The sequence below is a fragment of the Crotalus tigris genome, unplaced genomic scaffold (assembly GCF_016545835.1).
Source record: "Crotalus tigris isolate CLP2741 ecotype Arizona unplaced genomic scaffold, ASM1654583v1 scf7180000019173.45859301935:6455823, whole genome shotgun sequence".
NCBI classification, from domain to species: domain Eukaryota; kingdom Metazoa; phylum Chordata; class Lepidosauria; order Squamata; family Viperidae; genus Crotalus; species Crotalus tigris.
This window is the reverse complement of record NW_024097414.1, coordinates 424,477-568,655: the sequence shown is the minus strand read 5'-3', so window position 1 is coordinate 568,655 and position 144,179 is coordinate 424,477. Positions and strand designations below refer to the sequence as shown.

Sequence of the window (144,179 nt, the reverse complement as noted above, 5' to 3'; positions counted from 1 at the left end):
TTTCTTGCAATCTCCTTTTTTGGTAGCATGGATTCCTGTTGTTCATAATATCTCTTCCACAACCAACAACAGAACCAACAAACAGAGAAGATGATCCCCAAGATGATTTGGGGACTGTAGGCTAAACCGTATGATGAACATTTGTGGCAACTAGGTATGTCTAATGAATCTATACAGCATTCAAGGTGGTAAAATCCAATCTATTTCCAGTCTGTTTCATCAAAAAGTTAATCCCAAGAGTTATTCCAAGAGTTTAGATCCCCCCCCCAATACTAACCCTATTGACCATTGACCTTACTGGACAAAAACAAGAGACTAAATTAGACTGAGAATAGCAATAGCAATAAGACTTATATACCGCATCTGCATATTGCCCCCAACAATCCTCATTTTACTGACCTCAGAAGATTGGAAGAATCAACCATGAGCTGGTCAGGATCGAACTCCTGGCAGTGGGCAGAGTTTGCCTGCAATACTGCATTCTAATCACTGCGCCACCTAGAGGATACTAGGAGAAGAGTCAGTGGTGAAATGTTTGTGGAAAGGAAGTTCTACCTCTTGGTGTGTTGGAACCTTAAAAGAGCCATACACAGAGTTTTCTATTCATTAAGGGTCCCTTCCCCTAAAGAGGTCCATTGCGGGACTAAGAAGAAGGGCCTTCTCCACGGGGGCTCCTTCCCTGTGGAACATCATCCCCCTGGAGATAAGATTGGTTTCCACTTTGACACTCTTTTGCAAGGCCCTGTAGACCTGGTTTTGCCAATGGGCTTGAGGACCCCAGAGTGGGATGGAGTCCATTAAGTGGCTCATTTGATGGGCTCCAGGAGGGTGTGTGTGTGTGAGGGGTTATTGCGTTTTTACTGTTCTTGCATTGGGCTTTTATCCTTATAAGCCAACCAGAATCACTGAGAGCGTGGAGGGTGGCCATATACAGCAATTGCTCTTAAATAAATACATAAATTACATTAGAAATGGATTTCTCTCACAGAAACTAGGCATTAGAGCTGAGAAGGTTAGTTGACAGTTGCCTAGCAACAGAAACCAATTGGAAAATACCAGCCTGAGTCTTCCCTATATAAACTGTTATGGAGAAGGGCCAGAGGTTAAATACAGCAGATGTGTGGCATTCATTAATAGGATTTCACTTCTGCTGGAGTGTCTCTCCGAAAATGGCTATGTTTTTAATTCTGGGGATGCTCCTGGTTAGCATGCTGCAGAGGTGTTGCTGTTTGATCTCCCTTGATTAGTAAGGAAAGTTCAACACCTGCCTCTTTTACTGGGATGGTATAAGTTCTCCTGTTTAAGCAGTGGATTGGACTAGAAGACCTTCAAGGTCCCTTCCAATTCAGTTATTCTGACGTAAGAGGTAATAACAACATTGGAGAAGCATTTTGGGTTGTCCCTAGTAAGAAAAGGGTGGTTCCTCTAAAGTTTTTGTAGAAAGGTAGAATCTCTTGACAATGGATGACATGATTCTCCTACAACTTCTCAGGTGGGATGGGATGATTCTTAGGGTCCTAATTCCATCATTCTGAACTTCAGAATATGTGTAATAAATAATGTTTCTATGCCTGTCAGGTATAGATCTCTAAGCATTCTTCAAAAAGATATCTCTGCAAAGATCCAACGTAGAATTAAAGAGAAATTTCCTGGTGGTGACACCAATCAGTGAAACAGCTTGCCTCCAGAAGTTGTGGATGCTCCAACAATGGAGGTTTTCGAGAAAAGACTGGACAGCCACCTGTTCTAAGGAATATAGGGTCTCCTGCTTGAGCAACTGGCTGGGCTAGAAGACCTGTTATTCTGAATTCTGAATTCTGAAGTCAGAAGGTCAAACAGAATGGCCAAAACTCTCCATCCCTAACGGTGGTGGAGAACATCACTGGCAGCTTAAGCAACTGGTGCCTGGTAAACAACTGCAGTGTTTCACTTAACAATCATGGCAAAAAATCCTAAAATCATGTGTGGCCTCACTTAACAACCACTTTGCTTAGCAATGGAAATTCTGGTCCCAGGATTTTGCAAGTCGTGGACATCCTGTAACTAATAATTATACTTTCTGCTCATAGTGTCAGGCTGATGATTTGTGTTGTGGGACAGATGCGAAGAAAGGCAGAACTCCCTAACTGCACATGGATCTCTCCTGCAAGCACAGTTAGATCAAGGCAGTACAAATCTGTGTTGAATTATGGCCTTCTTCACATCTTCACAGGCAACTTATCCCTTCCCCTCTTTTTCACTCATTCACTCAACCAGTTGGGAAAAATCTCTTCGGATAAATAGTAAATCCAGACCATTAAACTGGCATCTTTCTGCTCATGGACAAGCAAGGAATGTTTCTGGGCAAACCACGTGGGTTGAATATGAATGTGGACCAACGTGTCCATGCCTGAGGCCTCAAATTAAAATCCTCCATGTGTTAGCAACACTCCTAATGAGCTGAAAGCTAATTACTCTAAACAATGGAAAGAATAACAATAGAATTTTTTAGCCACAGGATTTGAAAAAGAAGGACTGATTCGTTTCATCTCAGTTTGACAAACCAAAGCTTGGTTGAGCCTTTATGAGGCTGAACCAATCGTCACCAGCTTTCTCCAGAAATAAAGCTGGAGGAGTCTACATGCTCATGGGTAGCATATTGTAGTTTTTAGCACGCAAAATGATAAAGGTTTATTAGGCCAATGAACGTCTTATGCATTTAAACCATAATTAGTATTGATACAGATTGTGATACATTGTACAATTAAGAAACCGAGAGAAATATAAATATATATTCTGTCTCTCTGATAGGCAGACATAGATCGGGAAGCCATAATTCTGGGTTTAATAAGAAATCAAACTTTTATAGCAATAGCAGTAGCACTTAGACTTATATACTGCTTCACAGTGCTTTACATCCCTCTCTAAGTGGTTTATAGAGTCAGCCTATTCCCCCCCCCAAACAATCTGGGTCCTCATTTCACCAGCCTCGGAAGGATGGAAGGCTGAGTTGAACCAGTCAGGATTGAACTGCTGGCAGTCGGCAGAGTTAGCCTGCAATATTATCTTGATTAAATGAATTAAAGTAGGTTATGTGAAAAGTTAGTATAAATTGTAACTAACTTAAATTAATTTGATCTTAATGGACGCTAAGCTGCTTTTGAAAGCAAGTCTCACTGAACTTAATAGAACTTACTTCTGTTCATTCTCTTCTTAAAAATCCCCAGCAATGAAGCATCACAACTTCCAGTGTTGGAGCATTCACCGCTTCTGGAGGCAGGTTGTTCCACTGGTTAATTGTTCTAACTGTCAGGAAATTTCTCCTTAGTTCTAGGTTGCTTCTCTCCTTGACTAATTTCCATCTGTTGCTTCTTGTCCTGCCTTCAGGTGCTTTGGAGAATAGCTTGACCCCCTATTCTTTGGGGCAGCCCCTGAGATATTGGAAGACTGCTATCATGTCCCCCCTCGTCCTTCTCTTCATTAAACTAGACATACTGAGTTTCCTCAATTGTTCATCATATGCTTTAGCCTCCAGACTCCTTATCCCAACTGGAATAATTTAAATTAGGCTTAATCTGTCACAGAAATCAAGAGATTTAAAATTGTTCAATCAACTAGATTGTTATTAGTCCATATGGGTATTCTCACTAGCTCAAGAATTTTTAGATTAAACTTTTGTTCATCCCTAATAATTCCAAATCCACCTTCTCTGAAAAAGAATGCCACACTGTATGATTTTTACTTTATTTTCTTCCTGTTTAATACTGTCTACAAGCTATTTAATAGATAAAATAGTAATAGTCCCAAATCATATCATGTAAACATTATGTATTGAAAGAATGCAGTGCATCAAGATTTATAATGGTATAAGGAAAAGGGGGGGGGGAGAATTAACTGTTTATGCTTCGTTTTGCCACCCGTAATTGGTTTTTTTTAAAATTCTCTGGATGTGTTTCTACAGTTTGCTGAGAGATGGCAGTGAAGCTTCTAAAGAAAAAAGGATATATATGCGCTCTCTCTCTCTCTTTCTCTCTCTCTCTCTTCCTTTCTCTTTCTCTTTCTCTCTTTCTTTCTCTTTCTCTCTCTCTCTCTCCTCTCTCTCTCTCTTTCTTTCTCTTTCTCTCTCTTTCTCTCTCTCTCTCCTCGCTCTCTCTTTCTCTTTCTCTTTCTCTTTCTCTTTCTCTCTCTCTCCCCTCTCTCTCTCTCTCTCTTTCTCTCTCTCTCTCTCTCTCTCTTTCTCTCTCTCTTCCTCTCTCTCTCTCTCTCTCTCTCTCTCTCTCTCTCTCTCTCTCATGAAAGATCTACCTTTGTATCATTTATGAGTATATCTGGAAATGCCAACATATGTTTATTTTTTGATACGTTTCTTCCCTTGATGTCAATCTGCTACTGAGATTACAAATCTGGTTGAAAGCTGAGATCCTTGTTTTGTCTAGAACAGAATTCCAAAAACGAGAAGCGAGCAAATCCAGAAAGGCTTCTGAAGCTGGCCTTGTCTCCAGGTGGAACAGCCCTTCACACAGGTCAAAACTGGGCAGGTTTTTTTTTTTATTAACCTCTGAGTCTTTTTCCCCCTTTACTTTTGGACAGAAAAGCGCAGGGAACTTTTTAACGTTTCCTTTCTTGAAAACATTGCCTCTTTTCCTCAAACTTCTCTTTTTTTTTTCATCCCCTCCCCTCTCCTCTCCCATTTGATTTTAATAGGCAGGCTTTCCAGGTGGAAGGATCACACACCCCCCATCTTGAAGCTTTTTGGCTGAGATGGATGGATATTCTCTCTCTCTCTCTCTCTCTCTCTCTCTCTCTCTCTCTCTCTCTCTCTCTCTCATCTATCTCTCTATCTATCTATCTATCTATCTATCTATCTATCTATCTATCTATCTATCTATCTATCTATCTATCTATCTATCTATCTATCTATCTGGTGACATTAGCAGATACAAAATTCCCCCTTTTTCTGTCTTGTTTTTCTTTCAGTTTACTTGTTACTTCTTTTATTTAACTGACAAAGCCGAGGGTTGAACCCGGGACCTTCTGCTCTGCAAATCAGGCATTGTCCATAGAAAAGTCCAACCCCTTGCAACGTTGCAGCTGTATTTTATGGCTGAGTGATGGATGGACAAAGTCTTGGTGGTCCAGGGCTTTCCTTAACAACTGCAGCATTGATGCAACCTGGGTAGATCATGTTCTGTTCATGAATAAGATCACAATTTCCTGACCTTATTTTTTCCCCCAAGAACTAACATTTTTTAGGAGCTAGCAATGGAAATTCCAGTCCCAATGTACGTTCAGTTACTCCTTGTCTTCTTCTTGTTGTTGTTAGTTGCAAAGTCATGTCCGACCCATTGCGACCCCATGGACAACATTCCTCCAGGACTTCCTGTCCTCTACCATCTTCTGGAGTCCATTGAAGCTCACACCTACTGCTTCAGGGACTCCATCCAGCCACCTCCTTCTCTGTCGTCCCCTTCTTCTATTGCCCTCAATCTTTCCCAGCATTAGGCTCCTCTCCAGTGAGTCCTTCTTTCTCATTAGGTGGCCAAAGTACTTGATTTTCAGCTTCAGGATCTGGCCTTCTAAGAAGCAGTCAGAGTTGATCTCCTCCAAAACTGACTGGTTTGATCACCTTGCAGTCCAGGGGACTCACAGGAGTCTTCTCCAGCACCATAGTTCAAAGGCCTCCATTCTTTGGCGCTCAGCCTTTCTTATGGTCCAACTTTTCAAAACCATGGCCTTGACTATATATACTTTTGTTGGCAGGGTGACGTCTCTGCTTTTTAGTATGCTGTCTAGATTTGCCATAGCTTTCCTCCCCAGGAGCAAGCATCTTTTAATTTCTTGGCTGCAATCCCCATCTGCGGTGATCTTGGTGCCCAGGAAGATAAAATCTATCACTACTCATTTAGTGATGGTCATGTGCTCAAAATTTGGATGCTTGGCAACTGACTCATATTCATGATGGCTGCAGTGTCTTGGGGCTACATGATCACCACCTGTGATCTTCTGACAATGGTGAAACCAGATTCATGTAACAACTGTGTTAGTAACTTAAAACTGCAGTGATTCACTTAAGAACAGTAGCAAGAAATGTCGTAAAATGGGGCAAAACTCACTTAACAACTAGCAACAAACATTTTGGGCTCAGTTGTGATCATAAGTCAAGGACTACCTGTAGATCACTGTTAATTAAAAATGAGGTCATTCCATACTTGCAGAACTAAGGCAAAACATTGTCTATCATTTATAAGCCTTAGAGGAGATGCAGAACTATGACAAGCCAGGATTGCTTTGGTTTCTTTGAGTATTTGTGTTCCCCAAATCTCCTGTTATTGCCGAGGAAATGTGGGCTTGTACTACAAGGAAATCAATGTGTCAAGGGACGAGGAACACTGGGCATTTTCTATTAGCAATAGTAACAGCACTTAGACTTATACACCTCTTCACAGTGCTTTACAGCCCTCTTTAAGCAGTTTACAGAGTCAGCATATTTGCTCCCAACAATCTGGATCCTCATTTTACCAACCTCGGAAGGATGAAAGGCTGAGTCAGTGGCAACAGCAATAGCAGTTAGACTTATATGCTGCTTCACAGTGCTTTACAGCCCTCCCTAAGCAGTTTACAGAGTCAGCATATGGCCCCTAACAATCTGGGTCCTCATTTTACCAACCTCGGAAGGATGGAAGGCTGAGACAACCTTGAGCTGGTCAGGATCAGAAGGAAGGAAGGAAGGAAGGAAGGAAGGAAGGAAGGAAGGAAGGAAGGAAGGAAGGAAGGAAGGAAGGAAGGAAGGGCAATAGCAATAGCACGTAGACTTATATACCGCTTCACAGTGCCTTACAGCCCTCTCTAAGTGGTTTACAGAGTCAGCATCTTGCAATCAACAATCTGGGTCCTGATTTTACTGACCTCGGAAGGATGGAAAGTTGAGTCGATCAGGATCAAACTGCTGGCAGTGGGCAGAATTAGCCTGCAATACTGCATTCTAACCCCTGCACCACCATAGCTCTCCCCCCCCCCCAGTCTTTTAAAAGAAAGATTCCTAGGAAAAAAGAACAACAGAACAGCTGTGAGGGACCTAGAAAATTAATAGACTTAATCAGCTCATTTTTCTACTGTTCCTCCTTGCCACAAGTAATGCATTTATCCTACAACTAAGTTTAATAAATGGAAGGGCAAAATTACCCCCTTTGGGAAATTTATTAGAGATAATTTTGACTATGGGCTTTCAGAGTTAATGTTCAGAGTGGAGGGAAAAAAAATTCTCTGAAACAGAAGAATTGGTGGGATGGATGGTATTGGAGCAATTAACTTTCAACATTCAAGGAAGGTTAGTCATTTTTTTAAAAACAACATGAAACATTAAAGAAATCTAAATTACAGTAATCGGCAATTAGAACATTCAAACCCCAAGTTTAATGCTTATGGCACCATGTTCTTTTATATTTTAAGCCTCTCTGAAGGCGGGGGCTGAAGAATAATTATGAAAAATGAAAAGATTCAGCCAAAGTTGCACAACGGCTACATTCACATAGAAATTGAACCAGATTTTGTGGTTGCCTTTGGACAATGTGTGGAAGGTGGCTAGTTTTAACTTTGATGACATATTCGGGGGGGTTTAGCATGCGAATCCAGCATGTTTCATTATTTCTGAGATTCGAGACAATCCACAAAATGTTTAAATGCAGTAGCCAAGTGCATTATGTGTGCATCTCATGTGATAAGGAAGGAAAACAGACAAAGCAGGCATTTAGAAATAGGCTACAAGTGTAAAGTGTAGCTGACCCAAAGATAATAATAATAATAATAATAATAATAATAATAATAAGTGTAAGCTAACCCAATAGATAATAATAATAAAGTTGGAAGGGACCTTGGAGGTCATTGAGTCCAACCCCCTGCTGAGGCAGGAAACCCTACACCATTTTGGACAAATGGCTGTTCAGTCTCTTCTTAAAAACTTCCAGTGTTGGAGCATTCACCGCTTCTGGAGGCAGGTTGTTCCACTGGTTAATTGTTCTAACTGTCAGGAAGTTTCTCCTTAGTTCTAGGTTGCTTCTCTCCTTGATTAGTTTCCATCCATTGCTTCTTGTCCTGCCTTCAGGTGCCTTGGAGAATAGCTTGACTCCTTCTTCTTTGGGGCAGCCCCTGAGATATTGGAACACGGCTATCATGTCCCCCCTGGTCCTTCTCTTCAGTAAACTAGACATACCCAATTCCAGCAACCTTATATGTTTTAGCCTCCAGACCTCTAATCATCTTTGTTGCTCTTCTCTGTACTCTTTCTAGAGTCTCAACATCTTTTTTACATCGTGGTGACCAAAACTGGATGCCGTATTCCAGAAGTTGTGGATGCCCAATCACTAGAAGCTATTAAGAAGAAACTGGACAGCCACTTCTCTGGAATGATATTATAGGATCTCCTGCTTGAGCACGGAGTTGGACTAGAAGACCTCCAAGGTCCCTTCCAGCTCTATTCTGATTGATCTGATTGAGAGTATTTGGGGCTTGAAGGCCTACCCAAGTTTTTCAAAACTTCATGAAATTTCCTCGGCGGCTGGAAAAAAAGGGCTAAAAAATATCCCAGTCGTCAAAAGATTGTCTGGTATTGCCTTAAAGCACATTCAAGACAATAATATTCCAACATCAGATCAAGAATTGGCCGCCTTTGTTGAAGATGTAATGCTTGCTGAAGATCATTTCTTCCAGGATGACCCATTGGGCTGGGGATGAAGCTAATGGGGCCTGGATGAGACAATCCATTAATTTTTTTTTTTATTACCAAAACTCTCCATTGGTGCCTTCAAAGGACTAGAGGAGACAATGGAAATGAATATTGCAAGATGCAAACTACCCCCCTTTTGTACTTGTGTGCAATGTTGCAACACAAGTTGAAAAAGGCTTAGCTTGTATTCTGCCCCCCCCCATGACACATATTTGTCATTTTGGCATCAACGTGGTTGGGAGCACATATTTATGTTTCTCTCCTCTCTTTCCCAGGTAGCAAATTCTGTGCATGCTAAATGAATCACTGGCACGTGGGCTTTGAAATTTATCATCTTGAAATAATCCTCAGGGCAGCTGGCTGTCTTAGAACAGTAAGTGAGCCAACCTGTAGCAAAATTTTAATTCTTCTCTCTTCACAAATCCTTGAATTGGTGAACACTATCCCTTAAGAATTCCGGGCTGGTTTATTAAGAGTCCCAATAGAACAGAATACTTATAGTTCAGGATTGCACTGTGGGGTCCTTGATGTTTATTCATTAGGTGGGTGCAGCGTTTTCCATTCCGGATTCATCTTGTAGATGTTCCATTATCCAACTAGGCAATATTATCAATGCTAGAATGAAATGGGGGTTTGCTCTCTATTATCAAGAGTTCAAATGACCAGCAAGAAGTGAATTTAAGATTTATAATCATTTAAGACAGAAAGGAAGAAAAGACAGGGAAAAGAGAGGAAGGTAGAAAGGAAGGAAGGGAAGGGAAGAGAAGAGGAAAAAAAGGAACGAGAGAAGAAAGGAAGAAAGAAAAGAGAAGGAAGGAAAAAGAGAAGGAAGGAAGAAAGGAAGGAAGGAAGGGAAAGAAGGAAGGAAGGAAGGAAGGAAGGAAGGAAAGAAGGAAGGAAGGAAGGAAGGAAGGAAGGAAGGAAGGAAGGAAGGAAGGAAGGAAGGAAATTTGATCAGCAGGCAGATGTCACCTGCTCCTCTCCATCTTTGTCCCCCTTTTCCTGCCTCCTCCCACATCTTCATTTAACGCCCACCCACCCACCCACACCAGCCATTTCACCACGCTCAATAGATGCTTCCCACCCTGATTGCTCATGATCAATAACTGAAGACAATGAATCCGGAATGGAAAACGCTGGGCCCACCTAATGAATAAACATCAGGCTGTTTGGAGGACCTAGCTTCCTCTCTCCATACACAAAATAACTCTCTCTCTCTCTCTCTCTCTCTCTCTCTCTCTCTCTCTCTCTGTGTGTGTGTGTGTGTGTGTGTGTGTTGGGAGGAACCGAAGCCAATTGTATAGCACCCCTTTAAAATTCAGCTACAGTTGGGATGCGTCTTTCCCAAGCAGACATCTCCTAAAGGATTGCCCAATGGCTGGGCAGTTTATTTATTTATTTCCTCTCCTTCGCCTTTCTCTCCCTCCCAAAGGGCCAACCTGTTCCTTTCACCCTTTCCCCTCTGCGCTTCCTCCCCCTCCCCTCCCCTCCTTGTCTCTTTCTCTCTCGCCCTTTTGTGAGGCGGCCCGTGACAAATGTTCGTAAAAGGAGGGTGCTGTGAGAATCTGGCGCCGGCCATTGAGAAGATGGCGGTGAATGGCCTCCTCCTTGTCCTCCGTTTTCTGAGGTTTTTCTTCTCTCTCTCTCTCTCTCTCTCTCTCTCTCTGTCTATTTTTTTTTCTTTTTTGTGTGCCTTCAAATTTTGTTTGTCTGGCGACTGAAAAAGCTGGAGCGAGAGGCGAAAGGGTGGGGAAGAGAGGCTGGAGTGAGACTACAGAATGCCTTTTATTCGCTTTTCTCCTCTTTCTTTCTCCCCCCCCCCCATCTCATTTGGATGTTGGTGGTAATTGGGGCGTGTTTGGGAAGAAAACCAGCAGCCCAACAATGGGGGACGTTTTAATACTAACATTTTTCTTTTCCGCTTTTTCCAAAGTAGGGGGTACTGACTTGTGAGGAGGAATGAGGCCAGGCCAAGTTAGAAAACATTGCTTCAGTTCCCTCCCAGGGCGCAAGCTCTTTTTCTCCCCAGGAAATGTCGAGAGCTGGAGGATGTTCGACATTATTTCTGACTCGGATTGGCGACTTCCCGCTCTGCGGGGAGAATCCCACTGAGCTACCACACTTCAGGGAGAACTGAGAAGATGAAGGGACAGGAGACTGAGATTTGTTGGGTATTCTCAGCATCCAGGGACCGGCTGTCAAGCATCAGGGAAATCAGGAGATCCAGGCGGTTCAAATGCGTATAGAGATTTATTTATTCTACAAGAATCTGAACTACTAATGGCCAAGGGAAATTAGCAGGAGATAAGAATAGAAGGAATTCAAAGGGAGCTGGACTTTGATCTTTTGTGGGCGCACAGGGACTCATGACTGATGATGCATTTGACCCCTCCATCGGGCTCAGCCTGGTCATCTACTTTCTAGATTGCCTGATATGAGTCCCCAGTAAATTGCTACCACATGTTGTCCCCATGTCTGCCCGCAATACAGGTAGTCCTCGACTTTTCGATCCCAACTGAGCTCGAGATTTCTATTGCTAAATGAGAAGTTGTTTGAGTGAGTTTTGCTCATGATGGATGGAAACTAATCAAGGAGAGAAGCAACCTAGAACTAAGGAGAAATTTCCTGACAGGGAGAACAATCAACCAGTGGAATGACTTCCCTCCAGAATTTGTGGGTGCTTTTTAAAGTTTTTAAGAAGTGATTGAACAATCACTTGTCTGAAATGGTACAAGGTTTCCTGCTTCAGCAGAGGGTTGGACTAGATGACCTCCAAGATCCCTTCCAACCCTTCTTATTCTGTTGCTACAAATATCATCACTGTTGTTATCTTGAAAGAAGAGGATTCCCATTTTCTAACCCTAAGATCAGATCAGCCTGTTTTTTAAAAAAAACATCTGCCCCAAAATGGCATATTTGTACATTTCTAATCTGATGCAGAATTATGAATCTGCTCTCTAATTTAGTATTTTAGTATTTTTAGACCTCCTGTTTTGCTGAGTTGCAAAGCTCAGAATCGGGTGAGTTCCATCATTCTTGTTTTGGAAAAACAAAACAAAATAAAAGAACAAAATAAAACAAAACGGATCATTTTGTGTGAGAGTTATTCATTGATCATATGATTCTGTAAGACTGCCCAACTCATTGCACCTGAAAGATGAGCTGAAACCAGCTTCCCTCCCCCCCCAATTCTTAATGGTTTTCTTCCTCCTCTCCTGAGTAACTCACTAGTTAGCCAATTGTTGTTGTTAGTTGCGCAGTCGTGTCTGACCCATCGCAATCCCATGGACAACATTCCACCAGGCCTTCCTGTCCTCTGCCATCTTCTGGAGTCCATTTAAGTTCACCCCTACTGCTTCAGTGACTCCATCCAGCCACCTCATTCTCTGTCGTCCCTTTCTTCTCTTGCCCTCAATCTTGCCCAGCATTAGGCTCTTCTCCAGTGAGTCCTTCCTTCTCATTAGGTGGCCAAAGTACTTGAGTTTCAACTTCAAGATCTGGCCTTCTAAAGAGCAGTCAGGGTTGATCTCCTCTAGGATTGACCGGTTGGATCGCCTTGCAGTCCAGGAGACTCGCAGGAGTCTTCTCCAGCACCAGAGTTCAAAGGCCTCCATTCTTTGGTGCTCAGCCTTTCTTATAGTCCAACTTTCATAGCCATATATCGCAACTGGGAAAACCCTGGCCAATCTATGAGGGCAATTCGGAAATAAATGGAGGTTTATTTCCGAATTGCCCTCGTACGACATCTACCGTCTATCATTCTATCAATCTCTTCTGCCTCTTGAAGCTTTCTTTCTATCTTCCCTTGCCATCTCCTGCTGACTACTCACAAGATGTTCTTCCCCCTTGCCCTATTTCTCTCCACGTGACTTCCAGCCAAAGTCCTGTCCGCTTCCAGCTGGAGGGAGCCCCTTACAATGGTCTTACAACCTCTCCCACTGTTGCTCAGGCTTCCAAGGGGGGGGGGGAGAGGAAAACAGCTACTGTTTAATCCAGTTTGACAGCTCTTTCATCATCTGCCTCCTTCACTCCTGCTTGGCCCCGGCTCATCCAAGGTCCCTTTGTGGCTATAATCAAAGCCTGGTGAGTGATGGTCTTCGGGCTGGGGGGGGGGGGAGGAAAAGGGAGGGAGGGAGAGAGAGAGCAAGGGATGTGTGAACATAAGGAGGACCTTCTCGTCCTTTGGGGCTGGGGGACAAGGACCTGCTCGTGGCCTTGTCAAATGCAAAGGGGCAGAGCTGGTCAATGGGGGGGGGGGAGAGCAGGGAGGCAGAAGAGATCTGATGTCTCTTTGTCTGGGGCTTTCCGATCCTTTCCGAGGCCACAGGTGTGCATGGTGGGTGGCAAGAGGCTGAAGGTGCAGGATCCAACCAGCAATTCCCCACTGGTGGCTGAAGAGGAGGGAGGGAACCGATCCTCCCTTCCTTTTAATGAAATGACAATGAATATTTATAGACTGTTGACAAGACACCGCCCTAGTCCTGTCACCCTAATAGGCAGAAATGTTTTTTGTTTTCAATTTGTGTCAGAATAGAGCTGGAAGGGACCTTGGAGATCTTCTAGTCTAACCCCCTGCTGAGGCAGGAAACCCTGACCTATACCATTCCAGACAAGTTTTGGCTGTCCAGTCTCTTCTTAAAAGCCTCCAGTGATGGAGCACCCAGAACTTCTGGAGGCAAGCCGTTCCACTGGTTAAATTGTTCTCATTCTCAGGAAGTTACTCCTAATTCCAGGTTGCTTCTCTCTTTGATTAGTTTCCTTGAGGATGACCTTTATTTTAGGATTCTGTTGATGCTGATAATGGCCTTATACTCTGTTGGATAGAAAAGGGGTGGTGTTAATCAAACAATAAATAAATAATGCCCCCTCCGCCTATTTTATTTTCTAAATGCGTTCCTCTACCCTGGAGAAGGTTGGAGTCAACCATACAGGTACTTCTCGACTTGCAGATGTTTGTTTCATGAGTGTTCTAAGTTACAGCTAAACAAGGAGAGAAGCAACCTAGAAACAAGAAGAAATTTCCTGACAGTTAGAACAATTAATCACTCCAGAAGTTGTGAGTGCTCCAACACTGGAAGTTTTTAAGAAGAGACTGGACAGCCATTTGTCTGAAATGGTATAGGGTTTCCTGCCTGAGCAGAGGGTTGGACTAGGTGACCTCCAAGATCCCTTCTATTATTCTGTTCTGCGATCTTTTAGGAAACAAAGCTGTGGTTTTATCTTTCAGGTCCTCTTCTGATAAACCTGGCTAACGGGGAAGAAAATCATGAGCTTGATACTTGCTTTTCCCGGTGGAGGATCTCTTTGCCTTGTCAAAACGTCTTGCAATTCAACATCTCAGCATCCCAAGAACACATGTTAGCTCACAGATCTGGGATTCCCTTATCTCCAAAGGGCACATCCGACAATTAGCTTATCTGTTGTGCAAGTGAGGAACAGGCTACTCTTATCTAGATGGCTTCCTTATGTTGGAAAAAAGGGAGAGTTCCGAAGATAAAAGAAGGCACTTTAGGAAAGGGAAAAAAAAGGAAACACTGTTCTTACTTTGAAATAAGAGGTGAATGAATAATACTGATCCATAATACCTTTTGCTATTAAAAAGATTTCAAGAAAAGAAGGATGCCCATCTGGAATGCAAAGGGAAAAGACAATTAGCGATTGGTCAGGGATTAGACTCCTACTTGTCAAAGTATCAACAGGTAGTCAACTTACAAAAATATGGCAACGGACTCATATTTATGACAATCACAATGTCCCGGGGTCATGTGATCCTTTTTTGCAATCTTCTGACAAGCAAAGTCCATGGGTAAGCTAGATTCACTTGACAACTGTGTTACTAACTTAACATTTGGCACTTAGCACTTAAATTTATATACTGCTTCACTGGGCTTTACAGCCCTCTCTAAGCAGTTTACAGAGTTAGCCTATTTGCCCCCAGCAATCTGGGTCCTCATTTTACCGACCTTGGAAGGATAGAAGGCTGAGTCAACCTTGAGTCCATCAGGAAAAGAAGGAAGGAAGGAAAGAAGGAAAGAAAAGAAAAGAGAAAAAGAGAAAAACTAGGGTGTTTTACCACTGTGTCCTTTGGCAATGAATCAGCTTTGCTTTGGGTTGTTTAACTTCTCAGGAAGTTAATGGAGAAGGGAGGTGCACCTATATGGGAATGTCTACAAGAATTATTATAGTACTTCCTCCAAAGACAAACAATGACAGTGTTTTTACAGGAACAAGTAGAAGGAAAAAAAAACTGACTTGGTAAATACCAAACAGACGGAGTTCCTGCAAGCTAAAGCCAAAATCCGAGAATCATATTTATCCTGCTGGAATCCAGCATCCACTTGGCATAACAGCGGCATGTGCCATGCTTAGTTCCTCTTTCCATGCGTTGACCTGCCAAGTAAACTTGTTTTCTGGAATATTCCAGTCAATCGAACTCATGAATAAGAATTCAGATGAATATCCCCCAGTAATGTTTACTTGGAAGTCGGTCTCCCCACCTCTGTTCCTTTCCGTTCATCAGAGAGCTCGTCAAGTCGATAGACGGTTGATGATTTTTGCAGTCGTCAGGAGATCGGAAGAAGGTCAGCTGAGAAATTGTGTGACGAATGTCTCGACTGTGATGCTGGTAGGATGTTATGTTTTCTACTTTGGGTTCCCTGTGATGAGCATGAAAGGTGAAATGTATCTCTGTGCGCAGGGCACAATTTGGTGAACATTGATGTTAACCAGTCGGGACACCAGGGAAAATGTTAGAAATATATATCATAAATCAAGTAAATCTCCACTGAATAAATGACTACAAATGGCATCTTGATTTCCATCAGTGCTGCTAAAAGTTGACATTTACCATGATCTCATTATTAAATCACTCTGGACATTTCCTGACCTGGTATAGCTCAAGGACCATTTGTGCCTCCAGTAATTAGCCTGTTTTTATTTCCCCGCTTTCCACATATATACTTGGATAGGCCAGCAATGCCCAGGGTTGCGCAGAAGCAAAAGTCTTTCTAACATTTTCTTGACTCCAGACCAACTTTAAAAAAGGGAATATCAATAATTGACTTATTACAACCGATCGGTGCCAGGATATTCAAGCAAAGGCAAAAAAAGAAGGAGAAGGAGATGGAGGAGAAAGAGGAGGAGGAGAAGGAGGAGGAAAAATTAAAATTAAAACATAATTTCAAAGGTTGCGACTCCAAAATCATGACCTCATTTAGGGCCTTTATGGAGTTGTTCGGCCACAAGAGAAACAGGGCTGGACTCCATAGTTAAAAGGACGGAATTAGGATTTTTCACTGCCCTAGAAACGGGGTAGCTTAAGAGGAAAATGGTTTTTCATGAATATTTTAAAAATGCTTTGCAATCTTGAATGGCTGTAGGCAGTTCACTGAACTTCCTTCCTTTCCATCACACATACATACGGAAACTCACTGCTTTTAATGTACACAGACACAGACACACACACACACACACACACACACACACATGTGCTACATACAACAGGCCTACCACAACTCGCCCTGGGACAAGAGTTACACTGATATCAAAGAAATAGGGGAACAAAATCATTAAAGAAAGGATGCCAAAGGAAGGACAAAATGAAAGGTGAGTGACGACAATCAAAATAATTTCAAAAATAATTTTAAATAATCACATTGAAATTGTTGAATTGCAAGTTATCCCGTGGCAAGTTGGCCTTGGCAAGTTGTCCTATTCTGCACACACACATACACACACACAAAGTCACTGCTTTTAGGACCCACATAGATATATATATACAGAAGCATACACATGTTAATGATGGGAACACTCCCTTGTTGTCAGATAAAATAAGATAAGATAACCTTTATTGTCATTTTTTTACTGTGGGCACAACGGCACACATTGAAAAATGAAATTTAGTTGCCCGCTCTCAAAGTGAAACACATACATGACACACACCTAAACATATTATATACAACATATGTATAGACCCTACATATACATAACAATAAATATTAAACACTGTCCGTCTTGAATATATAATGGAAGGAGGAAGCTTGAGAGTTCACAAGGTTAATGCTGTAGGGAACAAAACTATGGCTGAATCTGGATGTTCTCCTTCGGATACCACGAAGCTTCCCAGAAGGTAACAAGGAAAACAGATCATGAAGAGGATGTGTGGTGTCCCAGACAATCTTGCGGATCCTGCTCAAGCATCGCTTCTGTGCCGTGTCCTGGATGGAAGGGAGGGAACTACCAATGATCTTTTCTGCCATCCTCACCACTCTCGGCACCGCCTTCCTGTCTGAAGCAGGGATGCCTCCAAACCAGACTGTGATGCTGTATGACAGGATGCTCTCGATCGTCCCCCTGTAGAAAGTGGTCAGGACAGGGGAAGGAAGATGTGCTTTTCTCATGCGACGCAGAAAATGCAGTAATGTAAACTCATGTACAGTCACTGATAATAGTGCAAGATTTTACAAGATAAAAGAAAGTGTGTGTGTGGGGGGGAAAGAGACATAATGATTCCCCCCTCATCCTAGATTCATTTATACTTTGACTTCACATCTCTTTTCACATGTGGTAGCTTGGACCACGTTGTGGTTCCTTACAAGCAAACAGTCTCAGATCCTGCTGTCCAGAATCCAATTCTCCTGATCTGTCCAATATTTTATGGCTATTTCCGAGACGGAAAAAGGAAAGGGAAGATAAAACTTACCCAAAGTAAAAGCTAAAAAGCTAGATAGGCTGGTTTTTCTCTCCTGTTTTTTATATATTCACCATTTTCAACCGCAGACAAAGGTTTAGCTTTCTTAAGCCATGAGGTTATTATTTTTTTTTAAAAAAAATTGCCTGCATTGTCTTCAACAGCCTGGAACTGAGAACGTGTATCTGAGCCTTGATTCCATTTGGAAAATTGTGATCAGGTGACCACAGAGATGCTGCAATGGCCATAAGTGTGAAAAATGGTCGTAAGTCACGGTTTTCAGTGCTGTTGTAACTTTGAACAGTCACTAAACGAATTGAGAACTACCTGTAATTTTCCATAGTTTTCTGCTTAGGTTGCTTCTGGTGATGGGATTGAAAACACATTGGGCCAAGAAAGGAATGGCCCATAGCCTTCAACTGAGGGGGGGGACTTCACACAGCTGGCTCCCCCCTTCATCCCCTTCCATGTGGCTCAGCCCAACCCTTCACAGACCCCCCCCTGTTGCTAGTCATCACCTGTCCTAATTGAAAAACTCATAGAGTTCCACACTATGATCAGCGCTGGCAGGAAAGCAAAATCTGCAGGTGTGCAACGGTGTGTTTTTGTGTTACAACAATCTAGGCACACGGGTGCGCAGAGGGAGGAGCCCCTTCCGTGGTTCTTGTCCTAGGGCTGAGGGGGGCTGAAAGTCTTTTAACTGGCATAAGGTTACAGCTCAGCCATGCCAAAGATGCGAAGAATTTGTACCTGATCTCAAAAGGATGCATTCTTTCTTTCTTTCTTTTTAAATCATCTAATAAAAAAATTGTCAGCATTGGGGAAGGGATGGCCACAGGACCTTTCAATCGTGGCGCACCTGCTAATTCGGACAGAGCAGCAGGAGGGGCTGGTTGTGGAGGGCGAGGAGGGAAAGGGAAGGGGGGGAAGAAAGAAAGAAAGAGAAAAAGAAAGAAAGAAAGAAAGAAGGAAGGAAGGAAGGAAGGAAGGAAGGAAGGAGGGAAGGAAGGGAAAGAGGGAAGGAAGGAAGAAAGAGGAAGGAAAGAAAATGGAAGGAAGGAAGGAAGGAAAGAAAGAAAGAGGAAGGAAGGAAGGAAGGAAAGAAGGAAGGAAGGAAGGAAGGAAGGAAGGAAGGAAGGAAGGAAGGAAGGAAGGAAAGAAGGAGAGAGACCTGGGGGAAAGGGTATCCAACAAGCATCTTAGACTGGGGCCCAAGAGATATTTTAGAAAGACCCGAGAAAGATGGAGAGCCAGTTTGGTGTAGAGGTTAAGGCTCCAGGCTAGAGACTAGGTGACCAGGAGTTCTAGTTCTAGTTCTTAGGCACAAAACCAGCTGGGTGACCTTGGGTAGTCCCTCCCTCTCAGCCCTAGGAAGAAGAAGGTAAAGGCAAACCACTTCTGAAACCTTGCTAAGAAAACTGCAGGAACTTGGTTAGCATTACTGAGGACCAGTTTGGTACAGAGGGTTAAGGCTAGGGAGACTGTGAGTTCTAGTCCCGCCTGAGACATAAAGTCAGCTGGATGATTAGGAAGGAGACAATGATACACCACTTTGAAAAAATCTTGCTGAGAAGCCAAGAAAACTGCAGGAATTTGTTCAGGCAGTCGCCAGGAGTCAATCCTAACTGGGAAGGGAAGGGAAGGGAAGGGAAGGGAGAGGAGAGGAGAGGAAAAGGGAGAAGAGAAACTTTAAAGGTGGCTGTCCCCTTTACAAAACAGTCTAGTGCAGTAGTTCTCAACCTTTTTAATGCCGGTCGTAAGTCGAGGACTACCCAACTGGTCGTAAGTTGAGGACTACTCAACTGTTGTAGCACCGTTTGCAGAATGGGACTTTTGGCGGGCTCAGCAGGGCAGAGACAGCCTGGACAATTCCTATTGGCTTTTGAAAGCCAATACAATTAGACTCTATTCAAGAGAGTCTATTCCATTGGCTTTCAAAAGCCAATAGAATAAAAGGGAGTAGCACAGCTAAGGAAAAGGGGGAAAAATGGCAGACTGCTTTGTTTGGCGACCCCCGTGAAATGGTCATTCGACCCCAAATGGGGTCCCGACCCACAGGTTGAGAACCACTGGGCTAGTGGTTAAAATATTAAGGGTCAGGGTGCAGAATATGCAGGGGAGCATCAAAAAAGTCAATACGATAGCCACCCTCATTTTATTGACCTGTCATTCCCCTGGCAGATGTCCCTGGGATCCAGGATGCTTAGATGGGGGGGGGAGGAGAAATCTCCTCTAAGTTTGCTTTGTAGGGCAGGTTTTTGATCTGGTAGCTCAGGGATCCCCAGCCCCTGGTCCGTGACCAGTACTGGGCCATGGCATGCCAGCAATCGGTTTGCACAAGCAAGGAAAGCCCCATCCGTGGGATATAGGCACCACACAAAACCATGCACCCCTCCGGTCCATGGAAAAACCTCTCTCTATGTAACCGGTCCCTGGTGTCCAAAAGGTTGGGGGCCTCTGTGGTAACACATCTTTTCTCTCTTAAACTCCTGTACAAAACTGGTTCTGTCTCCCCTCCTGACTTCCATTAATTTCTCTTCCCCCCTAATTTATGCAGCTGCTAATGAAATTGGCCAAGTGCCATTTGGATGGAAATTTCTCTGGTGTCCTTCATTGTTATGTTAATTCCACCAAGACAAAAGTCTTAAAATATAAAAGTAAGCGCTCTCTCTTTGATATATAATTTCCTTGATTGATATGCAACTCTAGATGTGTGCTTTCCCCCCCCCGTCCCCTCGGATTCCTTTAAAAATAAAAATAAAAAAGATTTCTGGATAGAGGAAGAGAGAAACATTAGCCAACGTTCCAACCTTTGTGCCAATGTGAAATATTGGGGGGGGGGAGCAAGTTGCACCGATCAATTTTCAACACAACACACGCGTGGGCATGCGTTCCTAGGAAGAGGTGATTGTTTTCTCATAATCCAGACTAACTCAGCTGCTATTCTAGGTTAGCTGTGTAGAGTGACAAGTATGCAGGGACGCTTAATCCATGAAATCATTGTTGGGGATATATATATATATATATATATATATATATATATATATATATATATATATATATATATATATATATATATATATATTCAATAATGATGGTGAAAATGCGACTCCCGGGCATAATTATAAATGGAATGAATAAAGCGCGTTCACCAGGAGAGTTTAAAGTTAAAATACTTAATTAAAGTATTTTACTATATTAAAAGGTTGCCAAGAAAACTCCCCAACATCTTCAGGGCTGAGAGACCGTTTCTAACAAGGTGATTCAAACGGGCTTAGACGTCTATGGAACCCGTTTGAATCACCTTGTTAGAAACGGTCTCTCAGCCCTGAAGATGTTGGGGAGTTTTCCCAACGAAAGCTTGGCAACCTTTTAATATAGTAAAATACTTTAATTAAAGTATTTTAACTTTAAACTCTCCTGGTGAATATCGCATCATTATTATATATATATATATATATATATATATATATATATATATATATATATATATATATATATTCTTCAGGAGAAAGCAATACCTCTTGTCATTATCCATTAAACAGGAAAGGGGAGAAAATGCTTTGCAGATGTACTTTGTATAATTTATGTTTTTCATTTTCAATCCAAGAGCTTTCGTTCACTTGTCTATTTGGACACTTGTCAAGTGGGAAATGTGCAGCTGGACCTGAGGAACTCAACGTCCACAAATGAAACCTGGCCTTCTCCACCTCTTGATGGATCGCTAAGGGTATAGATCAGGGGTGGGGAACCGTGGCTCCTTTATAACTCATGGACTTCAACTCCCAGAATTCCTGAGCCAGCCATGCTGAGGGGAAAGAGAGAGGTTTCCAAGCTGAGCCATGTTGGTTCAGGAATTGTGGGAGTTGAAGTCCACGAGTCATAAAAGAGCCAAGGTTGCCTACTTCTGGTATAAAAGAGGCATTGCCCAAAAGAAATGGCTTCTTTGTCTTTTGGCTAGTTTCAAATGTCGCATTTGAAGCAGGGTTGAATTAAGCCCAACTGATGCCCTAATCGCTACCCAACCTTGGTGCCCCTTGGTCAGTGGTGAGATTCAGCCAGTTCATACCAGTTCAGCAGAACCGGTAGCTAATTTTTTGTTGCCCAGGCCCAGAAAGGACTTCTGGAAGCAGCATCCACACAGAGAACTGGTTGTTCACCTATCTGAATCCCTTCCCTTCCCTTCCCTTCCCTTCCCAGTTAGGATTGACTCCTTGGTGGAAACCAACTTCATGAGAAGAAACCAATCTGGTATCTGATTCCACCTTCAAACCAAATATTTAAACTTTTGTCGCTCAGTGTGCCAAAGAAAATGGTGTTTAAAAAACCAACAACAACAATACAGGTAGTCCTTGACTTACAGTCATTACTTTATGACTGTTCAAAGTTACAACGACACTGAAATAAGGGACTTATGCCTCTTTTTTTTTTTTTACACAACCATTGCAGCATCCCCGTGGTTACATGGTCAAAATTCAGGCATTTGGCAACTGACTCATATTTATGACGGTCGCAGTGTCCCGGGATCACGTGATCTCCTTTTCGGGACTTTTGACAAGCAAAGTCAATGGGGAAGCCGGATTCACTTCACAACCATGTTACTAACTTAACAACTGCAGTGATTCAGTTAACGATGGTGGCCAAGAGAGGTTGTAAAATGGGGCAAAACTCACTTAAGAAGCGTCTTGCTTAGCAATGGACATTTTGGGGTCAGTTGTGGTCATAAGTCACGATGGATAATGGATATGACCATTATGATCCGAGATAATGAATGCAACCTGTATCTATTTCAAACGAAAATATTTAGTGACGCATATTAAAAAGAAGTCAATGCGCTCCTTTCCTTGTCCTGGAAAGTTGCTGGGAGATTTTTTCCTGCATCTGCTCTTTCCACACCTCAACTTGAGTGCTGCTTGATGATGACTTCAGTAAGTTGACTCCACAGCACACCTGCCTAGGGCTGAGAAATAGTTTGCATTCCTGGCTGCTGGAGCCCACTTCCTGCCTTTCATTTTGCTGGAGAGAATGCTGTTCTGGCCTGGACTTTGCTTTCTTAGAGGGTGGGCCTTGGGCTCACCATTTCCTGGCCTGGAAGAACATCGGAATTCTAGTTTTTGAGGTTGGGTGGAGTCTGGTCTCTTGTTTACTCTTCTTTGCAACTTGTCCCTTTGGCATAATGATGGGATCATCTCACCAGCGAGCAAAAGTGGAGCAAGTCACCCAGAATTCTCTATTTCTCTTTCTCTCTCTCCTTTTCCTTCTCTCCCTCTCTCCCTCCCTCTCTCTTCCTCTCCCTTCCCCATTAATTCACCTCCTCTCCCTCTTCCCATGCCACTCTCAGTGTTTGTTATCCTGCTTCCAGCTTGGTGCAAAATCCAGCCCGTAATCCTTTCTTGATCTCCATCTTTCTAAAAGGCTTTTGACATTTTGGATTGACCTTTCACCCAGGCAAAACCTCGGCTTAGAAATTTGTCAGGCCTTGGTTGGTTCATACAATTTCAGAGCCTCCGTCTGAGTTTCTGTTTCAGGAAATCTCCGGTGCACCCTCTCTACTGCCAGTCTCTTCAGATATTATTCCCCTTTCCTGTCCCATAAGAAGCCCTTAAAAAACAGCATGCCTGTCAGGAAACCTCAAATCAGGGCCAATGTTTGTGAAAGATGTTTAAAAAAAGAAAGAAAAGAAAATACACGTCTGCCAATATAATCTGACTTTTCCAAATAAATAAAACCAGGTCTTTCCAACTTTGATCTGGGGTTCTAGCCATTAAAAAAAAAAAAAGTATTTACTTTTTCATCCCATCCAAATTTTGAACAGGCTGGCTGCCCTTAGCTGCTGAGCTTGCATTCCTTGGGGCTGATCATGGGGTGTCTCACCTCTTTGTTTTTATCCCAGCCTCCTTGGGTAACTCAAGCTTGTCTGAATGGCCTATCTTTTCATATTGAAATGGGTGAAATAAAGTGAATTAATAAAATGGAATAATAAGACAGATGTCCCGAATGGTGGGAAGGGATGATAAGGAAACCACAAGGGCTCTTAAAATAAAGCTGTCAACATCCAGTTTGAGAATCCAAATAAAACTCCAAGTTAATTCCGTTTCCAAAAAATCTTACTGTTTATTGAATACACTGCTTAGGTCAAAGCAAAACTAACTCTGAGGTTAAAACATATAAGGAACAGCTGCTGGAATTGGGTATGTCTAGTTTAAGAGAAGGACAAGGGGGGGACATGATAGCAGTATACCAGTATTTGAGGGGCTGCCACAAAGAAAAGAGAGTCAAACTATTCTCCAAAGCGCCTGAAGGTAAGACAAGAAGCAACAGGTGGAAACTGACCAAAGAGAGAAGCAACCTAGAACTAAGGAGAAACTTCCTGACAGTTAGAACAATTAACCAGTGGAACAACCTGCCTCCAGAAGTGGTGAATGCTCCAACACGGGAAGTTTTTAAGAAGAAACTGGACAGCCATTTATCCAAAATGGTATAGGGTTTCCTGCCTGAGCAGGGGGTTGGACTAGATGGTCTCCAAGGTCCCTTCCAACTTTATTATTATTGTTATTATTACTATTATTATTATTCCCACACCTATTCACAATTTTTTAGGCAGGTATCACACAGAGAACGAGCTGAAAGTCTTTTCCCCTCTCACTTCCAGTGTCATCATCCCATTGCAGAGATTATGAACAAGATGAAAAGAAAAACACATTAATAGCGTCTGTGCTGGACCATTCATTTCCTTGTGATGAAAGAAAGTCAAGGCAACAGATTTTTTAAAAAATCCGATTGATTTACTGTGATGCTAACCGAGCAGAGGGAAACGGGCAGGGACCCAGCCAGCCAAAGTTGAACCTAAAACAACACTCGAGCCAGCCAATCAGCTGCAAAAACTAGAGACCATTTCCTCTTTATTGGCTGCATTTAAAATCCAGGACTAATTTTTTTTTTAACTTTTTTCTTTCTTTCATCCAAGCAGGTGAAGGAATGGGGGCCATCCAGTGGCTAATCGCCATCAGTCATGCAGGATGGGTAACGCTCTTGAAAGAAACCTCTTTTGTTACACAGTAATAATAATAATAATAATAATAATAATAATAGTAATAATAAAGTTGGAAGGGACCTTGGGGGTCATCAAGTCCAACCCCTGCTCAGGCAGGAACCTTACACCATTTCAGACAAATGGCTGTCCAGTCTCTTCTTAAAAACTTCCAGTGTTGGAGCATTCACCGCTTCTGGAGGCAAGTTGATTAATCCACTGATTAATTGTTCTTACTGTCAGGAAATTTCTCCTTAATTCCAGATTGCTTCTCTCCTTGGTCAGTTTCCATCCATTGCTTCTTGTCCTGCCTTCAGGCGCCTTGGAGAATAGCTTGACTCCCTCTTCTTTGGGGCAGCCCCTGAGATATTGGAACACTGCTATCATGTCACCCCTGGTCCTTCTCTTCATTAAATTAGACAGACCCAATTCCAGCAACCGTTCCTCATATGTTTTAGCCTCCAGTCCCCTAATCATCTTTGTTGCTCTTCTCTGTACTCTTTCTAGCGTCTCAGCATCTTTTCTACATCGTGGTGACCAAAACCGGATGCAATATTCCAAGTGTGGTCTTACTAAGGCATTGTAAAGTGGTATTAATACTTCACATGATCTTGATTCTATCCCTCTGTTAAAATGGAAACCGGGTTGCACTTAGCGTTAAAGGAAGCTAAATAATTTTAAATAAATCTTTACTTTTCTTCATTTTTTTTAATTTGGGTTGGTATTTGTTCCCCAGTGAGATGGCTTTTTTTTGGTTGCTGTTGGTTTGCTTTCTTTGCCAGGCAACAAAAACTCTAGATGTCATGAGGCAGGGGAAATGGATTTTAAAAAGGGACCATGGAGGAAAGAAAATAGTCACTGGATGCTGATTTAATCCAGACTGGTCCGTTTTTAGCAGATTGTAATATATTCTGCACATTTTAGAGAAAGAGCAAATCATCATTAAAATTTCCGGTTCATCTGGGGTTTTTTTTTTTTTTTTTTGAGGGAAGGGAATTTTTAATAGGACTGCTGAATTCATGAACCACCCCAAACACGAAACTGGCTTAATAGAACCCAGTTGCGCTGTTCAAATATTGTGCAATCTTTCCAATTAATAATACCGTTTTATCAGACGGTCTTATTCATACCACTTGCTAAAACAAACTCTGCGTTCCTGCAACAACAAACACACAGCTGCAGTTTAGCCTCGAGTGGGAATCTTAGTCAGAGTTTGATGTCTCAGCAGGATGATCCATTATTAGAGGAAGCCACTACTCATAATAAGCGGTGACATCAGTGTCATTCCTGGTTTGAAAAAAGTTGAAAAGTTGAAAGGGAGAATCTGGGATGCATCCACCTCATTCCAAAGGCATTTGGAGAGGAAGACCTGCTCAGACACAATCCTTGGAGAGAAATTGCTATCTTTTTAGTATTCTAGTCAATCAAACAATTCCATATAGACTTTTGGATTGTGTGCTGGGTCAAATGAAGGAGCTTTGAAAGATCTTAGCTGCTAATGCAGAGGTGAGTTTGAAAGGGATGATCCTCGTCAAATCCCCTTGATTGGTAGTACAATATTATTTCATAGGCTTCATGTGCTCCAGTGAAGAACATCTTTTTCTGAAACAACACAGAAATTGTATGTAATCCAAAGATTTCAGGACTCATTTTGAGGAAGGAAAGGGGAAAGGAAGGAAAGAAGGAAGGAAGGAAGGAAGGAAGGAAGGAAGGAAGGAAGGAAGGAAGGAAGGAAGGAAGGATGGATGGATCTGCAGAACACAATACAAAGTGAGTCTGAACCCAGGCTAGGTTAACCTGCAAGCATCTAGATAATCTTTTGATGGGTGAAACGAGATTAAGATTCAGATTATGGAAATCTTAACCATCTAGTGGTGATCTCAGCTTTGGCAGCCCAGTTTAGTAGTCCTAAGCTAGCATAGTTTATGAACCAAACTCTCAGCTTAAAACCCTGGTTAGTGAAGGTTGAGAGATAAAGCCCAGTGGTTTTTCAGAATTAGCAACTTTAAGATGTGTGGACTTAACTCCAACAATACTGGTTGGGGAATTCTGGAAGATGAGGTCCACCCATCTTAAAGTTTGAAAAATATACATTTAGCTGAAAGGACTCGACTGAATGTATCTCTGAGTTCTTTCAAGGAAAGGAAGAATTGAAATAACACTAAACACTTGCATCTAACAATAGTTTTGTGTAAAGGGAAAAAAACCCAATTTTTACATCATTCCATTTGTCCACCAATTGAAAAAATGCTCTTTCTGTCCCTTAAACGCTAGACAATTTCTACGCCTAGTTATTTTGCAATTCACTACACGGGGGGAAGAGAGCCAATAATTCTTTTTCACCAACAGAGGTTTCCTGGCTCTTTCAACCACAAAACAGCTGTTTTTCATTTCAGGTGGATGTTTTATATATATATATTTAAAAAAAAAAACCAATGGCTTTCAGGCATTCATTTTATTTCAGGCATTGATATGGCTGCCCAAACTCAGACAATGTGACTCTGAGTGGCGTACCAATAAAATAACATAAAATAAAAATTCAAAACGATCAACTCACCACTACAAAATAAACCAGCAGCTACCAGTCAAACCCGACAAAGACAATAAAATGGTGATCGGAACTAACATTTATATTATAACTTAGTTAGTTGGGAATTCTCTCTAGCCTGATCGGGACACCTGGGAAGAGAGCCAGGTCTCAGCTGCCTTTCTAGAAGTCTATGGGGTGGGGGCTAATTGTATGTTGGGGGGGAGGGCATTGCAAAGGGCAAGATCACTACCTTAGAAAGATGTGAACTTGTGGCCATAAACCTAGGATAGATAAACCTTGATTAAGTACAATGTGTCACGCCAGGCTTTTGGGGCCAGCTTCCTCCTTTCCTTCCCCATTGCTACCCATAATAGTTTGACAAAGGCTCTCTTTGACTTAAACTTCTACTTGATAGGGACCCCACCACGGATTCTCTGCATGCGCACGTGGGAATAACAGAGAACAACGTTCTTTTGCTTTTGTACGGAGAAGTAGTCCTTGACTCACGACTGCAACTGAGCCCCAAATTTCTGTGGCTAAGGGGAGACATTTTCTAAGGGAGTTTTGCCCCATTTTACAACTTTGCTTGCCACGGTTGTTAGCCAATGGCTGCAGTTGCTTAGTAACCTGGTTGTTAAAGGAATCTGGCTCCCCCCCCGTTGACTTTGCGTGTCGGAAGTTCGCAAAAGGGGATCACGTGACCCTGGGACATTGAAACTGGTTCATAAATATGAACCAGTTGTCAAGTGGCCAAATTTTGATCAGGTGACCGCGGGGAGGCTGCAACAATCATAAGAGTAAAAAATGGTCCTAAGTCACTTTTTCCAGTGCCACTGTAACTTTGAACGGTCACTAAACAAATTGTGGTAAGCCAAGGACTACTCCTAGTCTACAGCCCTACTACTCGCTAGAGGCCTCCTATCCCAAGTACTCTCTAGGCCATATCTTCAGCAGCTTGAGGAGGTCCTAACTTCTCCACCAACATGTAGCTTCAAGCTGAAGTACAGGCAAGGAATGAGTGTGTGTGTGTGTGTGTGAGAGAGAGAGAGAGAGAGAGAAAGAGACAGAGAGAAAGAGAAAGAGAGAGAAAGAGAGACAGAGACAGAGAAAGAGAAAGAGAAAGAGAGAAAGAGAGAGAGAAAGAGAAAGAGAGACAGAGAAAGAGAGAGAGAGAAAGAGAGAAAGAGAAAGAGAGAAAGAGAGAGAAAGAGAAAGAGAGAAAGACAGAGAAAGAGAGAGAGAGAGAGAAAGAGAGAGAGCAAGAGAGAGCAAGAGAAAGAGAGAGAAAGAAAGAGAAGAAAGAGAGAAAGATAAAGAGAAAGAGAGAGAAAGAGAAAGAGACAGGGACAGAGAAAGAGAGAGAGAGAAAGAGAGGGAGAGAGAGAGCTAACTGCACATTTCATTTGCCTGCGGGGTGTCCCTGGATGCGATTATGCAATATAATTGATAGATTTGGGGGCAGATTATGCCATATGATTGATAGGTTTGGGGGCAGATGGCGTGTGCCAGAGTTTCACCAAGGCCGCTGAGCTGTCCAACACGTTGATGGCTGAAGCGTGTCCAGCTCATGAAGGATGACCCCTCCTGTGGCTCAGCCTCCTCCCCTCTCACCCCCTGCCCGGGCTGCCTTCACGCTGGGGTGGGCAGGTGATGGAGCGTGTCTACTGGAGGAAGGACGTCATGGCCTCTGGCTGCAGAGTTTACAGCTGGGTCATCTTTCTTCCAGACCCAGCATCCTTTCCACTCCCCGGGCCAGATCCGCCACTGACATCAATCAGTGCTACACACTCCAGTTGAGGCAAGTGGAACGGGACCCTCAGGAGCAACATTCCGGCCCAGATGTGATTCAGCTGCGTTCAGTGGATCCAGAGGGGACGCTGAGATGTCAGCTGGGTTGAGGGAAACAGCCTGGAATGCAGGCCAGGTCTAGTCCTCTTTGGAGATTTAGCTGGGCTGTCACAACACGAGAAAGAAGGAAAAAGTGAGGGCAAACGGGGAAGAGGATCCGTTCACACAACTCACTAACCAGATCAGGGAAAAACCCAGCCAGCTGCATTGGCACAAATCAGAGTGAACCTTGGTTTTCTCTGGACAGATAGTCCTCGACTTGCAATACTTGAGCCCCCAATTTCTATTGCTAAGTCAATTTTGCTCCATTTTACAACCTTTTCTTTGCCACTCTTGTTAAGTGAACCTCTGCGGTTGTCCTGTGATCAAAAGTCAGATACTTGACGATTGCCATGTATTTAGGATGGTTGCAGCATCTTGCTGTTTGTGTGTGTGTGTTTGTGACGTGATCTCCTTTTGTGACCTTCTGACAAGCAAAGTCAACCATGTTACTAATTTAACAACTGCAGTGGGTTCACTTAGCAACGATGGCCAGCAAGGTTGCAAGATGGGGCGAAACCCACTTAACAACTGCTCAGCCACAGTAAATCTTGGGCTCAGCTGTGATCGTAAGTCGAGGACCACCTGTGCTGTTTTGCCCACCCCTTTTTGAAATTCCCCCCCCATGCGCCCTATAAATCTTTAGATCCTTTCGTGCTAATTCGTCCTTTAATTACATGGGTTTTATTTCCCTGACAATTGTGCTTTAGATTTGTGTTTCAAAAAGCTGCTGAGAGGCCATCTACATGCACATTTAGGAAATGAAAAGAATAAAGCACATCTGTGAATGGTTTTTTTTTTTTTCTCATTATGATATCTTCATTTTGTTCTGTTGGACAACATAGGAGCACCAGTTAATTAAGCTCTGCCGGCAGGGTGCATATCTTGTAAACTGAAGCTGCTCCAATCCTGGTTTGACGTCTGATAATTTTCCAGCCACTAATCCGGAGCCAACACTTGTTGCCAGCCTTAGTTTACAGTCCTATAAACTAGGAACTTTCTTGTTTTAAAAGCAAAGTTAATTGTCCCCAAAGGCTTAATTATGTATCCATTACCAACACTCTGTGGTTGAAATAGAAAACACGCTGGCCTTCATCTGTGCAAGTTGGTACATTGAGTAAAATAAAGAGAGGACTGTCTGCTTTTTAATAGAATTGCGAAATGGGTTTACGCAGGCCTGAATCTGGAGAACAATGTAGCAGGAGAGGATCCAGTGAAACAATTAAGAAAGAGCAATGAAAGAAGAAGAAGAAAACCCCCAGCAAAAGTGAGATTCTTAAATCTGGACAAATTGCGGTTCTATAAGTAGTAGTCACTTCTCAACATCTCTCCTGGGATGTTCTGAATGGGATAAGAGTGACTCCAGATGTTCTAAAGATTTCTTCAAAACATAATGGGAGTTTTTCTTTCTTTTGTGCAATACATCCCCACCTGTGGCCCTCATGCTTCCTATAGGTGCATTAAAGTAAAGGAGACAGGCTTTCAAAACCAGCTAGGATAGATGAATGCCACATTTGGAATCCTGCATCCAGTTTTGGTCACCATGATGTAAAAAAAAGATGTCGAGACTCTAGAAAGAGTGCAGAGAAGAGCAACAAAGATGATTAGGGAACTGGAGGCTAAAACATATAAGGAACAGTTGCTGGAATTGGGCATGTCTAGTTTAATGAAGAGAAGGATGAGGGGGGACATGATAGCAGTGTTCCAATATCTCAGGGGCTGCCCCAAAGAAGAGGGAGTCAAGCTATTCTCCAAAGCGCCTGAAGGCAGGACAAGAAGCAACGGATGGAAACTAATCAAGGAGAGAAGCAACCTAGAACTGAGAAACTTCCTGATGGTGAGAACAATTAACCAGTGGAACAACCTGCCTCCAGAAGCAGTGAATGCTCCAATACTGGAAGTCTGTAAGAAGAGACTGGACAGCCATTTGTCTGAAATGGTATAGGGTTATTATTATTACTATTATTATTATTGATCATCGCACAGTCAGCCAGATGTTCAGACTGGATTTGGCATTTTGTCTACCTATCGAGTCCTTACCCAGGACCTGGGATAGGCAGATGTGGATGTTTGATGGTATTACATATTATTTATATATACTGCAGGGCAGGGTGAGCTCCCGTCACACGCTCCAGCTGCTGCTGATCCAGCAGTTCGAAAGTAGGTGACCCAAGTAGATTAATGGGTACCATTTTGATGGGCAACTTCACAGGAATATGAAAGGAGACCCAACTAGGCATCCTTAGGTCAACGGTGATATCACTGGCAAATCCTTTCTTCGTGGAAGCAGTTGAAGTGCTTCAGTGCCACAACATCTTGACCACCCCAAATTTGACCATCCACATCCCCAAAGTTGAAGTGGATGGTGCTAAAACTTCCTTCCAGCTCTTTGACTCGGAAGAGTCTAAGTCAGGGGTAGGCAACCTTGGCTCTTTTATGACTCGTGGACTTCAACTCCCAGAATTTCTGAGCCAGCTATGCTGAGGGGAGGGAAAGGGAGAGGTTTCCAAGCTGAGCCATGCTGGCTCAGGAATTCTGGGAGTTGAAGTCCATGAGTCATAAAAGAGCCAAGGTTGCCTACCCCCTGTCTAAGGTCTGTCTCCTGGCACAGACATTTCCTCCTGATCCTGTTCTTCCTTTCATCAAGTCATCTCTCAATTTTAATGGAAACATACGGCAATCAGGCTTGAAGGCTTGTGCCAAACCTTAGTTATGATTTCATTGGCCCTTTGCATTATGCTGCACCAGAACCCAGCCCCCCCACCCCTCACCCCACCTCCCATAAATTCCACATGTCTGGAGACCATCAGATTTCCAAGCTAAAAATAAAAGTTTTACTCTGGCTCTGTTTCAACCAAAAATAATAAAAAATACCTCTTCTTTTGCACACTTAATATCATTTCATATAAAGATGATGAAGCATGGAAAGCTGTTTTTTTATTGTTTTGCAACAAGTAGCTAACTCAGTCTTCTTTTCCCAAGATATGAAATATCTGACATACAATCAGCAGCTAATTTCAGGCTGCCCCTAAAATGCCAATTATATCTACCTACTCTAAAGACTGCTAAAACTGACCTTGCTTCACTCGGCATAGTGTAAGAGGATTTAAAAAGCAAGGACGTTAGTGCACTATGGTATAGGTAGTCCTAGACTTACAACCATTCATTTAGTGACCATTTGAAGTTACAATGGCACTGAAAAAAACCAGACTTATGACCAATATTCACACTTATGACCATTGTAGTATCCTTATGGCCATGCAATCAAAATTCAGGTGCTTGGCAACTGGCATGTTGCATTACCATTTGTAAGCTTCCTAGTTGGCTTCTGACAATTCAATAATCTGATTACTGAATTAGTCTATTTTTGCACACTTCAGTGAATAACTCAGCTGCATCTTGTGAGCTAACAGCTTCCTTCCAGTTTTTTATTGCTGTTTTTGACAGCTGAGACTGTCAAAATTTTCTTTTTAAAACTCAAAAGAAAAGAAAAGAACTGCATTTGTTCTCCTAAGCAATGAGAAGACAGTCTCCATAGGACTTCTCCTTCTTCTCCTCCTCCTCCTCCTCCATTGATATTGGATTAGGGCGGTGATGGGATTCAGCCGGTTCGCATCACTTCGGCAGAACCAGTAGCTAATTTTTGGTTGCCCAGGCCCAGAATGGACTTCCGGAAGTGGCATCCACCCAGAGAACCGATTGTTCGCCTATTTGAATCCCACCACTGGATTAGGGTTGAAACTACCAAACATGAGCTGGAAAACATCCAGCTTTGTTGCAGCCCAGATCCGATACTCCTAGGGAACACAGCCTACGTTTTTAAGCCTCGCAGATACAAAAATCCATCTCTACGGCCAATCTATCACTACTACTTTCTTGGAAAAACAAGATCACGAATACAATCCCTTCATTGTACATAGAATAGATCTTGATTAGCACTAGAAGCTTTCTTCATCTTTGTTAACAGGACTTTGTTTTCTGTTGAGCCAAGGGCAATAGGCTTCATCGCTCATTCATTTTTGTTCTCCGACAACTCCTAACCCCTCCACACGTATCTGCTTGGGCTGTTGAGTCAATGTACCCAATAACAGGACTTGCCCTTCTCATATTTATGACGGGAAGAATGATCTCACTGAAAGGATAGCTTTTCATCTGATCAAAGGGTCAACTGGTGGTGGAATCCTTCTGGAAGGCATGTCATTTTCTGGAAGAATTGAACTTGGGAACGTGGTTTCCATTGGTGTAGGAGCCTTGGAAATCATTCGCCGTTTGAAGGGGGAAAGAAATTAGGTCACGGAAGAACAGCAAAAGAGGAACCGCGATGGTAAGGAAGGGTATACAAAATCCTTCCATTTATCTTGGACTTCTGAATAGATTATGAGTGTTGGTTCCGCTCTGTACATTCTGTGTTCCCGGTAGTCCGAAGCGTTTATTCCACACTGCGTGGGTTCCTGCAAGGGAAAAAAAAACTGCCCAGTGTTTATTTTGAAAACAAAAATCTCTGCTCCTTGGAGTTTCTGGATAATGTGATTTGTCCAGGATGAAGGAATAAATAGTTTATTTTAATCCCTTGTATACAGACGTGTTGTATAAACAGAGCACGGGTTTTTTTCTCACAAAGGGTTTGTGGTTTATGATCCGTTTAGGAGGATGGAATTTGCCAGCTGTGGTCAGGGAAGCAAAGGGAAGATGGAAAATTTCACACCTTATGGGACAATGTCAAGCTAATCCTGGATGTGTCTCAACCAGATCTCCTTCCTTTCTCCGATTTGCGGCTGCAATGAAGATCTCAAGCTTAGATGCTACAAGAACAGCATAGCCTTCTCTATTTCACTGCCAAAAGGAAAATGGGGGAAAAAATGGGTGTGTGTGTGTGTGTCATTTCCAATGGTGGGATTCAGCCGGTTCCCACCACTTCGGCAGAACCGGTAGCTAATTTTTTGTTGCCCAGGCCCAGAATGGACTTCCGGAAGTGGCATCCACGCAAAGAATCGGTTGTTCACCTACTTAAATCCCACCACTGGTCATTTCTATATATTTTCTGTCTCCTGAATTCCTAGCAAATACTTGCTCTGCACGAAGTCCTCTGAAAAAGCCGTCTTAGCTTCCTCAGTGCTGTTTTATGTCTCAGGGGAAGAAGGTAACGGTAGTCCTTGACTTACAACCATAATTAGAATAGAATAGAGCTGGAAGGGACCTTGGAGGTCTTCTAGTTCAATCTTCTGCTCAAGCAGAATAAGAAGATCAGCACGTCAACCAGATCTTCTTAGCAAGCCACTTGGGCACAATCCGGATCATATTCCATTGAAAGAACAAGTTGGTTGTGTCAGAAGAATAATTTGGGTTCCAACTCCAGCCAAAGTTGCGCAAGAATAAATAAAAATGAAATCCAGTCAGTTGTGAGAAAAGGAGAATTATTTATTCCCAAAAGCAAAGAGATTTGCCTAAGGGGGCAGCTACAGAGAAAACGGGATACAGAGAGATTGTTTTATAGGGTGGTGTGTTGGACAGGGATGTGTTGGTTGTGTGTATGTGTTGGCCCCGGAGGAGGGGTTGATTAAATCAAGCAATGTGATTAAGTCTCTTCATTTGAACGGTGCGCACTATAATCATGTTTACATTCTGTTGAATCTTAGGTGTCTGTGTGTGTTTACAATTTGAAATAAGTATCTAATTTTTGTGTTTGCAATGAGCTTAAAAGGTTTTGGAGGATCTTAATCAGTAACTCTTTTTGGAGACCTGAGTTAGGTAACATATGATTCCCTACGCAATATTTCTAACACAGTTATATAAATTTATAAATTCTTCCCACAGTGGCTTTTGAAAGGGCTGCTAAAAGGAAAGAGCGCGGGCACCAAGCCATAATTCTCATTCTTTTATTGCAAATTTGTCATGTTTGGCTATTCCTTCATTACTCCAAGCAGATGGCAGGGAACTTTATGGACAGCCAACCCCTTGGCAGTGACGTCTTTCAGCGCAGCAGTCATGGTTAACTCAGAATATTTCCAAATATTTCCAAAACTTTACAACTTTATTTAACCTTAAATGCCACTCCAGTCATGCCTGACTCTGACAGCTGATGGATCTTAACAACTGGTAATAAAAGTAAAAATACAAGCGAGCAGCATAAATGGAACCACTTAATAAAATTGTAGCAACTGTAGCATCATCTGCACTGGGAAAGTCCAACTGAGTCATCTAAGTCAGTGGTTCTCAACCTTTTTCATGCCACAACCCCCAACCGGTCGTAAGTCGAGGACTACTCAACCGGTCGTAAGTCGAGGACTACTCAACTGGTGCAGCACCGTTTGCAGAATGGGACTTTTGGCGGGCTCAGCAGGGCAGAGACAGCCTGGACAATTCCTATTGGCTTTTGAAAGCCAATAGAATTAGACTCTATTCAAGAGAGTCTATTCTATTGGCTTTCAAAAGCCAATAGAATAAAAGGGAGTAGCACAGCTAAGGAAAAGGGGGGGAAAATGGCGGACTGCGTTGTTTGGCGACCCCTGTGAAATGGTCGTTCGACCCCAAATGGGGTCCTGACCCACAGGTTGAGAACCACTGATCTAAATAGTGATATTAAGATGACAGTACTGGAAAAGAAACCGTGGAGAGAGTCTTGTGGATCTCAGAGACTAGTTATTGCTAGTCGTTTAAAGCAGAGGGAAAGAAGACTACTTGGACTCATCATGAGGAACTATTATGGTCATCAGAAGACAGACCTGAAAGAAAAGAGACAATGCCATCTATTTTAGTCCACTTGCTTATGGCCGATTATGTTATTCACCTCCCTAAGATAACTGCCTTATAGGAGATGACTCAACTCTCAACCTAAAACTAAGGAGAAACTTCCTGACAGTGAGAATAATTAACCAGTGGAACGGCTTGCCTCCAGAAGTTGTGGGTGAGCCATCACTGGAGGATTTCAAGAGGAGACTGGACAACCACTTGTCTGAAATGGTGTAGACTTTCCTGCTCGTGTAGAAGGTTGGACTGAACGTTGGCATCCTTTCCAACTCTATTATCCTGTTCTCTTTCTATGGTCACATGTATCCATCCCATCAAGCCCCAAGAAAGTCCAGAATGGCAGGGGATTTCTTGGCACAGGCAGGAAGTTGGACTAGAAGACCTCCAAGGTCCCTTTCAGCCCTATCGTTCTAGGTTCTAGGTTCTCCACACTCTTGAAGGCCATTCTTTATATTTGGCACTCAGTCAATTTATGTTAAAGTCATTCGTTGGGATGGAAAGTGTTGGGCAGAAATTTGAGAATAGGATCTACACCCCCGCGATAAGCTTTGTTGAATTAGCCAGTTTGAGGTTGTGTTTAGTGACTCTTTTCATGGATTGGAAGGTTGGGTGTTATGTGTTTGCCTAGTCCAGAAGGCGTGAAGTCTTCTTCTGAAGGTCTTTCGGTCTTATGCCATTCTGATTCTTATTGAAGGTTTTGTCATCATATTGCCTGTCTGATGCAAGGTATGCCTGCAGTTGTGATGGTCATTGTGATTTTTTTTTTGACGCTCACACAAAAGGCTTCTGTATCCTAGAACAGAGGCCTCTAACCTTTCCGGGCTCATGGCCCGGAGGGAAGGAGAGCAGTTTCCAAACTGGTGCATGCACACTCACGCAAATAGGGCCACACGCACTGGCATGGCACTAAAAAACCCATTCACGCATGCAGCATGCACTGGTGCCGTGTGCATGTGTGAACAGCTGCATACCCCCTGTGGTGGCTAGCAACCCCATTCACAAATGGGCCGCGTACACCCACCTGGAGTTAGCAGCCTCACTTCCACCCGCACACATGCACAAATGAGGCCCCAGGCGCTAGCGCGAGTGGGGGGAATGTGTGCCATGCGTGCGTGCATCGGCCAGCCATTTACGTGGCCCACTGGCCAAGGGCCAGTGGCCCGGGACTGGGCCACGGCTCATAGGTTGGGGACTCCTGTCCTAGAAATTGAGTCCAAAAAGCTATGACCAACTGAGTTGTGGTATTCAATATAACAGAAGGGTAAACTGTTGAAAAAAAAAATAACAAGGAAAGAATCATACTGTATTCATTGTGTTTAATGAATGCCCACTACATGTTTAGTTTTGGATGGTCTCTGCTCATTCTGGGAGCTGACGTCCATCTCACTCTGCCTCCCCATTCAGAGCCCGTTATGTCTCCCAGCTCAGAAAAAAAAGTGGTACTTCTTTAGCTCAGTGTTTCTACACTTCGGCAACTTTAAGATCTCTGGACTTGGTGAATGCTGGGAGGTGAAGTCTACACCTCTAAAAGTCGCCAAGGTTGAAAGACACTGAGATCACAAAGGGAAGCTCAATAACTAGCAAGCTAAGCACACAGCAATTCTGTGATTGACACTTTTGCTTTTCATGAACCAAAGAAGGGAGTCAACCTTTCCCTCCAGAAACTGTTGGAGATCTCAGTGTCCAGAAAACATGATGGGATGTATTGTGGGTGGATTTTCCCTGTCCTTCACACCCCAGGAGAGACAATCAACAGACATGCTTTATATAGCATCGAGAGCTGAGCTGCTGGTGCCCTAGCAAATCTGTTCAAGGTGCCCTCAAGCTCTTGTTTGTGCTGATGGGTAGTGGGTGTGAGTGTGTGTGAGGGCTGTCACCAACTAAGGCTTGCCAGAGAGTCTTTTTACTAGCACACCATGTTCTACCCACTGCAACCTGGTGCCAAACATATCCATTTGGAATTAAAGAGCATTGAGGCTGAGGCTTTGTTTGGAAAACCAGAAGCTAAATTGAGCTCTTGGCCTTGCAGGCAGAATCCAGTCCTGATTAGCAGAAGCATTCTTCATTTTAGGGCATAATTTAGAGGAGAACAAGCAGAAGGCAGAGGGAAGCGCCATTTTGTCACGGTGACTGTTAAGAGTTGGGAAGCACGAAACGTTGTCCTTCTTCTAGGTTAGCCTCCGAGTTGTCCGAGCTGTTCTCCACCTGTGGTTGAAAACGTCCCTGAAATTTGGAAGAATCAGAGAGACGGGGAGATACATCGTAGCAGGCAAGGAACAGAAGTAGACCAGAAGACAGTGGTGGTGATAGAGGTAGCAGACAGCAACATCAGGAGGAGGAACTAGAGAGGTTGTGGAAAGTCAATGACGAAGTGGTCCCAGGTATGGTAGAAGCACTAGGGACTGAGACTTCTTAGCTGGGAGCAGAGCTCCAACAGATCCCAGGAGCAACATCAGAGCTTTCTATACTGGGCAGAAACTTCCAGGCCTCTAGCAGCAAGATTGAGGAAGACATAGACCACCCATAGGGGTGAGAAGGGAAAGATAGATAGATAGATAGATAGATAGATAGATAGGTAGATAGATAGATAGATATAGGAGATAGGTAGGTAGATGAGAGAGAAGTGATAGATCAGATAGATGATAGATAGATATAGGTAGATAAATGAGAAAGATATAGATAGATAGATAGATAGATAGATAGATAGATAGATAGATAGATGAGAAAGATATAGATAGATAGATAGATAGATAGATAGATAGATAGATAGATGAGAAAGATATAGATAGATAGATAGATAGATAGATAGATAGATAGATAGATAGATAGATAGATAGATAGAGGTAGGAGATAGGTAGGTAGATGAGAGAGAGAAGTGATAGATAGATCAGATAGATGATAGCTATAGATAGATGATAGATGATAGACAGACAGACAGACAGACAGGCAGGCAGGCAGACAGACAGACAGACAGATAAGGAAGAGGGAGTCCTGCTGGTCCAGAGTTGATCTGAGCTTTTTTCTTCCACATTCCTTTAATGAACTGGTCCAGAAGACCTTTCCTTCACTTTGCTCCTCGTTAAAGGTTTGTCCTTACCACCTTATTCTTAATAAACATTAAAAAAACACACCTCCCTGTGCTCACAGACACATCCATCCCCGCCCCTCACCCCCCCCAAAAAGAACCTTTGTCAAAATATACACTATACAGAGGTGAATCCACCCATTCATAGGTTATGTATATGTACAGTGTCTTTCGGAAGAGTCCATGGAGTGGAGCCCAGAGGCCATCCACAGGCGCAAGGGGAAGGAGGTGTGCATGAACTGACACGAGGCCGAACCAATCACGGTTTCAAACACTTCCCCCTTTTCTCCCGCCTCTGCAGTTTCCGGAGGCGCCGAGTCCAGGCGTCCCGCCATTGGATCACCAAGCTGTTCTTGTCGGCCATTAATCCCGGCCGGTCGCTGGGGTTTTCACTGATTCCCATAACTAGGTACTTCTTGCTAATTTGGATCTTAGGGCATTTGCAAGCCAGGTCTTTCATGTGGATCCACAAGAGGTTATCGCCCCGTTTCACACGTTCGTCCCGACACTTGTAGACCGAGAGGATGTTGACGGTGAATTTGGCCCAGTTGGCTACCGTCTCCATGTCTAAGATGTTGACTTGGACAACTGGAGGGGGAAACAAAAGTCCAGACAAATGTAAGAGGGATGCAGCAGCCCAGGAATAGACAGAACGTGCTGGCTTCGTGTTCAGACTCTTCTTTAGCCCAATATTTTATAAGCACTTTTACCTAGGGCAGGGGTAGGCAACCTTGGCTCTTTTATGACTTGTGGACTTCAACTCCCAGAATTCCTAAGCTAGCATGGCTCAGCTTGGAAACCTCTCCCTTTCCCCTCAGCATGGCTGGCTCGGGAATTCTGGGAGTTGAAGCCCATGAATCATAAAAGAGCCAAGGTTGCCTACCTCTCTCCCAGGACAACCCAGTCAGATATTGTGCAAAAGAATTACAGGTAGTCCTCGACTTACAATTGAGTCCAAAATTTTCGTTGCTAAGCGAAACATTTGTTTCATTTGTGAAGGAAGCATTTGTGAATTCTGTCCCATTCTGCGACTTTCCTTGCCACGGTCGTTAAGCGAATCACTGCAGTTGTTAAGTTAGTAACGCGATTGTTAAGTGGCTTCCCCATTGACTTTGCTTGTCAGAAGGTCATAAGAGTTCATCACATAACCCCGGGATGCTGCAACGGTCGTAAGTACGAGTCAGCTGCCAAGCGTCTGAATTCTGATCATGTGACCATCGGGAGCGCTGCAATGGTCGTAAGTGCAAAAAATGGCCATAAGTCACTTTTTTCAGGGCCGTTGTGACTTTGAACGGTCACTAAATGAAACTGTTGTAAGTTGAGGATTACCTGTACAAAGCTTCTCTCTCTCTCTCTCTCTCTCTCTCTCTCTCCCACCCCTAATTTTAATGAGCCCTTTTCTCTCTCTCTTTTCAACTATGGATTTTATACATTCGCTTTATTCCATCAAAGAACCTGAGATATGGGACTTCTCAACCGAAGGAATGTTTCGGCAAAATGAATGCACGATATCTGATTGCAATTATCTCCAAGGATAATTGTGCCTTTGCAGGAAAAAAAAAAAAAGATTTTGCCTTTTGCTTTCAGCTCTGCAGCTGCCACCCAGTCTCTCAGCCCTTGGATAAGTATTGCAAATTCCCGTTTTCTTTCTACCTTGCCAAAAACATCTTTTCTCTTGGAACCAAAGAGTTCCTGGAGAAGATCAATCAAAACCTTTTTAGTGATTCTCCTTTTTTTTTTTGTGCTCAAGAGAGAGAGCAACTGTGCTTATGTCTGGGTGATTAACAACCCACAGGCAGGATGCTCTGCGCCCCAAACTTTGCAGACCTCCCATCCTATTCAACGTCTCTCCCTCCACTCCACACACCTTGCGAAAGAGAGAAAAATGTGCTTTTTAACATATTTGGCAGACAGAGAGGCTTCGGGGTGGAGAAAGGAAAAGGGTGCACAATGTTTTTGGAGATTTGAGAAGGATTTTTTTCCCCCTCTCTTTCTTTTTGGTTCATTTCAGACTGGGGAAAGGAGATGAGACAGATGGGCATGGCGCTGGCCTGTTTTTTTTTTGGGAGGGCAGAACAGCAAACTCGAGAGCTATGGGTAAATTGAATTTAGGATTAATTTAGGTAAACCCAAGTCAGGATTAATTTAGACAATCATGAGGCCTATTGATCTCCTTACTATCCTATTCTGTCTTTTCTAAGTCTAGAATTTGCTCTGCGGGGGCTGAAAAGGATGAAAAGCAGATTTCTTAAGGAGCTCAACTAAAGTGCTCTAGTTCAGGGGTCCCCAACCATCGGGCTGTGAACCAGTAGCGGGCTGCGGCATGGCACAACCGGTCCACACAAACAAGCAAAGCCTCACCTGCGAGATGCAGGCAGCACACAAAACCATGCCCCCTCTGGTCTATGGAAAAACCTCTCTCCATGTGTAACCGGTCCCTGGTGACCAAAAGGTTGGGGACCTCTGCCCTAGAGCAAGGGGTCGCCGAACTTGGCAACTTTAAGACTTGTGGACTTCAACTCCCAGAATTCCTCAGCCAGACAGGAATTTGAGGGGGGGGGGTGTTGAAGTCCATGAGTCTTAAAGTTGACAAGTTTGGAAATCCCTGTCTTAAGAGCCTATGCAGAGTGTCTTCTGATCAAGGTGGGGGTGGGGGCTATAACCAGTATAGTCATATCTTGGTTAAGGTTTCATATGGAGAACAGATCTTCAGAGCAGCCCTCAATTCTGATTTCCGGAACAAGGACGCACCTTTGAAGGAAAGTCAGATATACAGTATTATCTACGAGAGCGTCTGGTAAGTGTTCTGCACTAAAAGTAGTTGGTCACTTAACAACTACTCGTTAAGGGTTTCCTGCCCGAGCAGGGGGTTGGACTAGATGACCTCCAAGGTCCCTTCCAACTTTACTACTATTACTAAGTGAGGGTTCAAAGTTACAACAGCATTGAAAAAAGTGACTTCTGACCTTTTTTCACATTTATAACTGTTGCAGCATCCCCAAGAGCAGGGGTAGGCAACCTTGGCTCTTTTATGACTCGTGGACTTCAACTCCCAGAATTCCTGAGCCATCCATGCTGAGGGGAAAGGGAGAGGTTTCCTGCTGGCTCAGGAATTCTGGGAGCTGAAGTCCATGAGTCATGAAGGGGCCATAGTTCCCTCATGCTGGCTCAGGAATTCTGGGAGTTGAAGTCCATGAGTCATAAAAGAGCCAAGGTTGCCTACCCCTGGACTAGGTCATGCCATCAAAATTCGGGCGCTAGGCAACTGATTCATATTTATGACTGTTGCAGTGTCCCAGGGTCACGCAATCCCCTTTTGCGACCTTCCGACAAGCAAAGTCAATGGGGGGGGGAACCAGATTCACTTAACAGCCGTCTTCCTAACTTAACAACTGCAGTGGTTTGCTTAACAACGGTGGCAAGAAAGGTTGTAAAATGGGGCAGAACTCATTTTAACAAGCGATCTGCTTAGCCACGGAAACGTTGGGTTTGGTTGTGTTCGTAAGTCGAGGACCCCCTGTAAATAAATAGCTCTGCAAGTTAAATAAATAAGGTGAAAGCAGAGAGATAAGGAAATCCAGGAGGAGAATCCTGGAGGGTAAAACAAAAAAACATTTCTTACCATAGTCTTTCTTGCAGTACTTTTTCATGTTGATTTTGTAATTGCCCTTGGCTGGCTTGCAGTAGGAGTCACAATCTGTGGGGAGACGTGGGGAGAAGAAGGCAGGGCATGAGAACGGCAACGGCTAGAAAGCAGGAAAAGAAACTGCAACACCAACACCCACAATGTCATTGTTCCGACAGATGAAACTCTTCAAAGAACTTCGAGGCATTGTTTACCTTAAAGGATCTTTATTCGAGAAGGATAGCATTGGCACTTACATAGCCGAAGCCAAACTCTGAATTCCCCCTCCCCTGAGCACATAGTGTCAAAGCACAATTCCCTCCTCTAATTTACAGTCATAAATCACATTCTCCAATTAGTTTGAAATGCAGGCCTTCCCTCCAGTTCTTCAACCCGCCATTGCTTATCATCTCTTATTTCAAAAACCTTGATTCTCACACTGGTTACAGTATTGTTATATCTAACTAAACTCCCATGCACATTCCCCCCCCCCCAGTATCATCTAATTCTAACTCTAGTTCTAAGATTAAAACATAAGAAGGAAAATGTTTGCATCTCCATATGTTGTAAAAGCAATTCCATAGAAGTGTAAGAAAGAAAAAGAGATGAGCAGGGGATTCAACTAAAGACCTCCAAGGTCCCTTCCAGTTCTATGATTTTTATATTCTAACACTTCCCTGCATCTGAACCATCAGGACTCAAATGGGAGCATTGCTTCCATCACTGAGAAGAGGATGCTGATATAGTCAAGTCCTCTCACCCAGCTTCAAACTGCTGATTGGGTTCTAGATCCAAGCTGGTTCCTTCTCTACTCTCCTTCCATCAGGAGCAAAAACTGAGTCACGAAAAGAGAGATGTTTTCTCCTTTCATTTTTTGGGGTCCCTGTCATGTTGGTTGGTACATCTCAATTCCATTCTCCAGAGGTTTCCTTTTGGCTGGGTCTTTCCTTCCAACCCCCCCCCCCAAAGAAAGTCATCCTTCTCTGTTTTTTTCCCCTCCCTCTTGGTCTCTGGGAAAGAGAAGGAAGCTGCCTATTGTTTGTGACTTGCCAGAGGCCTCTGGGGGAAGAGGGCTTCAGATAGGGGTGAAAAAACCCACAAAACCTCTTCAGCAGAGCCACCTTGAAAAAGGAGAAAGGAAAAAATGTCCGAAAGAAAAGTGAACCCAGCTGGAAATTGGCTCTTTTTCTCATTTCCACCCAGCTCTCTTTCTAGCACGCCTTTGCTGGTCCTTGTACCAAATTTGTGCCTGCTAAAATGACTCAGCGTGACACTAATTCAGTCCAAAAGGAATCTTCCAAACGCAAAGGAACGTAGCTCGGTCCTCTCTGCCCCCATCCAACTTCTAATGCCTTGTCCAAGTTGGCCTTCATGTTGATGGTTACTCTTTTGATGCGGTTAAGATGAGGAGCCAAACTCCAGCAACCTTTATGTGGCTGGATCCCTCTTTCCTAACTCCCCCGTTCCATAAATCAACCTCTGCCAAACCATCCAAAAATCTGAATTCCTGCCCAACCATTACGATGCTTGAGATTTTTAAGCAACATGACAGAAGGCAAGAAGAGGCGAAATGCTGAGGCAAAAATCTAGCCTGTAAAATCTCAAATCCTGTGGTTTCTCTTCTATGACACACTGAAAAAACTTGGGGCTGTACGCAGGTCACAAGCTGCAAGAGCTGTACACCTGCTGCCACAACTAGGGGCTGTGCACATGTCATGTTCACACATGCCACAGTTAGTTAGTTGGACCTACTATTGCTATTTCACTAATCACCATGTCAGTGACTGGGATACAGTGTCTTTGCCTGACCACAAATAATGAGTTAAAGACATAAGCCAAGTTAGTGGGTGAAATAAAATCTTAGCATTAGAATAGAGGTCTTCAAACTTGGCCCTTTTATGACTTGTGGACTTCAACTCCCAGAATTCCTCAGCCAGCGTGCCTGGCTGAGGAATTCTGGGAGTTGAAGTCCACAAGTCATAAAAGGGCCAAGTTTGAAGACTCTTGCATTAGAAGGACTCTTGATATTAAAATGTCATCTATGCTATTGTTATGGTATGCTATCCATGATCCTCTGTCCAACTCTACATGATCAGGTCTTCTATTATGAGATTCCTTCTCTTTAAAAGAGATGTCCCAAAAGATCAAAATGGCAGCCACAATCTATTTTGATATGCAAGCTTTGATCACACAGCCGTGGTTGCTGGATATGCCCAATTCCTGCAACCATCCTTCATATGTTTTAGCCTCCAGCCTCCTGATCATCTTTGTTGCTTTTCTCTGCACTCTTTCTAGAGTCTTTCTAGAGTTTAAAGAGAGCAGGTGAGAAATAAGCTGCAGGCTTGCGAGATTCTGTTAATACAACCTCACACTCAAAACAGAGCCGGCACTCATTGTTATGCTTCTTGACTGAACTACCTTGAAAAGCTAGCATCCCCTCTGTGGTCTTGTGATGCCCATTTTTCAGTCCATCTCTGCATTTCCCAGTTGCCCTTAGAGATTCGAAGAAGCCTGCACAAACAGTGCACAGACCGGCTTTTCCCCTCTCGTCTTTTGGGAGCAGTCAACAGTTGCCACCCAGCCGGGGGGGGGGGGGGAGAAGACAACGGGTCTTCTCTCTTATGGTGTGTGAAAGAGAAGGGGAAGAGGAGAGGCAGAGAAGACAGGCCAAGAAGCACTCTGCCAAACGGGCATTTTGCAAGAGAGAAAAAAAAAAGAACGGAGCTACGCAGAGGCTTATTCCATTTCAGCCTGGCTGAAAAGGCACCACTTGGTCTCCGCTGTTACGTCATTGACAAATGAACTGACACGCATTCGCGACCGCCTTTTGCCCCAGACTAGCTGGCAGGACTCTTTCTGAATAAATAAAGCCTAATGGATATCGTAAGGGGAGCCGGGTGCCCGGCGAAGACGGAGTCTCTGTTTGCTATAAGTGCTGTTTTTCTTTTTGCTGTTTTGCAAAGCGGGGATGACTATATTTGGAGCTTCTGGGCTCCTTTGCTTAGTTTAACTCCGCGGGCCGAGAGGAAGACATCCAGCCGAGACACCCAAGAAAGAGAAACCATTTCTCAGGGTTTTAGTTCAGTGGTGGGGTTCAAATAGGTGAACAACCGGTTCTCTGTGTGGATGCCGCTTCCGGAAGTCCGTTCTGGGCCTGGGCAACAAAAAAATTAGCTACCGGTTCTGCCAAAGTGGTGCAAACCGGCTGAATCCCACCACTGGGTTTAGTTCCCTGGAGTCAGAAACCACAAAAGGTATCAGTGTCAGTTTTGGGAGGTGGCAGTTCTGGGAGTTGACGTCCACGAGTCATAAAAAGAGCCAAGGTTGCCTGCCCCTGAACCAGTGGAACAACCTGCCTCCAGAAGCTTTGAATGCTCTAACACTGGAAGTTATTAAGAAGAGACTGGACAGCCATTTGTCTGAAATGGTATAGGGTTTCCTGCCTGAGCAGGGGGTTGGACTAGAAGACCTCCAAGGTCCCTTCCAACATTATTATTATTATCATTATCATCATCATCATCATCATCGCTTCATGTCGTGGGCTAAAACGTCCTCTCCAACTTAAGAAATGTGACCAAAGAAAAAAATCCACCCAGTTGAGAGCTTGAAGATCTAGTAGGCTGAGAGGGTGAGAGACAGATATCTCGGTCTATATACCAAATGAATGACTCATTAGGATCCCCATATCAAAACAACTTACCTTATGTGCGGCCAGAACTTAACGCAGCACAGTATTTAAACAAAATGGTTTGGTTGAGATCTGCATCTGTGGGACTGATTGGGGTAGATTGCAAGGGTGACTCCAAGATATAATTTTATCACATTTTATCTATATTTTAAATTACTGTACTCTTATTTTAATTTCATTTTAGACTGTATTTTACTCCAATTCCATTTTAAGTCGTATTTTACTCTAATTCCATTTTAAACTGTATTTTATCAAATTTCGTTTTAAATTGCTTTTATCAAACTATAGTAATAATTTGTTGCTGGAACTTTGCACTTTGATATGGCCCAAGGGCTAATCAATAAAGATTTATACTAGTAGGTTGTCAAAATGGGCAACTAGAAAGTAATCACTGTAGTCCCAACTAGTGGAGAAGGGTCTCAACCGGAATCAGTGTTACGATTTAGTTGTATTTCCCACTGAAGTAACTTTTGACTTTTCTTTGGTTTTTTTTTTTCCAGATTTGCAAAGTAACCATTCTAAAGAAATAAACAAACAAACAAAAAATCAAAATACAACACTTCAGGCCAGACGGAGAGAGGAATTGGAGAAAAATCAGGTTGTAATTGTTGGAAGGATTCTTTTAAAAATAAAAAAATGGTCTCTGAAGGAATTGCCCTGCTCCCCGTTGCCAGAAAAACTTGACAACCATCAATTTATATTTCTGTTTTTGTAATTATTATTTGCGAAGTGTCGCAAGATGTAAGCTCATCCGCTCGGTTAGAAAAACATGGTCTTATTGTGCGTCTGCAGGGGTGAAGATTTAGGCAATTGTTGGTAATGGCTTTCAGTGGGGGGGGGGAAAGAAAGAGTACTTTATAAGGAATGGAAATTATTACAAAGATTCTTTAGAAAAACTATAAAGTCCATTTCCCAAATAGTTTACACCACGCCTTTTCTTCCCCCACCAATGCTTTCTCATTTTAATCCTTCTATCAATTACCAAGATCATGCAAAGCGTTAATACCACTTTATAAGGCCTTGGTAGGGCCACACTTGGAATCTTGCATCCAGTTTTGGTTGCCATAATATAAAGAAGATGTTGAGGCTCTAGAAAGAGTGCAGAGAAGAACAACAAAGATGATCAGGGGACTGGAGGCTAAAACATACGAAGAACGGTTGCAGGAATTGGGTATGTCTAGTTTAATGGAAAGAAGGACGAGGGGGGACAGGATAGCAGTGTTCCAATATCTCAGGGGCTGCCACAAAGAAGATGGGGTGGACCTATTCTCCAAAGCACCTGAAGGCAGGACAAGAAGCAACAGATGGAAACTAATCGCAGAGAGAACCAATTTAGAATTAAGGAGAAATTTTCTGATAGGGAGAACAATCAGTGGAACTGCTTGCCTCCCAAAGTTGCAGATGCTCCAACCCTGGAAGTTATCAAGAAGAGACTGGACAGCCATTTGTCTAAAGGGTCTCCTGCTTGAGTAGGGGGTTGGACTAGAACAGTGGTTCTCAACCTTTTTAATGCCACGACCCCCAACCGGTCGTACGTCGAGGACTACTCAACTGGTTGTAAGTCGAGGACTACTCAACTGGTTGTAAGTCAAGGACTACTCAACTGGTGCAGCACCATTTGCAGAATGGGACTTTTGCCGGGCTCAGCAGGGCAGAGACAGCCTGGACAATTCCTATTGGCTTTTGAAAGCCAATAGAATTAGACTCTATTCAAGAGAGTCTATTCTATTGGCTTTCAAAAGCCAATAGAATAAAAGGGAGTAGCACAGTTAAGGAAAAGGGGGAAAAAATGGCGGACTGCATTGTTTGGCGACCCCCAAATGGTCGTTCAACCCCAAATGGGGTCCCGACCCACAGGTTGAGAACCACTGGACTAGAAGAAAGGATGAACCATTCTGTCTCTTTTTTAGTAGCACCATTGCTTCCCCCCCCATGACTACGCTTACTGTACAAAAGCCAGCACTGATATCTTGATCCTTTTAAGGAAAGCTTTTATAGCCTGTTTACTAGAGCTGACAATATTTTTCAGGATCTATTGAGTTGTTGCTTTAGTCTTGTCACTGGGAGATGTTTTATGGCTGTTTATTAATGGGGCATATATATTTTATGTTGCTGGATTGTAATAAGCTTCTGGCTGGGGACCAGGGTATAAATATACAGGGTTTGTGCAGGGGACCTAATATGGATGAGTGTTTGTTGTGCTCGTACACGGGTGGGCTGCCTTGAAATGAATGGTTGTTTTCCAACCCATAAAGAGCCTGGTTTGGTCTAGTGGTTAAAAATGCCAGGCTAGAAAACAGGAGACTGTGAGTTCAAGTCCCATCTTAGCTAGGAAAGCAGGCTGAGTGACTTTGGGCCAGTCCCTCTCTTTCAGTCCCACCCACATCACGGGGTTTAGTTGTTGGGGAAATACGAGAAGGGAAGGTGTGTTGGATGTGTCTGCTGCCTTATATGTAAAAATAATAAAGGTGGGATATCATCAATCAAACAAAGAAATACATACATAATACATATGAGCATAACACACACACATACACACACACACACATACATACATACATACAGATTTCCCTGATTTTTTTTTTTTTGTAGACAATTTTATCCCTGTTCTAATTAAACAGAAAACAGCACAGAAGAAACTCTCAATGATATGACTCTTTACAATTTTTTAAGTTTAGGCATCCAGCATATAATAATAATAATAATAATAATAATACTAATAATAATAATAATAACAACAACAACAACAACAACAACAATAAAGTTGGAAGGGACCTTGCAGGTCATCTAGTCCAACCCTCTGCTCAGGCAGGAAACCCTATACCATTTCAGACAAATGGCTGTCCAGTCTCTTCTTAAAAACTTCCAGCGTTGGAGCATTCACCGCTTCTGGAGGTAGGTTGTTCCCCTGGTTAATTGTTCTATCATTTAAATTAAATTTGTTCTAAATGTCATTTAAACGCTTTCAAACATATCAGGTAAGGATATGGATCTGTCTAAGGAGTTTTCAAATGTGTAAAGCATGGACATTTGCAAGAGGAGGGTCCAAAAATGTGAAAGTGATTAGATTGAAGGTACCGTCAAGGCCAGGATTTCTGGCTATTTCTGAAGATGCTCATGGTTATATAAATCAACAGATTGGGTTGCTCCGATTCTGGGGATATTAGAAACTAGATTTCCTGGGTCATGGCATTAGCTGGAGAGACTGAAAAATCTACTCAATTGTTTTTTTTTTAATCTCAAGTTCCATTTCCTAGCGGAGGGAGGGAGAGAGGGAACAAGAAAGAGAAAGAAAACGAGAGAGGTAAGGAAGGACAGAGAAAGAAAGAAAATGAAAGAAGAAAGAAAGAAAGAAAGAAAGAAAGGAGGGAGGGAGGGAGGGAGGGAGAGAAGGAAGGAAGGAAGGAAGGAAGGAAGGAAGGAAGGAAGGAAGGAAGGAAGGAAGGAAGGAAGGAAGGAATCCACAAAGATTTCATTTAAAAATATACAGGACTTATGAAAAACAGGACATGCTTTCTGGAATCGGTAATTTAAGGAGCATTTTTCTTTAAAGTTTCCATTTCTCACAAGTACTCATTCTAGGTTTCACAATGATCTCTGTTTCCATAAACAGAGAAAAATGGGGAAACAGCCACCAGGTTCATCTGATGTGGCTAAAAGTTGAGGTTCCTAATAGTTTTCCAGGCCAGTTTAAACACACACACTTCCTTGTCTGTTCCCCAAGCACTGTATGGAACATCTTAACCCAGGATAGCTTGGGATGGACTCAATCTTAGTAAGCTTCCAAAAGAAGTTCTTGTTTAAGGATTTTTTTAAAACCAGAAACACCAGAAGAGTAGAAGAGGAAATGTATATTTCTGCTCTAGTCAGCAACATCTTACATGCAGTTTTGGTCACCACGATGTATAAAAGATGTTGAGGCTCTGGAAAGAGTACAGAGAAGAGCAACAAAGATGATTAGGGGACTGGAGGCTAAAATGTACAAGGAACGGTTGCTGGAATTGGGGATGTCTAGTTTAATGAAGAGAAGGACGAGGGGGGACAGGATAGCAGTGTTCCAATATCTCAGGGGCTGCCCCAAAGAAGAGGGAGTCAAACTATTCTCCAAAGCGCCTGAAGGCAGGACAAGAAGCAACGGATGGAAACTAACCAAGGAGAGAAGCAACCTGGAACTAAGGAGAAACTTCCTGACAGTTAGAACAATTAACCAATGGAACAACCTGCCTCCAGAAGTGGTGAATGCTCCAACACTGGAGGTTTTTAAGAAGAGACTGGACAGCCATTTGTCTGAAATGGTATAGAGTTTCCTGCCTGAGCAGAGGGTTGGACTAGATGACCTCTAAGGTCCCTTCCAAGTGTTGTTCTGTTATATCTTATATTAGATTTCATCTCATCTTTCTCTATTATGGCCCCCGCCCTCTAGAACAGCACCTGTTGGCCTTTAAAAGCACATTAAAAACATGGCTGTCCTTTAGACGGGAAGTCTTTTTTCTCTATTTTTTTATCTTTCCTAGGGGAGATTGGTGTGTGTGTGGGGGGGAGAAAAATGGTGGTTGTTCTTGTCCAAAGAAGGGATCTTTTTGAATTTAATTACCGGGATGTATTCAGCTGCCCTGAGTTGCTGGAACTTGTGAGGGCTGGGGTTAGACTTTTGATTAATAAAAAAAAAAAGGGGGGGAAGAGATTTTTGGATATGTTTGCGTGTGTGTGTTTAAATCATTGAACGGGAAACCGTATTGCAAAAGAGGACTTTTAATGGCGAGCGGGCCCAAAGGTCCAGGATGTCTAATGGACACAGTGGAACATCCGTCAGAAGAAACAGCTTAATAAAACTGATGCTGGACGGGCATCAGAGGAACGCAAGCAACGCAACCCTTTGGCAATTCTGGGGCTGTCTGTCACGTTTCCTATCCAAGTCTGTGTTAATCTTTCTCAGAGTCTGCGTGCAACAGTGTGACTTGGAGGCTGGCTCTCTCTCCAAGCCCAGAGAACTGCCCAAATCTGACCTTTCTATAAACAGGTGCCTTTTGCAGCAAGCATCCCCCATCACAGGTCTGGCTGCATCCCAAGAAGGTTTTAATAAGAAGCCAGGTGAGTGAAGACTTTTACTCTGAAGGAGAGAAAAGCAGCTGACCAAAGGGATTTCTCTGGGAAGGCTGGAGGACAGGAGCCTGAAAGAGACAGCCACCTTTTCAAAGGGTCCGTTGGCATCCTTCATTGCCTTCCATTAATCCTGTGTCGAAATCCACCTTGCAATCTCTCAGGTGTTTTTTCCTGCCCGCTGACGGAAGATTCTGTTCTGTCTTCTGATTTCTTCTCTTAGTGCTTAAGGCTGCACGGAGGGGCGCCAAAATATCAAGAGAGTCAAGATGGCTATCGTGACTTTCTTTTTTTTTTTCCCCTGACGCACCTGCAGAAACTCCTGGCTTAAAGATTGGTTTTTTCAATTGCCCGTGGTGTGGTTTCCCAAGCTGAATTGATTAAAAAGAGGGAAAGGGTAGGTGGGCTTTTCATTCATCTGCCCCTTCCATAAATAAGGACTTATATGGCAACCGAATGTGAGTTATCCACTCTGCGGTGCTCCCTATGGTTGTGCAAGTTGGACCTTAAAAAGCAAGGCAAGGAGAAAATGGACTCATTTGAGCTGGGGTGCTGGTGAAGACTCCTGTGTACTCCTTGAAGAGCAAAGGTGACCAGCAAGCAAGTTGACACCAGACGTGTCATTGGAAGGACACTTACTTTCGCCATATCCTGCAGGGAAATTCCCTGGAGAAAGCAATTATGTTTGGAAGAGTTAGTGGTAAAAAGAAACCAGACCACCAAAGAACATGATGGCTGGACACCCTGAAAGCCGACACTAGTGTAAAACAACTCCAAATAGTGCAAGATTGGAAGATGTGGAGGGACCTGGCCCATAGAATCACCAAGAGTCAGATGAATGGATATCCTCATCTTCATCATCATGGTGGCATCTAGTCAGCTTTGGCTGATATCCAAAGCTAAGCACCTCATTTAGGGATGTAAGTCAGTTTTTTTTCAGGGCCGTAGTAAGTTGGAACGGTCAGTAAATGAACAGGTCGTGAGTGAGGACTGCCTGTATTCTGCAGGACCTCGCTCGTGACCTCTTTCCCTTGTGAAGGAGGGTGCATGACTCAGGCCACTGGTCAGCTAGTAGGATGTCCAAGCAAGGACAGATAGTTGTCGACTTACAACAGTTCATTTAGCGATCGTTTGAAGTCACAATGGCAGCAAAAAACGTTTTTCACAGTTATAACTGTTGCAGCATGGAATCAGAATTTGGACGTTTGGCAAGTGACTCATATTTATTGTCCCTGGGTCACGTGATCCACCTTTTGTGTCCTTCTGAGAAGCAAAGTCAAAATGGAAGCCAGATTCACTTAACCTCCGTTACTAACTTAACAACTGCTGTGATTCACATAACAACCGTGGAAATTTGGGGCTCAACTGTGGTCACAAACTGAGGACTGCCTGCGTACAAATAAGGGAAGCAGACCGAGGGCAGAAGAGAATAAAAGGAACAAGATGAACGCAGGACACAGCTGAATGAAGCGGGACATACTGTAAAAAAACGAAAACAGGGCAAAATTGCCATAACTAAGAGCTGCTGGCTTCGGCTTCCATTAACTTTCTTGAAATATTTTCACCAGTCGAGATTTGGCATCAGCTTTCTGAGCCTGTCTCCGTTTGCACAATATGAAAGAGAAAGACTGAGCAAGTTTGCACATCTGGTTTATTTCTCTGGCCTTTTTCTTTTCTTTTTGTGTTTTTGGACAGGAATATTTTGTTTTAAGAGAGATGTAACTTAATTAGGTGTTACGGCTACAAGCCTTTTCCTGGTGAATTCCTTCAGGACTGTTCGTGCGGCAGCTGAATTAGGGGTGTGACGGAGCGCTGGGGAACCTGTGATGGACTTGGGCACTCGGCCAGCACCGGGAGACCAAAAGTGGCACAAGAAGCTGGGTGTGATGGCCCATAATTGTGTAGTCAACATAGGCACGCGCAGATTGGGTCACATGAAATGGCAAGGAAGGTTTATGGTCCTATAGAGCAGGGATCCCCAACCCCCGGTCTGTGGACCGGTACTGGGCCACGGCATGCCAGCAACCGGTCCACACAAACAAGCAAAGCCCCATCCGTTGAGATGCAGGCAGCACACAAAACCACACACTCTCCGGTCTGTGGAAAAAACTCTCTCCACAGAACTGGTCCCTGGTGGCCAAAAGGTTGGAGACTTCTGTTTTAGAGAGCCCATAAAGAGTCCAGCCTTCATTCAACCAAATGTGGTTGACTAGATCACCAAATAGGTTTAAATGTTTTGTCTAGTCCAGGGGTAGGCAACCTGGGCTCTTTTATGACTCGTGGACTTCAACTCCCAGAATTCCTGAGCCAGCATGGCTCAGTTTGGAAACCTTTCTCTTTCCCCTCAGCATGGCTGGCTCAGGAATTCTGGGAGTTGAAGTCCATGAGTCATAAAAGAGCCAAGGTTGCCTACCCCTGGTCTAGTCTAACAAAGAGAAGGACTAGAGATGGATATGATAGCAGTCTTCCAACATTTGAAGGGCTGCCCCATGGAAGAGAGATCGACCGATTCTCCAAAGCACCAGAGGGCAGGACAAGAAACAACAGATGGAAGATCATTAAAGAGAGAAGCAACCTAGAACCAAGGAGAAGTGAGAACAATTAATGAGAGGATGTGGGTTCTCCAACATTGGAGTTTTTAAAGAAGAGACTGGACAGCCATTTTTCCAGAATGCTTTAGCTTCTCCTGCTTGGGAAGGAGGTTGGATTAGAAGACCTCCAAGGTCTCTTCCAATTCTGCTATTCTATATTTTTTACATATGGCAATAATGTGGACCATTGGACTTGAGGTGGGAAAGGTTCTTGGCGCTTGGCCACTGACTCACATTTATGACAGTTGCAGTGTCCTGGAGTCACATGATCTCTTTTTGTGACAAGCAAAGTCAATGGGGGAAGCCAGATTCACTTCACAGCTATGCTACTAATTTAGCAACTGCAGTGATTCACTTAACAACTGTGGCAAGAATGGTCATAAAATGGGGCAAAACTGACGTAACAACGGTCTCGTTTAGCAACGGAAATTTCAAGAAAAATCTAATTGGACTGTTTTTAAGAAACTAGCCATGGACACGAGGAATTGCTACCAAAATTATCCAGAGAAGTAACTGGATGTACTTTAATTTATCCGTTAAAAGAAGACAATATTTCCTACTTGTCAAAAAACGATACAGTATATTTTCTTTTTGGTGCCAATTTCATGACCAGGCACACTTAGCTTGTTTATAATTTACTTTTTTTTCCTCCCCCCCCCCTTGTTGCCTTTGTTATATATTTGTTTTTTTTCCCCTTAGTTCTTGTAGCGTCCTCCTCTTTTTCAACTTTTGTTTATAGTTTGTGGTTTTTGTACTTTGGGCTGTAATTAATTGGTTTCTTTCCTTCTCTGTGCTTGTGTATTTTTCCTCTGAACTTGCCATAAAATAAATAAAGTGAAATAAATAAATAAAGGAAGGAAGGCCTAATGACCTTTTACTTCGTCCAGATTCCTAGTCAGCACATTTTGCCGCTCAGCCTAAAGACTTGGTTTGAACTAGGGCTGAACTTAAGTTTTCTTCGCAGGGACATATGAACGTTGCCCATTTGCTTATTTTTAATGCTTATTTAACATCGGATTTATTCATACGTTCTCTCTTATACACAAGGGCCTGGGTGTTGCTTTCAGGGCAGCGTAGGAGCTTAACGCAAAGTCAAAGGGATAAGGTAAAGAAATAAAAATCAAACCGAGAAAGAAACAAAAATCAGACCAATACAATGAAATAAAATAAATTTTAACGGATGCTGTGCTGTCTCTCCCTCACTATGCAGCTACGGGATGTAAAGATTATTTTGGAACTGTATGGAAGGCAGAAAAGAAACAGGGAGAGGGAGAAAAGCAAAGTTTGGGGATGTCTGGGGGCATTTGCTGGAAGAGCTGGAACACCTGAAATATAGAACTTCTGAAACAAACAGAGGTCTGTTTCTACGTCCTTCAAAGAATCCGACACACCTGCTGTGGGCTTAAGCTTGGGAGATGAAATGCCTGGTTGTATTGAGATGGGGGAGGGAAAGAAGGGGGGAGAAGGGGAGGACGAATGTTTCCCATGACCAGAATGCCATCAGGGCCACCTCAAGGTTCTTTCCAAGGGCAAGAGGCCCCTCTCTCTCCTGTGGATAGAAGCCAACTGGTTGGAACTAAGAACCTTCAACTCTCAGAAGGAACTTGAAGGGTTAAAGGTCCAGCGTCTTCTCTGCTCCCTAATCTTCTCTGTTCTCACTGAGTCTCTCGCTGGATCCACTAAGAGTAGGGATCTCCAAAATTGGCAAACGTAAGACTTGTGGACTTCAACTCCCCATGCTGGCTGGGAAGGTTGACAAGTTTGGAGAACCCTGCTCCTGGTGGATCCAAGGAAGTGAGGGACCCACTGAGAACAGAAAAGACTAGGGAGCAACCCAGTTTTGTGGGGTCTCCAAAGTGGGGCAACTTTAAGACTTGTGGACTTCAACTCCCCATGCTGGCTGGGGAATTCTGGGAGTTGAAGTCCACAAGTCTTAAGGTTGACCAAGAGGAATAACTGAAGACAAGACCAATGCTTTTGACTAAAGGCTAAATCTGAGTGAGGAGAACCGGGGTAATGTTGACCTGACTTGCTCCATCCAAACACATTCGCAGTAGGGTTTATTTACTGAAGTAAATTCCATTTCTAAATGTCAGCATGTTAAGAAAGCAGCAAACCATAGAGAACAGAACATAATAATTGTCTGCAAAGGGAGCGAGATGGAAGACGCTTGGGCAACGTCTCTGCCAAATCAGGTTATTCAAAACACTCGTTCTCTGACACACATGTCAACAACAAGCAGCAACTGGATTTGAAGAGTTGGCTATTCACAATTGGACGGTGTAATTCTCGCATTTCAAGAGACTACAGGCAGCTGCTCGTAATCTACTTGGGGAACTGTCCAACAAGCATTCCAGTGGCGTGTCTTGATTTCTTGGGCCTCGTTAGAAATGACTCCTCAACTACACTTCTCTGCTGATTTGTTTGAGATGGTTTCTTGTTCTGGTGTGGAAACAAGGCTTATTGTGAATTGAACCTCATTCCATTAAAAAAAAAAATCTAAATTTCGTAGTGATGGATCCTCGTGGCCAACTTGATCTTGATCCAGTGGAGACTAAGGAAAGGTTTTTCTCCCCTGTGGGGAATCCAGTCTTGCCCAATCAGTTCCTTCAAATTATAGTTCCCAGAATGCCACGTCAGAACAAGATTTCTGAGACTTGGGAGTCCAAAAGAGGGTAAATAAAGGTTGGGAAAGGCCAGCACAACTTAATGCTTCCTTCCTCTGAAATTAAACTGAAATAGCAACTTTGAGCCAAAATAGATGAGTTGCAGATAGCCCAGATACTTAAGCTAACAATCTGAACGAACTCCATACTAAGAACAAGAACTGATGTATCACAGACACACAGACACAGACACACATACACAAACAGACAGACAGACACACACATACACACACAAACTCACATGCATTAAACGTTAAATGTTATTTGGAAGATAATGCAACCTTTGTCCCCAAAAATATCAGGAACTTTTTAATAGGATGCATTAGCAAAATTAATAAAAAGCAGGCCTGCACTTTTTCTATACATTATCTAATTATCACTTTGGGTCTAAAACAGTGGTTCTCAACCTTTTTAATGCCGCGACCCCCCCAGCCGGTCGTAAGTCGAGGACTACTCAACCGGTCGTAAGTCGAGGACTACTCAACTGGTTCAGCACCGTTTGCAGAATGGGACTTTGGGCGGGCTCAGCAGGGCAGAGACAGCCTGGACAATTCCTGTTGGCTTTGGAAAGCCAATAGAATTAGACTCTATTCAAGAGAGTCTATTTTATTGGCTTTCAAAAGCCAATAGAATAAAAGGGAGTAGCACAGCTAAGGAAAAGGGGAAAAAAATGGCAGACTGCGTTGTTTAGCGACCCCCGTGAAATGGTCGTTTGACCCCAAATGGGGTCCCGACCCACAGGTTGAGAACCACTGGTCTAAAACAATGTCTCCTTTCTCCATTTCATCAGGGGATGTACACTCCGGGTTGTTTGCCTTTATTCCCGTATGGATTTTGTGGCGGGCTTCCGCTTGCTTGGAGATCACACGCAACTACTTCAGCCAGGTTCCAATCATATTCGAATTACAGAGCCGGCTCCTGGACTAGATTTTGCCTGATCAAAGTAGCAGGGCTGCTACTCCCCTTTAACAGGCTAAAAGGGCTAAAAATGCTCCAGGAATCAAGAAAACATTTATGAAATACATGCTGCAAGGAGAACAGCCACATCGGTATTAGAGACTGGTTCGTTGTTCCTATGCAGCCTCCCTTTTGTGATTTTGAAATTCCTCAATTTACAAAATGTTCGTTTAGCAACTCTTTGACGTTATGATGGCACAGAAGAAAGTGATTTCAACTCCCAGAATTCCCCTGAGCCAACGTGGTTGGCTAAGGAATTCTGGGAATTGAAGTTCTCACGTCTTGAGGTGGCTGAGGCTGAGAAACACTGGACTAGTGGGCAACCGAGTTGTCTATCAGACTGTTAAGAGCCCTGGTGGTGCAGTGGTTAGAATGCAGTATTGCAGGCTAACTCTGCCGACTGCCAGCAGTTCGATCCTGACCAGCTCAAGGTTGCCTCAGCCTTCCATCCTTCCGAAGTTGGTAAAATAAGGATCCAAATTGTTGGGGGCCATATGCTGACTCTGTAAACCGCTTAGAGAAGGCTGTAAAGCACCATGAAGCAGTATATAAGTCTAAGTGCTATTGCTAGTGTTAGTTTTTTCCAACAGGGTGAGAAGATGACATGGTCTATCTATCTATCTATCTATCTATCTATCTATCTATCTATCTATCTATCTATCTATCCTATACCCAGGTTGGTGGGTTACAAAGGATAGATGAGAGAGAGAAAAAAAATCCTTGGGAACATTTGACAAAAAGCAAAAGACCTACATTTGAACAAGGAGCAGTGTGTCTAGAGAGAAAACCACAGATAATTCGGCAGACTACTTAGCTGACTTCCTCTGCTGAACTTACCAGAGCTCCTCACTCAGTTTATTTTATATTTTTTCCAACCAAAACAACATTTCCATGTTTTCTTTTTGGAATTTAACCTGGAACGACGATTTACTGAAACCAATACCTCGCTTCCACCCTTTTTCCTGATGTATTCCTTCTTTGATGTCCCGCATTGCGGTACTTAACAGCCCAGATGTCGGAGGACGTTGCAGTTTTGCAGTAAGCTGAGGTATTTGAATAGTTTTCTGCTCCACTATCTCTCTAGATCATGGGTCTTCAAACTTGGCCCTTTTATGACTTGTGGACTTCAACTCCCAGAATTCCTCAGTTGGCCATTTTGATGAAACCGCAGGCTTAGATCCAGACCAGGGGTCTTCAAACTTGGCCCTTTTATGACTGGCTGAGGAATTCTGGGAGTTGAAGTCCACAAGTCACAAAAGGGCCAAGTTTGAAGACCCCTCCTCTAGATGGTGGGAATGTTTTATATTGTCCACCTTTTTAAATCCATCCCTAAAGATGCAAAACAGGATCTCAAAGCCTAAATTATAAGACCCCCCCCCCCGGAGATTGAATCTTTCTTTTTTGTAGCCCAGGAGAACTGATCCATGGCTTATCTTCACCCATATCCTAATAATGCCCATTAATAGGCAATATGCAATCATAAACCAAGCATAAATGGATTATTCAACATTAATTTACTGGGGAGGTATTTTTTCAGTGTCCCTTGGTGGCTATAGAAAACACCCCTCATTTAAAAATCTGAAGATTCTGAACTCTACGCCTTGATATCAAATTGGGAGCAATTTGTACCTTTTTTTTGCAAGAAGTGAGTGAAATCACATTCTTGACCCAGAAGAGCAATTGTGAAAAACTGGGTCAAGTGCCCAAGTGGTGATCATTTGACTGTGGGGATGCTATGACTGTCGTAATTGTGAGGAGCAGTCATTAGTTTCTTTTTTTTTCCAGTGATACTGTTTGAGCAATTTCTGGGTACAAGCTAATCAAAGACCAATAAAGACAAATATTTGTAGCTTAGATATAGTGGAGGTCATAATACAACAACCGGGAGCGATTGCACTTCCACAAACACAGCCAAAAATATGGATCAGATATGTAGGTGACACCTTCACCAGAATAAAAAAAGGCCCAGTTAAATATCACCCACAAAATCATCAACAAACCATCTTCAAATGAATCCAGTTTATCAGAGAAGAAGAAAACAACTACCCTTCCTGGATATCCTGATCAGTAGAAGCCATGATGGCAAACTAGAAACACAGGTGTTCTGAAAAACCACCCACAGCACCCAAAGCAATAACCCAACTTCCCACAACTGAAGCTGCATAAGAACATTACTTAGAACAGCACAAACACACTGAGAGGACAAACACACTGGAACAAAGGCCTGGAGACTAAAACATATGAGGAACGGTTACAGGATTTGGGTTTGGCTACTCTAGAGAAAAGAAGGATTATTGTAGCGGGGACATGATAGCAGCCTTCCAGTATTTGAGAGGTTGCCACAAAGAGGAAGGGGTCAACTTATTTACCAAAGCACCTGAAGGCAGGACAAGAAACAATGGATGGAGAAGCAACCTGGAATTAAGGGGAAACTTCCTAACAGTGAGGACAATTAACCAGTAGAACAGCTTGCCTTCAGAAGTTGCCTTCATCACTGGAGGTTTTCAAGAACAGACTGGGTAGCCATTGTCCAGAATGGCATAAGGTCTCCTGCTTGAGCTGGGGATTGGCGTAGAAGACCTCCAAAGTCCCTTCCAATGCTGTTATTCTATGTTCTTGTGGGTAAGGAGATGTCTCATGAAACCTAAGAAAGAGCCCTCTTGGTTCCACAGCATTTTATGGTACGGCTCACTCACTGGTAGTTGATGTCATGGAGGGGACTGGAAAGGCTATGCAGAAGCAATTTGGATGCGATTATGTAAGCAATTTGATTGATGGGTGCAGTCTTTCCTGAAGACCTCTGTAACACTCCAAAGGGAGGAACAAATTGCCCTCCACCATCCCATCAAGATGCCCCTTTTTGCAGTGTCCTATCAAGGTACACTGATCATCAGTCTTTAGGCCAGGCAATATTACTGTAATCAATAAATGCCTACATAGTGGCAATTTTTGAGCTTGATTCCACTTCTGGTCCTTTTTAGCCTTCCATGTGTTTTCACCTAAGCTTGCTCTATTGTAGCACTTGGTAATTCTTTTACAGAAAACGGCACAAATGTTTGCATTTAAATTGTGCACGTTTTTTTTCCCTGAGAAGCTGTAGATTTGCACTCATTTGTCCCCTTGTGCATGAGAAGATACGATGGGGATTAAGAACATTTGAGCCCTCAGAAAGCTAGCATGTGGCAGCCAGAGAAAGTATGCTTCTTTGTGAAACGTTTTTTGTGTGAAAGAAGGACTGGGGAGACATGATAGTAGTGTTCCAATATTTGAGGGGCTGCCACAAAGAAGAGGGGGGGGGGTGTCAACCTATTCTCCAAAGCGCCTGAAGGCAGGACAAGAAGCAATGGATGGAAACTAACCAAGGAGAGAAGCAACCTAGAACTAAGGAAAAATTTCCTGATGGTAAAAACAATTAATCAGTAGAACAACCTTCCTCCAGAAATTATGGGTGCTCCATCACTGCACGCTTTTAAGAAGAGACTAGACAGCCAATTGTCTGGAATGGCATAGGGTCTCCTGCTTGAATAGAGGGTTAGACTAGATGACCTCCAAGGTCCCTTCCAAATTTGTTATTCTATTCTATGGTTTTGATGCTGCCTAGTTTTAAGGACACTTGCTGACTGGGTTCTCCCCCCTTTGGAGGAAAATCAGAAAGAAAGAAAACAATCTGTGGACCCTTTGTTGAATTTCTTTGGTCATTTTCCAAAAATGAAGAAGATTTAAAATGTTGTTTTACATTGACAAAAAAAAAAAAAAAAGCAGTTGAAGGAAACCAGGCCAATTTCATCCGCCCAGACAAACCTGGTGATAGATTTAGTTTTAGCATGGAAATTTCAGCAGATGTCTATGGAAGGGAACCAACAGAAAACATCTGTTGAGCATTGATTGAGTGGGATGATGGATTGAGAGAATAGCAATTTGAGGAGATGGGGTCTCTAAATAGATTCCTTCAGTCTGCAGGAGCTGTCAATAAGTCAGTGTACAGGAAGGAAGGAGTGGAAGAAAGAGGGAAGGAGTTAAAAGAGGGATCAGCCTAGAATTTTTATGTAGTCACAAGCAAGCAAAGTTCAACCCCCTCCCTTGAATTCCGTTGACCCTTATCTAACTCCTAGCAGGTGCTAACTAACCCTTAGTTGAGAAGATTCCTTTTTTTTAAATAATTTTTTTTATTTTTTATTTTTCCAAATTCTCCCCCATACATATACCATGATATTTATCAGATATTAACATACATTCTTTTTACATTCATATATAAGAGACTTTTAATAAAATGAAATAAATACATACACATGACTTTTGGTGTTGCTCGCCCATTTCCCCTTTCACTGTATCCACACTCCTTCTTCTCTACCTTTTTTCTCCCTTTCTTCTCTTCCCTACTTCCCTCTTCTTCCTCTCCTCTTCTCTTTCCTTCACCACTCTCCTCCCTTTTCTCCCCACTTCTCCAGTTGAGAAGATTCCTGTCCATAGGCATGAGTAACAATAAATCAGTTTAATTGGATCTTCATGTGTAGACCTGAACTTTCTCACTGGACATTCAATTCCTATCTTTACTTCTATTCTACCCCACTTTTGAGGAGACTCCATGCCTAAACATTTTCTATACATCTCTATGAAATCTGGATGCTCCTGAGCCTGGTGGCATCTCCCTACTTCATCTCTCTTGTGCAATTTTGGAGATGTGAGACATGTTTTTGGAAGAATAGGTTTACCATTGGTATGCAGGATACAATAATTCCCTCGCTCTGTTTCTGTTCCTCACTGCATCCTGCATTCCATTCCTTTGGAATGTTAAAGAAGGGAATTTCTAAAATTAATTCCAGAATTGAACATGCATACTTTCTTAAGTTCTTGCATCTCCCCCCCCCCTTGGTTCCCAAAAGAGCATGTGTGATTGACAAAACACATGTAAACAACTGAAATCTAGATGTGATTATTCACACAATTTTCTTGAGGAGCTTATGCGCCTGCACGGTTGTACTGAGACCTTGGTGAAATTTCACTTAAAAGAAATCTCCATGCACATTCCCACCAAAATGCTCTTTTTGTAGGGTTTCATCCATGTGTAAATGCCTGCCAGTAACCATTTCAACCGTTACGTCCCTTCCCTGCCACTTTGTCTGGACCCATCTGTATGCTGTGTAGTGCTTTTTTCTCCGGGACAGAGTCAAGATTTGAGGAGAAAGTTGAAAGAAGTGGAATTTAGAAGTATGGTTGCTCTGAATACAGATAGTCCTCGACTTACAAGCACAACTGAACCCAAAATTTCTGTTGTTGTGAGACATTTGTTAAGTGAGTTTTGCCCCATTTTATGTCCTTCCATCCCACCATTGTTAAATGAATCACTGCAGTTGATACATTTTTAACCTGGTTGTTAAGTGAATCTGGCTTCCCCATTGACTTTGCTTTGTCAGAAGGTCACAAAAGTGGATCACATGACCTTGGGACACAGCAATGGTCATAAGTATGAACCAGTTGCCAAGTGTCTGAATTTCTGATCATGTGATCATGGGGATGCTGCAAAGGTTGTAACTATGAGAAATGGCCATAAGTCACTTTTTCCAGGGCTGTTGTAACTTTGAATGGTCACTAAATGAACTGTTGTAAATCAAGGAGTACCTGTACTCAAATACCCAATTCAATGATTACTTACCTGCTGGTTCTTCAGTGCTGGTGACCACCGATGTTGGGTTGACAACCGGGATTTCTGCAAACAAAAAGCGAAAAGCTTTCTTAGCTGACTTGCGTTTTCTTCCAAAGTTCGCATGAAAGTTAACCCCAAATTTTATAAACCACAGGCTGGTTTTTACATTTAAAAGAGATTGATTTAACAGCAACAGATGCCTGGCAGATGGCCTCCCTTTACTAATGTGCAATCCCATGGCTGGATTCATACAACAAAGTTAGACCTACCACTTAAAAACCTCTTGGCTACATTTTGACAATATGCTAATCACCGTTAGTTTATTTTTTTTAAAACTTGGTCACTTAATGTCAATCTTGGTTAGACTTTGGAGAGGGATTTAGCTAATTTCATTGGTGAATGTGTGGTTCACTCTTGAAAACCTGGAAAGTGAGTTAATTCAATAACTGAATTAAGTATGTTGCATGGTACTGATAAAATATTTGTAGCTTTTCTGAAAGGGCCTAAAAACATGGTTGTGTCAGCAGACCATAAACGGAGAGGGAGACAACCAAGTAGAATAGAATAACAGAGTTGGAAGGGACCTTGGAGGTCTTCTAGTCCAACCCCCTGCTGAGGCAGGAAATCTTATATCAAGTAGAGATTTGATTGGGTTATTGTTGCCATGGGGGGGGGGGTGTAGATGGGTTGGGTGTTTTTTTATATTTTTGGATTTTTAAATGTTGAAAGCCATTGGAGTCAGCTATGTCCGAGTCAGGTGGCCATCTAAATTTGTTTCAGAAATAAATCAATAATAAATCACAGAACACTTTGTTTTTTTTTCCTTCCAAAAGTGGCATGGAAAGCATGCAGAATATTTAGAAAAGTACATCTTACTTCCCCTGTCCTTTCCACTTTCTACAGAAGGACGATCAAGAGCATCCTCTCATATTACAGTCTGATTTGGAAGCATCCCTGCTTCAGACAGGAAGGCAGTGCAGAGAGTGGTGAGGACAGCAGAAAAGATTATTGATAGTTCACTTCCATCTGTCCAAGATATGGCATGTAAGGGACACTTGACCAGGGTCCACAATGTTACACATCCTCTTTGTTATGTCCCGAGCCTTTGCAAACGGCTCGGGCGTTTGCAGGCAGTCCCGGGCAGGTGCAAAGCTGCCCGGGACCAGACAGGCTGTCGCCAGCGCCGTGCGCATGCGCGGGTGCTGGCGCGGGAAAAGTAACCCATTTACCCGGGAGTTGCCTATATAAGAGGCTGCGAGGCGTTTGGGCGAGGCTGAAGCCATCTTCCTGTAAGCTGAACGCTGAATAAAAGAAACTGAGAACTCCAGCTGCTTCTCGTGTCTGTTTTCCCGCCAAGGACGCAACACTGGCGACGAGGGTGGGATGCCTTGCACTACCTGGAAAGGAAAAAGTGTAAGCTTACCCAAGGAGTCCTGAGCGGCGGAAGAGGAACGGCGTCGACTCGGCAGCTACCCGCCAATCCGGTGCGCATTCGGGGGTAGGCTGGCTGATAGACCCGTCTCCTGAAGATCCGAAGATGGCGAAAATCGGAAGGCTTTCGGAATTCGACGTCTCACATCCAGAGCGGTGGGAGTCCTACGTATCCAGAATGGAGAACTACTTCAAGGCAAACCAAGTGAGGGAAGATAGCTTGAAGGCCGCCACCCTGCTTTGCGTTTGCGGCCAAGACGCCTTCGAAATCGCAGAAAATCTTGTAGCACCTGTTCCAGTAGAGTCTGTAAGCTACGCAGACCTGAAGAAGCTGCTGAAAGAGCACTTCCACCCCAAGGTGTCCGTTATCTCATGGCGCCACACCTTCGAGCAGAGGGATCAACGGTCCGGTGAAACAGCCAAGGAATACATCGCCGCGCTACGGAAGGCCGCCAAGCCCTGCGAGTTCAAGGACCTCGAGGAACGACTGAGGGACCGATTCGTGTGCGGGCTAAGGCATCGAGAGCTACAACAGAGACTTTTTGCCAAGGAAGAATTATCCTTCCAAGACGCCTTAAGGGAAGTCACCGCAGAAGAAGCAGCAGGCGGCGCCATCAAAAACATGCGGCCGATCAGAAACAGTGCAGAGGGTGCGTCCGTGCACCAGGAAGACGTCCGACGAAACTCCGAGGAGGATCCGGACGAGGAAGTCGACCGTCTACACCCCGCGAAGGAAGAGAACCAGAAGGGAAGCTCTTCGGCTCTGCTCAAGTGCATCGGCTGTGGAGGTCGCCACAGGAGAACCGACTGCAAGTTCCGCTCCGCTACCTGCCGGGCATGCGGCAAACAAGGGCATATTGCAGCTGTGTGTCTGAGCCGACGAAAGGCACAACCCCAAGAAGAACGCCTGAAAGGTACCAGATTCCCCAGCCAGAATAGGGTAGGGTTTTGCGCTTCGCGAAGAAGCATCTGTAGAACAGGCACACACAAGCCCATGAAGAAAAAGCTGTCACTCAACGTGAAGCTACAAGGGGTTCCATTATCTATGGAACTAGATACAGGGTCTGCCCCTACTTTGACGATGTCTTGATTGCAGGAGACTCCACACACATTCTAGCTGAAAGACTTAGGGCTGTCCTGTTAAGATTCAGGGAATCAGGCCTCAAGCTCAGAAAAGACAAATGCAAGATCGGGGTGCCTTCTACTGAATTTCTGGGATTCAAAATTGATGCTGCTGGGATTCATCCTGCTGAATCCAAACTAACTGCTATTTTAGAAGCACCCAGGCCAAAGTCTAAGGCCGAACTTCAGGCCTTCCTAGGCCTCCTGAATTTCTACAATTCTTTTCTTCCACATAAAGCTAGTGTAGCTGAGCCTCTTCACAGGCTACTAGACAAACAAGCTGTGTGGCTGTGGTCACAAGCACATGAGGCTTGCTTTAAAGAAGTCAAGGCCTTGCTCACTTCTAACAGTGTTCTTGCACATTTCAACGAGTCTCTTCCTGTGTGCATCGCTTGTGATGCATCCCCCTACGGGGTTGGAGCTGTCCTGAGTCACCTCAGGTCTGATGGAACTCAGGTTCCTATTGCATACTACTCCAGAACACTGTCTTCTGCCGAGCGCAACTACGCTCAGATAGACAGGGAGGCTCTGGCTGTTGTTGCTGGAATTAAAAAATTCCACGATTTTCTATATGGCAGGCATTTCACGGTCTTCACTGACCATAAGCCTCTGCTGGGACTGTTTACCACACGTAAGCAGACTCCCCACATCATTTCCCCTAGAATGCTTAGGTGGTCTATTTTCTTGTCTGCATATGATTTTTCATTACTCCACAAGCCTGGGAAAGAAATGGGCCATGCTGATGGCCTCAGTAGGTTGCCTCTGCCAGTAGTAGAAGCTGACCCCGCGCCAGCTGTCAACATTCTATCAATCCAAGCCTTGCCCGAGCTCCCTCTTAGTGCCAGGGATGTTACCGCTGAAACAGGTACAGATCACACACTTTCACGTGTCCGCTCCTGGGTCCTGTCCGGGTGGCCTGAGCACTGCCCTAGTCCTGAGTTTCAGAGTTTCTGGTCCAAAAGGAACGAACTGTCCCTTTCTCAGGGTTGTCTGCTTTGGGGAAACAGAGTTGTCATTCCCACCTCAATGAGGACTAGGGTCTTAGAATCCCTCCACGAGGGTCATCCTGGGTCATCCTGGCATTGTTCGTATGAAGGCTCTTGCACGAAGCCACTTGTGGTGGCCTGCTTTAGATAAAGATATTGAAGCTAAGGTACACGCATGCCACCTGTGCCAACGATCTCGCCCAGAGATGCCCCAAGCTCCTGTGCATAGATGGGAGGAAACACAGTCCCCATGGTCTAGGTGCACATTGACTACGCTGGGCCCTTTCAGGGCCAGTTCTTCTTGGTCCTTGTTGACAGCCATTCAAAATGGCTTGAGGTTGTGCCTGTCTCATCCACCACCACTGCAAAGACTATTCAGGTACTGAGGGGGATTTTTGCTGCACACGGGCTGCCAGATGTCATTGTGTCCGACAACGCCCTCATTCACCTCCTCCGAATTCCAAGCTTTCTTACAGGCAAACCTGATTCGTCATGCCACGTCTGCGCCTTTTCACCCGTCCACCAACGGTATGGCTGAACGCATGGTGCGCATCGCAAAGGACGCCTTGAAGATACTCACCTACGGGGACTGGCATCACAGGTTGGCTGACTTTCTCCTTTCTTATCGCACCACACCGTCCACTTCTACAGGGAGAAGTCCAGCTGAACTTCGTTGGTGGCGCCAACTTACTACTAGACTTGACCGGTTGCATCCGGACAGACTGCCTTCATCTACCTCACATCCTAGGGCACCTAGACAACTACTTGTGGGTGCCCCGGTTTGGGCTCGCAATTACGGGCCTGGTCATACATGGGTCCCCGCTTCTGTTTCCAGGATCACAGGCCCTCTCTCCTACGAGGTTGCCCTGGACAACGGTCGTGTCCTGCGTCGGCACATCGACCAACTTCGCTCTAGGCGAGACTTTTCTGCTGAGACTCCTGGGTCTTTTCCAGGGGGGGAGGGGGACCCTTTGGAGCAAAGGGAAGGGCACGAGCTGCTGCCCATCTCCACTGAGGGAGCCACAAACGGCCCATCCCAGGGTTCCGCGAGAGCTCCGAACAGGAATTCCATGAGCTTACCTAACTACCAGGCATCCACGCCTACTCCAGCCAGGGAGTCACCCCGGGGGCATACTCACTTTCCACACACATCACACAGCACTCCAGCAACGGAGGATACCCGGGGGCATCCCAACAATCATTCCCCGCAAGAGAACTGGCACACAATTCCCAAGGTTGGCCTGACCTTACCCCAAATCCTACAGGGGGTCAAACATACACAGAGTTAGTCGAGGAACCAAGTCCCGACTACAACAACCCTAGCACAAATCAGGGAACACCTGAGTTTTGGGAAAGTACAGAAACCCACACGAGCCCGAACACAGAATGGGGTTCAGGGGATGGACAGCCTCCTGACAGGTCTTGGACTGACCTAGGAGGTTCTACAGAGACGCCCAGCAGCGGCTATCACTTCAAGGGGCCTGAGGGTCTACAGCTAGGTAGGTCAACCAGGTCACAAGTAACCGAAGCCCTGTCCTGACGAGCCCCGGTGGGCAAGCAAGCAGGCCAGGCATCGGGGCACAGTCCTTGGAAGACACCAGGGCACAATAGAGAGAACAGGCTCACGCCTCCCTCCAGTCAGGGACTTATGCCAGTAATCCACAGCTAAGAAGGTCACAGAGAGCAAAGAAATCTCCTAAGTACCTAGAAGACTACATAACATTGCTGGCAAGGCAAAGGCCAGTAAACAGTGGGAGCACTGGGGAGCAAAATGTCATATAAAATAAATGTTGTATGTTGGTAGTAGTTTTAGCCCGGGGGAAAGGGGTGTTATGTCCCGAGCCTTTGCAAACGGCTCGGGCGTTTGCAGGCAGTCCCGGGCAGGTGCAAAGCTGCACGGGACCAGACAGGCTGTCGCCAGCGCCGTGCGCATGCGCGGGTGCTGGCGCGGGAAAAAGTAACCCATTTACCCGGGAGTTGCCTATATAAGAGGCTGCGAGGCGTTTGGGCGAGGCTGAAGCCATCTTCCTGTAAGCTGAACGCTGAATAAAAGAAACTGAGAACTCCAGCTGCTTCTCGTGTCTGTTTTCCCGCCAAGGACGCAACACTCTTTATGACCTGTTTTCCTTGTTACCTTCTGGGAGGACGGGGCTTTGTGGTATCTGAAGCAGAACATCCAGACTCAGTCACGGTTTTGTTCCATATAGTATTAACATGTGTTATGTATGTATAACTAAATATATATAAACTATTTCGAAGCCATCTGGCTTTTCCGGATTATAAGTACTGCTTGAGCTGTGATTTTACAAGCTATTTAAAGACAGAGTGAGTGGTAAGGAATTACTGCTAACAAGACATTTTGGATTATAACCTTGGCAGGTGGGTAGCATCGGACCTTGGGATAAATTTTATGTTTTCCTTTTTCCCCTTTTTTTCTCCTTTTTATCTCTCCTATTTGTTGGGGGAGCCTAATTTTTAACGTTTGACTGGAGAACTATTTATGGACAGTGGAAACTGAAATATTGGAGTTACTCCTTGGAAAAGGCCTACACATCCTCTTCACGACCTGTTTTCCTTGTTACAGTCACAGTTTTGTTCCATACAGTATTAACATGTGTTATGTACATGCATGGGTAGATATATATATATTCTTTTGAGAGCAGGCAACAGAATTTCATTTTTAATGTGTGCCAGTGAGCTCACAGTAAAAAAAAAATGACAATAACGGTTATCTTATCTTACTCACTAATGCAGGGGGCTACAGGGGAGCGACTCTGCTGATAGCCTTTGGCACAACGATTGCACGTTAAGCCGGTGACACCATCTTTGCAAGGACATTGCCCGGTGGTTTGGTTGCAGGTTTTCCCAGCTGCGCCGACAGGATGGCAGTCGCATGCTAAAAAAAGCAAGAAGGGAGGGGGAGAAAGAGGATGGGAAAACCTTAAAAACTAGAACTTGCAAGGGTATACACACACGCACGCTCGCATTTCATAATACTGCATACCAGGAGAGGCAGAGTTATGTGCAAACAGAACCTTGATTCAAAACACATGTCTGCTGTGACGAACAGCTCCTTCAAGTGTCCCAGTTCTGGCTCAGAATGTTAGCTTGCTACAGAGCTGAGTTAGTTGCACTCTTGATATAACCATGACCATGGGTGGGAAAAAGCTTGTACTGTAATGGGCAGCTGACCTGCTGAACCCTTCTTGATTTTGCTAGCAGATGCTTTCTTGCGTCTTCTAGTCAGTGGTGAGATTCAAATATGTGAACAACCGGTTCTCTGTGTGGATGCCACTTCCGGAAGTCCGTTCTGGGCCTGGGCAACAAAAAAATTAGCTACCAGTTCTGCTGAAGTGGTGCGAACCGGCTGAATCACACCACTGTATTTCTTTCTTTCTTTCTTTCTTTCTTTCTTTCTTTCTTTCTTTCTTTCTTTCTTTCTCTCTCTCTCTCTCTCTCTCTCTCTCTCTCTCTCTCTCTCTCTCTCTCTCTCTCTCTCTCTCTCTCTCTCTCTCTCTCTCTCTCTCTCTATCCAGTGGTGAGATTCAAATATGTGAACAACTGGTTCTCTGTGTGGATGCCACTTCCAGAAGTCCATTCTGAGCCTGGGCAACAAAAAATTAGCTACCGGTTCTGCCGAAGTGATGCAAACTGGGTGAATCCCACCACTGCTTCTAGTGCCAGGTCAAAACATTGTCAAAACAAGCCTGATGCCTTAAGCATGACACTAAACTGGCTCTCAAGATATACAGATATGTAGAAATATAAAAATCCGGTAATATAGATAGATGTGACATTCCCAACTAACCAACACAGATACTTCCTGGAACCACCATCCACCAACTCTTGTTATTCTCCTGGACACCATGCCTGATTTCAAGGCCTCCCGAAAGATGAGCAAAATTGGGATCAGGTAATGCTGATGAGGTTCAGTGTTCCAGAGAGGAGAGTAAATTTAGATACATTTAATAAATACATAAAACCTAGAAATTCCAACTTAGATATTATGGGAACGGATGCCAGGACCACCCAATAGGTTCCAGTTAAGCTGATGATTTATTCCTCTTACCTGTACACAAGAATCTAGTCTACTAACGATCGGCACTAAATTGGTGTTAGATAAGAGTCAATTCAAGAAGGGTTGGATTCGGTCCGTTTTGTGGGAACGTAATGATTCCAGGCTGATTCCTCTCTTGTCTCCACCTCCAGGCTCTCCCTGTCCTTCTCCTACAGCAGAGACAACATTAGGGCCCAGAAGTTTTTTGCCCATTTGACAGGTGAACACATCATGGTGTGTTATTACCCTGATTTGGCCTCTTGCATGGATAGCCCTAACTTCTGAACCCTTAAAAATTGCCCTCTCTTCTCCCCCTAACGTAGCTGCTCTGCTCTAACTAGCATGGATGGCATAGGGTACTAAGGCTCATTAAAATGAAAGAATTGCAGCTCTGGGAAAGAGAGAAAGATGAAGGGTAGTTTTCCTTCCAGTGGAGAATTTTTTAACTTTGCTATAAAAAAAAATAGCAATGGAGGCCTGGTTTATGTCAGGGAGGAAATTTCAGAGGGAGGGCTCCATTTATTTATAATGCTTGGCTCATTTTTATTATCTGAGAACTAAACAGCCAGGGTGGTTTCTGCCTCTTAGACTCCCGGGGTTGATTAACAATTCTGGACAAGTCTTGGCCCAAAAAAACGACTCGATTCCCTTTTGCTGTGAAACATCGCTCGTTACATTGCCATTAGCATTACATACTTCATTGTGTGGAGATAAAACATAGCAGCAGCATCAGGAGTCTGGCAGGTTCACGCCGCAGTTAGAACTCGCATTTCTACCAAAGCCCAGTAAATATATCGAAAGGGTGTGAGTTCTCCGTTGTCATCCAACAACAGGAGATGCTGAGGAGCGGGTCTCCTTGGGTAGGAGGGCCATCTACACATTCCTTCCCCTTGAAATAAAGCACACACACCACCCCCAAAGTTGAAAGAGATTTATGTAGACTGGATTAGCTGCGGAGATGCCAATTTGGAAATAATTATCATAAATTGTAGAGAGGTGGAAGGCATTCCAGCGTAGTTGGAGAACTTGTTCTGAGCACCTACGCCTCTTTAAGCTACCCAGTCTGGCTTGTTGGTTTTAGCCTAGCGTGTTATACAGAATTAACTTAATTGTGGCTTGTAAACCATGGTTTCTGGCTTACATAGTCAGAGCAGGTGGACAAGCTTAACCGGATGCTGCATCATGGTGAGCCACCAAAACGTACGAACACAGCTAACCGAGCTTGGCTCGTTAGGAAAGGTATCTGCTGGACCTCCACTGTGAACCCCAACTGAGGTGGCTTGTTCAAAAAATCATGGTTAAAACACTTGGGTTAGCATAATGTGCATAAAAACAAGCCCTTACATTTGCCCAATGTAATTCATAAGAAGCTTCATAACCTTAAAACTTGAAGCAGGGAAGTTTTTGAATTAAAGGAACATTTTATTTAAGGGAAAATCACAAAACTGTGTCTCACTTACTTTGGCTGTGCCATGTGGGGGGATTCATTGGAGAAAGCAATTATGCTTGGAAGAGTTAGCGCTAAAAGGAAACCAGTTGTTCTAAGCTCTGGCTGGTGTCAGCTTTGAGGGTGTCCACCCACCGGTGGGTGGACACCCTCAAAGCTGACACCAGCCAGAGCTTAGAACAACTCAAAGAAGTAGTGCAAGATTAGAAGATGTGGAGACACCTGGCCCATAGAATCGCCATACAACTGAATGGATATCATCATCATCATGAGAGCAAATAGAAGGATTTGGGTTCTAAATATGAGAAAAGACCATCTAAGTGGCTCGTGTGAATTTTGGAGGAAAAATGAAGCTGAACTACCTCGTAAAAGCAAAGAATTTGGATTCTGAGAACCTCATGAACAAGTGGAATCATCTAGCAGAAAGCTGAGGAATCACAAGAGATTGTTCTCCTATCAATTAATAGATGTTAGACACCATATTTGAAAACAATGATTATTTCCTATCAATAAAAGAAACTAGCATCTCAGGATGAAGGATTCCAAGTTAGGTCTCTCTCTCTCTCTCTCTCTCTCTGCTGTACCAGCTTTCTGATTTTCATTATGTGCTAGCATAATGGACTTCTAGCAACCCCGTAAGTAGATCTTCTCTGTGATAAACTGTCCCTAACCTGTTCTTTCAAGTCTTCCAATGTTGCACACCAAATCCTTCTACCTTGCAAGCAAGTTGCCCTCTTCTTCTCTGGCCTTCTACCTTTCCTAGCACAGAACCTCTGAGGTCCCACTGGTGGTGGTCCTTAATGGAAGGAAAATGAGGAATTACACTTAAAAGCCATGAGCATCCCACCAACCTATTTTGGCCCAGTGCCTGTTGGAAGATGGAGGTGGGAGAGGGAGAGATACATATCATGGTTTCTATCAGTGTAACAGTCAAACACAATTCCAAAACCAAACAAAAATGCACACACGCATGCACACCCTTCTACCCTCCCAAAGAGAGATGTTATCGTTCCCTTAATGTTCACCAGATGGGATTTTGCCTGAGCACCATGGCCCAGTACAAGGGGTCTTCCTGGAAACACACACAGAGAAACAAGCTTGCAGCTTCTAATGGGGAACAGATGCAATGGGCCTTATCAGATCTTGGCCAGCTTTGGAAATGGACATGTTTCCGATGAGGATATTTGAAGGATTTAGCTGGGATAACACATGGCAGCGGGTGGTGGAGACGTCAGCTGAGGTTGAGTTGTCCTTTAGTCACAACATGCTTTGAAGCTGGAGCCTTGCAAGAAGCTTTTCCCTCAGGGAACCTAGTTGTTCTCTTTCTGGAGGAAATGGCGGTCCAGTTGGACTACCTGTCCTCTTCTGGTGTCCTCTTTCCTTGAAGGCACCTTAGAAGGTTGTCCAGCATGCTAGGCCAAGGTGTTTTAACCGTGAAACCTGGGTTTTCACCATAGACTAAGATATAAACCGATTCGTTTGGTTCCTCAGCATGCTGAGGCCAAGTTAAACCTAGCTTAGGTCTTCAAATTTAGAGTTCTTTAATTTCCCACCTTTTTAGCGAAGTATTTCTTCTTGAATCTTTGCAAAATTAAGCAACCAAATCTTGAGAGATCCCTGAAATCATACCACAGTATATGAGCAGGTGGGGTCTGGGGATCTCTCAAATGTTGCTGAATCTCCAGCACTCCAGTCATCATTGGCCAATGGAGAACTATAGTTCAGCAACAACAACGGTGTACATGTTCCACATTCCTACTATACAGGATGACACCTACAAAGTTGACTGACCTCTCATGAGGTTATGAAGTACAAGAGGTAGCCTAGCTAAATTTGAGAAGCCAAACAGTTCTCTTAAGGTCCCCACACAGAATCTCCAAGCCAGCAATACACAGGATTGCACACAACCTAGGCATACAACCTACTTGACACCTATGCAAGCCAATGAAAATTACAAATTGATGTATTATTAGGCTTTGAGGACTGTATCTTCTTCCTTCTTCCTAACCTCAAAAAGAGATGGCCTTCTGAAGTTAGGCCAACTAGAACATGGCTGACGTGATGGTAGCCATCATTTCTTACTTCCTAGAAAAATAAAGCATATCATCTCTTAAAATGATGATTGGGTTGTATTCATACTGCTGATATTTCCCTTGTTGAGTGTGATGTAATCGCAAGGAATCTTCAATAGATTAGGTGGTACCTAACTAGAACGAACAAATATGAGGGTATCTCCATCAAAATTAACGGGATGCAAGTTGTCAAAATTAAAAACCCATAGATTTTCATTGTTTTTGTCTATGGGATTCTGTCACTTTACATTCTTCTCACATTCAGCCTTTTATTTATTTTTTTAAACTGCAACTGTTTTTACTCTGTGCGGATTTTGATAGGTTCTCCAAAATGAAACACATCAAATTCTCACTCATTTGCATTGGCCAAATTCTAAAAATCCAACTGTTTAGTATGGAGATGTTCAATTGTGCATGATCTGAGTGAAAAAAGTTAACGGGACTTTTAATCAAAAGAGGTGGCAGATTCATTGGTTCCCATGAATGTCATTCAACTTGGAAGTCCACCCATCTCATGGGCCTGTTCTCTACTTGACATTTTCTTGTCAATCCAAACTCTTATTTAGAGATAAATCTATGAACTTTGGGAAACTCTGATCAAAACTCTACCGGAACACAATTCCTTTCATCCTGACTCCGGATATGCCTAAATCTGGATCCAATCAGTTTATTTCCAAAAGTTTTGGGTGAATTGTTATTCTTGACTGATTTATTACTGGCAGCTTGCTAATTTTATTACTGATTCCTATTCGGTTTTAATGCCGGTCTTATCTGCTTTATCCAATAATTTCAACTGCTGAAAAGCCTTCAGGGTTTTACTTTCTTGTTTTTATGTAAAAAAAAAAAATACTACGCAAAAAACACTTATCTAAACATTCTATTATAAACCAATACAGCGAATCATAGAATTATGAAGGAATATGTACAGATCTTGGCTGGATTTATGAAAGATTCGATTTAATACGCCTTTATTTGTTACTTATATTAAAATGGCTAAAGGGCAGTCAATTTGATAAAAACGTTTTTAAACTCTTCTCATTCAACTGCTTTAAAAACGTTTCTTCAAAAGTCCATGTTCTCTCTAGCCAATCTGTTACAGATGAAATCTCACCGTTGGTGAAAATGGGATGAACTAACTTTATTTTACGGAGTTAGTTCATGAAATAAGAGTCAGTATGGCAATGTTTTTCAAACTTGGCGACGGGCATGTGAGTTCTCAGGTTATCCCAAGAAGCTTCAATTCTGAACTGAAGAAGCTTCTCGGATGAGAAGCGAAAGATCTTCAAGAAAAAACAAAGCCCAGTTGCCTTTTGCAAAAAACACCTTTGAGACAAGCATGACCTGGATGAGTGAGAATTTTCATAGACATTTAGTTCCCAGGATTCCCTAGCCAGCCAGTGATATTGAACCAATCCTTCCCACTCAGTCCTAATTAGAATAGAATAGAATAGAATAGAATAGAATAGAATAGAATAGAATAGAATAGAATAGAATAGAATAGAATAGAGGAATGGAATGGAGTGGAGTGGAGTGGAGTGGAGTGGAATGAAATAATAGAATACAACAGAATAGAATAGAATAGAATAACTTTACTGTCACTTTAAATGTACCCTAATCCAAGGCTTTTCAACCTTTTCACCCATTGTACCACTTTTAGGATATGGCAACATCCGAGTACCACCAGTCGCCCAGCATGGTGTCAAAAACTTGATGACCAAAAAAAAAAAAAAAAGGAAAAAAGTGATAAAGTACAGGTAGTCCTTGACTTACAACAGTTCGCTTAGTGACTGTTCGAAGTTACAATGGCACTGAAAAAAGTGTCCCCCAAAGCCACAGCCGAGCAAGACGCCTGCCTGCCCGCCCGGCGGTGCTTTTCCTCCTGTCTGAGGTTTTCATTGTTGTGAGCATTTCTGTTGAGGATTGGCAGTGGGGGTGGGGTGGGGGGTGTTTGGTTTTTATTCCCCCTATCTGCTGGGTGGTTGCAGCAGGTTTTGGTCACATCACATGACCCTGGGACACTGTGACCGTCATAAATATGAATCAGTTGCCTAGCATCTGAATGTAAACCACAAAACCCTGGAGATGCTGCAACATTCCAGCTGATCGGTGCTTCTTCTGGGCTCAGCAGAAGTGCCAGGATCAGCGCCGAGCTCCAGCTGGATCCTGGCACTGATCCTGGTACTTCCACTGAGCCCTGACTGTCCCGAAGAAGCGCCGATCAGATGGAAAGCAGCACTGATCCTGGTGCTTCCGCTGAGCCCTGCAGCTCCAGCCATCTCTCACTCAGGCTTGTGTGGTGCAGTTCAGCTCATTCCCCTCCCCCGCTACCACTTTTCTAGGATGGTTGTGTACTACCTGCCAGGTGCCAATGTACCACAGGTGGTACCCGTACCACTGGTTGAAAAGCCCCTTGCACACAACTCTCAAAGAGTCACCACCTGATATACACTACATAAATATGACAAAAATAAAAAAATACAGAATTATGCATATAGCCACATATATTATACGACACAGAGAAACAAACAAACAAACAAGAAAACAGTGATTAATAAACTAATAATAATGTCATGTGTTGAACTTGATACACACACGCACACACACACACACACACATACACACACCAAATTTCTCCCCGCTTTTCACGTCTGTTGTTTGGATTGCCACCATCTTGACTTTTTGACCATACACTACAGATACCTCCGATAGTGGCAGGATTTTTCAGGAAAGTTTTTGCACTGGAAACGTCTGAACTGAGTGCAGCCTGATTTCAGATGCTTATTGCTTCTAGTTAAAAAAAAAGAAAAGGTAAAGATTTCCCGGTCCAGTCATGTCTGACTCTAGGGCACGGTGCTCAGCTCTGATTCTTGGCCAAGGGCGCCAGTGTGGTCTGAAGACATTTCCGTGTGGCCAGTATAACTACATGCCGAGGTGCACAGAACGCTGTTACCTTGCCACCAAAGTGGCACCTATTTATCCGCTCGCATTTGTAGAAGCAGGAACTGGAGCTCACCCCATTGCGTGGCGAAACATAACTTAAAACCAGGGGGAGAATAGACCATGTTTAATGGAGTATATAAGTATATAAGCATCTAAAACATTCTGAATTCTCGCCAGAAAGGAAAGCTCAATAAATTGCAATTAATGAGGTAATCCCTTCTAACAAAATTAAAAGCTTCTCTTGGAATTATTTCATATTTAAAATGCTTGTAGGTAAAACATCTCCACTTTGCTTGCATTGCTTAAATTCCAGAGGGGGAAATGAAGAACGTTGAATATACGCATGGATACTAACACGCGTGGACAGCCATTTCCTAGCAATGACAACCTGGAAACAGTAATAATTCAAAACAAGCCGTTCCAATGGACTGATATTGAATGGGCATCCAGGGGCTATGTTTGCAATTAGCTTTATGAACTGATACATTTTTAGAAATGGAAAATGACCATGGAAAAAATCCTGTAGTGGAAAAATCCCTGAATACTTTTTCCCCCATCAGAGAAACTTATGCCAAACCCACATCCCCATTACAAAGGCATGTCAACAAAGAGGGAGGCTTCCGGGATCTGGGTCCAGCACTTGGGTGGGACAGTTGGAGGGCAAAACATGTACAGGATCAACAGTGTAACTAAAATACCACTCTGTTCTTCAAAGGTATCTGGAGAGATAAGACAAAGCCTTGGTAAGGCCACACTTGGAATACTGCATCCAGTTTTGGTCACCACGATGTAAAAAAGATGTTGAGACTCTAGAAAGAGTGCAGAGAAGAGCAACAAAGATGATTAGGGGATTGGAGGCTAAAGCATATAAGGAACTGTTGCTGGAATTGGGTATGTCTAGTTTAACGAAGAGAAGGACAAGGGGGGACATGATAGTAGTGTTCCAATATCTCAGGGACTGCCACAAAGAAGAGGGAGTCAAGCTATTCTCCAAAGCGCTTGAAGGCAGGACAAGAAGCAATGGATGGAAACTAATCAAGGAGAGAAGCAACCTAGAACTAAGGAGAAACTTCCTGACAGTTAGAACAATTAACCAGTGGAATAAACTGCCTCCAGAAGTGGTGAATACTCCAACATTGGAAGTTTTTAAGAAAAGACTGGACAGCCATTTGTCTGAAATGGTATAGGGTTTCCTGCCTGAGCAGGGGGTTGGACTAGATGACCTCCAAGGTCTGTTCGAACTTTATTATTACTACTACTACTACTACTACTACTATTACTATTATTATCTTGCTTTGGTCAAACCAAATGCCGATCTAATCTGGGCCCTTATTTTTTTAATTAATTAAGAGAGTGCAGCAGTCATAAAGCAAAGGCCATAGTCGTTAAGTGAATGCCGCAGTTGTTAGGCAAACTCATGTCCGCATTAGGTGTTTACTGGAAGTAAATGATGATTTCTGGCCCCCCCAAAAAAAAATCCATTGTAAATTGTACTCGTGTGACTGTGGAACATTGCAAATAACTGTAAATTCAGGCCGATTGCCGAGTGCTGAGAATGTAATCACATGCTGGAATTGGGTATGTCTACTTTTAAAAAAAAGAAGGACCAGGGGCGACAGGATAGCAGTCTTCCAATATCTCAGGGGTTGCCACAAAGAAGAGGGGGTCAAGCTACTGAACCATAACAAAAATACGCTACAATCTGGTCAACTAGCGGTCAAAGTTAAAATGGATAAAGGTGAATGGAATTCACAAGGAGCTGGACTTGGCTCTCTTGTGGCAATGCAAGGATTCCAAACTGATAACACATTTAACCCCGCCTTCCAGCTCAGCCAGCTCAACCTGCTCATCTTCTATACGGTGGTGTTCTTTGTCCTCACCTGTTGTGAACAGAGTTGTCCAGGAACATGAATCATAGGACAGGGAATATAAAGTAGAGAAGCAGCTGAGGACCCTCCTCCTCTCCTTCCTTCCGTTGTTGTGCTTGCTACTTTTTCATCGAAAGCAACTGCTCTGGGGGCTGCAGGTTGCCAGCACTGCACTTAAATCATCCTGTTTTCCTTGCCAAAGGAGCTGCCATGAACCGTGAGCTGAGGACATTTTTGCTCCTCAAAGCTCAGCATCAGCAGTGGCTTTGACAGCTCTCCCTGGATCCTGTGAGCATTTTATGGCTTTTCTTCAATTACGGAAATTAATCTCAAGATGTTCTTGCGTTGGCTTTTCAGCTACAGCCCTTCGATTAAACCAAGGCTGAACATTTTAACGTTCAGCTTTTTGCTTTTTTTTTATTACCGAGTTCACTTTATGCTTTAGTGACTAGCTTGGGGGGGGGGAGAGAAATCATAATTATTACGTTAGCTTTAATACAGTTTTCTCTTTCTAGATCTCCTCGGGACATCACACACAAGTCTCCCACCCGGTGCGGCCTCTGCTTCAGGAAGGGAATATAAAAAGCTCGCAACAAGATTGCTTGAAGTCTCTTGAGTAGATAACACTTCTGACTTTGGCACAGAAAATGCATTAGAAGTCTGAAAACCTATTTTTGGCAGAAAGTGCAAAAGTAACCATTCAGCCTTGGTGCTTTTGTGCTGATACTTGAGATGGGGGGGGGCAGGGGGGAAGGCTTGCTTTAGTTTACATCTCAGTGCAAACTTGCATTTTCAAATCTATGCTGCAACTAAAAAAGGCATCCTGCAAACTCTGGACTTTTCCCCACAGCTTGCTGGTTCCAACTCTGTTCTCCAGGTAGGATGTAAAAGCCTGCGCAAAGAACAAGCTGATTTAGAAATGTGCAAAAATGTGTCTTGTGTGAGAACAGCATCTGCAAAGTCTATATTCTCTCTCTCTCTCTCTCTCTCTCCTCTCTCTCTCTCTCTCTGTGTATACACATACACATATATATATGTGTGTGTGTATAAATCTCATTTGTCTGTCTTTCTATCTATCTAATCTTTCATGTATTTATTTATGTCTGTATATATAAAATATCTCTTATCTATCACTATCATCTCTATCATCCATCTTTCTCTCTATATCATCTTTCATTTATCTCCATTTACATCTATTTCTCTGTCTCTTTCTCTGCCTCTATATATGTATATGTGTGTGTACATGTGTCTGTCTGCCTATCTGAATGTCTGTTTGTCTCTCACTCTCGTCTGTCTGTCTGTCTCTGTCTGTCTGTCTATCTATCTATCTATCTATCTATCTATCTATCTATCTATCTATCTATCTATCTATCTATCTAACCTGTCTCATCTGTCTATCATCTCTCCTATCTGTCTGTCTATCTGTCTCACCTGTCTATCATCTCTCCTTTCTGTCTGTTTGATCTATCTATCTATCTATCTATCTATCTATCTATCTATCTATCTATCTATCTATCTATCTATCACTATGTCTCTTCGTCTTTGTCTCTCATCTACGTATCTATTTCATCTCATTTGTTTTTTGTAGCGAAAATAATTTGACAATCTGATCTTATTCTCAAGCCAGCTTCAAAGTTAATAGATTTAGATGGAGAGAGAGAAAAAAGTGGTTCAAGCCATTTGATGAGCTTCACAATTGGGATTTGAACCAGGCTCTCCACACTCCTGATCCAACTTTTCAAAAACCATCACAAGAAAGAAGCCAAAGTAATCAAGGCAAAACCATGAGAATCTTCTAAAAAGAGGTTGGGGCAAATCTGAAGGACTCATTCACAGAGGCTGTCTTGAGGAATCTTCTGGAATGTTCCTCTGTCTCTTACCATTCTACTTCCAGGAACGATGAATCTTTATGCCCTGTCAGACTATTAGCAACAGCACCAAGAAGCTTTATTTATGGATTCCAGTGGTTTTGTTTTCTCTGTAACTCTGTGAAAACTGAAACAGGAAATGGTGCTCTCAACAGCTCTCATCCAGAGTCTACAGGAGTTGAGCTGCCAATAAGTTTAAACCAATAAACTTATAGAGCACAATTCTGGAGATCTCCCTGGAAAGAAATAGTGTACTTTGTCCTACTCTGATGGACCTATTTGTCCTCTTCAAAGAGATGCATCTGATGAACCATCCCCAACCCTTCCAGGACAATAAATCTGTGGTTAGGCCATCCACCAGAGCGTATTGCTTCTTAATGGAGATGCTTTGTCACTAATGCTCTACAATTATGGGCTCAGAACATCTCAGAACAGGACTTGCCTCAACAGTCTCCAAGCTGGTGTCTCAGCTCTACAAATTAGAGAGAGGGAAACAGAATATAATTTGAAAGAGGAAGGGAGGGGATGTTCCTCTTAGGATTCACTGGGAAAGAAAGACGGCTGAAAGACTGCCAGGGGGTTTATGGGATGGGGAGAAGAGAAGAGTGGGTGGGAATTGACCTAGACTTCACTTCAGACACTCTTGCGCAAACAGCCTCAAGTCTTCCTGAATGAATCCCCAGCTCTGCCTTGGCACCTCACCACTTTAGACCGCAAATCAGCACTTTGGGTGTACCTGTGTGGCATAGGATAAGTGGGATTTTTTCAAGGAAGGCATTTAAATCCCAAGCAAAGAACATAAGCTGAATAACAAGAGCTTCAATTTCCACCATGACGGGTGACGGCCAAGTTTGAAGCAATTTGGAGAAAAGTAAATAGATGACTTGGGGAGAGAGGCTTGAAAAGATCAGCTGACTCTTCCCGCAAGCTGTAGCGTACAAGATTTCACTTATTGGGTTCTAAATGAAGGCTCTCCAAACTTGGCAACTTTTAAGACTTGTGGACTTCAAGCCTCAGAATTCCAAAATGCTGGCCGGAGAATTTAAGTCCACACGTCTTAAAGTTGCTAAGTTTGGAGACCCCTGTTCTAGACATCCAATGAAGCCGAGAGGTGGGTGATTCACGTTAGACAAAAGAATTTGTTTTCACCTAGTGGTATGGTTACCTGATGGAATTAACTATCTCCAGAAGTGGGAATGACCCCAATCCTAAACTCCATGCTTAGGTTTCACGCATCAAAGGTGGAGGAGAAGAAATGGCATCTAACACCGCATGGCTCATCTCGTCTAACCAATGTCTCCAAAGTTGCGTGGTTTATCCCACAATGATATTTAAGAACAAGCACTCGGGGTATCCATCTCTGAAAGTATCCCAAGACATGGACACAGACAGATGAGAAGATAATGCTCTGGAACCCTACTGTGAGATACATCTGTTCCTGGAAGAATGAAGATCAGTTCTGAAAGAAGGGAAGGGATTAATCAGAAGGAAGACAGCCTATGGAGATGCAGTAGGAGCTTCTTGTGGCAGGTCCAGTCTATGGAAAGGGAAGGTTGCCACTGCCAAGATGCAGACTAGGAACTATCTCAACATGTTGTGAGAGAAGATGCAAAACAATAAGGTGGTACAGTATTCCAATATTCCAGCATTCCAAATAATACTTGAGCAGGGGATTGGACTAGGTCACTTCTAGCCCCAGGACAGTGATGGCGAACCTTTTAGAGACCAAGTGCCCAAACTGCAACCCAAAACCCACTTATGCAAGGTCAGGTGCCGGGTGGGTGTGGCCCATTGGCTGGGTGTGGCCCATTGGGTGGGCGTGGCTGCAGTGGTAACGGCAGACTGGGTGGGACTAAAAAGTTCAATCAATCAATTCCAACTTTGCGAGACCTTTTTTTTCCCCACCAGAAGTTAAAATTGACTCATTGATTGAACCTTTTTTTTTTTTTTTTTGCACAGGGCGGCGGAGGCCTAAAGCGAAAAGGTTTTATAAAACCCAGCTGAAGGCCTAGGACCGGGGCAACGGCGCGTGTGCCCACAGAGAGGGCGCCGAGTGCCGCCTCTGGCACCTGTGCCATAGGTTCGCCACCATTGCCCTAGGATACTATGATTCTAAGTGCAGAGAGTAAGTTCCCTCTAAAACTTCTCCCTTTCTTCAACTTTCTCCCCCATCTCTGCAGGATCTGCAGCACGCTCTTCCTTGGCTATAGGACCTAATTTCCTTGTAACCAGAGATGGCCGTGGCTTGAATCTCGACAGTATCTCTGCACAAAACCCCAGCATAAAACTGGGGGACGGGAAGACCAGCAAAGCTTGGGAGGGCCTGCTTCAAAATGGATACATCTCAAAGGGGTGCCTGTGTGTGCCCAATGTGTGTTTGTGTGTGCAGGCCTACCAAGAGACCGGGAGAATTTCACAGCCGCTGTGGTTCCAAGGAGATCCTTTTCTAGCCCCACAGAGGAAATGACTCAGGGTTGTTTTTCTTTTTAATTTTTTTTTTTATGGAGAAACCGCAGCAGGCTGACAAGTTCATTGCCTGCCTGCCTGCGCTCTTCGCCGGGCTGCATTTTTTTTGGGGGGGGGTTATATTTCTCATCCCCAGATGCTCTCCAGGAAAGTGTGTGGAGGAAGGAAGAGAAATCAAGGGAATCCTCCAGCAAGAGTGGCCGTAGATAGCGGAAGTGGGTTTCGTGTCACTTCTCTGCTGTGTGGAGGACCTTGGAGATGAAGGAAATGGAAAGGAAAAACTGTGATGAAGAAACTATGGGGTGGCAGTTACACCAAATCATCATCATCATCATCATCATACGATTAGGGGAGTGGAGGCTAAAACATATGAAGAATGGTTGAAGGAATTGGGTATGTCTAGTTTATTGAAGACGAGGGGGGACATGATAGCAGTGTTCCAATATCTCAGGGGCTACCCCAAAGAAGAGGGAGTCAAGCTATTCTCAAAAGCGCCTGAAGGCAGAACAAGAAGCAACGGATGGAAACTAATCAAGGAGAGAAGCAACCCAGAACTAAGGAGAAACTTCCTGACAGTTAGAACAATTAACCAATGGAACAACCTGCCTCCAGAAGCTCTGAATGCTTCAACACTGGAAGTTTTTAAGAAGAGACTGGACAGCCATTTGTCTGAAATGGTATAGATTATCAACATCCTCAACACTCATTATGGATGATGGAGTTAGTGAAAGGGCCACATGACTCACCACTATTCTTTGTGCCACTGTCCACCCCCAATGCTGGAATTATCTTCCATTCCTGCCATTGCCTCTCAGATTCACCCTAGCTTAAAATAGAGGCATGCTTGAAAAGGAAGTGAGGTGTGGCCAGGACAAAAACCTACATTTGGGTTTTGTTTCCTTGCCATTCAAAACTAATTCAACTCAACCGCAGTTTGAATGATTGCTCACCATTCAGGCATTGTCTCCTCCCGTCCAATTAATGTTATTCAATCAGGAGCAAATATGGATGGGTTCCAGATGCTATATAAGTAAGATGTTCAGCGAATAGAAGAAAGTGAGGGGAGAGGGAGGATTTAGGGCCTGAAGATGGCATATTAATAGCTCAGATGGTTGCATGTAGGAGAAGGAATGGCAGAACCTGGGGGCGGAGTTAAAAGAGGGCTTAGCCTAGAATCCCTACATAGCCAGAAGCAGACAAAGCCCAACCTCCCTTGAATTCTTATTTAACTCCAAGCGGGTGCTAACCTTTAGTTGAGAAGATTCCTAGGCTTAAGCTGTTTAGCAACAATTTGGTCTATGTGTGGACCTGCTCTTTCACCCGTGACATTGTGAGATGACTAGTGGGAGCTCCTTGTTCACTCACTTCCGTATTTGTAGGTTGGCCATACTGTTCCCTGGATGTGTCACTTCCCTTCACTTTGGTGGATCTCCAAATCACTTGTCCTCCACAAGCCACGTCTGTTTTCTCAGTGCCAAGGATGTGGCTAGACATATCCCCCCTTTCCCAGTGGTATCTTTGGGCTGGAAACCAAGCTTCTCAAGACTTCAGTTCTGTGTTGCAATCCTTCCCAGATGGTTTTTCGAGAAAGAGAGGGCTGCCAACCATGTGCTTGAGCAGAGAGCATGAACTTTTCAGGTTGAGATGAAATGATAGGGCACAAACACGATGGCGAAGCCCTGCCAGTTCACTGGCTGGGTGATGAACAACAATTATGTCTCCATTAACTAATAATCTAGCTGAAAGGGACATCCTCATTTGCTTCCCTTCTTCCTTAGATTTTACACAATGCCTGTTAGAATTGGAACATTTTTCTGTGTGGCGCACGTTTTGTCCGATTCCCTTGGGATGGATTGTGGTTTTATTTTTCTAGGCCATTCGTGGAGAATGAAGAAAGGATCATCCAAAACACTCAGAATGAGGCCTGTCTTCAAACGGAAACACGACGTTCTTACTGGCTTGTAGGACACCCAGCGATGAACTGCCAGAGAATTTATTTTCCTGGGCCAAAACATTTGCAGTTTCTGGAAAAAAGAAAGCAGCTTTGCCCTGTAAACCTCAGCTGCCCTTGCTCTATCAAATACCTAACGAGGGTCAGTGCTTATAAATGAAAAGCAATAATAATGATGATTAAAGAAAATCACCTGTAGGACTGAAATGACTGCATTCTGTAGGCATTGGATTATTGGAAAACTTCCGTTTGACCAGAGGTGACTTTGAAATAAGAAGAGTAAGAAAGACAAGGATCTGGGATGGTGAATCTGTATAGATGTGTTACAGGCGCAGATAGAAGGAAGAGGGATGACCACTTTATAGATACCCACTCTTAACATGGCCATAGAGGCAAGGAAACAGAGAAAAAGCATCCCAAGTCACAGCTATGATACTTTAATGGGGATGAATCAGGCTCTCTCAGATGGAGAATTACAATTAGCCTTGAGTCAAAGCTCAGAGTCCCCAGCGTGATTTGGCTCAGAGAAGTGTCATCTAGTCTGTCTTCCAACTTTCCAGATCAAAGGATAGACAGAATAACAGAATAGCAGAGTTGGAAGGGATCTCAAAAGCTAATTCATCCCTCTTGTCCAAGCATTTCAGACAAATGGTTGTCCAATCTCGTCTTAAAAGCCTCCAGTGTTGGAGCACTCACAACTTCTGAAGGCAAATGGTTCCACTGGTTATTTGTTCTCAGAGTCAGGAAATTTCTCCTTAGTTCTAAGTTGGTCTTGCCCTTGATTCATTTCATCCATCGCTGCTTGTCCTGTCTTCATCTGCTTTGGAAAATGGTTTGACCCCCTCCTCTTTGTAGATGACCCTCTTCTTTGTGACAACCCCTTAGAAGCTCTAGACCTTAAACACTTTTGCTAGCAAAAGAGCCCCTCTGAACATGAGGAATCAAATGAGTCAACAACCCTTGGGTAAGTCCTGTATCTTTCAGAGCCAGCCTGCTTGCTGAAGGCTAATCCAGATGTGCAACCGATTGCACAACAGCCTAGGCCTGTTCTTGCAGGGGCCAAGTGTGGTAGGAACACCAGGACCAAGATAGCTTCCTGTCCCAGCAAGGGATCCTAACCACATGGTCTCACGTGGAGAGAAGAAGGGAGGAAACCTCAAGAGTTGACTGTTGTGATGGGGGATGGAGAAAGACATCTTGAATCATCTCTGATTTGGGAACAAAGGGGTTTTTTTTTAAATCCCAGGGATGGGCCTGACAGCAGGAGCAGTAATATAGTACACAGTCACATCAAAAACATTGTTTGAATTTTGGTCGGTTTTGTAAGAATGCCTTTGTCCATTATTTTCTGGAATTGGAACTACACCTGTGTTACCCTTGATTGAACGACTTACTGAAGAAGAGTCTCTTAAGAACTGTGGCAAATACAGTGCCAGATTAAGTCCCGCCCTTCCTTGTGGGCATTAGCATATTGAATAAGCTGGTGAAGGCTTGTGGGCTTAGATTGAATAGAATAGAGCTGGAAGGGACCTTGGAGGTCTTCTAGTCCAGCCCTCTGCTCAAGCAGGAGAACCTACACCATCTCAGACAAGTGACTGTCCAGTCTCTTCTTAAAAACCTCCAGTGATGGAGCGCCCACGATTTCTGGAGGCAAGTTGTTCCACTAGTTGATTGTCCTCACTGTCAGGAAGTTTCTTCTTAATTCCAGAGTGCTTTGGAGAATAACGTGACCCCCTCTGCCTTGTGGCAGCCCCTCAGATACTGGAACGCTGCTATCATGTCTCCCCTATTTCTTATTTTCTTTAGATTAGCCAAACCCAAGTCCCGCAGCCATTCTTCGTATGTTTTAGTCTCCAGGCCTTGGATCATCCTAGTTGCTCTTCTCCGAACTTTTTCCAAACTCTCAACCTCTTTTTTGTGATATGGTGACCAAAATTAGCTAGATGGGTCTTTACCCACCAACGGTGCCATGCAGAATGGAGACCACAGCAGTCCTACTGGAGAGCAAGACTCTGACTGGTTCTCTTCTTATTTCTTCAATCCTAGTTGGCAGGCCGCCATCTTACGTCATGTCAAATGAGGATGGCTCCCTCGAGTCTGGTGCCAACTCTCTCTTTTGACCTACAAAGCAGGAGCACATTGCCTTCCCGCAGATGTTGGCAGAGCCAGATGGCTCTGCTCGTAAGAAGTAGCTCATATAGCACTTTTCAAGACAATCCCAAGTGGAATGATGGGAAGTCTGAATGAAGAAAAAGCCCCAAACTGGGGAATCACGAGTACAATCTGAGGCTACATCCAGGAAATTGCATCTACAAATTTATTAGATGTTTACCCTGCCTTTATTACTTTATAATTAACTCAAGGTAGCAAAGACTCATAATACTCCTTCCTCCTCCTCCTTTTCCCCACAACAACCACCCTGTGGGGTGGGGTGGACTGAGAAAGAGTGGCCTAAAGTCACCTAGTCAGCTTTCATGCCTAAAGTGCAACTAAAACTCACAAGCTCCTGGTGATTGAGCTAAAGTCACCCAGTTGTCTTTCATGCCTAAGGCAGGACCAGAACTCACGATCTCCTTGTGATTGGGCCAAAGTCACCCAGTCAGCTTTCATGTCTAAAGTGGGACTAGAACTCACGGTCTCCTAGTTTCTATACCAGGGGTCGGCAACCTTGGCTCTTATATGACTCCTGGACTCCAACTCCCAGAATTCCTGAGCCAGCCATGCTGAGGGGAAAGGGACAGTTTCCAAGCTGAGCCATGCTGGCTCAGGAATTCTGGGAGTTGAAGTCCACAAGTCATAAAAGAGCCAAGGTTGCCTACCCCTGTTCTATACCAAATTGGTCATTATTTAATTCCAGGCTCTTTGTGTTCTGGGATGTTAGTTAAGCCCATAGTTGTGGCTTGTATTGTGAGTCTTGTTGTGGTGTCTCAGTTATTGCATTTTGATGATTTTTGCTCTGTATTTTGTTGAATATATCCATTTGTTTATCTGTATTTGTAGTTAGCTATCCCCAGTAATATACATCAAATAAGCAGCCGCATTAGTTCTCTAAATAAATAAACAAGCGTAATTTTGATTTAATAGTTCAGTGTCGAGACCGCCTGACTCCACCACAACTCTAGGCAGCTTACAATTAAAAAATAATTAAAAAGAAAACAGATATATCAGAGAAAAGGGAAGACAAACTACAAAGCGCGCAGCAATTATTTTATGCTGATGGAGGAATCTACGCAAAGTAAAAAAAAATGGATCTCATTTTTTTTGGTCTTTTGATTCTAAACTTAGGTACATAATTTGCACCTTGATTGCACTAGAAAGAAAGAGATACACACAGAGAAAGACACACATGGATTAAAGCTCCTCTATGCCAAGCTATGCCTAACGCTTCGTAGGAGGCTGCACACAACCCAGGGAACCAGCTCCAAGCCCCATTCATGGTAGACCAATGTGCATGTTAGCTTCTATGGTTTTCGTAGTACTCAATATTGGCTTACTTAGGCTGCCCTGAATAGAAGGAAGGCAGTTTCTTGGCCGTTGAAATTATGGCCACCAGTGTCCCTTAAGAACAAGTTAAAAATAACCCTGAGCATTGCAAAAAACAGATGCAAATAGATCAGCTTACTCAAAAAAAAACCTTAAATAGTCACTAATATTAGGTGAGAAGAAAAAAGGAAACATAGCAACGTTTGTAAGACTAATGCTCAATTCATTGTACTTTCTGAAATGGGTACAGCTTCCTTAATTGAAGAAAATCTTACTGAATCTCAGTTCTTGCATTTTCAAGCAAGATTATCTGTTTTCTAACCTTGGCTACTTTAAGATAGGTGGAGTCCAGCTTCCAGAATTCCCCAGCCAGCATATATGGACTTCAACTCCCAGAATTCCCCAATCAGCAAGTATAGACGTTAACTCCCAGAGTTCCCCAGTCAGCAAGTATAGACGTTAACTCCCAGAGTTCCCTAGCCACCACATGTAGAGTTCAACTCCCAGAATTCCCCAGTCAGCACGTTTAAACATTAACTCCCAGAATTCCCTAACCATTATGCTGGGGAATTCTAGGAGTTGAAGTCCACCAATCCTAAAAGTGTCGAAGGTTGAAAAAAATATTGCTCTAAGGGATTCCAATTCTGCTTGAGTGGGTTATGCCTGTCCGAGCCACCGTCCAACTCATCCCGCTTGACCTCTCTGCTGATCCTCAAAACGGGTTGACCCCATGCGGTCCTTACCTCGGCAGGCTTTGCGATCGCTGATAGCTTTGCTCACGTCGCGGTAAAAACCCTCTTTGCAGTAATGGCAGTGCCGCCCAGCCGTATTGTGCCGACAGTTGAGGCAGACGCCACCGCTCTTCCGCCCGGACAGCTTGTAGAGCTCCATGTTGAAACGGCAACGCCGGGCATGGAGGTTGCAGTTACAGGCTGCAAGGAAGAGATGGGACAGATGAGAAGGGATGAACATTTCTCGGCCCCTAGCCAACGGCTGGCTGTAAGCATCCAAGTGAGTAGGAAGTCTTCATTGAGCGAGAGGGGCTTTCAGTTTGGTGGGCTTGACCTGTAACCTTGGCTAGTCCAGTGGTTTGAAAGAGATCGGCCAGATCCGTTATCCAAGTAACAAGAGGTAAAGCATGACTTAGGTATAAAACAAGAAGGTCTGCACAAAAAGACTTAGGCAGACACTTCCCTAATTTACATGAATCTAAGAGGGGGGTAGGTGGGTTGTAGGGAGGGGATGCAAGTCAAGCATAGTCACACTTGCAAAGGTTTTGTTTACTTTGAGGTCCAGCCCAAGAATGATGTATATTCTAAGTGTTTTCCAACCTTGGCTACTTTAGGACAGGTGGATTCCAGCTCCCAGAATTTCCCAAACCAGGACAAATGGTTGGGAATTCTCTAGGCAGCATGTGTGGACTTTAGCTCCCAGAATTCCCCATCCAGCACGTATGGATTTCAATTCCCAGAATTCCCTAGCCAGCAGGCTGGAGAATTCTGGAAGTTGAAGCCCACTGATTCCAAAGTGGCCAAGGTTGAAAAAACACAGATCTAAGTGATTTTGGCTAGAACAATCCAGTTCAGTTATTTATTTGCTTACGTCCAATAGACAGAATCTTGCCAGATTAAACCTCTACTACGCTCACCCTAACAAATATATGTGGGAAGATTCTAGAGAGTGGCTATCCTAACTCTCTTCTGCTGCCTCCAATCCAGATTCTGGCTGTATGGTCTCTTGGCTCATCCCCATCCTTGGAATATGCTCCATCCTTCCTCGGAAAGGGCCATTTGCATCACCCCCACTCCCCCTCTGTAGGCACTATCCCTCATATCTGGCTAGCATCAATAAAGGTAGTTTTAGCCTTTGTGTGGAATTGATTTCTTGGTTTCTTCTAGCTTATAGCATTGTGCCCGCCATCTGGCGTCTTTTGACCCCCCTTTAAAGCAAGCAATTCAAAACTGCAAGAAACCATGGATTGATCCATAAAATTAATTTGAAACATTCAGTATTTAGCTGTGCCAGTGTCAGGTTGTGATGCCCAAACACAGCCTGCCCGTTAAAACAAATCTCAGCGCTTCTTGCATTGATTAAAACGATCTCATCCTTTCCTTTCTCACTAAACGCAGCAGAATGAAAAGAAATTAACTCAGTTTGAGGACCATCCAAGCTCTCCCTGCTTTGAGTTTCAAACCTTCATGCCAGAGCTCCAACAGCAGGGTTTTTGGGGTGGTCAACACGCTCTTAAATGTTCGTGGATGTCCTCATGGAATGGCACCGGTTCAGATTCTCAAACTCAGCCTGTGGCTTGTTCAAATAGTTCAGCACACGCAAAAAGGCTGATTTTGGAGCCCCTGGCGTGAAGGCTTGAGTTAAGGAGTTAGAAGAACGGTTTTCCATCCGCAGGAATCCTTGATTCGCACCCAGATGGCAAGTTCCATCTAAAGCTGCTGGTCCAGAGTCCATCGAAAGACCACTGTCTTGGCCTGGGCTGGGGGACCCTTTCTTATTTCCTGCCAGAGCTGTCATGGAAAAGGAACTGTATCATCTCCAGCCAAGTTGCAAAGCTGAAAAAGGAGCCAGTAGGCAGCGGAGAGACCTGCTAAAGTGATTTTGCTCTTTGCACCTCCATGCTTCCTTCTTTGGGTTAACCCCCAGAATGAATGGGGGGGGGAGATAGGGAGCCATAAATCCAGCTACAGACCCTTCAGAAGGGGATCACTACCAGCTCCTCTTTGAACACACATCCGAAAAGATGATGGAAAGGAGACGTTTTCCAACAGCAAATGATGGTTTGCTTTACCCTCCTTCCACTCAGGTCTGGTCAGATCCAGGCCAGAGGGAGAAAATCTCCAGGCACGGTGTGTAATTCATTAAAGTGTCAGCCCAGGATTTAACCGTTGACTCAGCTTACCGCTTACATGAAATGTTATTTAGTGTTAATATTTATTTGCATCCCGCCTTTATTGCGGTACTTTTACTATTAACTCAAGGGGGCAAAGGTATCCAACAGAACTTCCCTCTCCTATTTCCCCCATAACAACGACCCTGGTGGGCTGGGTTAAGAGACAAGGACTGACCCAAAGTCACCTAGTCCAGAGGCCCACAATGTTTTGGGCACCAGGGACCAATTCTGCGGAGAAAGAGTTTTCCGCGGATCGGAGGGGGCGTGGTTTCGTAGGCTGCCTGCATCCTTCAGATGCAGTTTTGCTTATTTGCACGGTCTGGATGCTGGCATATTGTGGCCCAGTGCTGGTCCATGGACCAGGGGTTGAGACCCCTGACCTAGTCAGTTTTCATAGCTTAAGTGGGACTAGAACTCACCGGCTCCTGGTGATTGGCCCAAAGTCACCCAGCCAGCTTTCATGGCTAAGTTGGAACTAGAACTCACCGTCTCCCGCTCTCTAACCCGATGCCTTCACCACGAGACCAAACTGGCTCTCCTTACGAAGCCATGTTTGCACTGGGGAACGGCCTTAGCTGGGGAGTGGGCTTGGAGAATGGGTCCCACCAACTCCAGAAGTGGAATTCAGTTGCAGGCAGTTGGGGGGAAAAAAATCTAGCCGGCAGTCAACCAACGTGTTAGGCTTGGCAAGATCCTCTCGTTCTCTTCCTTAACAAGACTATGCTTGAATCTCGGCGGCTCAGCGTGCCGTTTGCACATGCTTCGTATTCCCTCCCAAGTTGCGGAGAGGAAGAGCAGCTAAAAACCTGTCTCTCAGCCGCCCGTCAGTTTTGCTACAGCTCAATCTTTCTCTCTCTCTCTCAAAGTAATCACTAATTACAGGCCTGAATGGTCCCTGCTGTTTGAGGGTATTAATGAGAATTTAATTGCATGCTATTGGGCTAATTATATAGCAGTCTGCTTCCTTCCTCGTATAAATCCAGCCAGTTCCCCCACTCTTCTGTTTTCTTTTCTTTTCTTTTTTAACTCACACAACTAATTAACCAATCAAGGTTCAAATAATTGGTAAATAATGGGGCAATTATGACCCAGGGCTGGCGTTCTTATTCCTTTGCACAAGGCTACTAAATTTCTCTGATGGAGCTGAGACTGTCAATTTTCTCCAGCACCGCCGGCGTCTGTGAACTGGCTAGGAACGATTAGCCGGTGGGAGATTCTTCCTGAAGTTTTAAGAGTGCCAAACCCACAAATCCAGTGGAGCTGTGCTCTGTACTGCCACTGGTGGAAAAGGGCCTGCTGTCTACATACCCTGACATCTGCAGTGGTTCCTTTCGCCAAACAGGAGGAACCTGGTCTCGAAAAAAGCAGCTGCCACGCCCTCCACCATCCAACTATATTCATAAAGTGCTTGCGGAATGCCAGGCAATGTTTATTTTGGCTAGGAGGACCTGGCTGGGTTGCCCTCAACGGAGAAGAAGTCGTGTAATAAATGCCCATCTCAGTGGTTCAGAAAGAAATAGATGCTCAGCCTCCGGAGGCAGGTCGTTCCACTGATTAATTGTTCTTATTTTTGCAGCTTGTTTCATTTTTTTGCAGCAAAAATGCGCGGAGTTTTGATGGAGCACATCCACTTTTTCCAGCACATGGAACGTCTCTCCTCTCTGCATTATGCGTGTTGCACCGCCAAAGCATTAATATCTCCATGGAAAGGAGAACTTCACTGAGAGCCTTAGCAACAACCACACACGCGCACACACGCGCACACACACACACACAGACACACACACACTCAATGTGGGGGGAGGAGGGTTTTATGCAGATTCATCGTGATTGCTTTCCGTTGATGGGGTTTCCATCAGAATACCAATAGACCTGCCAAACAAAGGGGGATCTCAAAAAAAGCACAAAGGAGGATCCCGTCCCTCTGACCCTTAACCTTTAACCTTTCATTTGTCTGAGATTACCCCCATGCAATCCAACAGCCCCTGTTGATAAGGGAGGGGTGACCTGTTTTTCCTAGAAGCACCGAGGCTGAAAACACCAGCCTGAAGATGACGAATGAGACTTCGTCGAAACGTCACCAAGACACTTCCAATTTGACGCGGGAGAAAACCCGAATAACCAAAGACCTACATATATATATATATATATATATATATATATATATATATATATATATATATATATAGAGAGAGAGAGAGAGAGAGAGAGAGAGAGAGAGAGAGAGAGACCGACAGACAGACAGACAGAGACAGACAGAGAGACAGACAGAGAGAGAGAGACTTTTAGAAGGCTTCTTGGTCTTCACATGATAAAACCTGGGGATGGGGGTTATCTTTGGATTTTAGCATCTATTCCTCTCTTTTCACATCCAGCTTTTCTGATCTAACTACAGCCCTTCGAGACAATGGCTGCTGCTGATATAGCAGGATTCTTCCTGTCTTACCCCAAAGTCAGGCAAAACAATTTGCACATGATGTCCGTAAGCATCTGTATTTGATACCCCTGTAGAAGCAGTTGCTACCCTTTCGATCGGTGGAGGCATTTGGTTGACCTTGTATGAACTTAGAAGCCAGCAAGGTCAGTCTGGATTTGGAGTTGGATAGAAGATTATCAAAAAGATGATTTTTGGGGGGGACCCCCTTCCTCTCCAGATATCCCTTTCCAACTCTATGTCTCTCTGAAAATCTCCCAGCTGCCCCTGCGTGTTAGTCTTTCTCTCAGGGCTATTTATTTATACAACGCACGTCATCTTACAAACAGGCCCTTTGCATGAATACACAAAAGAGAGAACGGACCCTTACATTTTAAAAAGGGACAACGCACTGACATTAATTAATTATCGGGTTAGCATCAATGCCTAAATTCTCAGCGAGGTCTTCAAATGTCTTACAGCATTCAAAGACTTCGTGGTTAAGCCTACTCCATACTTCAGAAAGTTGGGGGAATGGGTGAGGATATGGAGAAGGAGCATCGCCAAGGGCTTGGATTCATATAATTTATTTGGGATCACCAGTGTTCCACCCCTAAAATACATGGGGTAGCTTGAAGCCAGCTGGGAACATTTGTCCAGAAGGAATCCAGAGCTGAGCCATTTAGAATTTGAAAGGAATTAAGCAAGACACGGACCTGAGGATCCAATCTAGACCTGAAAGCAATCCAATCCAAGGAGAATCCTGGCCAATGAGGCCTTCTCACGTCTGTGACTTAGGGGTCACTTGGCAGGAATAGGAGCCGTGCTCTGGTCATCTGCAAAGCGGTGACAAGCAGATAGCCAGAAGGTGGCACTACAAGAACAAGTTCAGCCATTGACCCCACCAACCAGAGAAAATCTTCCTGGTCCCTCTCATTGCAGGGGTAGGCAACCTCGGCTCTTTTATGACTGGTGGACTTCAACTCCCAGAATTCCTGAGCCAGCCATGCTGAGGGGAAAGGGAGAGGTTTCCAAGCTGAGTCATGCTGGCTCAGGAATTCTGGGAATTGAAGTTCACGAGTCATAAAAGAGCCAAGGTTGCCTACCCTTGATCTAGTGCAAACTGCCCTGGAGTTATGCCGCCTGCCAAGTTCCCCTGCTTTGTAGATGAGTAGCTTTCAAAGGAGGGGACAGCGTCACCAGCTGACTTTCTTCTTGAGAAGGAGAAATCCAGGGAGGATTCCACAAATGGACAGCTCCAATTGGGAAGCAAGCCCTGGAGATGCCTTCTTCAGAGACACCATTCCAAAGAGGTAGGCTCTCCTGTGAAGAGATAATAGTGCTTTATACCACGCTAGTGAGGCCACACTTGGAATCCTGCATCCAGTTTTGATCACCACGATGTTTAAAAGACATTAAGGCTCTAGAAAGAGTGCAGAGAAGAGCAACAGAGATGATTAGGGGACTGGAGGCTAAAACATATAAAGAACGGTTGCTGGAATTGGGTATGTCTAGTCTAATAAAGAGAAGGACGAGGGGGGGACATGATAGCCGTGTTCCAATATCTCAGGGGCTGCGCCAAAGAAGAGGGAGTCAAGCTATTCTCCAAAGCGCCTGAAGGCAGGACAAGAAGCAACGGATGGAAACTAATCAAGGAGAGAAGCAACCTAGAACTAAGGAGAAATTTCCTGACAATGAGAACTCTTAACCAGTGGAACAACCTGCCTCCAGACGCTGTGAATGCTCCAACAGTGGAAGTTTTTAAGAAGAGATTGGACAGCCATTTGTCTAGAATGGCATAGGGTCTCCTGCTTGAGCAGGGGGCTGGACTAGAAGACCTCCAAGATCCCTTCCAACTCTGTTCTTCTATGTTCTATTCAACCCTGGCAGGACTCAGCCCTTCTGAACAAGTTTCCAAGCAATGGTGGGGGTCTAGCTGCCTTTGGGATATCCCACCAAGCTTTCCATGTCATCAGCAGCATCCTAAGAAGAGTCTGGCTGATGAAAGCAATTTTGCATCACCCTTCCACCATCTTCCCAACCCCCCATGCATGCCTTAAGGACATCCCAAGGACAGCCCTTGTGATGCAACTGGGCAATATTGCTTTCATCGTTCAGATAAATGAACCTTTTAGCATCTCAAAGAAGTTCGCCCATCGGCCCCAACACAGCATTAACACCGAGTCTCCTCTCTTTAGCCACAGAGGATGAGACAATGAAGCTTTTGCTACAGAATGCCTCTAATTACTTGGGTTTTGCAGGGCCATTTCCATCTTAGCCTGGTGCTCAATGCCAGCCAAGCTGAAAATGTATCTTCTCGTGTAAATATCAGCTTACATCCCAGGAGGATACCTTTGTTTAAGACCATCAAACAACGACATCTGCCTATCCCAGGTCCCTGAGGAGGATTAGGATAGGTGGATAAAAATGCTATATTCAGTCTAAACATCTGGCTGGCTGTATGGCCAACCATAATAACGCACAGTTTGGTAGCTTGCAAACTGAATGTTTTCAAGATACACTAAGACAGTGATGGTGAACCTATGGCACGCGTGCCAGAGGTGGCACTCAGAGTCCTCTATGTGAGCACACCTGCCACTGCCAGCTCATGCAGGTCCATTAGGCCACCGCTGGCACCCGGAGCGGCAGCCCCATCCAGCACAAAGGAGGCGAAGCAGCTGGCTAGCAAGCTCTAGTAGAGGTAGTAGAGCATGCTCCCATGCGCTCGCTGGCCTCTGTGTGTGGTGGCTGATAGTGTCAGGCAGCAGCCACCCCTGCCTTACCTTGCCCCGCAGCAATGGCACCTCCACCCTACCCCCTGCCTCACCCCACAGGATGAGCCTCCTGCCCACCGCCCCACCCACCAGAGACGCCTGGATCTCCCCTAATCCTGCCCAGCCCCCACAGGCATCCCCCTACGAGCAACATCAAGGTGGCCGTGCCCACCCCAGCCATGCCCACTCAGTCTGCTGTGATCACCGCAGCCACACACACACACCCCAGGGCACCTGGCACTTTGCGAGATAAATAAGTGGGTTTTGGGTTGCAGTTTGGGCACTCGCTCTCTAAAAGGATCGCCATCGCTGCACTAAGTGTTTGTGACGGTTGCTCTTTTTACAATTCATGCCCTCTCCCACCACTCTTTAATAAAATAGAAAATTCTCATTCTAATGACAAAGTTAGGCAAGCTATCCTCAAGGGATTCTCAAGGATGTTGTCATGGGGAAAAGAGGAGAGGAAGGGGTATTAGGTATGCCCGCCACTTTGAGTTATTTGAAAAAACAATAGCACGATTCAAATAGACAAATAGTTTTAAAAAGTAAAAATCCTGCCCAGAGTGTGAGCCAATAAACTCAGCCAAGAACAGTGCCACGCTCTGAAGTCATTACTCGACATATCATGACAAGTTACACAACGGGTGCCACACCTGTTTACTTCAGAATCTGCTGTCGGATGCCTTCTTAAGCAACATATTTTGAAGGTAGTTATTTTTTTTTTTAACGTAAATTCAGTTCAAAATGAAAAGAAAGATGGGAGCAATCCAGGCCAGACATAGATGCTCTGGCAGGTTTTTGTTTTGTTTTGTTTTTTTAGAGGCCCAGGAGAACATAGTCAGCTGGAGAGTGTGGATGCAGGTGTGTAACCTGCTTACTGAGTTGGCCGTTTTTGGAACTGGAGAGACGGTTTGGTGGTCAAGGCACCAGAGTAGACACTCTGGGAGATTGTGAGTTCTAGTCCCAGCTTAGGCACAAATCCAACAGGGTGACCTTGGGCCAATCACTTTCTCTCAGCCCCGGGAAGGAGACAATGACAAATCATTTCTGCAAATCTTGCCAAGAAAACTGCAGGGATTTATCCAGGCGGTCTCTGAAAATCAGATGCAACTGAACAGAAGAAGACATTGCGAAAATAGACCCATTTAAAGCGAATATAAAGATAAAAACCAGAGACTTTTTCTCTTAGGTTGAATAGTTAAAGAACTTGGGGGGTGGGAAATTGGAACTTCGATGTTATATTTACTGACAGCAACAAGAATACTCTGTGCACAAAAATGGAAGGAGACTTTGATTCCCACAACGGACAAATGGCTGCCAAAGCTGATGGAGTTTGCAGAAGTGGCTAAATTGACGTCTTTGGTTAAAAAGAAAGAGCGCAATTAATTTTGTTTCTGCTTAAAAACCGCTTTTGGACTTTGGGCTTGAGGTGGAAAAAAAAATGAAGCGTTGATTTTGGATTTTGCTGACTAGATAGGTTTGCTGTTAGAGAAATGGCTAGTAAATATTATTACATAAAAGTAAAAAGTTGAGGTTTTATGTTAGTACTTTATTTTACTGCATCAAAAGGAGCTGGAGGTCAAGGCTTTTCTTTTTCTGTTCTCCCTTACTCTACACTTTTTTTTCTCTTGCCTTTTTTCTTCCTATTTTTCCGCTATCTTCATTTTTCTTTGAAGTTCTGGGTTTTCGATAAAGTAACAAAATATTTATTTTAACATCAAAGAAAATAGACCCATGGACTAAGTTGGCAGAACCCACAATGACATTCAACACACATACGTGGACATGCAAACCACAAGCACACACACACACACACAAACACAATTTTTCGAGATTTAATCTCTCCAAGTCTAATCTAGACAGCCTGCTTGGCGCAGTGGCTAGAAACCCATAGACTGTGAGTTCTAGTGCCTACTTGGGCCCAAAATCAGCTGGGTGACTTTGGGCCAGCCTTTCCCTCTCAGCCCTGGGAAGCAAGCAATGACAAATCACTTCAAAAATCTAGCCAAGATAACTGCAGGGACTCATCCAAGGGGGTGGCAGTGGGGTGGGGGTGTTACCAGGAGTCAAGATTGACTTGAAGGAAATAGAGAGATGACAGTGAATGTACTAAGTTGAGCTGTTTATGTATATATTTTATGTTGGGATGTTTGTTTACCCAAACACCACGGTATGTCTTAAGTACTTTTTGTTAAAATTAAAAAACCAATAAAATATATTTTTAAAAAAAGATTGACTTGAAGGCACCCCTCCACCTCAAAACCCCTAATCCAATCCAATCTAACCAAACTTTTATCTTAACCGAACTGTGAGAATGTAACCTCTGGTTTGGAATTAACCAGCCTCAGTACTTTATCGTTTCCTTTGCATTTTTTTTCCTCCACGGGCACTTTATTCCCTGAATCAATGGCCTGAGGAAAGAGTTAATGGAGGGTTCTCAAACTTTAGGTCACTATCTCCCTCCTCCGGAGGTCACAGGCATCTTTGAAGAGGTCACCCGGCCACAATGACAGAGTTGGAAGCAATTGCTAAGTATCTGAATTTTGATCCTGTGCCCTTGGGCAGGGGTAGGCAACTTTGGCTCTTTTATGACTGGTGGGCTTCAACTCCCAGAATTCCTGAGCCAGCCTGGCTCAGCTTGGAAACCTCTCCCTTTCCCCTCAGCGTGGCTGGCTCAGGAATTCTGGGAGTTGAAGTCCACGAGTCCTAAAAGAGCCAAGGTTGCCTACCCCTGGCCGTGGGAATGAACGGATAGCTATGCTGGCTCAGGAATTCTGGGAGCCATGGTTGCCTACCCTTGCCCTTGGGGATGCTACAACGGTCATCAGTGTGAAAAAAATGGTCATAAGTCCCTTTTTTCAGTGCCGCTGTAACTTTGAACGGTCACTAAATGAACTGTTGTTAAGTCATCTGTCTATGCAGATGACTCCTAGCCTGGCTTTCTACTCTCAGCCTGGCAGCTTTTGACCCGCCTTCCTTCTCTTGTCAGCTGGGCCCTCTGAAGGGTCATGCTCTGGGTCTGTAGACCCTGCCCGATGCCTGGGCCTGGCTACAGGCAGCAAACCTCCCTGCCATGGGACAAGAAGGAGAGGGGGGGGGAGCTTTTAATTGCTCCTAATTGCTGGGCCGCTTCCCTCTTCCTGCTGGCCAGGGAGAGGTCCCTGGTGAAAGACACAGAGGGGAACGCTTGGGCAACTAATCCGGCTTTCAGCCGCTAAGCCTCTTTGGAGGTGTGTGATGTAGGAGCCCTTTCACACACAGCAGCACAAAGACCCAGAAGGGAAAAGGAGGAGATGGGGCCAGAGAGGAGAAAGTTTCACACGGCAGGCTGGCTTGCCTGGCCAACTTTGTGGAGCTGTTCTCCTTGGGAATGTCTGAAAGAGTCATTGCCAGCCTCCCTGGCCTCCTTCCCCTCTACCCAAACATTCCTATTTCTCTCCATCTGTCAAAGTTTGGACTTTCCATCTATCCCCATCCCCACCAAATCTCCCCAAGGTATTGTGAATGCTCCAACACTGGAAGTTTGTAAGAAGAGACTGGACAGCCAATTGTCTGAAATGGTACAGGGTTTCCTGCCTGAGCAGGAGGTTGGACTAGATGACCTTAACCCTAACCCTTCCTCCATCATCATCATCATCATCATCATCATATGAGCTTGGCTGGATGGTATCATAGAAGGAAGCAATTGAGGGCTGCATTCACACAATACCTATAAACCAGGTCAAATAAAGAACTAATCCACACACTTATATGACATCCAAACTTTAGGTTAGGGTTGGTCTTGGTTAGCTTACTGTGTGGGTGGATGGAACACAGCCTGTTTCATTAGATTAGGTAGGATTGAAAGGGTTAACTCAATAACCAAGTTCAGCATGCTGTGGGAATACAGCCCCCAGATCTGGGTTAACATCTATCTTTTCTTTTATTGGTGGTTTGGGGTTACATTAGCTCCAGCCTGCGCTAAGTTTTCAGCTGAACCAATTAGCTGGTCTGGATGGTTCACTGAGATGGTTCAACAGACAAGAGTTGGGCAGCTTCATTGAGCAGAAGTTATTCATTGACTTATATTCCATTCATGAATACGCCATTCATCTACCTCTTCAGACTGTTGAGCGTCAAACCAACGTTGCTTCTGCTTCATAGCAAGTCAGCCTTTAAGATCAAGGGAGATGAGGTGCACGAAGAACTTTCAGAAGTTTGCAAGTGAGAGAAAGAAGGTCAACTTAGTTCACTTAGGTCTCTTCTTCAAAAGGATTTAATTTTCCCTTTTGGGAGAAAATTTTCTTGCTTCTTCTAGGTACGTCTAGTTTAATGAAAAGAGGGAGTAGGGATGCCATGGAAGCAGTGTTCCAATATCTAAGGAGTTGCCATGGAGAAAACAGGGGGTGTGTGTCAACCTATTCTCCAAAGCACCTGAAGGCAGAAGAAGAAGAAGGAAGAGATGGAAACTAATCAAGGAGAGAGCCAGCCTAGAACTTAAGAGAAATTTCCTGACAGTGAGAAAAATTAAAAAAGGGGGAAAAATAAAAAAATTCCCCATTGAGCTATAAATAAGCTCAGCCTGTGAATTTAATGTCCTTAGAGGAGAGAATTACCACGTCCCTCCCTCCATAAAATCCTGGCCAGTCTAACAGTTGCTCAGTGGAATTTCAAAGTCTAAATATCAGTTGATGAGACATTCTTGATTAGTGATGTCATTTGGGTTTTTCTTCTTAGTATCTTTGCATATCGGAGGACTTAGTGTTATTTACATTTGAAAGGCTTTTACTGGCAACCATAGGGTATTTGCCAAACTCCTGAAAAATTACATCAACCTGCATCAGTTCAATCTATCCACCCTAAAGCACCAGCCTTCTGTGCGTATCTGCATTTCGATCTTCCCAGTGGCTGTTGCAAAAAACACAAAGGTTTTGGGCCTTTTGGCTATGATCAAGGGCAGTACTTGCTCTTCTCAACGTTATTTCAGAAAGCAGGTTGGCCAAAAATGAGAAAGAGAGAGAAAGGGAGGGAGGCAAGAAGGAATGAAAGGGAGGAGGGAGGGAGGGAAGGAAGGAAGGAGAGGAGGAGGGAGGGAGGAAAGAATGGGGATGGAGGAAGAATGTGGAGGAAGGAAGGAAGGAAAAGAGAGGAAGGACTAGAAAGAAAGGCAAAACATGACTTGTTCTCAGATTACAGTGCTTAGATCATCAATTGTCAATATCACTGCACTGCAGGAAGGGAATCTAGCTACATGAATAAATAGAACCAAGGAAGGAAGGAAGGCTGATATTATAATAAGCCAATTATTCAAGGTAATTCTATTTAAAAAAAAGATTTAGGCTACCTACTGCAATAGTTGGCCTCCCCCCCGTCAGTTTTCCCAACGGTTCTATTTTCCACACATGGATGTCTGCAAGAACATTAAAAAACAAAATCCAAGATGGTAGCCACAAACCACACGATCCATGCCCCATTCTTTCCTATATGCATGGTGGACCTCTTTGAGCGAATAGTTCTGACTGCATAAAACCAGGTGCCGCCAGGTGCACAGAAGTCTGAGAAAGAGGACTGGGACAAAATCCCTCTTACCTAAACATTCATTGGCCTCCCTGGCTGTGGCTCTCTGCCAGGGACGATCGTAATGGAAGGGTTTGCACCGGTCACATTCGGGCCCTTCGGTGTTGTGCTTGCAGTCGCACACCAGCTTGCCTTCCTTGTCCTTCATGCAGCGCGAGGCGTGTCCGTTGCACTTGCAGCGCCCGCCAACCTGGAATTCCCCCACTGCATAGTAATATGAAGAGGAGCTCCCTCCACCGTCCTCATCCTCATGGTCCCGTGCTCCCAGTTCCCGGAAGAGATGAGGACGACTGAAAATGACCCGTATATCGGTGGCTGTCACCCAGTCCTGAAGAACAGGGCTGTTGTCAAAATCTTGAGCCGACGGACGCCCGTCCAGCGTGCTGAAGGCAATCAGCCCCCCAGTCAAAGGGTAGAGGTCAGTATGGCCATCTGTACACAGGGCCTCCTGCTCGTTCTGCTTGGTGACCGTGGCCTTGTTGGGCTTCCCGTAGATCTTCCGGCACTGGGAGGAATAGTATTGGTAAGGCACCCAGCTCTTGCCATAATCCATGGACTTAAAAACAGCAGCTGACTCCGGACGGGGAGAGCAGAACTGGAGGCTGACGTAGATGACCTCAAACTTCTTGGCCAAGGAGAGGGTGAGACTGACATTTTGGGGAGAGTGGTGCAAAGTCTCCGAGCGCCAGCACGTCATGTTGGATGCAGTGTTGAGGTCGGTGAGATAGGATGCTGGGTGAGCTCGCCGGGGGTCTGACGAATCGCAGTGGCGACTGGGTGGCTTCCCACACGTGCTGGAGGCATGGACGTCCTTGCCGAAGGCCGCGTTGACGAACTCTGGGATGCAACGGCGGGGTGCCCCTTTTTCGTCGTAGCAAGGGTCTGGTGGAATCTGCTGCATGGCAAAGGGGTTAACGCCCTGGGAGAAGTCCGCCCTGCAGAGAATCAGGAGCAGGCACACACCAGCTATGGGCCCCATCTTGCTGCAGGATCTTCCGAAGTCCCTCAAAACAGCTTCTCTCTGAAGGGAAAGCAAAGGGAGTGTTGGAAAGAGAGTCAGTTTCTCCAGGGCAAGTGGGAGGAGGAGAGGGAGATGCCCCCAGGGGTACGAGGAGGCTGGGTTGGGGAATGTGCATGAGAGAAGATCAGGCTAGGCTTGCAAATGTTTGGAAAGGAGGATGGTAGGGAAATAGATCATCTGGTACACTGCATGGCTAAGAACAAAAAGCCATGGACTGAAGAGAAGAAAGAAAGAAAGAAAGAAAGAAAGAAAGAAAGAAAGAAAGAAAGAAAGAAAGAAAGAAAGAAAGAAAATAAAAGAGGAAAGGAAAGGAGGAAGGAAGGAAGGAAAAAAGGAAGGAAGGAAGGAAAGAAAGAAAGAGCAAAAGAGAATGAAAGAGAGAGAAAAAGAAAATGAAAGAGGAAAGGGAAGGAAAGGGAAGGAGGAAGGAAGGTAGAAAAGAAAGAAAGAAAGAAAGAAAGAAAGAAAGAAAGAAAGAAAGGGCAAAAGAGAATGAAAGAAAGAGAGAAAGAAAATGAAAGAGGAAAGGGAAGGAAAGGGAAGGAAGGTAGAAAAGAAAGAAAGAAAGAAAGGGCAAAAGAGAAAATGAAAGAGAGAGAGAGAAAGAAAAGAGGAAAGGAAAACAAACAGAAATGTATCAAAGAAAAGGAAAGGAAAGGAAGGAAGGAAGGAAGGAAGGAAAGAAAGAAAGAAAGAAAGAAAGAAAGAAAGAAAGAAAGAAAGAAAGAAAAGAAAGGAGCGATGCCACCAGATTCAGCCTCTAAGGAATTCTTTTACACATTAGCTCCAGGAGCAGTGGTGCCCTCTGTTCCCTCTTCTATGGGGGGGGGGGGACCAAGCTCTTCTTGCTTTATATCTCCCCTCCTGTCTTTTTTTTTTTTTGGTGGGGAGGGGCAGCTCTTCCCATTCCTCCCCGGCTCTCCAGCTTTCAGTTCTCCCCACCCTTCAGATGTCCTCCTCTCCCAGAGGATGGATAGTGTATTCCCGCCACATGCCGGGTGAAAATTCAAAGCTTTAATTAGCTCCTAATGCGCCCAGTGGGAAAGCTGGTCAGCTTGTAAATCTCGCTTGCAACATCAAAGGCCGAGGGGGAAGGTGTGAACACAGCAGGACTGAGCCAGCCCCACTGGGCCACCATTGTCTCCCAGGACCGATGCTTGTTCCCACCCATTGCAAAGCCGGGGCAAGAGTTTAAGCTCTGAAAGGGATGTTAATCAAGCAATTTCCCGCCTGGCTGCTTCTCTTCCTGGCTGTCTTGGAAGTGCTGGTCCCGGAGCTTAGCTTAAGCATGGAAGCCGAGGACCAGGGGAAGGCCGGGAAGCTGCGGCTGAAGCAGAGTTGGCGGGCTGGCTGGCAGACCAGCATCTTGCCCCTGTCTGTAATCTGGGGCTGGCGTTAATTCTGGACTTGGGCTCAGGAAAGAAGATCAATTTAAGGGAGAACGTTCCTCGAACATTTAAAAATTTTAAATTTAATCTATGACGCTGATCTACGGATTTAGGGAAGAACTGTTTACGTTTAATGTATACAGTTTTAACTTTTTTTAAAAAAATCTCTGGATTTAAGGAAGGGCTATTTAAATTTAACCTCTCGTTTTTTAATCCCTGAATTTCAGAAAGAAAGATCTGCGTTCCAGGTTTACATGGTTAACTTTTTTTTAATCTATGAATTTAAGGAAGAAGAGTTTAAATGTAATCTCTCATTTTTTATCTACGAGTTTAAGGAAGAACTATTCACATTTCATCTCTAATTGTTTATCTATACATTTAAGACAGAATGGTTTACGTTGAAAGTTTAAATTTTTAACTTTATCTATAAATTTAAGAAAGAACTCTTTCTTCCCTTCCCTTCCCTCTTTCCTCTTCCTTTCCTTTCCTTTCCTTTCCTTTCCTTTCCTTCCCTTCCTCATCTTTCCTTCCCTTCCCTTCATCTTTCCTTTCCTTTCTCCTTTCCTTTCCTTTCCTTTCCTTCCCTTCCCTTCCCTTCCCTTCCCTTCCCTCCCTCCCCTCTCACACACATACATACACACAAATACACCCAAGTCCCCACAGACATAACATAGGTTGCTAAATTACACAAACAAACCTCTGTGTCACAGGTGCAGAATTTCAGCCTGAAATAAATAGATCAGGCTTGTAGGCTAAGCAGACCAAGCAGGGAATTGCTCACAACTGGAATTTCCACCACAACCGTCAAAGAGTGGGAGAACCGAAGAAGCAGGACTGGGGAAGGGGGCAGCTGCCCTCCTTTCCTACCTTCGGCGTGCAGACGGCTCTCCCCCCCACCCCCCAAATCGGAGAGGGGCACTCTCAGCTGCAGGACTGCCCAGGGCTGGATGAGCTGGATGGCTCGGCGGGGCTCTGAAACGCTTCCAAGATTTTGGAGAAGGAAAGAGGTGGAATTAGATACACTTGCTTTCCTATTAAAGGAGCGAAGGGACCCTGAGAAGGATAGGAAGCGAGCCAAAAGCCAAACCGCGGCCTGCTTGCTTGCGAGCCTGCGCTGCCAAAAAACAGAAAAAGAAAAAAAAAAAAGGATGCTTGAAATATTAATTTCAAAATACACATTTCCCCTGGAAGCCAAGCAAGGGTGAGGGAATTCTTTCCACTCAGCTGTCACGAGCCGAGAGCCACACAATCTTTTCTTTTCCAGCAGACGCTGGGTAAAGGCAGAGGGCACTCAACTTTGCCCCCGCCATCTTGAAATGGGGCAAAAGGCAGCGGAAGCCAATCATCCCCCTAACTGGGCCAAAAATCAGAGTAATAGAGCTGGAAGGGGACCTTGGAGGTCTTCTAGTCCAACCCCCTGTTCAGGCAGGTGACCTGATACCATGCCAGACAAACTGATGTCCAGTCTCTTCTTAAAAACTTCCAGTGTTGGAGCATTCACAGCTTCTGAAGGCAAGTCGTTCCACTGATTAATTGTTCTCACTGTCAGGAAATTTCTCCTTAATTTTAGGCTGGATCTTTTGCTTTGGTAAGTTTCCATCCATCGCTTCTTGTCTTGCCTTCTGGTGCTTTCTGTGACAGCCCCTCAAATATTGGAACACTGCTATCATGTCACCCCTAGACCTTCTTTTCACTAGACTAGACGTATCCAGAAGGACATGCAACATCACCAGTGGAAAAGGAGAGTGGCGGGGGAGGAAACCATTAAAAATAATAATAAACTAAACAGATGATACCACCTCACCAACTTTGGCTGATTCTGAAAAAGGGAGAGTAAAGTTGGGCGAAGGTTTTGAAAGGAGACCACTAGGAAATCACAACTCAGCAGGTAGACGGGGAAGTCGAAGAGCTGTTCCAGAAAAGGCAATTACAAACCGCCTCCACCTCGTTGGCAAGGAAGAACTAGACTTCCAGCATATGAAGAACTGAATAAATGAATGTTATTTGCAGGTAGTCCTCAACTTATGACAGCCCCTGGGGCCATGATTTCCATTGCTAAACAATTGTTAATTGAGTTGTGCCCAATTTTACGACTTCTGCTATGATTGTTAAGGGAATCACTACAGTTGTTAACTGAAGCCATGCTTCTGACCTTTTCGAAAACAAAACACACCACCACGGATTGTGCCCATCCCCAAACCATCATCCTAGCTACCTGGCCCAAGATTCATGCTGGCAGGGGGGGGGAATGGTGGTTTGCAACCCCCAGCCTTTAAGAGGGCTTTATCTTCCTAACCGATATTTCTTATCACATTCGAGTTATCCATTTCTCCACAATAATAATAAAATAATTCACCTTTTTTTAAAAAAGGGGGGGGGTTGCAGTTAAAAGCAAAAAAAAAAAAAAACCCCACCTACCGCACACCCAAATTCATCAAAGGCTTGGCAAGAAAGAAGCAAAATCTCACCAACATTTTCACTAATGATATGGAGGAAATTGGAGGGTGGGGTGGGGTGGGGTCAGCTTTCACCAGCCTGCAAATAGCAGAGGGGCTGTGGGTGTATGTTTTAAGAAAGGGTGGATTCAGGATGTTGTGAAAGAGAAGGAATTAGAAAGTGGGCGAGTGGGTGTGTTTTGTACAGCATAGAGGGCACAAGCCCGATGCGGCCTTTGTCTGGAGCTCGGCAGAGAAGCAAGAATTCCACCCATCCATCCTTGTAGAATTTCATTGCAGAGGCGCCAAAAACTGCCTAGGAGACCATTGGGAATAACCTGGGCAGAAACTGTTCCCATTAATTCTGCTTTTTTGGATTGCCACCTGAAAAAGGAGCCGTGATGGTGGTGCAGTGGTCAGAATGCAACATTGCAGGTTAATTCTGCCCACTGCCAGCAGTTCGATCCTGGCTGTCTCAAGGTGGACTCAGCCTTCCGTCCTTCCGAGGTCGGTAAAATGAGGACCCAGATTGTTGGGGGCAAGAGGCTGACTCTGTGAACTGCTTAGACAGGGCTGTAAAGTGCTAAGAAGCGGTATATAACCTAAGTGCTATTGCTACTGCTATATGCTATTTGGCTCTGAGAGCAACTTTTTCTACAAGGACCAGAGTAAAATTAGCACACCTTCAAATATAAAGGAGAATAGTAACAGCTCTTAGACTTATATACCGCTTCACAATGCTTTACAGCCCTCTCTAAGCAGTTTACAGAGTCAGCCTGTTGTCCCCCAACAATCTGGACCCTCATTTTACTGACCTCGGAAGGACAGAAGGCTGAGTCCAACTTGAGACGGTCAGGATCGAACTGCTGGCTACATGCCCTTAGCCAGGCAAATACATACATTTTGGCAGTTCTGCACTTCCCTTGATACCCTCAGTTCAGATTGGTTAATTAATACTTGCTTAACGGTATCACTTTAATAACTGCTTTCAAAAGTGCCGGGAGCTGATTGCCTCTTGATGGTTAAAGTGGAGTAATTGGATTATTGAAAAAAAAAAGAGATGCCGGCAGCTCATCCAGCCTCAAAAGAAAAGAACTTCTCCACGAGTTTCCGGCTGTGGCTTTGCAGATACTCAGCGATATCCTGACCTCTCTTGCTGCTTAAAAAGGCAGCAAAGTCTTGTCATTTTCCCCCCTGCTTCTAATCTTTGCTAGGATTGGGGAATCACCTCTGCTCTCGCTGTCCAGTGTGCGCTGGGAACTGTCCAGCAAAAGAGCACACAGGACCTGTGCTGAATTGTAGCTTCCGGACACTCTGGAAAGCACCAGCAGCAGATCCGTCTTGCTTTCCAAGATGGGTGGAAATGTCAATTCCCCAGGGAGATTGGGAAAATCTAGGCAGTTCAAATGAGCATAAAGATTTCTTGCATGCTCAAGCCCTCTATAAGAATCTGAACTACAGCCAGCAAAGCAAATAAGTGGTAGGTAGATAAGAGTCAACAGAATTCAAGGTGGGCTGGACTTAATCTTCTCTTGCGGGCGGGGAAGGGCCTCCAGGCTGATGAAACATTGGACCCCTCCCTCAGGCTCAGCCTGGTCATCTCCTCCAGGATGTTGACTTGGATCTTTTTAAGTCAGAGCTGGCCAAATGGATGTTTGGATTAAAAAAAAAGTTGACTTTGGACCAAATCCATAATGCTTCCTTCAAAATGAAGAAATGGTAAGATTGATCCTCGTTTGGCCGGTTCCCTATCTCCTTTCGGCAGAATGGTGGGTGTTCCATTTAAGGGGAGATTGGACGGTGGGAAGAGTTAGTACATTCCGATGACTCTCGGACTCTAACTAAATTTTTATTTTGACTGATGAAGTTTATTTGGATGAGTAGCGAAATGTCTCGGATTAACAAACGTTGGTCCAGTTGCCATGATTTAACCTTCTTAGATACTTTTAGCCTGGATGATTGAGTCTTCATTTACATAGATGGGACAGCCATTTGTCTGGAATGGTAATAGGGCAGGGGTAGGCAACCTTGGCTCTTTTATGACTGGTGGACTTCAACTCCCAGAATTCCTGAGCCAGCCATGCTGAGGGGAAAGGGAGAGGTTTCCAAGCTGAGCCATGCTGGCTCCGGAATTCTGGGAGTTGAAGTCTACGAGTCATAAAAGAGCCAAGGTTGCCTACCCCTGGTATAGGGTCTCCTGCTTGAGCAGGGGTTGGACTAGAAGCCCTCCAAGGTCCCTTCCAACTCTATTGTTCTGTTATTCTGCTGTGGTCAGGCTATGTTTTAAGGACCGTGTCCAGTTCTGGGCACCACGCTTTAGGGAAGTTTCCAGGAAACTGGACAACTGAGAGGTGGGAAGTGAAGAAGGTGGTTGATGGAGCAGGTTGGTGCAACTGTGTATGTTTAACCTGGAGGAAAGATGGTCAAGGAACATGAAAGCATGTTAGAGTATCTGAAAGGATATCACATAGGAAGCTTCTCTGCCCCTCAAGGAAGACTCTGTAGACCAGCTGCAGGACAATAGAGCATGTTAAAAGTGAAGGATTCCCTCAAGCTAAACTCGTCTCCTGGACTACAGAAGGATACCATCTTCAAATAACTGAATTAATTCTCCAACAGGGTAAGTGTGTGGTGGTGGACATATGTAATACTCCTTCCTTCCTTCTATTTTCCCCACAACCACTACCCTGTGAGGTGGGTTGGGCTGAGAGAGAGTGACTGGCTCATGTGTCAGGTGGGACTAGAACTCACCATCTCCTGATGACTGCACAAAGTCACCCAGCTGGCTTTCATGTCTAAGACAGAACTAGAACTCACCATCTCCTGGTGACTGGCACAATGTCACCCAGTTGGCTTTCATGTCTAAGACAGAACTAGAACTCACCATCTCCTGGTGACTGTTACAAAGTCACCCAGCTGGCTTTCATGTCTAAGGTGGAACTAGAACTCACCATCTCCTGATGACTGCACAAAGTCACCCAGCTGGCTTTTGGGCCTAAGATGGGACTAGAACTTACTGTCCCTTGGTTTCTAGGCCAGGCACCTTAACTGCTACACCAAACTGGGTTTTCAAAAGGTTTTGCACAGAAGCAAGGAGGATTATCAGCATCCTGTTGTCCTATCTCCATTTACGCCAATCTTTGGAGCATTTGATGACGTACTTCTTCTACAGCTGTCGAGCGGGTACTGCGGCTCCCCTTTTGCTATTTGATCCTCACAACAAGCCTGCAAGATGCTAAGTCAGGTTAAGGGGTGGTGATTAACCCATGTTGACCCCCTGAGCTTTTAATAGCTGAGCGGAAATATGAACTTCAAGAGCCCCCAACTCAACACCCATCTTCTGTTACGTTAGAATGTGGCTTGGGCCACAAGTTCTCAAATTGCAATGTGTCATGGTGTGGTGCAGATGCTTCAAATAGAAACACCTAGCTGGGTTATATATTTAATACAATAATATTAAATCTGGTCCTCAGTTTTGAGTCAGGAAAAGACTAGGTTTTGGGGAGGGAGGGGGATACCTTCCTAAGCATTTTAGCCTTCCCTCTTGGGACTGTGGAGGAACCCCGAAGAGGATTCTATAACTTCACTCTCTCCTTCGGTTGAGTCATGCTAAGTCAATATTTTCTCTCGTAACAAAGCAGTAGCTTCCCCCCCCCCCACACACACACCACCTTTTTGATGGAATCCCTCCGTGGAAGGGATGTTGAATCAGCAGCAGACGTTGTAGCCTGGAGCTCAAATAATTCCAGCTGCTTCGGTTCCCACTTCTGTTTACATTACCCTGGCCTTGACCACCGGCCTGTGGACAGAGGCCAAAATACCAGCCCTGCCAATCCTCAGCCCTAGGGTGGATCTTTTGGGGAAAGGACTTTGAAAAAAGTGTGTGTGAGCGCAAGTGTGTGTGTGCCTTACAGACTAACGGGGATCTGTAAGAAAATCTTTGGTTGTCCTCTTCTCTTTCTTCTCCTTCTCTTCCTCCTCTATCCTTCTTTTTCTTTCTCTTTCTTTTTACTCATTCTCTCTCTTCCTCCTCCTCTCTCACTCCCCTTCCTTCCTTCCTTCCTTCCTTCCTTCTCCTCATTCTTCCTTCTCCTCCCCTGCTCCTCTTCCTCCTCTATCCCTTTTTCTTTCTCTTTCTTTTTACTCATTCTCTCTCTTCCTCCCCTTCCTTCCTTCCTTCCTTCCTTCCTTTCTTTCTCTCATTCTCCCTCCTCCTCCCCTGCTCCTCTTCCTCCTCTATCCCTCTTTTTCTTTTTCTTTCTTTTTACTCATTCTCTCTTCCTTCTTTCTTTCTTTCTTTTTCTTTCTTTCTTTCTTTCTTTCTTTCTTTCTCCTCATTCTCCCTCCTCCTCCACCTGCTCCTCTTTCTCTTTCCCTTTCTTTTTCTTCATTCTCTCCTTTTCCTCCTCCTCTCTCCCTCTTTTTCTTTCTCCTCATTCTCTCTTCTCTTCTTCCTCTCCTCCTCCTCTTCCTCCTCCTCCTCTCTCCCTCTTTCTCCTCATTCTCTCCCCTTCTTTTATTGCTTTTCCTTCTCCTTCTCCTTCTTCTCATCTCCTTCCTCATTTTTTCCTCCATCTCCTCTTTTAATTTAACTTTAATTTCTCCTTTAATTTTCTTTCCCCACTTCTCCATTCCATCTTCAAAGCATTTCTCTTTTGTAAGCTTCCACTTTTATAATCACAACATAGTACATTATTTAGATCATGCAAAACTTGATAATTATGTTCAAATCAAATCAAATGTATTTAAATACAGCCAACCACCAGCCAGGTTAAGAAAAAGAAAAGATAAAAACTCAAAAACATTAACCATATGCACCAAATATGATTTGATTTGATAATTATGAAATGTTACTGGCTGGGGGCAAATAAGAGTTCTTCAGATTATTATAATACTCTTATTATTTTTTTGCAACAACTGGACATATTTAGAACTTTTACCTTTGAAAAATGTTCTTTAAAAACAAGAATAGAATAAAACCAATAACATTTTTTTGGGCCTTATTATTTTTGCAGCAAATCTTTCAAAATCCTTTTGATGAGCCATGTCACTAGACCTCATGGAAAAGACATTTCCTCTGTCGGTCTTGTTATTGATCCTATGTCTCGTAATATAAATAGACATACCTAATTTTCTTTGTATTTAGGTTAGCCCAACCCTAGGCTAAGTACACCCACTTTTCCACAACGAATTGACCACATCAGTCAGAGGTGGATCTGGAATTCAGGCACTGAGCCCAGAGCAGAGTTTTCATATTATTTTAATGGTTAAAGAGAGAAGTCCAGAACAAGAGAGTTTAAGTTAAACAGCCTCCATCTGCAAGAAAATTAGCTTCTCTCTCTCCTTAAATCCTTTTTTTAAAAAAATAATAATAATTTCTACATACTTTCTACACTTTTTAAATCATTACTTTGCTCATGGAGCTGATGGCCTAAATGTTATCTATTGATTTCATTGCGTTGTTTAGCAGGAAGAAATTTCAATAAGGACTACTTTCTTTTTTTTTTTTTTTTTTTTTGCTGGTTTTGTGTTTTTTCCCCCCAGGGAAGATTTTGTTGGTGCAAAGCTAGTTTTCAGAGGGGCAAAAGGATGGTGTTTTTAAGTGGTCACAAATGTTATTATAAAGAGAAACAGTGGCTTAGAGATCACAATATTAATACAGATAAAGTAAAGTAAGGTTCTACATTTAGGCAAGGAAAACCAAATGCACAGGTACAGAGGGAAACTCATCAAGGAGAGAAGCAACCTAGAAGTAAGGAGAAACTTCCTGACAGTTTGAACAATTAACCAGTGGAACAACCTGCCTCCAGAAGCTGTGAATGCTCCAACACTGGAAGTTTTTAAGAAGAGACTGGACAGCCATTTGTCTGAAATGGTGTTGGGTTTCCTGCCTGAGCAGGGGACTGGACTAGAAGACCTCCAAGGTCCCTTCCAACTCTGCTATTCTGTTCTGTACAACAGTGGTCCCCAATCCCCGGTCCATGGCCCAGTACCAGGCCACGGCATGCAAGCAACCGGTCCACACAAACAAGCGAAGCCCCATCGGCAGGATGCAGGCAGCACACAAAACCACACACCCTCCAGTCTGAGGAAAAACCTCTCTCCACGGAACTGGTCCCTGGTGCCCAAAATATTGGGGACCTCTGCTGTACAAGTTCATTTAGTGACATTTTTTAGAGATGTAAAAGGGTGATGTTTTTAAGTGATCATTATCATTATACGGAGAGACAGTGACTTAGCAACCACAATACAGATAGTCTTTGACTTACAACAGTTCATTTAGTGACCGTTCGAAGTTACAACGGGACTGAGAAAAGTGACTGACAATCATTTTCCACACTAACAACCACTGCAGCATCCCCATGATTGCAGGATCAAGATTCAGATGCTTGGCAACTGACTCGTATTTATGATGGCTGCAATGTCCCAGACCAAGGGTAGGCAACCTTGGCTCTTTTATGACGCGTGGGCTTCAACTCCCAGAATTCCCGAGCCAGCCATGCTGAGGGGAAAGGGAGAGGTTTCCAAGCTGAGCCATGATGGCTCAGGAATTCTGGGAGTTGAAGTCCATGAGTCATAAAAGAGCCAAGGTTGCCTACCCCTATCCTAGAGACACATGATTCTCTTTTGCACCTTCTGGCAAGCAAAGTCAACGGAGAAGTCAGACTCACTTAACAACCATGTTACTAGCTTAACAACTGCAGAGTTGCACGTAACAACTGTGGCAAGAAAGGTCATTAAGTGGGGCAAAACTCAACAAATGTCTCCCTTAGCAACATAATTTTTGGGCTCAATTGTGGGTCATAAGTCAAGGATTACCCATAATGAGTTCCATAGCCTTAGATGTACTTCAAAAAAAAAAAACAAAAAAAAAAAACAACCAACCCTACCTGTATTATACAATTCCAATCATCTACCTGATAGCATAAATCCAGAACTATCTTCCCAAATTTGAAAGGGGCACAGGATACTTAATTTGTTTTCCTGTACGATCTGGGATGTCGTCACCCTCTCTTCCTACCCATTGAAGATAATTTTATAGTAACGTTTACAATAGGCATAGTTTCATAACAGATTGGCTTCTTCGTGCATGTTTTGTGCTTGGAAAATCCACATTTTTTTTTCACCTTCTAGCAACAGAGAAATGTATCTTTGCTTTATGGCACAGTTTTTGGGTTTTGTTTTGTTTTTTTACCCTGGGAATACTAAAATCAAGCATGATTGGGAAAGGCCGAATTTTGCAAGTCAGTCAAGCCACCCAAAAGGTTCATTTGTCAGACAGGTTGCAGATCTGCTTTCTCAAAACATGGGTGACCCATTATATCCGGAAGAATATGTAATGAGATAACTCAATGATGCTTGGGGTGTTTGTTGAACGCTCAAATCAGTCCTCAGGCCAAGATGTTTCAAAAAAGAAAGAGAGAGGGTGTGTTTTTGGTTGCTTATTAATAAAAGATCACAAGCAGGACAATAACAGAATTATAAACAATGCCAGAAACTCCAGAGAGATTCCAGATGAGAAGAATCATTTGTTGACCTTTCTCCACGCTCATAGATCAAGATTATGTGTCTTGCAAGAAGGGGGCAACAGAGTTGGAAGGACGTCTTCCAGAATCTTCCTTGCACTCTGAAATAGAGGCCCTTAACCCTAGCTCTTCCCTCTGTCCCAGCTTCCAATGTTTTTGCCTTATTTGGAAGAGATATTGAAGGCAGATGAAGACGAAAGTCGTTTTCAAACTAAAACTACGGCTGAGCCCAAGGTATCTGCTGCAAAGTGAGACATGTTGTTAAGTGAGTTTTGCCCCATTTAATGATCTTTCTTGCCACAGTGGTTAAACGAATCACTGCAGTCATTAAGTTAGTAACGCGATTGTGAAGGGAATCTGGATTCCCCCTTGACTTTGCTTTTCAAAAGGTTGCACGACCCCAGGACACTGCAACCGTCATAAATACAAGTCAGTTGCCACACATCTGAATTTTGACCACATGACCATGAGGATGCCCCGACAGGTATGAGTGTGAAAAATAGTCATAAATCACCTTTTTCAGTGCTGTTGTAATGGTCACTAAATGAACTATTGTAAGTCGAGGACTATCTGTGTGTGTGCATGCAGATAGCTAGCTAGCTAGGTAGCTAGATAGCGAGCTAGATAGCTAGCTAGGTAGGTAGGCAGACAGACAGACAGACAGATGGTGGGCGATAGATAGATAGATGATAGAGATAGATAGATAAGAAGGTAGGTAGGTAGGTAGGTAGGTAGGTAGGTAGATAGATAGATAGATAGATAGATAGATAGATAGATAGATAGATAGATAGATAGATAGGAAGGTAGATAGACAGATAGACAGACAGGTGGTGGGCAGATAGATAGATAGGAAGGTAGATAGGTAGATAGATAGATAGATAGATAGATAGATAGATAGATAGATAGATAGGTAGGTAGGAAGGTAGACAGACAGACAGACAGACAGACAGATGGTGGGCAGATAGATAGATAGATAGATAGATAGGAAGGTAGATAGGTAGATAGATAGATAGATAGATAGATAGATAGATAGATAGATAGATAGGAAGGTAGATAGGTAGGTAGGTAGGTAGGAAGTTAGGTAGGAAGGTAGGTAGACAGACAGACAAACAGATGGTGGGTAGGTAGGTAGGTAGGTAGATAGATAGATAGATAGATAGATAGATAGATAGATAGATAGATAGATAGATAGATAGATAGATAGATAGGAAGGTAGGTAGGTAGGTAGGTAGATAGGTAGGTAGGAAGGTAGGTAGACAGACAGACAGATAGACAGACAAATGGACGGACGGTGGGCGGGTGGATGGATGGACAGACAGACAGAGTTCTTGACTTACAACAGTTTTTATCTATGTGTGTATACAGTATATGTGTATGTATGCTGTACATGTGTGTATGTATGTATGTATGTGTGTGTATATATGTATATGTATGTGTGTGTGTGTTTTAAATATATATAACATCAATCATACATCATTCTCTCTCACACCCATCTACCCACCAAAACATGCATCTATACAAAAAGGCTTGATGTCCAGAAAAGAAGGCTGTATAATTAGTTAATTTCTCTGAAGAAACCATTTTTCACGCTAAAAAAAGAAAAGGAAAAAAAAGGAGAATTTAGCTCAAAGCTGCATGAGGGTTCAGCTTTGGAGGGTCAAAAGCGCCCTTCAAGCTAAATTGTGCCCTTTTATGGAGGGGGAGTGGTGCTGGTTTTCAGAGTATGTGTGTGTCAAAGCCAAGAAGCCGGCAGTACAAATTTAGTAGGTAATAAGAATAACAAGAGTTGGAAGGGACCTTGGAGGTCTTCTAGTCCAGCCCCCTGCTCAAGCAGGATACCCTATACCATTTCAGACAAACAGCTGTCCATCTCTTCTTAAAAACCTCCAGTGTTGGAGCACCCACAACTTCTGGAGGCAAGCTGTTCCATTGATTGGCCTTCCTTATTATTTTTCTTTTCTTATTATCTTCTTTCTATCACACAAACAAGCAAGACGATATATGTGGCTATGCGCAGCCCCATAATTTCAAGATAGGAACCCTGGATTTAGCTCCAGATTTGATTTGGATTCTCCAGACAGTACAAGGGTTCCTGGAGATAGACTCTGCTACCAGTGTAAGCATCTTTACTGGAGAATTCAGCATTGATTCTGTTTAAAAGCTGCTGATATAGAAATGGCTAGTTTATACTATTACATTAAAATAAAAAACTGAGGTTTGATGTTACTGTTTTATTCTACTGCAGCAGTCAGAAATTAATGCCTTTTCCCCCCTTTTCTCCCTTCTTTGCTACACTTCTCCTTTCCTCTTTCTCTCCCTTATTTTTCCTACGTTTTGCTTTTGCATTTTAAATGAAAAATTAATAAAAACTATACAATGGGGGGGGGGAAGAAAAGTGATTCCATTTAGAAGCAGATTTGAAATGTAGTGGTCTCAGCCCTTTCATTTTTACCTAAAACATGCAGCACGACCTCCCCCTCTGTGCAACCTTATCTTTGCAGGTTAATTTATTTAATTGCGGCTTTGTTGAACAACTTTAGGAATTTGTAAGCTCTGAAAGCTCATAACTCTCTCGTCTGCAGTTGGACAAGCTTGGAAAGCTTTATTCACTCACGAGGTTTGCCAGAATTTAAGGCCTCAGGGTGAAGTTGGGAGGCACAAGAGATTGCAGTTTTATTGAGGCGGACCCAGGTCAGGTCAGGAAAATGACTGGAAATTCTGTATACGAGGTTTGAGTTTTATGGAAGAAAAAGAAAGACATGATGTATGCTGTAGAAATATAAATACTAACTCGTACTAACCTGTATTTTCCTAATTTGGGGTTATTGGAGGGGTTTGTTTTTTTTTTTTTTGGTCATGGCTGTTTTGGAAGTTCTAAAAGAAATGAGATACAAGATTTCAGTGTTGCAAAAATAAAAAATGAAAATCACCCTGCATGTGTCTTTAGTGGTGGTAAACCCCACTGGCGAGATTTCAATTGTGGCGATGCAAGTCATTTAAAGCGGAAACGTCATACCGCGTTTAAGCGATTCAAAATCATTGGATTGGTTTGAATCTCTCCCAGATTTCAATCTTCACATATCGATTTATCTAGTTTCTGTCCGGATTTGTCCCATTATTAAGAACAACCCTAAAATAGTTTTTAACCATTATCATTTGAAAGCAGACACTTGTCTTTTAGATCTGATATAAATGACTTGCAACCATTCTTTTATTGACTGTTCAAAGTTACAACCGGACTGAAAAAAGTGAGTTATTACCGAACCTCACACTTAATACTGTCACAGCCTCCCCAGGGTCACGTGGTCGCAATTTGGGCACTTGGCAACTGTCATATGTTTACAATGGTTGCAGTGTCCCAGAATCACATGATTGTGACGTTCCCAGGTGACTTCTGACAAGCCAAGCCAATGGTGGAACCCAGATTCATTTAAAAACTGCAATGATTCACTTAACAATCAGGGCACAAAAGGTTTAAAAATTGGGTGTGATCCACTTAACAATTACCTTGCTTAACGATGGAAACTCTGGCTCCAATTACAGCTGTAAGTCAAAGACTTACCTGTAACACATCAACGTCAGACAAAGCATCCTCTCTGCCTACTCAGATTCCCCTAATCAACTTGTTTGGATCAAAGAAGACGCTTGGATGGGCCACAAAATGTTTCATACCAGCAAGACAATAAGTCCAGCGACTCCACTTCTAGACAATTCTCCCCAGATGTTTGAGAATCTTCATCAACATTGAACAGAACAGTTTTTCCACGCTAAACTTTAAATGAGGCCAATTTGAAATAAGGATACAAGGTATAGCAACAGTCATAGCCGTGCCCTTTGCACTATTTACACACTTAACCACACACAATATAGTGGCCACTACATACAGTGATCGACACCAAAACATTGCAACGAATAAGGGCATACATTCAATTTTGCAGCTACTAAGATTGTTGGCCGAGCAGGTACAAAGATAGTCAGGGAAATGATTGAAGCCTGGGAAACAGTGCTGATTTACCACCAACTTATCAGGTACTTAGGAGCCAAGGGCTTGGCAGCACAAGGAAACAACAGCCAATAGCCAGCCATCAACACACCGATCAATCAATAGGAAGCCACACCCAACTAGGCATCACATAAATAGGAAACATAGAGCAGCCCATAGCACACATTCTGGCAGAGAGAGGTTCCCAAAGCATGGGCTCCAGCTCAGAAGACTAAACCTCTGGTCCTGGTGTCCAACCCAGATTGGATCCTGCAGTACCAAAACATGAGCCAATTTACAGGGGGTCCATTGTAAGACAAGTCCTTTCCCCTTTCTTTCTTTTCTGAAATCCTATTTTGATCTGGCTGCTTTCCTCTTGAGCCCAACGTCAGCTATGAAACATCTCGGCCTTTGTTCAATAAACAGGATGCGCCAAGAACAGAATTTAGCTCTGAATGCAGATAAATCAGTCCATGTGTCCCTGGGGTAAACTTGCATAAAACTGACCAATAACTAAAGACAAAGTGGTAGAATCAAATGGGCAAGGAGAAATTGGCTCAGATCGGTCAAACATCCGCAGTGGGATGCTTGGCTGGCACAAAGACTTCCTGGATTGGAGCCCTTCGGAGAAATCAGTCTTGGGCAACTGCAAAACATACCTCAGTCCAAACATCGGAGAGCTGTCGCCAGTCTGAATAGACAGTGTTATACCAAATGTGGATGGCATTTGCACGCGATGGCACCAAAATGAGACGCAAACTAATAGCAGACATATAAGCTCTGTTCCCGCAGCTGAGAACAATAGGAAGTTGAGTATGTTGTAGGAACATCAAAAAGGGATTAGCTGACCTAGTTAACTAGCTTTAAGTGGGTAAAATTTATCCCCAGGCAGGCCCAGGCTTGCAGAGAATTCAACAAGTTTCATTCGAATCACTGGAAGTCCAGATCCTGGTCAGTTGTCCATTTGAGCTGTCCTGGTCCTCCAAGAAAAGAGTTGGAGAGATAGAGTGGCCAAAAGGACAAGAATCTCCATTGGACTGTGGTCATGGTATTGCATTTTGGGAACTCGGCAACTAGACCATACTTATGGCTGTTTGCAGGGTCTCACAATGACAAGACTGTGATTTTTGACTTTTGTTCTGGAAACCTGCATTTGCTTCCAGTTTCCAGCAACAAAGGCCTTGCTGTCAGGCATGAAAGCATAGGTCCACATGTGAAGGTCCAATTAAACCAATCTATTGCTACATAGCCATTGCACAGGAATCTTCTCAGCTAACAACTGGCACCTGCTATGAGTTAGATAAAGCTTTATGGAATTCAAGGGGAGTTGGGATTTAGTCTGCTTGTAGCTATGTAGGGATTCTAGGCTGATCCCCCTTTTAACTCTGCCCCAGGATTCTGCCACTCCTTTGCCTACAATTGCAGATAATAGGTTTGCTTTATGATTGCATCCTTTGCTTAAGGACTTCCATAAAATAGGTCATAAAAATTTGGCACAGTCATGGGATGGCTCTCTTAATTACTGGCTTGACTTCTGGCCTTAATTATATCATAAATCAAGGATTATCTGTATTCTAAAGCTCAAAGCTCTGCACCAAGAACTATTGTTTCTTGAAATAGGTGTGTTTAATTAGCATGATCTGTGTCGCTCAAGTGACAAAGCTGGATCTATTGGTACAGCACCTACCAGTATCCTATGCACAGTGGATTTGACTTACCTGCTTATGCACAATTCATGCTGTTCCTTGAACTGTGGTAACAACCTTGATCTTTGTGCACTTCCTAAGGGTGTAATCAATCTGCTGCAGTATCACTCAGAACTCTGCCTGTGGGTTGCAGACCCTGAGTGGAATTAACTTCAGACCCTTCCTCTCCTGGAGAAGCAGTTCGATGCGGTGGTTAAAGCATCATGCTTAAAAACCGGGAGATAGTGAGTAATAAGACTGAGACAAAAACCTAGCTAGATGACCTTGGGCCAGTCACTTTCTCTCAGCCCCCCAAAAGTAGCCAATGGCAAACCACTTCTGAAAATCTTGCCAAGGGAACTGCCAAGACTTGTTGTGGCAGTTGCTCGGAATCAACCCCAACTTGAAGGCACACAAACACACACCCTTATTGTCCTACAGAGTAAGAGGAAAATTAACATTTCACAGAGTGACGGGTTGAGAAGACAGCTCTTTTAATTTCCAAACGCAATGGGAGGACATGAGAAGGAACTCCAAGCTGTGTCTCCTGAAGTGAATCCAGCGATGGATCCCATTTCCTCTCCCGTTTCTGGAGAAGCTGTTGGCGGAGTCACAACGCATGTTCTTTGGCTCCCTGTTTCTGCAACAGGATGGCTCAGGCATGCATAAACATCAACACCCTCCTCATCCCACGCGAACTGCAATAGCTGTCACGAATCCGAGGGCTCATCTGACTCAGGCTTGGCTCACTGAAAATTTCCTAGGCCAAAAACCACCTCCATATATGGCACCTGGAGATAGGATTTATCTGTGCTCCGCGATGGTTCATCCTCCTTCGGTGCTTGCGTTGATTGCCCTGGTGCCTTGCGTCATCATGTTGCACACTGTATAAGCCAGTGGTTCTCAACCTTTCTAATGCCGCGACCCCATAATACAGTTCCCCATGTTGTGGTGACCTCCAACCACTTATAAATCACCAGGTGCCAGGGGCATGGCCAAAGAAAAGGGGGAAAAATGGCGGACAGCCTTGTTTGGCGACCCCCGTGAAATGGTCGTTCGACCCCAAATGGGGTCCCGACCCACAGGTTGAGAACCACTGGTATAAGCCTAGGCTGGTCGAAGGGCACGGACGCAGAATGGGTTTACTCAAGCTTAGCAAAGGGAATTAGGACTCAGCTAGCCCTTACTCACTGTCCAAGGACTTTGCCTATTTAGCCTGTGCTGGCTGGAGAATTCTGGAAATGAGGGGTCCTTGGTGCTTTCTAAGCTTGGTGGCTTTCTTGCAGGCCTTTCCCTACCAAACGAGGTGGCATTATCAGTGCTAGAAGGGAGTAGGGTTTGCAAAGAGGAGGAAGGAGAGAAAGAGGAGGAGGAGGAGGAGGAAAACTGTGGGGTCCTTGGTGCTTTCTGAGCTTGGTGGCTTTCTTGCAGATGTTTCATTACCAAACTAGGTAACATCATCAGTGCTAGAAGAGAGTGGGGTTGGCTTTCTGTTTATAAATTACACTACCACCAACACTGGTAGGGAAAGCCACTGTATGCAAACAGAAAGCAAGCCCTACTCCCTTCTAGCAGTGATGTTACCTAGTTTGGTAACAAAAGGTCTGCAATAAACCCACCACGCTTAGAGAGCACCACAGCTCAACCCTCAACTACAGGTATTCCCTTCTAATTATGGGCATTAAAGTCCCTGCCTCTTAAAGTTGAGGAACACTGGTCTAATCCCTGCTTTAAAAGTTCTATTTATGGCCCATTCTAATAAATCAACCCATCACAGAACCCAAACATTTTATCCCAATTATTGTTCTCTGTCAGTGGGGTGGGGGTGGGGGTGTTGTACAACAACTACGGTAGAGTTCGGATTCCCAGAAGACAGCCAGTTTGATCAGCAGCTGGAAGATGCTAAGTTCTGGTCCTGTCTAAAGCATGAACACCAATGAGTGTGTGTGCGAGTCATTTTATTGTAACCCAAGAGCCAATTTGATCTAAAACAGGGGTCCCCAACATTGGCACTTTTAAGACCTGGGGACTTCAAGTCAGGCAGCCATGCTGACTGGAGAATTCCAGGAGTTGAAGTCCACATTCTTAAACTTGCCACGGTCGGTCACCCCTGCTCTAGAGATTAAGGTGCTAGACCAGAAGCAGAGACATCTAAGTTCTAGTCCTGCCTTGGGCATGAAGCCTGGTGGATGGCTTTGCCCCAGTTCTTCTGACTCAATCCTAGAACAGTCAAAGCACTTCTGAAAAACCTTACAAGAATTTTGCAAGGACTTATTATTATTGTTATGGTTGGTCACACAGTCACCCAGATGTTTAGACTGCATTGGATGTAGAAATGAAGAGACCAAAGAAGAAGTCAAGAAGACTGTTAGTTCTACCTCAGGCATCAAAAGCCAGCTGAATAACTTTGGGTCAGCCTTAAGAAGAACAAGGCAAGGGCCAACTACTTCTGAAATAAAAATACAATCCAAATTGCATGGAACCATCTGAAGTCAGAATTGGCTTGCTGGACCATGACAACCACAATAACCCAACAAAGATTTTTCTCCAAAACAGGCTCCTTTTGGAGGATGTCATTCTTCTGATCCTGAGGTCCTCAACCCATTGTCATGCTTTGAAAGATAAGACGTCCAGGCACAACGCCCAGGAGAGGTGGGTCTGCAAAGAAACCCAGGGAGCAAAAGCAGAGAAGATCAGAACAGAATTTAAGATGTGGAAGGGATCTTGGAGGTCTTCTAATCCAACCCCCTGCTCACGCAAGAGACCCTATACCATTTCAGACAAATGGCTGTCTAGTCTCTTCTTGAAAACTCCAGTGATGGAGCATCCACAACTTCTGAAGGCAAAGCTGTTCCACTGGTTAATTGTTCTTCCTGTTAAGAAATTTCCCCTTAGTTCTAGATTGCTTCTCTCCTTGATTAGTTTCCATCAGTTGCTTCTCGTCCTGCCTTCAGGCATTTTGGAGAATAGCTTGACTCCCTCTTCTTTGGGGCAACCCCTTAGATATTGGAACACTGCTATCGTATCACTCTTAGTCCTTCTGTTCATTAAACAGATCAAGGAGCAAACATCCCTGCCCCTTCATTCTCTACAATCCTGCAGACAAGGTCCTCTTGGATCTGAGATGTATCTTTCCAAGCTTCAGTGCCAGAATTAAGCTAGTGTGCAGGACGAGCAAACTTGGGGATGAAGCACAAGGAAAGAAAGCTGTTTTCTGCGATGCACCAGCCATAAGCCTTTTGCTACGCTTAATAGCATCCAGCTCGCTGCTTTGCAAGACTTTAATCCCAGTCCTAGTCATCCTAAACCCCTTCACACATTCCTGTTGCATTGTTTGGCTGCCTCACATGTTCTTGAAAAGGGCCCTGGACTATGCAAAGAGCTTTATTATCCCTGCTCCGAATCCCACATGGGACGGCTGTGTGTGTGGGTTCGTGTTGAGCACAGCTTCTGTTGTTCCTGTTTTGCTCGATCTCAGCTTGGAAGGGTGCCATCTGCTTTCTCCAAAGAGGCTGTCACGCAGGTCGGGAATTGAGGAAGCAGTTTGATGGAAAACACCGGAGCTCTAACTCTTTTAAAACACCGGGATGTGTCTTTATTTTATCTTATTTTATTTTTAACTGGTGGATCCCAGTCGTAGGCTGATCCCAGCAGATTTCGCCTCTGCCTGAAATGCAACGTTTTTTTTCGTTTTGGCCCGAACACCCACCAAGAATGCAACAGGGAGCCAGAGAGCTCACAAAGCAAGCTTAGACGTTCGCAAACTTGAAAGAGATTTAGCTGGGATTGCAAAGCTGGCAAATTCATTGCCCCATGCCAAGTTCAACCTGTGCACCGATCCCAATTGTCTGACTTAACAACTGGGCAAGGCAGGGGGGGGGGGAAGAGACCCAGAAGAGATGGAATGCAGTGTAGGTTTTGCTCACATGGATGTGCTAATATTCATACTTCATCCACTGTCAGCAGCTTTTTAAAGATAGGCCTTACAGCAGGGGTCTTCGAACTTGGCCCTTTTATGACTTGTGGACTTCAACTCCCAGAATTCCTCAGCTTGTCCTAAGCTGTAACATGGTTTCCTCAATTCTGGGTTACATCTTATGGTAACATTTACGCGATTTGTAAATCATGTTAAGCATAGTTGATGAATTCCGCCAATATCTGTGCGCAAGAGAGAGAGACAGAACTGTAGTGACCTTTAAATACAAGTGTCATCTCTGCAAATATATTTGTTACGTTTCCTAAAAACGGATTACCAGGGCTAGCAGATTGCAAAGAGAAATACAAGGGTCTAGGGCAGGGGTCTTCAAACGTGGAATTCATCAACTATGCTTAACATGATTTACAAATCGCGTAAATGTTACCATAAGATGTAACCCAGAATTGAGGAAACCATGTTACAGCTTAGGACAAGCTGAGGAATTCTGGGAGTTGAACTCCACAAGTCACAAAAGGGCCATGTTCGAAGACCCCTGCCTTACAACCTTTTCTTTAGCGACCGTTTGAAGTTACAATAGCACATCCAAAAAAGTGGTTTATGACTGGTCTTCACACTTTATTTATGTGTAACCCTAACTCAAGCAGGCAACCGTATCCAATACGCCTTCCTCCTCTTATTTTCCTCACAACAATAACCCAGTGAAGTGAGTTGGGATGAGAGAGAAGGCCTGGCCCAAAGTTACTCAGCTGGCTTTCATGGCTAAGGCAGGACTAGAATTCCCAGTCTCCTGGTGATTGGCTCAAAATCACCCACCTACCTTTCATGCCTAAGGCAGGACTAGAATTCACCCTCTCCTGACGATTGGCTCAAAGTCATCCAGCCAGTTCATGTCTAAGACAGGACTAGAACTCCCAGTCTCCTGGTGATTGGCTCCAAATCATCTACCCACCTTTCATGCCTAAGGCAGGACTAGAACTCACAGTCTTTCTAGCCTGGTTCTCTAACCACTAGATCAAACTTATGACCATTGCGTCATCCGTATGGCCACAATTGTTCACAATTTGGTTGCTTAGCAACCAGCATGTATTCCCAATGATTGCAGGTGTTGTGTGTGTGTGTGAGAGAGAGAGAGGGGGGGGGGATCACCATCTCTGATCTTGCCACCTGAGTTCCATCAAGCAAATAATGGAAGCTGGATTCGCCTTACAACCAGAGCAAAATAAAAACCGTAAAGTCGTAAAAATCAGGTGAAACTCGCTTAGTAACAGAAATCCTGGCCCCAGTTGTAGCTGTAAGTGGAGGAACATCTGCACTCTCTTATAAACTTAAAGAAAGCAAATAGGCAGGATCGGGTTACTTGCTCAAGATTTTGATGAGGTCCTTTTTTTAAAATGTTAGAATTATTGGGACACCTAAAAGAAACAGTCCCATTTTTAAAACAAAAAAAAATTGGAGAGAACAAGCTGGCTTATTATCAAGAAGTCTGCCTTTTATATCAAACACTATCCCAAAAGAGGATGGAATAAATTGCAGGATGATGACAGTCTGTGGATGGAACAGACGTCAATTTGTCTCTTTCCTTCTTATCAAGGACTTCGTCTTTTCTGCTTCTTAGTCAGCATTGTTTTTCTGTTTTCGGATACGGCTAGTGACTCATCCCTAAAATGCAGGCTTGTTCTGGGTACTAGAATGAGCAGGGGATGCAAGGAAAAATATCCAGATTTATGACTGGGGCACTTCTTAAAAAGAAATTCCCAGACAGTAGAAAGAGATTCTCTTTTAAGCCAACCTTTCCAGTGATCAGGACTCTTAGTGTCTGCACAAATGTTGGTTAAAAAAAAGAAATCGTCCAAAAACCGTTTTAAGCCAGCAGGAGCAGTTTGCAATCTCTTGCACATATTTCCTTGTTGCTGAGTTGCCGGTAATTGGGAGGGTGGAAGGAGTTGAGCTGAACCCTCTCTATCCTAAACCTTTAGAAGGTTTAATTAATTGCTCCTAAAGATAAATTTTCCCAATTTCCACTGGTTAATTCCCAAGTTAAAAAAAAAACAACCCTGCTCAGAACAAGCTCAGCTTCTGGTGTTCAATGACAGGCCTGTGACATTTCCTGGCATGGATACAGAAGGGGTTGCCATTACGAAAAACACTGTTCCACCTGCCCTCTCCAATAACTCCTTTAGTTTATAGCCCTGGATTTCCTTGTGGCCTCCTATCCAGATCTGACTTTGCTTAGCTTTTTAAGACGGGTGCAGGACGGTCATTTGCACTAAGGGAAGGACAGCGGAATCTTGAATATAGGGTAGAGGATTCCACTTTGCTTCAATCAAAGCTCCATCTAGGGAAAGACACCTTCAAGTTCTACATCCCCCCCCTCCCCACTTTCCTCTTACTGCATCTCTGAACGATGACTCAAAATACAGTAACAGGAGACTCAATTTTTTTAAAAGGATTACCGTCACAAGCTTAGCAGATATTTGCATTGAGAAGCTTGGCATAACTGAAAAGCAGATCCTAAAACTGAATCAGCAGGCAAGCAAAGAGGCATCTCTAATTTTTCAGCAGACCCAGCTCATCCAGCTCATATGAATCTGGTTACAGGTAGTTCAGAAAGTGAGCCAAGCTGCATGTTGGAAGAAAAGGTGCTTTTGGAAGAAAAGTAGGCCCATTTTTCTGCTCAGTTTCAAATGCTTATCAACAATTTCAGTTTCAAGAGAAGTACTGGACTGCAAGCAACTGCTGCAAGGAATGATTGATCAGTCTAGATAACTACTGTCAACAGCATGGATTCAACTAGTGTTTAGCCAGGAGGAGAAGGAGAAGAAGGAGAAAAGAAATAGAAGAAGAAGAAGGAGGAGGAGGAGGAGGAGGAGGAGGAGGAGGAGGAGGAGGAGGAGGAGGAGAAGAAGAAGAAGAAGAAGAAGAAGAAGAAGAAGAAGAAGAAGAAGAAGAAGAAGAAGAAGAAAAAGAAGAAGAAGAAGAAGAAGAAAAAGGAGGAGGAGGAGGAGGAGGAGGAGGAGGAGGAGGAGGAGGAGATTATCATCATCATCTTTGGTACTGACAAATTCACCATCAGTCAATTGCAAAAGGCAGCTTTACTAGGAGTAGCTTACATTCTGCAACAATACCTCAAACACCATCAAACAGCAACATCTGCCTATCCCAGGTCCTTAGGAAGGTCTCGATAGGTGGGTAAAAATGGTCAGATCCAGTCCAAACATCTGTCTCACTGTGCAACCAGCCATAATCTATACAATTGTGTGAGGATGAGGAATGGAAATTCACAAAGCAAGTTTATTGGGTTCATGGACTGAACCCAATTTCCTGAAGATCTACAGCTCTCCAGTTGCTGGGGAGTCTGGTCAAAAAAGTCAAGATGATGGCTGAGAAAGAAGCTCCACCTTTTTACTTACCTTCTCAAGCCATCCTGGGAGATGTTGACATACTGTTTATTTATTTAGGAAAATTTATATAGCCGCCTACTCATTCGTGGAGACTCTTGGCCCTAGTTTGCCAAGAAACTATAATTATTCCTCATGTTCTCCCCCCTTTTACCATTTCGAAATAGGTGGAGAATTTGTAAAACATTATTTTTTGCTCAGCCCTGGGGGGGGGGGGAAATAACCGGTCCCACAACTTTGGAGGGAAATAGCCTCTCCTCCAGAATCCAAGGATTAGCCAATTTGTGTCGAGAGAGTCAAGGACAGGTCAAAAGAAGTCTGTTCCAAAAGAAGTGGACTGTTTTAGGATCAAATAAATAAGGTCAACTTATTCTGGAAAATAAGGTCAACTTTTTTTTTTGCAAAACCCCAGAAGGCAAGACAAGAAACAACGGATGGAAACTAATCAAGGAGAGAAGCAACCTGGAAGGAAGGAGAAATTTCCTGACAGGGAGGACAATCAACCTGTGGAACGGCTTGCCTCCAGAGGTTGTGGGTGCTTCATCTCTGGCGGTGTTTCAGAAAAGACTGGGCAGCCACCTGTCTGAAATGGTATAGGGTCTCCTGCTTGAGCAGGGGGTTGGACTAGAAGACCTCCAAGGTCCCTTCCAACGCTATTGTTCTATGCTCTGTTTCATTCCTATCTGGGATCTTGCAAAGATCGGTAAGAACTCTGAGCGGACTGCAGACTTGTTTTTTTCTTTTGCGAGATGAAAGGTTGGAAGACCGAAGGCAGATTCCTGCCAGTCAGAAAGCTCCAGAGCATCAGGACTGGAAGCCGTTGAAAAAGAGCATCACTTTGAAGTGGAATGACCTCATCCATGGGACCGTAATGCTCACCACTGCACATGCATTCACCCCTCCAGGCACATTGGCAGAGAACCCATGTCTACCTGCCCACTTTAACAGATAATCTGGATACAAAAGACAGACACCGGTTAGCAGCAAATCCCTGGTTTTGTCAGCAAAACACGAGGAAGTCACTCCTTTCCCCTGTGGAAATGAACTGGTCTAGGAAAACGAACACCTTCTGGTTTAACATTTCAGTTCAGCCTGGATTTAATGCATTTTCCTTCAAGACTGACCGTTTCTTGAAAACAACGTTTCTTAACACATTCTGGAAAAGTGAGACAGGGGCATCCCTCGGGAGGTTTAAAGAAAAAACAACTAGACGCACTTAAAACAACAACAACAACAACAACAACTCTGTGCCTCTGAATTCCAGGAAAAGAGCTGGAAAAATGAAATGGCCAAAGAGTTGAGCAATAGAGAGGAGCGAAAGAGGTCTCCTCAACCAGTAGCTGCCGATCAAAACAGGAACCATGTTCCAAACGTTAAGACTTGAGTTCTACAACTGGAGACAGTGGTTCCTCAGCCTAGTAGGCTGCAGAAGTGTTGAGAAAAAAACCTGTGAGGCAGCCTGGCCACTATTAAAGCCTAGGAGTTGAGTTCCAAAACTCAACATTTTGGAAGTCTAGCAATTTGGAGAACCATCTTTGGTGTTTGACCCAGATGATCCAGATGCTCTATGCCCAAGTCTTTCTCCAACAAGATGAAAGAGGGATGAGCTCTGCCTGAGGAACTCTTGCCAAGCCCAAGAAGAAGAATCTTCTAGCGTTGACCTCTTTGTCCTACTGAGGAAGTAGAGATGGGGGCATCCCCTGGGCCCAGCTCACCAGGGAGACGTTTGCGTTTGATCACTTGGGACTGAGGCCTTCCTTCCAGATGTGCAAAACCAGAGACATCCCTTTCAAAAGCATCTGGGATCTCAGATAGAAATGCCACACATGTGGCCAGCGACGCAGCGTGCGACAGGGCAAGCTCACATGTGCACACCATCTGCAAAATCTCTGCTTGAGATGCTTATAAACCCCCACCCCACCCCGTCCCACACAACTCTTAAACATTTCTCGCTGAGAGCCGGGACGTGATTCTCTATTGAGTCATAAACTTATCGTTCCCTCTTTTTATAACCCATTATAATCTTCGGCATTTCGTTTCAGAACCAGACCGAGTGGAGTGGTTGCCACAGTTTGGCACAGCGTAGCCCAACACACACCGTCCTGCTTTTCCAGCCGGGCATAAAATAAAGCTCTTTCCAAGCCATCAATCAATCATGTTGGAAGACAAAGTGCTTAAATTGCCAATTTGCTTTACAATACAGTTGCCCCCCTCCACAAGAACCCTCTGAGGGGGCCCTAAAAACCAGCACAGGCTGCATCCTATAGGAAGTTTTTTTTTTTTTTTTTTAAGTTCCAACCTTTCATTTAACCTCCGAGAGACGAAGCAGTGAACGGATTAAAGGGGGAAAGAAAGGAAGAGAAAGAAATAAGAGAGTTTTAATAAAAGGATGGAAAGAGAATGGCCCTCCATTAAATGTTCTTTCCCTTTAGCTGACGAGGAGGGTGCATATAAAAGTCACTTGACCCATGTAATAACTAGAAGTATTTCAGGTCCTTGAGAAGGAGTGGGATAACTGGATCAAAATGTCAAATCTAGTCTAAACCTCTGGCTGTGGGATCAGCCCTCCTCACCCTCACCATCCTCCATTTTCCTACAAACAGAAATAATAATTAGTAATAACAATGCGGGGATTTTCCATTCGTCTACAAAGAGGAAGAATAAGTGGTTTTCCCATCTTTATAAACAGAAACCAAAACGTTCTTCCACTCTAGAGATAGCAATAAGGTCTTCCACTTGTCCACAAGCAAGAATAATAATACAAATAAGGGGACCTTCCACCTCATAAACAAGAATAATGCTAATATTCTCTTCCACTTATCTACAGACAAGGAGCAACAGTAACAATAGCCAGATTTTTCCTTTTTATAAGAAGCAATCAGAACAAAAAGGAGGGGTTTTTTTCTCCCCCACTTGCCTACAAACCAGGCTTAACACTGTGTCGAATGAAGTTTGGGAAGTGCTGGAGGAAGGTGGGGGTCGGGGGGGGGGGCAGAGCGAAGGACCTGCTCTGAGTTTCCCCAGGAAAAGAGAAAGACAGACAGAGAGGAAAGAAGAGAGAGAGAGAGAGAGAGAGAGGGAAGAGGAAGAGAGGGAGAGGGAGGGAGGGAGAGGAAAGAGGAAGAGAGAGAAAGAGAGAAAGAGAGAAGAAAAAGGAGAGAGAGAAAGAAAGAAAGAAGAAAGAGGAAGAGAGGGAGAGGGAGGGAGAGAGAGAGAGAGAGAAAGAGGAAAGAGGAAGAGAGGGAGGGAGGGAGCGAGAGGGAGGGAGAGAGAAAAAGAGAGAGAAGAGAAAGGGGAGAGAGAAAGAAAGAAAGAAAGAGGAAAGAGGAAGAGAGGGAGGGAGGGAGAGGAAAGAGGAAGAGAGAGAAAGAAAGAAGAGAAAGGAGAGAGAGAAAAAAAGAAAGAAGAAAGAGGAAGAGAGGGAGAGAGAGAGAGAGAAAGAGGAAAGAGGAAGAGAGGGAGGGAGGGAGAGGGAGGGAGAGAGAAAAAGAAAGAGAAGAGAAAGGAAAGAGAGAAAGAAAGAAAGAAAGAAAGAAAGAAAGAAAGAGGAAAGAGGAAGAGAGGGAGAGAGAGAGAGAGAGAGAGAGGAAAGAGGAAAGAGGGAGAGAGAGAGAGAGAGAGAGAGAGAGAGAGAGAGAGAGAGAGAGAGAGAGAGAGAGAGAGGATCCCACTTACTGAGAAGAAGGGCGCAGGTAGCAAGTAGATCGCCTGCAGAGAAACGTCAGATTCTGCCCGAGCCGAAGCGAATTCAGAGTTTTTAGCACTCCGTTGTAGCCCGCAACTGCTCGTAGGTACGCGAGGCTTGCAAAACCGGGCTGGAAGGAGGAGAAAAGAGGGGGAACTCTCCTCTGCGGGCGTGAGCGAAGAAAGACACGCCGAAACATCTGCAGCTGCTGTGCCTGCGAAATGGGACGCCCCCGTCGCTTTGCTCCCTGGCACGGTTGGCCGAGGTTCCCCAATCTCTGCCCCCCCCCCCAAATGGCTCAGCGTGAAGAACTGGGAGGAACCGAGCAGAGGAAAAGGAGGAGGAAGGGGGGGGGGAGAAACCGGAGAGAGAGAGAGAGAGAGAGAGAGAGAGAGAGAGAGAGATGCAACAGAGGAGAAACTGAGCCCCGGCGGGCTTGCTTTTAAGAAAAGGGAGTTTGGGGGCTTGGACTTGGGGGGGGGGGAAGGAGGGAAAGTTCAATAGACCCAAGGGTTAAAAAGACGGCAGAGTGAGGTGATGGGGGGGGGGGAATAGAGAACGTCAATTCCCCGCGGAAAATGAGAAGCAGATTTCAAGAGACGTTTAATCCCCCCCCCCGGGGCAGGGCTGTGGGTCTTTGCGCGTGGAGGGCAGCACAGCATTCAGCTCTCCGCTCCTTCGCTGGGCGATCTGCTTCTTTCCCCCCACCCCCCCTCTCTTTTTTTCCTGGCTTGGGGGGTTTTTCAAAGGGGAGGGGCCGTTAGCTTGTCTCCCACCTCCCCGCTGCCCCCCCCCAGCCCAACAAAGAGAAGCCCGGAAAGGACCAGGAAAGGATGGGGGGGGGGGAGGGAAGGAGAGGAAAGGAAGAAGCGAAGTTAGAAAGGCTGGATCCCAAAGCGAGCTGGTTTAATTGGGATTTGGGGGGGGGGGGCGAAAGAAAGAAGGTGGAAAGAGAACGAGCTCGCCTTTTTTCCAAAGGGAAAGTGGGTCTCGGGGTTGGTGGGGTGGGAGGAAAGGGCCTTCTCCCGCTTTGGGGATGGACCTCTGGAAAGGCGGAGAGGGGGAGGCAGGAAACTTTATTAGTTCTTTCTCGCTCTCACTCTCTCTCCTCCCCCCCCCCCCGGAACTTCACAGGCCATTGGGTTGCTGGAAGCTTTAGAAAATTGAAAAAGGAGGGGCTGGTTTTGGGGAGGGTCGTCTCCGGTTCAGCCAAGGTGGGTAGGAATGGGGGGGGATGGGGAACCTCTGGCAGCATCCCTCTCCCCTTAGTGGCAGAGTCGGTGGCCACAACTGTGGAACGGGCTGGTGGAGACGAGAGAGGTCCTCTTTCCTGGACTTGGTCTGAACTGACAGCCTTGACCCGCCCACCTTCTCCATAGCAATGGAGTCATATCCCTTTTTAAAAATAAAAAAAATAAAATTGGCCAACTGAGATCAAAGGAGGAAAAAAAAAACACGCCCCAGTAAGGACACTTGAAGACTCTGTTTTGGGGTGGCCAGCTCTCTCCAAGTGGAAAATCAGAACCTTGGTTTGCTAGAACGTAGAATCAGAGAGCTGGATGGGACCTTGGAGGTCTTCTAGTCCAACCACCTGCTGAAGCAGGAGAGACCCCCGTATACCGTTCCAGACATACTTGGTTTGCTAGAACGTAGAATCAGCGCTGGACGGGACTTTGGAGGTCTTCTAGTCCAACCGCCTGCTGAAGCAGGAGAGACCCCCGTATACTGTTCCAGACAAATAGCTGTCTGTCAAAAGCTCCACTGATGGAGCACCCACAACTTCTGAAGGCAAGCCATTTCACTGATCACCGACAGGAAAATCCTCCTTGCTTCCAGGTGGCTTCTCTCTTTAAAGAGTTTCCACTCATTGCTTCTTGTCTTCCCCTCCGGTGCCTTGGAGAAGAAATTGCTGGATTAGGAGCAGGTAAGATCCAGATTCTAATCCACCTTCAGTAAGGAAGCCCTAGTGGCCTTCAGCCAGTCTTTGCCAGCCCAGTCTATGGGATGATATGGGGGAAAACAGTGGAGGTGGGAGTGCCGTCTGTGCCCCTTTGAGCTCCTCAGTGAAAAATGTGGGCTATCAGAATCCCCTGGACACAAGTCCAGAGATGAAAACTAGGATCTCTCAAGGAGCTAAAGGAATGAATCAACGCACCTTTATTATCAAAGTATAACATGTATACAGTGAGATTGGCTGAGCCTGCCTCCGTGTCCCCACCACCACAACTCACAGTGACTACAAATCCACCAACCTATTACACCCTGTGAGCTAATTGCACAGCATGCTGGCCTCATGAGTCTCATGCATAAAATTATGTCCCGTTCAAGAGCCTCACAGCCCATGGGTAGAAGCCGTTCTTCAGCCTGTTGGTACGGCTGGCTATATTTCTCTATCTCCTACCTGATGGTAGGAGAGTAAAGAGGTACCAACCAGGTTGTGAGTCATCCCTGACAATGTTCCTCCGTCTACCAAGGCAACGGGCCCTGGCGATGTCATCCAGTGGTGTCAAGGAACAGCCCACGATGTTCTGTGCCGTGCTCACCACCCTATGTAATACCTGTCCGCGGCTGTCAAGCCAGCAAACCAAACCACAATACAGTGTGTGAAGACGCTTTCAATAGTAGACCGGTAGAAGAAGGTCATGAGTTGTCGTTCTACCCTGTTCTTCCACAAGCTAAAGAGGTGGCTGTGCCAGTGGGCTTGGGGCCTCAGTGGAGGAACAGAGCAACTGAGGTGGTTGAGTGAGTAATAACAGATCCCACCTCTGCCCCCCGCCCACCCCATGTGTCTTTGGTTTTAAAGTTTGGTTTTAACTTTTTAAGTTTCAACTTAGATCTAACTGCAAGCCACTCAGAGTTCCCCTATGGTAAGATGGGCAGGCAATACATTTTATAAGTAATATTTATAAATAAATACATTTTATAAATAAATAACAAAACTCCTATGCATAAGATGGGTATTCTGTCCAACGCTATGGCTATAGGTTTCTACAGGAGCAGACCAGAAAGGAAGGCAGTGATGTCACACGCAACGTGATGTCAATTATGATGCGTATGATGCAACTCATTGCAATTCCATGATGCTCTCCAGGTATGCATGATGTTTGTGACTTTGGCAGGAAAGATTAGAAGAGGGAGGAGCGGTAGCGAGGTGGATGTTCTCGGCTACAGTGGGGATGGGAACACCATCATGAGAGTTTGGAAAAAATCCAGAGAAGAGCAGCTAAGATGATCCAAGGCCTGGAGACTAAAACATACGAAGAACGGCTGCAGGACTTGGGTTTGGCTAGTCTAAAGAAAAGAAGAAATAGGGGAGACATGATAGCAGTGTTCCAGTATCTGAGGGGCTGCCACAAGGCAGAGGGGGTCACGTTATTCTCCAAAGCACCAGAGGGAAGGACAAGAAACAATGGATGGAAACTAATCAAGGAGAGAAGCAACCTGGAATTAAGTACAAACTTCCTAATAGTGAGAACAATTAACCAGTGGAACAGCCGGCTTCCAGAAATCGTGGGCACCCCATCATTGGAGATTTTTAAGAAAAGACTAGACAACCACCTGTCTGAGATGGTATAGGTTCTCCTGCTTGAACAGGGGGCTGGACTAGAAGACCTCCACGGTCCCTTCTAGCTCTATTCTATTCTACCATTGGAAGACCTGAAGGACCAAGTTGGGGACGAGATCCCGTGTGGAAAATCTATGTGCCAGTGTAATGTAGTTCCAATGGTTGCAGTATTCCAGTGTCGTATGACCGCCATTTGCAACCTTCCCTGGGGGCTTCCAACAGCTGGTCAATGAGAGAAGCCCGATCCGTTTCATGACCATGTGATTTCCTTAATGACTGCAACAGTCCAACCCACCACAGCCAAAAAAGGTGTCAAAATCAGGGGCAGCTCAGTTAAGAACTGCCTAGCTTTGCCGTGGCCATTCTGATGCCAATTGGGGCCATAAGGTGAGGACTATCTGTAGTAGTAGTGCTCCCCAGGGCATTATGGGAGATTTAAAAGGGCAACTCTTGCATAATTAATATATTAGAATTATATTAGAAAGATAAGAACAGGTAAAAGCAGGGGCGTACAAAGAAAATCTATACAAAATGTTCTATAGATGGCAATTAATACCGGTGAAGTTAGCAAAAATGTTTAAAAACATACCTAGCAACTGTTGGAAATGTAGACAAAAACCAGGCACTTAATACCATCTTGGGTGGACATGCCCCAAAGCTAAAAAATTCTGGTCAAGAATGAGAAAATGACAGAAAAAAACATACAGATTTTAAGGCAGAATTATTTTTGTTAGGCATAATTGTAGGAAATTATGAGAAAGAGTGCATATACCTAATTTTTCATGTATTAACTGCAGCGAGAATTGTATTTGCTCAACATTGGAAAAAATGAATATTTATCAATGGAGGAAGAGTTAATTAATTTTGTTTTTTAAATTGGGCAGAAATGGACAGATTGACATTGAAAATGAAAGAGAAAGAAGATTCAGTATACTTTAGAACAGTGTTTCCCAAACTTGACAATTTTAAGGCATGCTGGCTGTGGAATTCTGGGAGTTGAAGTCCACATGCCTTAAAATTGTCAAGTTTGGGAAACACTGCTTTAGAACACGGGATACTTTTTATTAATGGCTAGAAAAACAAGGTAGAGAGAAAGGAATTTAACCTGTATTAGTAAGTTAAATATTGGAACCAAGACAATATGTTGCTGATAACATATTAAGCACTTCTGATTATATATATATATATATATATATATATATATATATATATATATATATATATATATATATATATATAAGATAAGAATCAATCTCTGATTGCACACACAGTACTAGCAGGAGAGCCAAATTCAATCCAAGAAACAATAAAGTAGCCCAAGAAACCATAGTATAGTTCAAATATGGTGCAAGAGTCACACAATGCCAAAGCAGGTAGTCCGGGGGGGGGGGGAGGGTGTCTTCAAACTTGGCCCTTTTATGATTTGTGGACTTCAATTCCCAGAATTTGTGGACTTCAACTCCCAGGCACGCTGGCTGAGGAATTCTGGGAGTTGAAGTCCACAAGTCATAAAAGGGGCAGGTTTAAAGACTCCTGAGATAGTCCAATGGTCAATGGTCAAACGACAAGCAGGAACTAGATGCAAGAGCTAAGAACTCAAGCGGTTGTCTCCAACCAGCCTGTAAGCTGAGAGGCTGAGCTGGCTGCAATTTCTCAAGCCTTGCCTTAGCAAGGAGCCTCATTGAGGAACGTTGCTCTGCTCACCTCTGGGTGCACCTAGACCTGGTGCTTGGGGGACTGCACGTCATGCTCTGACTGCTCCAGCTGAACAGGAGATCCTTGTGGTGGATCAGACTCCATCGATTCCCGAGACTGACCGTCCTGAAGCACAGGGTCAGCCTGAATAGGTCAACTCACCACAGCCAACCCGTCTTGGGGCAACTCCCTGCGGGACAATTCAACAATTCAATTTAATTATTTAAAATGATTGTAATGATTCTATCCCACTACTTCCTCCATATTAGTGTTAACTCTTGTCCTGCGGTGAGTTGAGCTCCCTTGCCAGCTTCCAAGTTAAAGCCAGACTCTGAATCGTGGCTTACAACAGCAGGTTGTTTCACTGTACACTAAAGAAAGTTAATCTATGCATACTTTGGGCAAACAGATAGAGAACTCTATTGTTCCTCTATTGTTCCAACTCATCTTTTGAGGTTCCCTCTTCTCATCGCACCCACTGCTCTTAATTTCCCCATCAATGGATTCCAACATTAGCATGGAACGTAGTTTGCTAAATCCCAACTTTTTAGGTTTCCCTATTCCTTAGTTATGGGATCCGGCCACAATTCGGGGAGGGGGAGGAGAGGGTTATCCCAGATTCCTTATTTCAAAAGAAGAGCAAGGTTTTAATTACTTTGCTGCTGCTACGTTTGATTGAACACAGAAAATAAATAAGGATAGTCAAAACATTCAAGAATTGGACATGGGAGAGAGGAACAGAACAGAAACTCGGGGTCTTCTCAAACTATACATTTCAAAGTCCCCACCCCACCCCACAAGTTATATTCTATTGTTTTGGGAGGAAAGAGAACAACCAAACCAGCTTCCCTCCTCCAAAAGGACTTCTAATTCAGTACTCATCAGCTATGATTATGTAGCTGTAAGGCGACACAAAGTCCTTACCCAGATTTTATCCAATTGCCTCAAATCTCTGATGTAGACCTTGACATGGAAGAACGTCTCTTGCTACATGTCAAGTGGACATAGTAAGTAGTCCCCTAAATTTTGGAGATTCCAGAATAGTTCCTATTCCCTATTTCACCCATCTTGTTTGAGATCCTTAACAATGGATGCAGGAATTTTAGAATGGAAGACCCAGAACCAAGACATCGATTAACCGCAAGTTCCAGAGTCAGTAATTTAACCTCAGGGGATCTTGGGGGAAAACTACACACACACACACACACACACACACACACACCACTGGCCCCAAAAGTGCTTTTTCCAAAAGGCAACTGGAGTTGCTTGGTTTTTGGCATCCCCTGTAGCCCTGACAGAAGGATGTAGGATTTTCAAAATTTCTTTTTCAATCCAGTATCGGAAAGGGACCAGTGAAATTATGCAATAGTTCCCATGGGTTATTATATTAAAACTATGCACCCCGAGTTATTCCTGATAATTAGGGTGAAGCGTTGCATTGTCCCAATGATTTTTTTTTTTTGCATTGTCCCAATGATTTTCAATCTTCCTAAGGGAAGTCATTCCCAAGCCTTTCCTATTACCCTGGCTAGTTTGCTCACTCATTGATGTCACTCTGGAAGGAGAAAACAGCAAGAGATGAGACATAATCTTCATTGCTTTGTTTCCAAAAGTCGCCATTGATTTAAGCAGAAAAGATGACCACAGGCAAGTCCTGATTGTTATGATTTTCCATTTTTAGAACAACTTGTAACTCTGCCCCAAAAGTGCTTTTTTCAAAAGGCAACTGGCCTTTTTTTTTGTTTGTTTTTCCTAGAAGACGTTTCACTTCTCATCCAAGAAGCTTCTTCAGTTCTTCAGACAACCATGGGACAACCATGACCTGGATAACTGACAATCTCCGTAGACCAGGGATCTTCAAACTTGGCCCTTTTATGACTCGTGGACTTCAACTCCCAGAATTCCTCAGCCAGACACGCTGACTGAGGAATTCTGGGAGTTGGAAGTCCACGAGTCATAAAAGAGCCACGTTTGAAGACCCCTGCCCTAGACCCTTGTATTTCTCTTTGCAATCCGCTAGCCCTGGTAATCCGTTTTTAGGAAACGTAACAAATATATTTGCAGAGATGACACTTGTATTTAAAGATCACTACAGTTCTGTCTCTCTCTCTTGCGCACAGATATTGGCGGAATTCATCAACTATGCTTAACATGATTTACAAATCGCGTAAATGTTACCATAAGATGTAACCCAGAATTGAGGAAACCATGTTACAGCTTAGGACAAGCTGAGGAATTCTGGGAGTTGAAGTCCACAAGTCATAAAAGGGCCAAGTTTGAAGACCCCTGGCTTAGGACAACAAACATTCAGTGGTTCAAGGATTAAGATAAGATAAGATAACCTTTATTGTCATTTTTTTTACTGTGGGCACAACGGCACACATCAAAAATGAAATTTAGTTGCCCGCTCTCAAAGTGAAACACATACATGACACACACCTAAACATACTATGTACAACATATGTATAGATCCACACCCCTACATATACATAGAAAATAAATATTAAATACTGTCCATCTTGAATATGTAACGGGTTGGGTCAAAATAGTTTCCCTTTCATTCAGGTTCCTAAAGAGTAAACTGAGAGGCAGTTTAGGGTAGAGGTTAGGAGTCCAAAATAACTTGAAGGCAAATATAGAGCTTCATAAAGCAAAATTTCTTCAACCACGGGGTAAAACTGCATTGGGAAGTTGAGGAAGGGTCTTACGAACGAGTCTTCAAAGAGTTCAATAAGACCTTTTTATTAGTAGCTTTGGGTAATAAAAGAAAAAGGCTGGTTTAGAATCTGCCCTACAGTACTGGAATTAACAAAAAATGATATTTCTGATAAGGAACAATAAAAGTTGCATTCAATTGTCACCCCAAACCATAGTTTACATAAGTTACGATTGGCTGGGATAGTATTAAGCTCTAAGCTATGGCTGCCAAATTGCCGTGGCTGGATTTATCAGTCTGCTAAGCCAAAATCAAACATGTTAGGCCATATCAAGATGTGTGAACTTACCCAGAAGAGATGTTCCCTGGTCAAAAGGGAATAGATTTCTAAGAAATCTATGTTGGTTTAATATTTAGAAGTTTCAAGGATTGCTGTAAGAATTTTGGTGAGCTTAGGGTGCCCTCTGCTGGTTAGCTGGACATTTTTATTTTTAAAAAAACAAGCACAAAAAAATAAGGATATTTTTGAAAATGTGTACTATTTAGAATAACAGAATAACAGAGTTGTAAGGGACCTCCGAGGTCATCTAGTCCAACCCCCTGCTCAGGCAGGAGATCTTATACCATTCAAAACAAGCGGCTTGTCCAGTCTATTCTTAAAATCTTGGAGTGATGGAGCATCCACCACTTTTGAAGGCAAGTCATTACTCGTTCCCACTTAAGAACCAGGGGTGCAGGACTGATCAGAGATTAGAAAATGAAACATTTATTTATGGGGTTCATTTATGGTCTCAAACCATAGGATTCTAGACAATATGCAGAATGCAGCTGCAGAATATTGCCACGATAAGACCATTGCTGCAAATGATATAAAGCCATTGTAGCAGAATCAGTCCTGCAAAATGCTCTGGAGAAGCCAAATTCATGTGTTCTGCAAATCCAGATATATGTCATCAGAGGACTCTCAGGCACAAAGAATCACGACCGCATGTTAAGTTCCAGTTAAGTTGATTTATTGTTCAGGCCTATGCCCAAGAATCTAGTCTACTAATGGTGGTAGATAAGACTCAGTGGAATTCAAGAGCTTTTGGACTTAGAACCCTTGTGGGAACGTAAGGATTTGAGGCTGATTATTCCTGTTCTATTCTATTCTATTCTATTCTATTCTATTCTATTCTATTCTATTCTATTCTATTCTATTCATTCTAATTTTATTCTATTCTGCTCTAATTCTATTCTATTTTATTATATTCTATTCCTATCCTTATTCTATTCTTATTCTATCCTATCCTATTCCAATCCATTCCATTCCCAAGCCCTTTAGAAGTTTTACTTTTTTAAAACGCTGCATTTTTACCAGCCAGCATTCTTTCATTATAGATTCACATCTTTTAAAAATTGCTGAGGTCTATTAGTCCTTTCAACCCTCTCTTCTTAATTTTGGGGTGTCCCTCTAATTCCAGCACTGGTTCTTCATGCATGCACAAATGTATATATGTTATGTATACCTTCCCCCCCTCCCCCGTTGTTTTCCTTAACAAACCCCAAAAGTACACATCTTAAAAACTGCAGAGAACTGGAAGGGGAACACACTGGGTTTGAGCTGATGTAAGATGACACAAATACTGTATCTGTGACAACTTTTTTAGACCTGCAAACCATCATAAGCAGGTCTGCTTATTTGTAACAAGTCACCAGACCATCACAAAGTAACGTATCTGTATAAAAACAACAAAAGTTAACCTAAATCACATTGGTACAGGTCCGTATTGTATGTTACAAACAAACAAGAGTGTTCTCAATCGCTTCAGCTATATGCAGCATTTTTACGGTAAAACTTACTAAAACAAATAAGAACCCCATCCCATTTTTAAAAGGGCCGAGACGATGGTGACGTTCTCCATTGTTTAACTCCGAACATACTAATCGCTCATAGACAGATTTAAAAAACTTGTGAGCATTTCCTTCCTCCTTGCAGCTACAAAGAATGCATTTTAATTAATGCTGAGCAGAGAAATTCTCTTGCAATTTTTTTCCCCCCTCTGTGCATTTTTCTCGGCTGGAAAAAAAAAATGACTTTGTTCCTGAATGTCTTTTGCAAGTCAAAAATGCTGGGAAAAAAACGCTCGGAGTCAATGTTGCAGTTTTAGCAGTTAGATGAGGCGGGAGTGTGTTTGTGTGTGAATGAATGTGCTGTCTTTCATTGCAAATAAAACTGTCAATACGATTGTGCCTTTCCACAGATCTACGATGAGACCACACAGGAAAGGGGTGTTCTGTTCTGGTTGCTACCTTTTTAAAAAGGCAGAGGAGGGCCACCAAAATAATTAGGAGCCTGGAAGGGTTCCCTACAAAAGAAACCTTACCGCTTTCAGGGTTGTTTTGCTGAACTGAACACAGGATCAGCCACTGAAGCAGAGGGATTTATCACTGCCTGAAGAGAAATCCTTTTTACACACTGCACAAGTGTAGAATTTACTGCCAGAGTTGGGTTTGTGTCCACCATTTGGATGGCTTGACTGGACTGGATGTCTAAATGGAGAGCCAGCGGATAAGACATCAGGCTAGAAATCCAGAGACCGTGAGTTCAAGTTCTGCCTTAGCCATGAACATCGGCTGGGTGACTTTGGGCCAATCGCCAGGAGGCTGTGAGTTCTAGTCCAGCCTTAGCCATGAACATCAGCTGGGTGACTTTGGGCCAATCCCCAGGAGGCTGTGAGTTCTAGTCCAGCCTTAGCCATGAACATCAGCTGGGTGACTTTGGGCCAATCCCCAGGAGGCTGTGAGTTCTAGTCCAGCCTTAGCCATGAACATCAGCTGAGTGACTTTAAGCCAATCCCCAGGAGATGGTGAGTTCTAGTCTCCCCCAAAGAAATAAATTATCTACTTTCTCTACTTCCAAATTTGCGGGAGACTTGCAACTCATCCACAACGTCAAATCTCCTCAGGCAGATGATACCATTTATTGCAGGATCCAATCTGGGTCTTAGTCTTCCAAACTTTTGGACTCGTACTGGAGCCCATCCTCAGGGAACTACCAGAATGTAGACTGACCCAATTGGATCCTGCAATAAATGGTATCATCTGCCAGAGAAGATTTATTATCCCGGGACACGTATATTTGCCTTCCATTTGGGATCTCATTTATTACTCCTTGGTTGAAAAAAAGTCAGACTTCTCTGTTCCCTTCTTCCAATCAGCTCCTGATAATCTTATTTTTGGAATATCTCCCATGGAGGTTGGTCCAACACGATTAAAGAGATATAGAAAATGCCCCTTTCTCTTGCCAATTTTCTATCTGGAAACGTCACTCAAAGGCCTCTATTAAAAAGAAAATGGAGTTGCCAACCTCCTAGTATTGCAATAGATTTAAGTAAAATATGTGTAAGGCTAAATACTCTCTCTCTCTCTCTCTCTCTCTCTCTCTCTCTCTCTCTCTCTCTCTCTCTCTCTCTCTCTCTCTCTCTCGCACACACACACACACACACACACACCAGATCTAGTCCTCCCCTCCCTTCCCCATCCTGAAATCTCACAGGAATGTGTTGTTCAATCAAGAACACGTGATGGAATGCACGAAGTGTCCACGCTTTTAAAGCACAGGAACATCTTCATTTGATCCCCTCGTGGGCTTTCTTCATGCCAAGCTTTGGAAATAAATCTTTGGTGTGAACAAGTAGTGAGATTCTAGCATCCATTTGACTGCCAAAACCACGTTTTTTGGGGAGCATCTCGGAGCATATGCGCTTCTGTTGGATTAATCTGACCTTTCTGGAGGAGTTATGATGTTCCGATGTTTTCTCTCTTTCCATGACTACTTTCCATAATATCCGATCCCGGTGATGCAGAGGCCGGGATCTTCTGCAACCCGTTTCTAAGAGGAAGTTGTATTGCGAGTGTCCATAATCAGAGCTCTTGAGCAAGTACTGGAGTGCATCACGTCAGATTGGAAAGCAAAATCACAAAACTGCTTCTCGCTTACTTTGGCCATGTCATCACTGGAGAAAGCCATGATGTTTAACCAATGAAGTAGAATATATGTCGCTCAGGGTTGAAATGTGGGGTCCTTGGTGCTCTCTGAGCTTGCTTGTTTCCTTGCAGACGTTTCATTACCCTAACTAGGTAACAACATCAGTGCTAAAGAGAGTGAGGTTTGCAAGGAGGAGGAGGAGGAGGAGGAGGAGGAGGAGGAGGAGGAGGAGGAGGAGGAGGAGGAGATGAGGGAGATTGTGGGGTCCCTGGTGCTCTCTGGGCTTGCTTGTTTCCTTGCAGACGTTTCATTACCCTAACTAGGTAACAACATCAGTGCTAGAAGAGAGTGAGGTTTGCAAGGAGGGAGAGGAGATTGTGCGGTCCTTGGTGCTCTCTGAGCTTCCTTGTTTTCTTGCAGACATTTCATTACCCAAACTAGGTTACATCCCCGGTGCTACTGTGTGCACTAGGACTGATGATGTTACCTAGTTTGGGTAATGAAACGTCTGGAAGAAAACGCCCAAGCTGAGAGAGCACCAAGGACCCCACAATTATATTTGGTAGAGTTAGTGGTAAAAGGAAACCAGACCATCAAAGAAACAATCTAGAACTAAGGAGAAATTTCCTGACAGTGAGAACAATGAATCAGTGGAAGGGTTTGCCTCCAGAAGTTGTGGGTGCTCCATCACTAGAGGTTTTCAAGAAGAGACTGGACAGTCACTTGTCTGGAAGGGTCTAGAGAGACTCCTGCTTGACAAGGGGATTGGACGATTAAACTGGGCCAACCTATTTTCTAAAGCACTAGGAAGGCAAGACAAAAAACAATGGATGGAAACTAATCAAGGAGAGATCCAACTTAGAACTAAGGAGGAATTTCCTAATGGTGAGAACAAATAACCAATAGAACAAGTTGCCTTCAGAAGCTGTGGACGCTCCATCACTTAAGGTTTTAAAA

At 44.0% G+C, this 144,179-nt stretch overlaps 1 protein-coding gene across 1 annotated transcript; it reads right to left on the bottom strand.

Annotated features, from left to right (window-relative positions):
* Positions 1–38,437: 38,437 nt before the first annotated feature.
* Positions 38,438–131,617, bottom strand: NTN3 (netrin 3). Its single transcript, XM_039360719.1, has 7 exons — positions 131,327–131,617; positions 102,292–103,300; positions 89,375–89,563; positions 69,226–69,375; positions 62,950–63,003; positions 42,292–42,366; positions 38,438–39,257 (listed from the first exon to the last, which is right to left on the bottom strand). Exons 2-7 carry the CDS (start codon positions 103,256–103,258, stop codon positions 38,929–38,931), a joined length of 1,764 nt encoding a protein of 587 aa, XP_039216653.1. The 5' UTR covers positions 103,259–103,300; positions 131,327–131,617; the 3' UTR covers positions 38,438–38,928.
* Positions 131,618–144,179: the final 12,562 nt, after the last annotated feature.

Bases quoted from the DNA above. Each gene is read 5' to 3' on its own strand.
- NTN3 (XM_039360719.1), bottom strand. From the start codon at position 103,258: ATGGGGCCCATAGCTGGTGTGTGCCTGCTCCTGATTCTCTGCAGGGCG. The intron at 89,564-102,291 runs GTAAGAGGGATT...TCTTCCTTGCAG, and splicing joins GGAGGCCAATGAATGTTTAG to CCTGTAACTGCAACCTCCAT. The intron at 42,367-62,949 runs GTAAGTAATCAT...GTCTCCCCACAG, and splicing joins CAGCACTGAAGAACCAGCAG to ATTGTGACTCCTACTGCAAG.